This window comes from Vulpes vulpes, chromosome 7 (assembly GCF_048418805.1).
Source record: "Vulpes vulpes isolate BD-2025 chromosome 7, VulVul3, whole genome shotgun sequence".
NCBI classification, from domain to species: domain Eukaryota; kingdom Metazoa; phylum Chordata; class Mammalia; order Carnivora; family Canidae; genus Vulpes; species Vulpes vulpes.
Window position 1 is genome coordinate 15,635,342 of NC_132786.1, and position 112,871 is coordinate 15,748,212.

A 112,871-nucleotide genomic window follows, 5' to 3' on the forward strand; every position below is an offset into this window, starting at 1 on the left:
GGGTTGAGGATGAGAGGCAGTGGCACTCAGGACCCTTCAGGACCTCACCCTGGGGGCCTTGTCATCTGGGTTTCATCGGGTTCCCCTGAGTTCTGTGAGTTGTTCTAGCAAATTATCAAACCCAGCGAGGGGGTGGTGGGAGGCCCAGTTTATAGCTGACCTGTCTGGCATCCGAAGCGGGGCAGTTTCGTGGGACAGAGCCCCTCATCCGTGGGGCTGACACGTCTCCAGGGAGATGGTGTCAGAGCCTAGGTGGTTGGACCCCACTTCTCAGTGGGGAAGACTCAGAGCGGCGGGGTGAGCAGGAGTGCACAGGAGCAGAGACAGCCTCCTTTGCTCTGCTCGGTGTGCAGCACATGCCCATCCCAGGCAAGGCCCTGCACCGTGGATGGAAGGGCCGCATGGTTTGGGGTTAGGCCCAAGACTTTGTCATTTTTTCTGTTTCTCCTTTCCTGCCCTGCTGCTTTCTTCCTAGATTTCTTTGTATACATGGTATTTAGTGGTTGTAGGAATAATATACACACTTTTCATAGCCTGCTTCGACTTAATATCTTAGCACTTCATGTAGAACATAGCAGCCAACCCACCATGTAGGTCTCCTTACCCCTCAGGCTGTAGGCGGATCACCTCTGTGTACCTCGGAACCCCCAGCAAACTGTATGGTGATAAATTCTGAATTTAAACTAAGAAATAGGGCAGCCCGGGGGGCTCAGTGGTTGAGTGTCTGCCTTTGGCCCAGGGCGTGACCCTGGGGTCCCGGGATCAAGTCCCGTGTCAGGTTCCCTGCATGGAGCCTGCTTCTCCCTCTGCCTGTATCTCCGCCTCTCTCTCTCTTTCTCTCTGTATCTCTCATGAATAAATAAATAAAATCCTTTTAAAAAATAAACTAAGAAATATATTAAGTTTACATGACATTACAGATCTATAACTCTAATTTGGCTCTGTGTAGCTAGCCTTAACAATAAAAACTGCCAGTTGTTTTACCAGGAACAGATGGATTTTTTCAGGAATAAAAGAACTGCAATCTGAGACCCACATGCTGGCAAAACCTGAGGCAGGCGGGCGGGCGGGAGGGGGGGTGCAGGGAAGCATCTGTCTGTCCAGCAGGGCTCCCACCTCCCAGGCCGGGCCCAGGGGAGGCCGAGCTGGGCTCTTCCAGTGGGGTCCGCGGAGGGCCTCACTGGGAGGGCTGCGAGTGTCCCCTGCTGGAAGGTCCAGCTCCGTCTCCGTTACTGATTTTCACTATATATGGAGGGTCCCCCCTCCCCCCACATTTTAAAAAAAGATTCATTTTAGGAAGAAAGCAAGAGCACAAGCAGAAGGGGCAGAAGGAGAGTGGGAGAGAGCATCCCAAGCTCGACACAGGGCTTGAGATCATGACCCGAGCCGAAACCAGAGTCGGATGCCTAACCAACCGTGCTGCCAGGCGCCCCTCTATACGTGTTTTTACAATTTTTGTTGCTCCTCCTATATTCTTGATGTTCTATTTCCCTATGGTACCATTTCTCTTCTGTCTGAAGAATTTCATTAACATTTTCCTCCAGAGCAGCTGCTCGAGGCATGAATTCTCTTACTTTTTCTTCATCTGGGATTATCTTTATTTCACCGGCGTGCCCAAGGGGCATTTTTGCTGGGTATAGAGTATCAAGCTGCACTTCTTTCAGCAGTTTATGAATATTGTTCGGTTCCTTCTGGCCCTTGTGGTTTCTGGTGAGAAACCCACAGCCTTGAAGAGTTGCTCTCCTACATGAAATGAATCATTTTCCTTTGGCTGAATTTGGAATTTTTCTTGGTCTTTTAGTTTTCATGAATTTCATTATGCCGGGTCTGCACAAATCTCAATTCTACAATACAGGGTCATCAGCTGCAATCACGATGCTTTACATTAGATCCTTAGACTTGTTCATCTGACAGCTGAAAGTCTGTGCCATTTTACCAAACTCTCCCTATGTGCCCCACCCCCAGCTCCTGACAATCACTTTTCTACTCTGTGGTTTATAGACTGTACCTTTTTCTTTTTCTTAAGATCCCCATATAAGTCATACCCTGCAGTATTTGTCTTTATTTGGCTAATTGCACCCAGCATAATGCCCTCAAAATTCATCTATGTTGTTGCAGATGGCACGATTTTCCTTCTCACGACTGAATAATATTCCTGAATCTGTATTAAGGATGTCACAAATATATATATACATATAAATGTATATGCACATATGTAACTCATATGGACATAGCATATATATACAAACATGAGTTACAAATGTGTATATATACGAAGCCATAAGTAATCAAAACAGTTACTGGTGTAAACACAGACACATAGAAGAGAGAGCCCAGAAATAAACCCTCATGTTGTGGTAAATTAGTTTATGACCAAGGACCAGGAATGTACCGTGGGGAAAGGATAGTCTCTTCAATAAATAGTGTTGGGAAAATTGGACAGCCATATGCAGAAGGGTCCTAGGTATTCTCAATAGTATGTTGAGAGCCTGGATCTTGTTGAAATCCTAAGGAGAAGGTTGACTGTATTATTGTGTTGCAGGCAGTTAGGTCACCTGTCGCGTGCCAGCTGTGGTTCTTGTGGCCTCACCAGGGCAGCGGGGGGCCCACGGTGTACGTGGATGGCCAGACCCCACAGCTGCAGCTCAACAGAGCCCAGAAACTACCTGGATGACTCACCTAATCTCCCTCCTCCCCGCACTTGCCCTGACCCTTCACAGCTCCCGGGGAACTTGGATTCCCCTCTCCGTGGCACAGTTATTGCAGCTGCACCCAGGCCTGGGCCGGGGCTGCCGGGGGCAGAGGGAAGGCGGCAGGTGGCTGGGGCACGCGCCTCCGGTTGGAGGGTAGCTCCCCTCTCGGGGTCACGGGGGCCTGCCCGGCTGGCACTGCCATCACTATGCCACCTGCACATTATCACTTGGAGCTGGGGTGGGGACGCTGCAGGGCCTTCACTGCTGCTTTCAGACCCTAGGGCTTCTCCACAGCCCTTTCTGTCCACCCTGGGTGCATGTCCAGGCTTTGAGCGGGGCAATCCAGGATGGACAAACCGTGAATTCGTCAGCGTCCTGTGGAACTTCGAACCTCCTCTCCTCACACCACCTCCCGGCTGCTACTTCTCACACACCAAGTTCCCTCTGCACCCGCAGCTGCGGTCAGGGGGAGAGTGGAGGGGGGCGCGCGCTGCCTCCTCTGCGGTCTCATCCCACCACCCAGCAGGTCAGGCGTCAGGCCGTCTGTCTCCCTTCACAGAGGCGCAGGCCCCCACGGCCCGGGCCTCACCACCCCCAGTGCCTGAGCCTCCCGGCACAGGGGGTGTGCCCAGCAGGTACCTGGGCTGTCCGTCGTGCTGCCACCAAGGCCGGGGGCCCGAGGCCCAGCCCTCCCCCAGGCAGCAGCCTCCAGCCGCCTCATCGGCACCCAGCCCAGGCCATGCAGCTTCCTCTTCCCCCAACCCAAAGTCGCTGCCTCCCCCAGGGCTCCGCCCCCCCCCTCAGGCCTCACTTCCCCCCCAGAGGCAAGTGACTAAAAACGCAGCTGTGCCTCCAGCAGCCCCTGGTGCCCCCTGCTGCACCCGTGGTGGCGCTGCCCCCCAGGGGCCTGTTGACTCGCTGGTCCCTTCGCCTGGAATGCTCTCCCCAGAGCAGAATCCGCTGCTCTTTGGGGCTCCTCCAAGGCTGCCCCTCCCTTCCCTGACTCCACCTACTTGTTCCTCGTAACCTGGGGGGATCCGGAGAGCCGTCTTGCACTGAACTTGGGCTTTCCGCCTGGCTCCCCACTGGCCCCCAGGCCCGGTCAGTGGTCGAGGCGACAGAGCAGCCACCTACAGGAGATGTCGAGCTCGAGCAGCAAGGCCCATGTGTGGCACTGCTAGGCGGGTGGCCTCCACCTGCCAGCCTTGGGGTGGAGTCTCTGTCTGAGGGCCCCAGAGCGGGGAGGCCGTCCGTAGGGCAGACGCGGGCCGGAGGGAGAGATGCCAGGGCTTCGCATGCCCAAGCCCAAGGCTCAGCGTGGTAGCTGACCCGTCTGCCGGTCCGCCATCCACCCTTTTCCACTTTCAGACGTGCGACAGGGTGAGGCTGTGGATATAGGGACCCTCGGCGGGCTCCCTCCTGAGGCCGCAGCTCCTGCCCCAAGGGCCTTCATCCCCCCCACATCTGAACGCAGAGGTCTTGGGCTGGCCCCCCAACACCAACCTCGGCCCACTTGTGGGTGCTCCTGCTGAGCTGGGCACAAACCCCACAACCAGCGCCTTTGGTTCTGGAGGCCCCTGGAGTGCCTGACTAGGGTTTCTCTTTCTTCTTCTTTTTTTTTAAAGATTTATTTACTTATTTATGATAGACAGAGAGACAGAGAGATAGAGAGAGAGAGAGAGAGAGAGAGAGAGGGGCAGAGACACCGGAGGAGGGAGAAGCAGGCTCCGTGCCGGGAGCCCGACGTGGGACCCGATCCCGCAACTCCAGGATCGCGCCCTGGGCCAAAGGCAGGCGCTAAACCTCTGAGCCACCCAGGGATCCCTGGGTTTCTCTTTCTTCTTAAAGGTGGTTTCAGCTGGGAGGGGCCAGCCTGGCTTAAGGGACAGATGTGCCAAGAACAGGGGCATCCTCCGCTCCCCTCTGGCCTGACCCCTCCACCTCCCCGGGGTGTCTTGCAAACAGCTCAGCTCAGCCCCTTGCACACAGCTCTGCCTCACGCCCCCTCCTGCAGGGACGCACTGCCCTCTCCAGGGCTCCGGCCCCAACCCACTCCCCTGGCTCTGCTGTGGCCACCCGGCCCTCGAGGGACCGGCTAGTGGAGAGGATGTCCCAGCCGCTTCCAGCCTGGTCATGGGCAGGGGCCCCCTCAGGACTCACCCTGTGGGCAGGGCAGAGGGAGCTGGGGAGGAGCCGGATTCCTGGGGGAGCCACAGGCAGCCTACCTGTATGCGTGTGCATACAGACACGTGCGCCCGGGCACACACAGGCAAGTGTGCACCCCCCACCTGACTCCCCGCTGCGTCCCTGAGGCCCCAGAGTAAGCTCGGGAAGGTTTTGTCCCTCCGCCTGATGGCCCCCGCCGGCGTTCCCGCCTCTCGCCTCTCGGTGGCGGCTCAGAGGCCCTGACGTCTGCCCTTCACACCCCGTGCCGCCCGGTGGCCGGCCGCCACCAGGCTATTTTAGGTGCTCGGGGCCGCCCTCCCCCAGGCTCTGCTACTGGCCACCTGCCGCCGCCTGTCGGCCTGGAATGCAGCCTGGCAGTTGGCCGGGGTGGGGGCTGGGGACGGCCGGTTATAAGGCCGGGCGCCCCGGGAAGGCAGCCGTCCCTTCGCAGCCCGCCTCGGTCCCGGCACCATGTCCACCCACCGCCTCGTGATGGTTCGGCACGGCGAGAGCACCTGGAACCAGGAGAACCGCTTCTGCGGCTGGTTTGACGCCGAGCTGAGCGAGAAGGGGGCCCAGGAGGCTGCGAGGGGGGCCCAGGCCATCAAGGACGCCAAGATGGAGTTTGACATCTGCTACACGTCCGTGCTGAAGAGGGCCATCCGCACCCTCTGGACCATCCTGGACGGCACGGACCAGATGTGGCTGCCCGTGGTGCGCACCTGGCGCCTCAACGAGCGCCACTACGGCGGCCTCACCGGCCTCAACAAGGCGGAGACGGCCGCCAAGCACGGGGAGGAGCAGGTGAAGATCTGGAGGCGCTCCTTCGACATCCCGCCACCCCCCATGGATGAGAAGCACCCCTACTACGGCTCCATCAGCAAGGTGAGCAGCCCAGGGCTCCGGGGGAGGGCCCAGGGGCAGCCCCCGGGGAAGGGCGCCCAGGGCCGCGGGAGGCACTGGCTATCTGGGGAGGGAACAGCAGTGTGGATGCCCCCAGGAGCGCCGGTACGCGGGCCTGAAGCCCGGGGAGTTGCCCACTTGCGAGAGCCTGAAGGACACCATCGCGCGGGCCCTCCCCTTCTGGAACGAGGAGATCGCCCCCCAGATCAAAGCTGGCAAGCGAGTGCTCATCGCGGCCCACGGGAACAGCCTGCGGGGCATTGTCAAGCACCTGGAAGGTGAGGCCACCCTCCCGCGGGGCGGGGGCGGGCATGCAAATCCTCATTTCAGCCAAGTGCACCCTGGCCTGCGGCTCTGCAGATGCCAGCACGCATGGGAGGGGTTCACACGGTCAGTGGGGAGGACCGAGAGACCATTCTTAAAAAACACTTTGTAAACTTGTTTTGCTTGTGTATGTCCTGGGACACTGGAAAATGAGTGTCGCGCCGAAGGCTGTGGATGAAAGGGCCCAGGCCCTGTGTAGGGGCTGGGAGGCCTGGGAATGGCCTGGCCTCCCGGACGCAAGCCTAGGCAAGCCGCGGGAGGGCCCTGCCCAAGGACACCCAGCCGGGGGGAAAGGCGGGGCCGTCTGGTCCACATCCATTTGTTGTGTGACCCTGGTCAAGTCACTTGCTGGGGCTCAATCACCTTCTATGGGGTGGCGGGACTGCTCCCAGGACTGCCCACGCCCATCCCTAGGACCCCAGCTCACACCCACACCAAGCAAAGGTAAGACTAGTGAAACCTGGAGTGCAGGTGTGGAGCATTCCTGACCCCTGGCCCTCACTGGGTTCCCACTAAGGAGCACTGGGGGGTGGGTGGGGGACTATACCCTCCCAGCACGGCACACTCCTCCTCCGGGCTTCCTGTGAACGCACTCTACACTGCACAGATGCTCAGGACAGTCTAAGCATCCGAAAGGCCTTGCACCTTGTTGGGACTATGGGAAGGGGAAGGAGGCAGGTAGGGTGGGGAGCACCAAGCCTCCTGCTCTAGGGGTCTACAGGTTGCTGGCCAGAGCAGACAAGTGGCTCCCCACCGCCGGCCTGGCCAGCCCCAGTCCACCCTCCCCACAACCACCTTGTGGCCGTCCCTTCCAGGGACTAGGTCTGGGAGAGAAGTAAAGAGGCCAGCAACAGTCTCCCACTGTCCGCAGACCTGGGGGGCGGGGTGTCGGAACTGCAAAGGTCGAGCTGCTATTCCAGGCCAGGGGCTGCGGAGGCAGGCAGGGTCAGGTTTCCCCAGGAAACCGTGCCCTTTCCACCCACAGGGCCTCCCCTCCACCACCAGCTGTCAGGAGCACCCTCGCTCTGGATAGCCAGAACTTAGGACACTCTAAATACCCAACATCCATCAATCTGGCCAGAAGAGACTAATGCCGAGCCGAGGGCCCAGGTCCCAGTGGCTCCAGTTTGGGGGCATGAGGTCCTGGTTTACCACAACTTTCTGCAAGCCACTTGGTCTCTCATTTCTGGCTGGACCTTCTTCAGCCCCATCTGCACTGTGGCTAGCTGCTGGGGGCGGGAGGGCTGCTGCCTGGAGGACTGGGCTCTGTGGCCCAGAAAGGTCACAGGGCCTGCTTCACGTGAGGGCGGGCAGCTGCCTGGAAGACTGAGGACTGTGTTCCCCGGCCCAGGGATGTCTGACCAGGCCATCATGGAGCTGAACCTACCCACAGGGATCCCCATCGTGTATGAGCTGGACCAGGCGCTGAAGCCCACCAAGCCTATGCGGTTCCTGGGTGACGAGGAAACCGTGAGGAAGGCCATGGAGGCTGTGGCCGCCCAGGGCAAGGCTAAGTGAAGGGTGGGCTTCTGGCAATAAAGACACCTCCTCCTACCACCTGGAGTACCGTGTGACTGACCCCAGCATGCCCAGCTCCCAAAGCTTTGAGCTTGGGGTTCCACAAACCTGGCCCAAGGGTGCTTGGCCCCTGCTGCCCACCTCCATTAGGTGTGAGGGCCCCAGGAACCAAGGGCAGGGGTCTGGTCCCCAAGTTGCGCTATCAGGTAAGTTCTTAGAGGCCCCCTATGGTGATGCCAAAAACTGAATGACCACCTGGTAACCCTGATCTAGAACCAGGGTGCCTGGGGTGACCCAGCTCTGCCCAGGCAGCTGGGACAGCAACCATGGCCAGTTTCCCCCAGATGGGGCGTCCTCTGCTGTCCCTGCAGCCCCAGGGTGAGGGGCATGGGGCAGGGGTACCAAGCACCACCTCCTGGACGTCCACACGCCTGAGAACAAGCCCACAGCAACCTCAAAGCCTGCAACGTGGGACCTGAAACCCCCACAGCTTGGGGGTGGTGGGGAGGAAACAAGATGGGCCACCTGCCAGCATCCAGGCCCAGTGGTCTCCTTAGAGCGACCTTCAGCCCAGGTGCTTCCACTTGGCACCTGCCAGGGCACACAAGGAATGGCCCTGCTGACATTCAGGGGGTGCCAGGGACCTCACTTGATGCGTACACACGCTGCCCTGTTTGGGCAGAGGGTCCCCATGGCATTCAGGAGACTGAAATGCAAGAGGCGGACTTCAGTCACATCTTTACTTTTATGCCTCTCCCAGGAGACCACGGTGGGCCCCAGGTCTGAGGGCGCAGCGTGCACACACACACACCCCAGACACCCAGGAAGGGATTGGTTTCTACACGGGGGTATTCGGGTCACGAGAGGGCAGTGCTCGGTCCAAAAGCAGACACGAATGGGCCAGGACAGACAGGGTGAGACAGCAGGCACAGGCTGCTCTGGTTCCTGAGCCAGAGTCAGGGGAGCGCACACACCAGGGCCAGTAGAAGAGGGCGTGCCACATGGAAGGACACATTTGCTGATCCTACACACAGATCGGGGCTTAGTTATTTATCCTGTCCACACTGCTCACTGTCTGCCACGCAGGCAGGGGGACAGAACTGGGAGCACAGGGTAAGGTCCTGAAAGATCACCTACTGCTGCCCAAACTGTCACAACCCACTCAGACTTTGGTCCTAAACTCCCAGTTCACTGATGCTGAGCCTCGCTAACAGCTGTAGCCAGCACCCTTTAGAGCCAGGAAAAGGAAAAGGCAAATACCCCTGCGCAGACCGCCCGGCGTGGCAGTGCTGTCCCCCTCAGGCAGAGGCCACGGAAGGGCTGGCCATGGGCAGGGTGTGGCTCCATGTCCTCTGTGGGGTCAAAGGCCAGGCTGGGAGAGCCTGGGAGCTGCGATACCAAGTGTGGGAATCACAGGATATTGCTGCATCTAGGGTGACAAGAGGCTGAGCACCCAAGTCTGAGGGAGCCCAAGGGCTTGTCTTGTTTGGCGAGGGGGGGGGTCCCATTCCTGGAGGAGCAGGGTGTTGCTCTTGTGCCGGGCACGCCACCTCTCCCAGAAGTAAGGAAAGCACATCTGGGTGGGGAAGGGAAGGATGGCCTTGCTGCAGCCAGCAGTGGAGGGTCCTCACTCAATGAGCTCCACGTAGTTGGCAGGAAACATGCCAAAGTGGCCATCTGGCCCGTAGCCACGCCACCAGCCCTCATCGATCACCTCGATGCCTGTGATGAGGTTCTCGGGGTCAAAGGAGATCTCAGTGTCGTCGGCTGTGGGAAGGGGAGTCTGTACTGGGGCTGGTGGTCGGGTGCCGGCCACTCCCCCTGGGGCCCCCCACTTCCACACAAGCAGCCTGCTTCCTGAGGCTCCGCCCAGGACCACTGGGGGCCCCGTGTCCAGGTCACCCACCCCTCTGGTCACACTTGCAGGCTCTAGCACAATGCTGGCACCTGGGATTCACACCAACACATGCTGGGCGGCTGCCCAGAGCACCAGGGGGAGGCCTGGGCTGTGCGGGCCGTCCACCCCATCCTCCCCTCCCCTTTCTATCACCCTGAAGGAGCCTCCGAAGCCTGTCCCTTGACAGTGTAGCGGCGGGACCGCAGCACGTTACCTGCCTGGTAGTCGTACAGGGCCCGGGCACACAGCCCCTTCCCGCGCAGCCCCGGGTAGGAATCCACATGCTCAGAACCGGCATCCTGCTGCGGCACCTGCCCCCCGAAGGAGAGAAGGGAAATCTGGGGTTCTAGTTACAGGCTCACTGGCTGCTGCTGCCCACCCTCCATGACCTCCCACAGCAGAGGTGAGGCAGACAAGTTACTGCAAGGGACTGCCCCAAGGTTACACGAGATAATCCGCATGTAGGGAGCTACTGAAAAGTCAGGCATCCCGTGACTAGCGTGGCTGAGAGAGCATTTCTGGGCACGTGACCCCTTCACAGCCAGGCCCTGCTGTGGGGAACTCACCACTGGGGGATCCTCATAGAGAGTCTCCTGCTCCGGGGGCTCCTCGTACACAGCCTCCTCTTCCACCTGCACCACACATGGCGGACCGCTGGACAGGGGCTCCTCATGGATATCTGCACAGGAGGATGCAGCCCACTCTGAGCCCAGGAAGGGGATCGCACACCCTTCCTCCCTCCCACTTCCCGTCCCCAGCCCCCCAGGGGCGGCCAAATGCCTTGCCTGCCCTGGGCCTGGAGGAGGCCTGGGTGGGCTCCGGGCTGCGATGGGTCTCTGGCTGGGTGAGCTGTTTCTGCAGGAAGGGGCTCCTCAGCTTCCCTGCAAACCAAAGGTAAATGCACCTGCACTGGACGAAGAGAAGATCTGCATCCTGCACTGGGACAATGGCTGTCACACAGGAGGACGGGTGGCACACAGCAGCTGAAGCACCAGCGGCGTGCACACCTCAGACACCCAGGGCACAGCGTGGGAGAGGGCAGCAGTGTGGTCCCGCGTTGTGCATGCTGCACCACAGGTTAATAGGGCCGGGCTGGAGGGTCTCCCCTCTGAAGCCACACATGGCCCTTGCTTTCTAGGTCTCTGCAGGATGAGGCTATGGGCAGGAAAGGGACACCTGAAGCCCAGGCTCCTCTCCAGAAGCCACTCTAAGGAGTGCAAGCTCTCCTTGCTCACTTGCCTGTCTGACGTGTCACTACCTCTGGGGGCCCCACACTGGGATCCTAGGCTCTCACTCGGCCTGCCCCCACCTCACGGTGAGGTGCAGAAGGAAGACTCACCTGGCTGGGGGCTGGAGATAGAAGTGGTGGACATGGCCCTCTCCTTCTGCTTAAAGATCTCCCGCGGGTGTGCTGGCTGACTGACCGGCTCCTGTGGGGAGTGCATGTGGACCCAGCGGTGAGGGGTCCCGGAGATGTGGGAGGGGCTCACGGACTCGTCCTCACTGGCCGCTTCTGCCCTTCACTCTCCACTGCCACCTCCTGTGCACCCACAGGTCCCAGCTGGCTGCAGGACCTTCCCAGCGGCCCCCTCCCTAGGCCTGCTGGGCTGGGCTCCAGCATATCAGGGACCCCTTGGAGAGGGAGCACCCACGTCTCACCTGCTCTATGTTCCTTGAAGCCACTTCCTGCTGTTCACTCCTCCTGCTGGGGGAGCAGAGGGAGGTGCTGCAGCCCAGCTGCAGCCCATGTGGGACCCTCCCTCTGCCCTCCCTCTGGGGCCTCACCTCTGGGGTCCCTCACTGGCCTGTGCCTCTTGATAGCGCTGCTCCCGGAGGGCCGCCTCCCGCAGCTCCCGTTCCCGGCGCTCCTGCTCCAGTCGCTGCCGCTCCTCCTCTGCCCGCCGCTTCTCTTCCAGCCTGCGATTCTCCTCTTCCTTCTGCAGGGAGAGCCGACCCCGCCTGCCCCACTCAGCACTTGCACAGCAAGCAGGCGAGCTTCCCTTCCTGCCCCCCAACCCATGCAAGTGAGGCCTGTGCAGAAGCATGCTCGAGCACAGCCACTAATGAGGACACGTGTTCTTTATCATGAGAAACACAGGGACGGCAAGGAAGACACCCCGACACCTGGCATGCACGATCTCCTTGAGGGCTGGCTGTGCTCGACGCACCTGCACAGCACTCACCTCTGCTTTGGCCCAGAAGCTGTCTTTGCCGACCCTTTTGATCTCAGAGATGGCGTTGGTCTTCTGGTATACAGAGCCCTGTGGACGACAGAGGATCCGCTACAGGACCGTCTGCGGGAGCACAGAACGTGAACAATAGTTGTGGGGGCCGTGCCTAGCAGCGGCAGTGGCACCTGGCCCGGGGCCTCTTCACCAAGATGGCCTGAAGGCCCCAGGAACCACTGGGCAATGCCAAGGGGGGTCTTTGGCTGCACTAGGCCCCAATGGATAGAAGCCAAGGAGGTTCTGAGGCTGACCGCTTCTAGGAGCTGGTCCACTAGCCTCAGACAGCTGGTCACCGTGCCAGTGTCCAGGGAGTCTCCATAGACTGCAGCGCTGCTTCGGGGAACTGGGCTCTCCATAACCAGGATGTCTGGTGTCTACCCACAGCTGGAAGGGGCCTGACCATCCAGCACTTGAAGCTCCCCAATGGTGCCCACCATCCAGGTGTAAGAGGCTCCAGAACAGCCAGTGGAACCAGCAGGCAGGGTAGAGGGCTGCTCCTCACGCCCACTAGCACCTGCCTACTAGGAGGCAGCTCCAGCTTCTCTCTGGCCTGGGCTCACCATCTGCACCTAGATTTGCCTCCAGGACCGGAAGCCCATGAGGGATAAGACACCCTTGGCCCCGGGCAGCACTCACCACTGGGGCCTGAGGGCCTATGTCCTGGAAACGGCCACTCTCCTTGTGGAAGGCATAGTTGGCTCCTGAGGCCCTGGCCACTTTCTGCATGATGCACTCAGGCTCCACGTCCTCCTCAGCCCTCGCGTTGATGGTCACATGCGCCCCCTGCAGCAGGACGGCACCTAGGTGTTGCAGCTCCAGGAGAGGACAGGACGCAGCCCCAAGTCTGCAGAGCTCAGACAACTGCTGCCTGGGGTTCGAGGTCAGGAGACTCTGCTGGGGCCCTAGGCACGCTCTCCACAAGACCGACAAACTATCGTGAGGCAGAGAGCCTGTTCTCACCCCAGCACCTTGCCCCTGCCCAGGCTGATTCCCCAGGGCTGTGTGTTGGCTGCTGGAGGCCCAGGCAGGAAATAGTCCTGATTAACGAAATCAACAAATTAACGAAAAGCCAACTTAAAAAAGGATCTGGAAATGCAATTTCTGCAAAGAGCAAACCACTTATTTCTTCTTCCTTTTTTTTTCTTTTTGTCTTATTTATTCAAGTAATCTCTACACTCAACCTGGGACTTGAACTCAGGACCCTGAGATTGAGAGTCGCTCACTCCTCACACAGAGCCAGCTGGGTGCCCCAGGCACCAATTTCTTCTTGAGAAGTCAGACCCATGACCTCACTCCCTGCTGGTAAACATCCAACAGCTTGGGATTCTCTTTCAGCTCCCAGATGGAGAAACTGAGGCATGTCTGAAAAAGCGTCAGCAGACTAGAAATCAAAGTCCTAGATCTTTTTGCCAGTAACCAAAGAAATGCAGGTTATCTGACAAGCTAACAACAAAGGCTTCTGGAACTAAACGAGGTTCCACTGCGAGGACTGATGTAAATACACACAGAGGTTGGCTACAAACAGGGTACAGGGGAATGTGCCCGCTGAGGGGGCTGGGCACCTGCACCCTTCCTGCTCCTCCAAATCCTGACAACACGGCTGAATAAACCCTCACAAAACCAACGGAACCCAAGACCTCACTCCAGATTGGCCTTCCCTGTGCTTGAAAAGGACAATCGCCTGTTCCTCCCCGCTGCTAACACCAGCTTGCTGGTCGCTCTGGCCGCAGCATGGCCCTCTGGGTGCTGGCCGAGCAGGAGCGCAGCAGCCTCTGCTCACGTCCTCAAGTCCAAAGAGAGCATCGGGGAGTGGGACCCACTTCCGGTTCTGGCTGTGATTCGCGCTCACGCCCGCCCAGGATCACAGGAGCCTGGAGACCTGTGTGAGGCCTTCAGGGTGCAGCCCTCACCTTCAGAAAGCTGGCCATGGTGCTGACGTGGTTGGCGCACGCTCCCTTCCGCACATCGTTCACACCTTCGCCTGTCTGCAACATGACACACCGGCGTGACCTGCCAACTTCCCACCGCCCTGCCTCCCTAGGGACCCAGCAGAGGGACAACTGTGACCCTACAGCAGACCATACGGTGAGCCCCACATCCTTCAAGTCAAGGAGATTCTTGAGTGCAGGATGACTGCCAGCTTCCACTGGTGGGGGTGGGGGGTTGCCTCAGAACCTCCTGGTCTCCCCAGGCCCTTCGCTCCCTCAGGACGACCCCCTGAAGGGGACGAATGTGTGGGTGTCCTGGACTGTACTGCTGGTTGTGGGAGTGGTTCTGGGCTAGCAGTGCCCCCACTGTCCTCTGGGGCACAAGGACTTCATCCACCACCTCTGAGCTGCCCCGAAGACAGGTCCTCCTCCGCTCCCACCACGGAAGGCAAAGGAGGAAAGCAGGAAAGGGAGCTTTTTGGGGTCACGCCTGGATAAGAACTCAGAGCCCCCCGGGTTCCACATACCCAGTTGATGAGGACAAATTTGGGCAGGCCAGAGTTGGGGTCCTTCACCCTGCAGAAGGCGTACATCACCTTCCCGCTGTTGAGCTCCTCCACCATCTCCTCCAGGCCCCCCTCTGCAGTGGGCACAGGGAGGGTCAGAGGGTCCCACACCTGCTGCCTGCCCTGGCACAGTGCCCCCCAGAAGAGGAACTCCAATCTGCCTCGGAACCAGGGCTCAGTGCTGCCTGCAGAATCAGACTCCTCGTCCTGCCCCCACTAAGCTGCTGCACAGGATCTGTGTCTGTGACAAGCACCTCAGGTGAGATGTTCCACATGCCAGCCTAAAAACCATTCGTATAAAACCCACAGACAGCTCCAGAAACAAAAATGCAACAAATGTTGACAGTCATGCAACAAAGTGGGCATAAAGCTTCCAAACGGAGGGTCTCTGCAACCATCTTCCTGTTGCCTGGACCCCACAAAGGGCCCTGAGCAGATGGGACCAGCCTGCAGTTGTGCTCGGGCTCAGCTCTCAGACCCTCCACGTAAAGATAAGGGAGTGACGGGGGCACAGGAGCGGGCCCTCTTCAACTGTTATCAGCACCCCCAAACCCACCCAGGCTGTAAGGAGCTAGATTGAGTAATGTAGCTGGAGGGTCCCCACGGGCTTGGAGCAGTGCTGAGCCCCTACCCTGGGCTCTCACAGCAGAGCCTGAGTACCCCTGGGGTGCTGGCAAGAAACACAGGGGCCTGAGACCTCCTTCTAAGCAGATGACCAGCAGGGAGTGAGGGGCAGGTTTTCTAGCCCAGTCAGAACCACTGTGCAGCCAGTGGAGGAGGTGCTGGTGAGCACTCGCTGAGTAACAGAGCTGCATGTAGCTCCAACACCGACACTGTGGTGGGGAGCGGTCCTAACAGTCTCGCCACGTGCTGGGACACCTCTGTGCCCGCAGTCTCCTTGCGTTAGCTGTGATGGCCAAGGCTGCCAGGGAGCACCGATGCCTACAACCCCCCCCCCCGCCGCCCCCCGCCTTCACTGGGACATACTCACCCCCTGTGCCAGCCACACGGATGTCATTGCTGTTACCCTCATAGGTAAAGAGAGCCCTGAAACAAAACAAACAAGCTCTGTGGCCTTTGCCACACCTGCCAGGAGCTGAGCGTGACAGCCGCATGGGCCCCACCAGACCCCATGGGCCTCCCAGGTACGCGAACTGGAGAAGACAGAGAATTCCCGTGCCTTCCGGAACCAAAGCACCCCAGCAGGTGAGGCAGGAAATGGGAGTGCGCACACTGGGCATCTGGGAAGGCAGCCCAACACACACCCAACACCACAGCCTGGTGCCTGTGTGCTCTGCCTCCCGAAAGCCTGAGGAGTTGGTGCAGCAGGTCTCTCTGGGCTTGGGACTCTCCTGGAAAACCCAGAAGCCATATAGGCCATGACTCAGCATGAAGTCAGTCTCCTCACGGGACAGACTCCATGGTTGGGAAAACTCTTTCTGGAGGAGCCTTAAGTCTTCACAGGTGACCCTGGGCCGCACCTAAGAACTCTGGGAAAGATTCATGCCTATGAACTGGGCCCGAGGTGTTCAGGAAATACGGCAAATTTTATTACGTCTAGGGCATGGAAAGTTGCTTGACCAGCACAGAGGTGACCCATGGAGAACTTTCTGGAAGATGTGGCTTATCCACAGTCCACACAGGGCCCAACCATCAATAGCCGCAGTTCAGCTCCAGGCAGCGCTGGCAGACAGAGGGTGGAGGGGGTGGGGTGCTGACCCAGCAGACAGCAGGTCAGAGGCAGAACCTGGACTAGCGGGTCATGCCCCCATGCTCTGAGCACAGGCCTGCCCAGGCCGGCCAGACAGGGGCCACGGGGTAAAGAGCGTGACAGGAACCAGGACGCCTGGCTGGCTCTGTTGGTGGAGCGTGCGACGCTTGATCTCGGGTTGTGGCTTTACGCCCCATGTTGGGTGTAGATATCACTTAAAAATAAAACCTTAAAAAAAAAAAAAGAATCTGACAGGAATGAAATCAGCCTCCACTCAGCATCCCCAAGGCCTTGCTAAGGCCACCAGGCAGAGCTGCCGAGTGTCAGAAAGTGGGAAGAAAGGAGCCCCAGGCATAGCCGGTCTGCCTGGCAGGGGGGACAGGCCTCCGAGGAGGAGACACACACTAGAAGGAACGCGCCAACAGGGCAAAAATATGGGAGGTGCTGGATGTCCAGACTCTGGGGGCCGGAGTCCTGGCCAGCCTTCCTGCTGGAGGAAAGAAGCCTGTATATCTCGAAGCCACCCAGCCCTGGCTGCAGAAGACGGGGACGCCGGACAAGCTGCAGGGAGCAGAGATACTTCCTACTTCCAAGGGGCCCATGCCTGCTGCCTGCCCTCTACCTTCATTCCCCTCCACTCTGGGCTCCAGCCTAACCCACTTTCTGGAATGCTCCTGGCTCAGAGGTTCATTCCCACATTCAACAGACTTCGGTCCATCTTTCAAATCACCGTGGACAAGTGGTGTGCTCGCCTGGGCACAGCACACGGAGCGTGGTGCACCAAGCACCTGGTAATACAAGCAACCCTTCCAAAAACACATACTGAGAACCTACCGCTTGCTGGTCCCTGGCATGAGGCTTCCAATAAAACCCAACAGGCCGGGACCATGAAGCTTACTTTCTAACAGGAGACAAAAAAGGAAACCCATCCAGACTAACACCCTGTCAGGCAGCAAAGTAGGTGCAGGAGATAAACTCACACGCCTCAGTCTAGAACCACCTCGGGAACCAAAGCAAAGACCTGTGATGCAGAGCTGATATGCGCTTGTTCCCCACCCTCCCTAGCTTCAGGCCCCCAACCGGCATAACCTGCTCTGTACCCACCAAGCCAGAGCCCACCTTGTCTTGCTGGTATCCTCTGCCCCATGTTCTGTACCCCTCTAGGTCACTGTCCATGCGAGCCCTGAAGGGACACAGCAGCCTTGCGCTGGGGACAGAGAGGGCCCAGCCTCTGTGGCGAGGAGAGCAGCGTCTGGCACGTATCTAGGGAAAGTCGCACAGGGCGCCAGGAGTCAAGTAAGGCCTCTCCAAGAAGGCAGTGTGGGGAGCCCCCCAGGGTGATGTGGAAGGGTGCTCTAGAATGGGGAAGCAGCAAGAGTGAGAGGGCTCTGAGGAGGAAGCAGCTCACAAGTTTGAGGAAGAGAAAGAAAGCCACGGTGGTGGCAAACAGGTGTGGCCCCAGTGTGGTAAGTGGGAGGGGTGGCCAGAGGGATCAGGAGCAGGCCACACAGCACCTAGGAGCCCAGGCAAGAGGTCTGAGCTTTATTCCACGTGAAAGAGGAAGCCACTGAAATTTAAGCAGTAACCTGTCTATATACTTGTTCAGCGAATAACTGGGGACAGGCCACACATTCTCTGTTGGGATGTTTGAGGCTGTGATGATGAGAGAAGCCAGGGTCTGTGCCACTGAGTGTATGACCTGCAGTGCTGCAGGAGGCTGGCTGGTCAGACGGAGGTGGGGGGCTCTGACTGGGCGAGGGGACAAAGGGAAGGTAGGGTGGCAGCAGACAGCTGTGAGACGCAGCCCAAGGAATAGCTAGAAACGTGGGAGGCTTGGACTGCCCACTGGGCTGTGGGACCTCCTCCCCAAACCAGTGATGGTCCCTGAGAGTGAAGACTCCCGAAGGAAGGCAGTAGGAGGCCTAGGACTCCGTCACGTAAGTTAGCAAAGGCTATGCTGGACAAGAAAGGGGACGTGAAACAGCAACACCCTAAGCAAGCGGGACTGGAGAGGGACAAACAACACTCCCAGGTTCCAAAGTCAGGTGGCCTCACGTGGATGTGAACCGGGCACCCAGTGCGGCGGTATGGTCGTTTGGAGGAACAGCAGGGTTCTCTGAGAATGGGAGAGGCAGGACCGGGGTGGGGGTGGTGACACTTGGAAACTCATAGAAAAATGAGAGCCTGATGCGTGCGCGAACTCCGTACAGCATCGTGGGGAGGAGGAGGCACTGAAGCCCTTCCCAACGTGTTCCCCACGAGCTGCTGCTCCCCGGCAACACCGCGCAGAAGGCCCACCCGGGGTCCCCTGTGTAGCCGGTGCTGCGGCGAGCGCGTGTCCCCAGGCCTCGGTGCTGGCTGCAGGGCTCCGCGGCTCTGCCACCCTGAGAGGGACCTGCCCCTGCCCGGGAAGACGCTCCTTCACAGCCGGTCGCCCTTGGTCATCACACTCAGCGTCTTTCTTAGGAAGTGCTCACAACTGGTCAGCGAGACTGAAGGCCACCGGGAACGCAGCGGAGGGCCACGCGCAGCCAGCGGGGCCTGCAGGACCCACAGCCGCCCAGGGCCACCGCACACCGACCGCCCGGGAGGGCGCCGGGGTATACGGGGGACGGGGCGGCCGCGCGGGGCTCACGCGGGAAGGGCTGCTCTGGAAGGAGGGAGACTGAAGCCCCCAGGCCCGGAAACCCGGAGCCCCACGCACACCCCTGCGCTCCCGGGCGGCCCGGCGCGGCTTCCATCCCTCGGGGAGGGCTGCGCAGAGCCCCTCGGCGCGGGGGCGTCCTGGGCGGGGCCTCCGGCGGGGAGCGCGGCCGGGGCGCGGCGGGGCCGGAGCGCGGCGGGGCCGGGGCGCGGCGGGGCCCCCACCCCCACCCCAGCGGACGGCGGGACCGCGGTGCGGCGGCTCACCTGCGGCCCCCGGGCCCCCCCAACCCCCCCGGGGCCCACCAGTCAGTCGGGGACTTCTCGGTGACCACCCTCACGTAGGCCTCCTGCAGCGCCGGCCCGTTCCGGCTCAGGTTCGCAGCCATCGCCGGCCCCGCGCTCCCCTCGCTACCGCCGCCGCCGCCGCCGCCGCTTCCGGGCCCCGCCCACCCCCGCGACCGGAAGCGGAAGCGGGGTGGAATGGCCCTAGGGGAGTGGGCGGGCTCGAGGGGAGTGGGCGGGGCCCGGCGCTCCGGGTAGGCTGAGCGGAGGAACGCGGCTCCGCACCCCAGGCCCTCGCTCCGTGCACGAGTCGCGCGCGCACCGGGGGCACCGGCGGGAACGAGCGCCGCGTGCGGGCCACGGCTTCCTGGGCCTCTGAGCCTCCCCCCCGCCCCTCCCCGCAGGCCCGCGCCCTGGCCCCAGGCTGCCCGGTGCGCCCCGGGGGCCCCCACGCAGGACCTTCCAGGACCCCGCAGGCCAGCGCGGCCCCGTTTCTTGCGAGATCAATCAGCGAAGCGGAGCCTCGGGGCGCCTGCGGGCAGGACCTGCCGAGGTCGGGGTGTTGGCGTCCAACTGTGCAGATGCGGGCCTGTCGCCGCCATCTGGGCGCGTGGGTCACGGGCCCTGTGCGTCCTTGACGTTCGACTGGACTGACGGACAGTGGGGGCCGGGAACCCTGCACCCTTCAGGCCCTGCCGCCTGCAGCCCCTCCCGCCCGCCACCCAGGGATCCCTCCTCTGTCTTCTCCTTAACTGATTCCCTACTTTCCAATGAGGGTCCACGTGCTCTTCTTGCACGTGGGTGCACACAGAGCTGCTTTACTCCTGGTGGGTTCAGATGGCAGATCTTGGGCACAAAACCAGAGCCAGAGCCAGTGTCCTCTGCACTCTAAGGCAGCTGACCATGTCCTGAAGGCATCCAGGCCAAGTGTGGAGGGAGGATCTTGCCAACAGACTCCCTTTGGCGCCTGCCATGTAGATAGAACTAACAGCGTGAAGAAACAGACCACTACTGCTCAGTCATAAAAAAAAGAAGGAAATCCTGCGATTTGCAACACCACGGATAGACCTAGAGGGTCAGTGAGTCAGACAGAGAAAGACAAATAATATGATTTTGCTCATATGTGGAATTTAGAAGAATGAACCAACCAACAAAACAAAACAGAGACAGAAACAGAGAACAGACTGGTGGTTGCCAGAGGGAAAGGGGTGGAGGGGTGGGCGATTAAACAGGTGAAGGATAGGAAGGGGTACAAACTGCCAGTCGTGAATGTCACGGGGATGAAAAGTACAGCAGAGGGAATACCCCTCAATAATGTGTGTGGTCACTTTGTGCGGTAACTCGTGGTGAGCATTGAGTAATGCACAGAATTGTCCAATCACTGTGTTGTACACCTGAAACCAATATCACACTCTAGATGAAGGATAGCTCAGTTAAAAAATATACATTATCCCCTTGTAAGACATATAGTAACACTGTGTATACACAGTTTTCATAGAAACAATGTACTGAATCAAAACAAGAAAAAACCCTGACAAGCACAGTGTTTGAGTCCATGTGGGCTCCTCTCACAGAGCACCACAGCAGGGGGCTGGTAAACAATGGAAATTTAGTTTTCACAGGACTGGAGGCGAGAAGGCCAAGATGAAAGGGCCAGTAGTTTCGGTGTCGGGTGAGAGCCTGCTCTCTAGTTAATAGATGCCTGTCTTTCGTGGAGTCCTCACCTGGTGGAAGGGGGTGAGGGGGCTCTGTGGGGTCTCGTTCAAAAGGGCACTAATCCCCCTCATGAAAAAAAAATCTCCTTCACGAGGGCTCCACCCTTCTGACCTAAAAGTCCCAGCTCCTAGTATCATCACCTCGGGGACTGGGATTTCAGTGTTGAAATTTCGGGGGACACAGTCATTCAGGTCATTGCGACCATTAAGTGGGGATTGCTGCTGATGCAAAGCCTTCATCAAAAGGAGTGTCCATTAGCAGAAAAAAACATTTTCTGAGAGCCACCGTGATGACATCTTTCCGCTCCAGCAACACATGGCTGCACTCCTACAGTTAGAGAAGTGGGACGATTGCTCTTCCTGTCCTAAACAGAAAACCTTACACTGCATGGTAAGTGGAACCCAGTAAACAAATACCTGATTAAAACAACACCGCCACCTTCCTAGTGGAGTCCCTATGATGATTTAAGCGGAGAGTAAGAAGTCAATGGCAAGGAGGTGGGCGAGCTGCCTTCCTGACCCTGGTTGGGGACTCTGGCCCTGGGGCAGGGGGGTACCTGCAGGGCGTTAAAGTCTCGGCTCCGAGGGGTGGCCCATGGCAAGGACAAAGCATCCTCCTGCAGCAGGAGGATTGCTCTCCTGACACCCCAACTGTTTACAGAGGCCATGCTTGCTGTGAAGGTCTCAGGCTCGCCCAGCCCCACAGCCACCCCAGCAGCCATGCCTCCATCCCCATCCTGGCTTTGGGAGCTGGTGGGCCCTTTGGCCTCTGGTCAATCCTGGCTTTCCTGTGCTCTGGCCAGGCTGCGATTATTCCTGAGAACAAACTCGGAGGCAAGGCTGGCCCAAGCCCCAGAGGGCACTTCTTTCATTTCTTCACATGGATAGAGGGACGGAGGCAGCTGGTGCCTGTGTTTGTGCTACTGAGAGGTCTATGCTCCGAAGACAGTGACTGTTTCCCTAGGGGTCCAGGGTGTGAAATGGTCACAAGCTAGCTTACGTGAATTGTGCCGTTCACTTCCCAGGAACACTCATATTCATCTTGCCAGTCCTCAGTGATGCTTCCCTGACTCCATTTACCTCAGTGCTCCCTGTGGCTCCCTGACGGCCCCAGGGCCCCAGTTTGGGAACAGCCATGTGAGAGAGCGTCCCCAAGTGCCAGGCCAGCAACCAGAATGTGCTGTGTGCCCTCCGGGGCCTAGTCTGGGCAGAGGTGCTCCCTCTGCCTGTGGAGTCTTCCTCCTTGTCCATGCTTCTCCACCCTGTGGCCTCCTCAGTGGGCTACCAGAAGGCACACAGGATGCTTTCTTTTTCTAATTCTCGTTCCCTTCCTTCCACAGCTTGCACACTGTAATCATGGAATCAATGCTTGGCTAAAGCCTTGATAGCATTAGGAAGTGATTAGGAGGGCTAGCCAGCAGTGACAACCTGCTCCTTCCTATGAGCAGCCCCAGGCACCATTATGGGGGGGCAGGGGGTGGGGGGGGCAGCGGAGGTGAAAGGCAGGCTCCGAGGGGCCAGCTCTATCATTGCCCCCCAAAGCGGAGCCCGGCCCAGCCCCTGCATTTGGAAGAAGCCCTGTTGCAGATAGTCTGTGGGCCTCTCTGCGGGGTGGTGAGTGGAGGCCTGGGACAAGCAGGGAGGGTAGGGACGGAAGGAGACATTTTTCAGGGAACTCAAGAAATTGCTCTCTGGTTTGATAGTTTTTATGGATTCTCTATGGCTGTTTGGTTTTGTGACTGATAAAATCTGTCAACAGAGAGAAACTGGTGTGATGGGGATGACGAGGCCAGCAGACTGGCCAAGAAGAATGATAGGTACTTCTCCTGTCACCAGCAGGCAGCACCACCTGGCACTAGGCTGCTGTCCCAGGGAATGACAGCCACATCCTCCATTTCTCACAGGACCAGCCTTTACCCAGCACTGCTGGGGAGGAAGCATGTGTCATAGTGAGAAGGGCCAGTGGAGGAACAGAGGCAGAGGACAAGGAGGGGGTGGTGAGGGCCCATGGTGACCTCGAGGCTCTTTCTCAGCACCACCTCTCCCTGGGTACGAGGGACAGACCTCAGGCAGAGAGATCTGCAGACCAGTCCCCCAAGCACGTCTCTGCCCCCTCCTTCTTTTTAAAGATTTTATTTATTCATTTGACACAGAGAGAGAGACAGAGAGAGAAGAGAGGGAGTGTAAGCAGGGGGAATGGCAGGGAACTACAGAGGGAGAAGCAGATTCCCCACTGAGCAGGGAGCCTGACGTGGAACCAGATCCCAGGACCCTGAGATCATGACCTGAGCCGAAGGCAGACGCCTCACCCACTGAGCACCCCCCCCCCCAGGTTCCCCTTGCTGTTTTCTGGCCCCCGAAGAGACTTAGTCTTGACTTGCAAAGACGGAAGCTGCCCATCCTTGGGCATTTGCAGTGAGGTGTGGAATCCATGGCATTGACATGATGCTCAGCTGTGAGCTGCGAGGACTGCTGGACGTGTGCGTCCCAGCATTTTGATCCCTTGTCAGGATATTTTGACCCTGTGCCACATTCTTGGAACTTCCGGCTCTTCCCAGAGCCTGACAAAGGACCAGATCTCAGCACCATCCAGCAAACCCAGATACCTGTGGTCGGGGTCAATAGTTATCTGACTGAGCACACACATCCTCCCAAACTCTCTGGCCCGCAGAGAGGGGTAACACATCATACCCCCAGGTGGGTTTTGGGATCTGCTGTCCAGTTGCTAACCTAGGACTTGCCTTGGATACACGTGTCTGAGCATGGGTGACACAGGAGCTGCAGGCAGCACAGTGCATTTTAAAATAAGGCTTTGACCTCAGAAACCTGTTCTTGGGGCTGACCTGAGGCCTGGAAAGCATGACAAGCAGGCAGGTTCCCTGGGGGAGAGAGTCTGGGGGTGTGCAGAGTCAGGCCTGAGGAGCAGCACCGTAGGGACCTATCCCAGGGGTCTGGCGGGTACGTGGCAGAGCTCAGGCTTCCAAGGTGATAATGCACAGTGTGGCCTCTGAAGGGCTGGCTGCATTCTCTCTGCTCCGTCTCTCCAGCACAGCGTACAGGCTGGGGGACATTTTCAATGGACTCAGAAAGGTCACCAGCTCCCCGGGTCATAAGCTGTAGTGCTTGAAAGGCTCAGCATGGCACCCGCAGTCTCAACGCCAACCTGGGCCTAGATATTCCCTCTCTGAGCCTCTGATTTGTCTCTAAAATGTGAAACTGCCCCACCATCCTGTGCTTTGTGATGCTTGGCTGCAAGGTATGAGGTGACCACTGTCTGAAGTGGCAAAGCCAAACGCATAAACTTCCCAGGGACTATGGTGATGATGGCATTCTTCCCATCTGGTAAGATTTATCTTCTTGTTTAAGTGAAGACCAAAGGGATAGCAAAAAACATAACAAAACAAAAAACAAAAATGTAAAAGCCAATCCTCACCATGATGAGGCAGAGAATGGGGCCCGTGGAATCCTAATGATAGCCTTCTGGTAACAGAGAGTCCTCCATGGGGACCCCACAAAGGGATCAGACCAAGGCTCACACTGCTGCCAGTTTTGCTAAGAAGTGATGTGAACCTCAGGAAACTCTCTGGAAAGCGTCAGCAGTGAACTTGTGCTATAATTTGGGAGTTTCTGGAGCAAAGCAACCTCCTGTGATCCCCAGGTCCAAGGTCTGGAGGCTTCCTTCCAAACTCTGCAGACCTTTCCTTCTCTGCCCTCTGCCCTTGCTCACCCAGCACGACGTCCATGGCTGTTCTGGGAGTGGACCACCCTTGGAACCCACTTAGAGAAGACCATTTAGAGACCCTCAATTTTCCTCCATCTGTGAGGGTTCAAGGAGAATAACTCCTCTCTTGCCCTCCTCCCAGGGAACCTGATCTCAAACCTCAGAGCTCTAAGGGCAACCCTGAGAACCTGTTGCATCAGAAACGGAAGAGTGGAGGCCAGTCACTCAGCAGGGATCATGTCACTCATGAAGAACATGTTGAAAGTTTGCTGTTCTGAAAGCTTCCTGGAAGAAAAAAAAGTAGACATAAATGTCAGATATCGCTTAGGGTGATGAGTGAATTATGTTTTAATTTATCCTTAATAAAAGTCTGCTCTGCTCCGCTCCCTGTGTTCTGGTCTGTGAATGGCTCATACTTGGACCTACTGGAGGTTCCAGGTAGGAACACAACCCAAATCTCTCTAGGTTTCACAATTTTGCTCTTGCTTCTAAAAAGACTGTCATCTCGGGATCCCTGGGTGGCACAGCGCCTGCCTTTGGCCCAGGGCGCGATCCTGGAGACCCGGGATCGAGTCCCATGTCGGGCTCCCGGTGCATGGAGCCTGCTTCTCCCTCTGCCTGTGTCTCTGCCTCTCTCTCTCTCTGTGTGACTATCATTAAAAAAAAAAAAAAAAAAAAAGACTGTCAACTCTGATGGAGCGTTATGTGCTTTATGTCCTGGCATTCTATTGGCTGCTTCTCAGTGTGAAGGGAAAGCAGCAGCACTCAGGGCTAGAGAGAATGCCCAGTAGGAGCCACAGGGCAAGGCCCCCACTTCCCAGGGAGGCTGAGCTGAGAACCCAGGTCCAAGGTATGGAAGCTTCCTTCCAAACTCTGTAGCCCTGTAAAGGCCCCATCTGGCCTTTGAGTGCAGGCCTTTAGTGTTCCCAATTCCCACGGAGGCTCACGGCCTAAGCCGAGCCTTCCCAAGACGGGGCTCTTCAGCAGATTTGATGGGAGGTGAGCCTGCACAGTCTGCCTTGGACACCCCAAATGCACTGAGTTCTAAAAGGCAAAAAGCTCATGGTGAGGGGCAAGGTTAAGGCTCCTGTCTGGCACGGTAGTGAGTGATGCTACCCTTAGTGAGGCTGGAAACGGGACAGGTGGGGCACTGTACCCCCAGGAGATGGGTAGTGGGTCCAGTGGCAGAGCTGTTTCTGTGAAGCTAGGGAGGCTGGAGATCATAACCGTGTCTGCTGATTCATCAGGAAGCTCAGTGGCTGAGAGTGGCTCAGCATCTGGGGCAGCTTCTCTCTCTCTCTAAATAGGCTTCATGTCTCATGTGGGCTTGAACTTATGACCCTGAGATCAAGGTCACCTGCTCTACTGACTGAGCCAGCCAGGCACCCGGGGGCCAGCCTCTCCTGCACAGTGTTTCTGTGCCCATGCTCTCACTAGTCCGTGGTACCCAAAAGGAAAGAGGGGGTGACACTCTTACCCGAACTGTTCACTTCCTTCTAGTGCAGAGTGGAGAACACACCGAATGCTGAGGAGATGCTGCTGCTTCTTGTCGAACACTTGGGGCTGATGAGTGAGGGAAATAAAGGGTGGTGGTCATAGTGGAGGTGAGTGTGGCCAGGGGGTTCCTGGTTGCTCAGTGTGACTAGCTGCTGTGGGAGCTGCTTCTGTGGCAGAGCTGCTCCCTTCCTCTGGCCCCGTTCTATAACATGGGGGCATGGGGCTGGGGACAGGTGCACAGAGACCCCTGGGGGCTAGTTCCAGGCTGTCCAGCACCAGGCCACAGGCTTTGGAGCCTGGCCACTGGGAGTATCCTCGCCACCCTGGGCAGGTGTGGGGCAGGCACATTTATCCTGGGCCTGGGCATTTATCCTCGTGCTCGGAACAAGACCTGGTGCCAGGAGAATGTAAGTAAGAGAGATTTGTCATCAGAGGAGGCAATGAAGAAAATCGTGTTTGGTAGATCTAAAAATCTCCTAATAAGTGTTAAATAAATACAAACAGTTTAAACTCTAGTCAATTAAAATCTCTGTCATTCAGGAAAACTCAGTGAGGGAAATAATGAGATCTATAAAGGTTTCAAGAAAAATATGTTGGAAAAAACGCATTTCATTTTAACCTCTTCAGGCGGAAGAGAAGAAATAAACCAAGAGATTCAGTGGAGATGTTCTTGGAAAGACCCAGTGATCCCTGCTGGCCCCAGGCCCCATCCACTGAGATGCAGCTCAGCTCCCAGGGCCACTGCACCTTTTTTGCCACGGCGTCCATGCAGGTGACCGCCTGGGAGGATGAGTCTCTGCCTGTACCTGCGTCACCAACCCCGGCCAGACCCCATGCTCTAGTGCATGGCGTGTGCCTGCCAGATGGGCCACAATTCTTCACTTCTGGGTCGGGTGATTGCCTTTTAGAGTGTTGGCAGAGAGGCTCTGTCAGTAGCAACAACACACTGCTGACTTCTGAGCCTCAATCAGCAAACCGACCTCAGCAGTGTTTCCTGCCTCCACCGGCCTTGACCTCACCCTCATATATCTGAGCAGACACAGCCTCGTCTCATGCTACTAACCTCAGACTTTATTCCGGAGTTGTCTTGCCATCATTCTCCTGAGTTCATACCTGGTTGACCATTGATGCTGGTGGGCTCACAGGCACTACTATTTTAGGGTTCAGTTGCAGCAGCTGGTAAGTTGCCCAGGAGGGCGAGCTGCTTCTACCACCTTCTCCGTCCTCAGAGTAGGAGGATATGTTCACGAGAGGGACGGGGGTCTGAGGGCATGCACACGCTGTGAGAACCTGCTTCATCAAGAAGCAGCACCTTGGGATGGGGCCCCAGGGGCAACCAGATAGGACACACACTTCTCTCTGCTGGCCTTGTAGGTGTGAGCTCCTCTGGCAGCAGAGGGCCAGTGGGGCTGAGGTCCCAGGGCAGGCAACTGAAGGATAAGTGCCCTGGGTCAGCTGCAGCCATGAGACTGCCAGGTGGGCCTGGGTCCGGGGAGCCCTCCACGGATAGAGCAAGTCTTCCCTTCAATACCCATCTGAACTGTTCTGCTTGATGTTCCAGGCGTCACAGAAAATTCGCTCTGCCCACGGACTGGCTGAGCAGCGCCAGATACGGCTGCTCCAGGGCCTAGTTCCCTGCTCTGCTGAAAGCCACTGTCTTTGGCCACACACCATGCATCTCTGTGGCCTGGTCCTAGGCCCCACTCACCAAGAAGGAAGTGGAAACTTGGAGCATTGCAGTCCAATGCTATCTGTCCAGAGTCACAGAGAGAGAGAAGAGTGCTCAGTGAAGAGCAGGGCGGCCATGCTGCATGCCTCTACCTCTTCTGACACCCTCTGCACCATGGGACGTGCAGCACATCCCTGGGCTCTGAGGGGGAGATAAGGACATCTGAGCCCGTCTTCCGAGGGGAGGGTGAACTCCAGAGTATGAGCTTCATGCACGAACCTGGATGACTGCATTCTTCCTTCCATGATTCGGCCTGAAACAGACCTCTCTCATGATGACCTTCCCGAGCCCACCTTGTGTCTCTGGGCATGTGGACCATGCTAGTAACCCCCACCTCTCCGGTCATCCCCCAGCACCCCAAACATAGTTAGCCACGGGGAGTGTTTGCACCACAGAAGCCAGCAAGCATGAAACTGAGGGCCACGTTTCACCCCACGGGGTTGGTTTTCAAACACGTACCCCAACTCCACCACGGGTGAGTGCTCAGCATCCAGTGTGTCTAAATGCCTGATGCGTGCGTGCTCAGCGCTCAGGAAGCAGCAGTACGGTTGTCAGGGCCACGGTGGACTTGGGGAAGTAAGGTCATGGGAGGTGCCAGAGGACACATTCAGATGTGCAGTGTGCCTCCCGACTCTTGTGCGGGGGTCACATCATCTGCAATGCCACATGAATGAGTGAGCTCCTGGGAGGAAGGTCTGGAGAGGCTGTGGGAAGCACGGGGGGCAGGAGAAGCTGGCAGCACCGGCTGAGTCCCTGACACCCCCGGCCCACTGGGCTTCTCCCCAGCACAGGCTGTCCCCTGGCCCGAGAACACACGTCCCTCTTGATTGGGGTGCTGAATGAGCACTAAGACCGAGCATGCCCTGAAAGGCCAGAGGTGGTCTCCACTGAGACACACCAACCAAGGAGTTTCAAATGCCAACTGGCATTTCCAAGAAGCACAGTATGATTCGAAAGCAACCATTCCACTCGAGCATTGCACTTCTGTGCCTGCCCAGGGTGGTTGGAAGACTCAGGTCTGAGTCCCAGTTCTATGACTCGGAGGTCTTTGGGCCTCAGCATAACCATCTGGTTCGTTGTGATGACAGCACTTGCCTGCCACCCGGCCAGCACTGTCGTAGGCTATGCATTCTGTGCTGTGTGTGACATACACAAGAGCGTCCAGTACAGAATCAAGGAAGACAGCACGTCCGGGATGCTGTCATCAGGACTGTAGAAGGAGGGACAGGGGCTGTGAAGAAGGCATCCAGGACGGGAGGAGTAAACCGCCCACATCAGTCGCCCTGAAGGAGAACTGTGGGAACAGGCATGGATGTGAGACTCTCCCTGTAGACCCTTCTGTGCCTTTTGAATTTTGAACCCATGGGAATTTATTACCTACTCAATTGATATGTAAATAAAATATTTGATTAATTGTGAAGGACTCTATAGGGTGAAAATGGGTAGTAATTATTGTTTTACATAACAAAGATAAAAATAAGCCCCCAAACGGGAGGGCTGGAGCACAGAGCATCACCCAGGAAAGGAGCAAGATGTGAAATAAGTAAACTATCCATTGGTTCTATCCAGAGTCCAGAGCTCACCCTAGGTCGTGGATGTCCTGTCAGTCATCCTTGATGCCTCCCGGGCAACATGATGTGGAGATTCTTAGAGTCCTTTACTATTATTTCTGTCACAGATGCCCATTCTGCAAAGACCTGTGGTGTACAATCTCCCTGCACAAACTTCAGCAAGTAGAGGGGCCCCAGGCCCTGAGGTCGGTGGTACCTTCCTTTCTGGGGTCTCTGGAGCGTTTGGTGGCATGGAGTCAGGAGATGGCAGTCCTTTCCCAACAACATGTTTTTTTTTTTTTTTGCTAACAAAATGTATTCCCTACTGTTCTGTTTCTGTGCCTGTGTCCATAAAAGCTTTTCTCTTTAGTGCTAAATCACAGTATCTTTCTGCAGACATTTTTATTTTTATTTTTATTTTTATTTTTTTATTTTTTATTTTTTTTCTGAAGACATTTTTAAATCAATTAAACACAACACACAACAATGAACTTAGCTCAATAGTCACTGCCAAGACTGGCTCATGCATACAGATGGTTACGACTCAGTCACAACCGTTGCCTGGCTGACAGCGATTTTAAGAAGCATCCCAATTTCAGAGATGTGAAAATGTGAAAAAATGTTCACTTTCGAGTAGATGAAATATAGTATTAAGTACACTTCCCTGGACTTCCAAATTCTCTAAAAATCAGTAAAAAGTTAACTAAATTTTTTTGAAAAGACAAATCAAGCATTATGCAGTCGTTGAAATGATAGCTTCTAGGGGTATCTGGCTGGCTCAGTAGCAGGTCTAAGGGTAACAAGACCTCTTGATATTTCCTGGTTCAGGAATGAGCAGGGGACTTAATTCATAACAAGGAAGCGAAGGAAAAAAATATATTTGCTGGGCTTTCTGAGAATTTCTGGAAGCTAGTGGGTCTCATTTCCAGGGGAAGTCCAGTGGGCTGTGGGGCCCAGAGCTGGACAGGCCAGAGAATCTCCCAGAAACAGAGCAGGAGCCCGGAGTCGCTCCCAAAGTCCTGCGAGCGAGGCAGCCGGGTCTCTGTCATTGGTCAGCGAAGGCTTCCTACCTCATCCCAGAGCTGCCTTCTCAACACCCTTTTCCAGTTAGCATTTGTGTCATTCCTTCCTTGCTACATAATTTGCAACATGGAAATGTAGGAGCTCTTGTTCAGTAATTATTAAGAATTTTAGGCTGGTGACTGCGCAGCATTAATCCAGGGGCAGGACTCATCACAAGGGCCCATTACCTGTAGTAATGAAATGTATGGGTGTGGCTGTCACAGGGAGCTGGGATACAGCTCAGGCAAGGCACTAATCATTCCCAGCCTCCTGTCCCACAGGTTTGTGTAGAAAGTTAAACGAGATGATACATGTTTAGCAAGTGCCTGGCATGTTCCAAGCACTCAGTATGAGTTAACTGCCATTGATACTGCAAATTCCTCATAAAGTGAATAAATGCCTGGATGAGCACTGTTGTGCAGTGAGCTTACATTTGATTGCCAGAAATGGAATTACAGGGTCTCTATGGGTATGACTCATTTTTTTATAAGTAGTTCTCCAAAAAGGAATGTTTTTGGCAAATTATTCTCTAAAAGGGGTCATCTGTCACCCTAGGACTCCAAAGCAGGTGGGTCACAAGTTGCGATCAGCGTTATAAAAAGTTGTGGCTGCAACGTGGCTGGAGCGGGAGGCCCTGTAGACTTGGCTCAAGTTAATGCCTCTGTGGGATGGACACGAAAGCAGGAGCAGGACTTGGATGGCAGGGCAGAAGTTAGGATCCATGGGACTTGAGGACTGCACGCCACCCCCACCCCATCCCCCACCCGTGAAAGTAAGAGGGAGGGGCCGCCTGGGCAGCTAGGGGGCGGTGGCGTCATTGCCTAAGGACCCGCACATGGTGCGGGCGGTTAGCAGGGCTGATTTGAACTTGCAGTTTGGAACATGCAGGCTGATAAGATCTGTAAACGGGGAACTGGTTGGAATCAGTTTGGACGTGAGGACGACGTGGGACCCACAGATCCAGGTCGTGGAAGTCACCGGGCGATTGGGAACTTCCCTGAAAGAAAGCCTTAGAGGAAGACAGCAGAGCTGTCTTTGCGGGGGTGTGCCCTGACCACGGAAGGCCTCGCTCCGTGACTGCACGTCAGGGTCAAGTAGGCGACCGCTCAGGTGCTTTGGAGGGTTAACCTAGCGTTGAGTTACGGGTGCTCCTTCACGACACAGGGAACGGCCACGTTTGACGCTGTGAGAGGAGCGAGATTCAGAGTACAGCACAACTAGTTTTCGGCAGGTGGCCGATCTGGACATGCCTCCTCCTACCGTCGGGCAGGCTCCGGACGCTGGCGATCTCACGAGGACTCCCGGCTAACCGCCGTGACCCAGGCCCGCCAACCCGTGCCCATCCCCGGCCACCGCCACCCGCCGCCGTCCCTGCTCCGCCCCCGGGGCTGCCCGCGCTGGGGAGCGTGCGAGTCCCTTTCTGCACCGGCAGATTCCCACGTGACGTGTCCCCGGGCCCCAGCTCCAATCTCCAGGCCTCTGGCAGCGCTGCAGAGACCTCGACGAGGGCGAGCGTTCCTGGCTCGGGGACTTCCCCCCCGACCCCCGGGCCGCCCCACAATCCTGGGGACTCCTGGGCAGGACCCCAGGCTCCGCCGGAGGGAGGCCCCACCCACCGCCCACCTGCCCCCGCCCCCTGACTCCCGCCTACCAGGCCCCACCCCCGGTTCCCCTTCGCCCACCAACCCCATATGGCCCCGCCTTCCGCCCTCCAGGCCCCGCCCACCTGGCCCACCTGGCCCCGCCTTCCAGGCCCTCGCCCTTCTGACCGCAGGCCCCCTAGGCCCCGCCCCCACGTGACGCGAGCCTCACGTGACGCCGGTGCTGCGCCTGCCCTTTTAAGGCGGCTCCGCGGCGGCTGCGCGGGGTCCTTCCAGGGTGTCCGCCTGCGGAGTGTCCTAGTGCGCGTGCGCGGCGCGGGGCACCGTGGAGCCGGCGCCGACGAGCGGGGCGCGACCTGCGGGGGGGCAGCGGCCGGGGGGGCTCCGTCCGCCGCGTGGGGCAGCCCCGAGGGCCGTGCTTCTCGGCGGTGCTCTGTAGGTACTGCGGCCCGCGCGCTCGCCGGCGGCCGTGGGCCTGGGGCACCCGGCCTGGAGCCCCCGGGGCGGGGGATGCGGACAGCCCCCGGGCCCCCAGCTTCGCTCCAGGCGGGGCTCCACCTGCGAGCGGCCTCTCGGGGGCGTGGCCCCCAGCAGCGCGCACCCTTCCCGGAGCTCCTCCGGGACGCCCCACGGCATCCGCCGCCGGCCGGGGCGCTCCGGAATCCAGCGTGCTCGAGCCCGGCCGGCCGTCCGCGGCCCCGCAGCGCCCCGCGACCTTCGTGCCCCCGTCCCTGCCCTGGAGCAGAGCCGTCACCCGGCGCCCCGCAGCGGCCCTCTCCGGCTCATCCCACCGACCACACGGTCCTGAGGGTTCCTAGTCACACATTTGTGTAAGACCAGAACGTCCACGACCTGTCCGAATGGTGAGTTTGCTCATGATCTCAATGCCGAAATTTCAGCAGAGGATTTACATCACTTTGTATAATTGGGAAAAACAAAAGAAACAGTTGTGTCGAGTAGCAGATGAAGAGAAATCCATGTCTACCCCTTGTTGGTAATGTAGTGCACAGGATTTTAGACGCTTTACATAAATTGGTACACATAGTTTTTTATTTTACTATTTTGTGCATGGTCTTTTTATTTTGATCGTTTTCTGTCTTGTACAGCCTTCGATGTGCACAGGTGTTGCAAATGTAGTGAAAGACTTAATGGATAAGTTGGGCTTCATAAAAATCTAAAACTTTTGTATCGCAAATAGCATCATCAGAAAGCAAAAAGGCAACCCAGAGAATAAGAGAAAATATTTTTGAAGCTCATATTCGATCAGGGTCTAGTATTCAGAACATGTAAGAACTCTTATAACTCTATAAAAAAGACGAACTAGAGACTGGGCAAAGGATTGGAACACACATTTCCTTGAAAATAAAGAAATGACCGATAGGTATGTACAGCAAAAAAGCTGTGTATCATGAGAGAAATGTAGAGTTGCAGCTACAGTGAGATAGCACTTTCACACCCTCTAGGATGGCTCTGGTCAAAAGAACAGACAGGAACAAATGTTGGAGAGGATGTGGAGAGGTTGGAACCCTCCTACCATCCTGGTAGGAGTGTAAGCTGGTGCTACTGCTTCGGAAAACAGTTTGGCAATTCCTTAAAAAGTTAAACATAGAATTATGATCTAGCAATTCCTTTCTGAGGTGTATACGCAGGATGAATTAAAGGAAATAAGTAATGCCCACGTAGAAACTGTTACACAGATGTTTGTAATAGCATTGTTCACACTAGCCCAAAGGTCAAAACAACCCAAATGTTGAAGGGATAAACAAAATGTGATATATCCACACCACGGAATACTTTTGGCAATAAAAAGGAATGAAGTACTGTTGTGTGCTACAACGTGGGTATATTAGATTGCCAGGGTTGCTGTGACAAAGCACCACAAACTGGGCAGCTGAACAGAATTTATTGTCTCACAGTTTTGGAGGCAAGGAGTCTAAAACCAAGGCATTGGCAGGGTTGGTTCCTTCTTAGGACTCCTCTAGCTTCTGGTAGCCTCAGGCATTCTTGGCCTCTAGGTGGTATTCTTCTGTGTCTTCACATTGTCTTCCCTCTACCTGAGTCTCTGTGCCCAAATTTTTCCTTCCTAGGAGTCCATTAGCTTAGGGCCCACTCTACAGACCTCATCATACCTTGACATCTGCAGAGACCCAATTTTCAAATAAGTCACATTCACAGGAACTGGGGTTAGGACTTCCATCTTTTGTGGGGAGATACAATTCAAGACAACAATGGATGAACCTTGGAAACGTGGTAAATGAAAGAGACCATTCACAAGAGACTACCTACTGGACGGTGCCACTACATCAAGTGTCCAGAACAGATAGCTCTGTAGAGAAAGCAGATTAGTGGTTGCTCAGGTTTGAGGGAAGGGGAATAGAGAGTGATTGCTAGAATGTATATAAATTATATGTAGGTGGGTGGTGAATTGTAGGTCTGTAAAGCTGCTTAAAATACAGTAACAACATTACACAGTTCTTGTAATACGCATCCAGCTCTCCTTAATGTTAGCATATTACATAACTAATATTATTCTAATACAATTAGTGAATCCAGAAAATTAACATCTGTACAGAACAATTAGCTGATTTACAGACTTCATTCAAATTTCATCTCTTGTCTAATATTGTTTGATAGGATAAATGCAGCATGACATTTGTTTATTCTGTCTCCTAACCTTCTGCAGAAATTCTAGTCTATTTTTGTCTTCTGATGACCTTCTTATTTTTGAAAACTATAGTAAAGTTATTTTGTAGAATGTCCCTCAGTTTGGATTTTCTGATTGGTAAGATTCAGGTTATACATTTTTGGAAAGACTACTGAAGAAGTGATGCTGTGTCCTCAGTGTGTTATATCAGAGGGTACATGACATTGATAAGTGTTACTACTAATTTAAGTCTGATCAGTTTGTTAGGCTGATATTTTAACTAAAGTTAATTTTTTTTCTTTTTAAATTAACAAGTAGTTTGTGGGGAGAAATGCTGAGACTGTGTGGAAGTTTATTTACCTACTTCCATCCACTAATTTTAGATTACAGTCTTGCCTACAGCAGTTATTACTGTGGTGTTTACCTATGCTTTTATTTCTAGTTCTCTTTCTACGTTTACTAAGTGGAATGCTGCTGTAAGGAAGAGCTGTCTTTTCTCCTCCGGTTTTACTATTTATTTACTTATTATTTTCTAAATGCTTTTTTTAATTTTAAAGTAATTCCTACACCCAGCATGGGGCTTAAACTCATGACCCTGAGATCAAGAGTTGTATGCTTCACTGACTGAGCCAGCCAGGCACCCCTTTTGTCCCTAGTGTTTAAATTTATGTTTTTAGATTTTTGTTTATATCAGTATGGACTCATAGATTTTTATTCTATTGGCTTCACCCGTTAGTGTCATTATGTTGCTCAAAATGTCCCTGATTTGGCCATTGAGAGCTTGTTGTAGGGAGTTGGTAAATGGCCCCTAACAAGTCCCACCTCCTGGTATTCAGGCCCGTGTGTAATCTCCTCTCCTTGAGTGTGAGCCGGATTTAGTGATGTTTCTAATGAACAGGAAAGGTGATGGGATGTCATTTCTGAGATTAGGGTAAAAAAAAAAGACTGGTTTCCATCTTGGGCAACCTCTCTTGCTGTTTCCTCTTGCTTCCTTGCTTCCTCACTCTGACGGAAGTCAGCTGCCATATTGTGCGGTGCCCTATGGACAGGCCCCTGTGCGAAGGAACTGAGAGAGGCCTTTTGGCAACAGCTAGTGAAAAACTAATCCCCTCGGTCCAGGACCCTCCTCCCCCAAGATCATCCTATAACCTCACTAGTACCCAATGTTGTACTGGATGTTCTAGCCATTTCTATAAAGGAGGAAAAGAAATAAAATGCAGACAGTGGGGACACCTGGGTAGCACAGTGGTTGAGCATCTGCCTTTGGCTCAGGGCATGATCCCGAGGTTTGGGATTGAGTCCCATGTCGGGTTCCCTGTGGGGTGTCTGCTTCTCAACCTTTGCCTATGTCTCTGTCTCTCTCTGTGTGTCTCTCATGAGTAAATAAATAAAATCTTTAAAAAAATGCAGACAGTGGAAATAAATGTTTGTATTCATAGAAGACATGCTTGTCTGTACAGGAAATCTGAGGGAGATTACAAAAAGCTTCTATTAGCACTTTACAGAACTATTTTTACAGTTTACAGAACTGTTAATATTAACACTTCATCTGTTATGGATGCAAAATCATATAAAGACATTAATTGTATTTCTAAGTGCTAGGAACAAACGATCAGAAATTGAAAAAACCTTTTAATGCCATATACATTAAATGCTTCTAAATAAAATCGAGAAGAGATTTGGAAGACTTTTATACTGAAAACTACTAAACGTTGCTCAGAGAAATTAAAGATAAAAGTAATGGCAAGATAGACTGTGTTCATGAGTTGGAAGACTTAATGTTGTTAAGATACCAGTTGTTCCTAAGTTAGTATATTCAGTGCAATCAAAATCAAAGTCCTAGCTGGGGCGCCTGGGTGGCTCAGTGGGTTAAGTGTCTGCCTTTGGCTCAAGTTGTGATCCCAGGACCCCCACAAAAACCCAGTCATCTATAAATTAGGGAGTGGATTCTAGCAGATACTGAATCTGCTGGTGCCATCATCTTGGACTTCGCAACCTCTGGAACTGTGAGAAATAAATCTGTTGTTTATAAGCTCCCCAGTCTATGGTACTCTGTTATGGCAACAGAACGAACTAAGATGTGCACCAGACCAATTCAATGGAGAATGGCTGTGGAACAATTAGGTAGCCATATGCGTAAAGAATAACCTCAACTTTACCTCACATAAAAATGGATCATAAACCTAATTATTAAATTAGAACCATAAAACTTGGGATGCCTGGGTGGCTCAGTGGTTGAGTGCCTGCCTTCGGCTCAGGGCGTGATCCCAGAGTCCTGGGAACGAATCCCACATCGGGCTCCCTGCAGGGAGCCTGCTTCTCCTTCTGCCTGTGTCTGCCTCTTTTTCTCTCTCTCTCATGAATAGATAAATTAAATATTAAAAAAAATAACTATAAAACTTCTAGAAAAAAGCCAGAAAATCTTTGTGACCTTGGGTTTAACAAAGGTTTTAACTATAACTTAGGTATGAGCTATAAAAAGAAAAAAAATCATTAAATTGGGCTTTATCAAACCGTAAGAAAACTCTGAAATGTGGAGAGAAGATGGCAGATTTGGGAAGGGATCTTGGGATCTGAAAATGACATGACGGTGAGTTCTCTTTGCTCAATATATCCCGGATTTGGTGCTGGGGAACCCAACAACCTGGAAATACCAATAATAGTCAGGTGGGATGGGGAAGCCCCAACAGAAGCCTGTTCTCTTTCACCCAAGGACCAGAAAAGGGGCAATTTAGCAAGTCAGAAAACTCATAGTCAATAACTGCTTTACTATAGCCAAACACCATGGAACAAAATGGGGCCCCATCCGCATTAGCAAAGGTTAGGTGGGGAGACTGGCCTTTGATGATAGCCATGTTGTAAAGAGGCAATCCTCTTTCCTTCCTGGGGTGATGTCTGAGAAGGCCCGGAGGAGCTGGGATTGTCCCCCAGTGACGAGACCTTTTCTCTCTCACAGGTCTGTGAAGGCCACATGGGGAGCAGTTTTAAGGTATTCCTCATTCCTCACCCTTTTCTAGAGAAATTGGGGTAGGAGTGGGAAAAGGGAGATATATTTATTATAAGATGCTGGCTTATGGGGTTATGCAGGCTGGGAAATCCCATGATTTCCCATACCCAGGAGAGCTGCTGGTGTGATTTGAAGGTCTGAGCGCTGGAGAACTGATGGTGTGGATTTCAGTCTGAAGGCCTTAGAACTAGGAGCACTGAATGTAGAAGATTGATGCCTTAGTACAAGCATTTAGGCAGAAAGCCAATTTAACTTTCCTCTACTTTTTTGTTCTGTTCAGGCCCTCAACAGATTGGATATATTACCATGCACACTGGGGAGGATCATCTGTTTTATTCAGTCCATCCATTCAAAGACTAATCTCCTCTGGAAACACCCTTATAAACGCATGCAGAAATAATCTTTTTTTTTTTTTTTTTTTTTTTTTTAAGATTTTATTTATTTACTCATGAGAGACACAGAGAGGCAGAGACACAGGCAGAGTGAGAAGCAGGCTCCAACCAGGGAGCCCAACGTGGGACTCCATCCCGGGTCTCCAGGATCACAGAAATAATCTTTAACCAGCTACCTGGGCATCTTGTAGCCCAGTCAAGTTGACATACAATTTTCTTTTTTTTTTGACATACAAAATTAACCATCACATTCTTGCAGCCAGAAGGGTGAACTTTCATCTTCACTTGGCTGTAATAAGGTAAGGTCTTCCTTCTTTTGCTTCAGTAATGTTAGAGGAGGCTGGAAATGCAAGATTTATTTATTTATTTATTTATTTTGAAATGCAAGATTTAAATAGGACCCAGAGTCTCATAACAGGATTCCTAAAATGTCCAGGGTACATTTGAAAATCACTCATCATAGCAAGAACCAGGATTATCTCAATGAGTAAGATAAGACAATTATCAGATTCCAAAGCAGAAATGCCACAGAGGGTGAAGGTATCTGACAGATTTTATTTATTTTTTTGTTTTTATTTTTTAAAATTTTTATTTATTTATGATAGTCACACAGAGAGAGAGAGGCAGAGACACAGGCAGAGGGAGAAGCAGGCTCCATGCACCGGGAGCCCGACATGGGATTCAATCCCGGGTCTCTAGGATCGCGCCCTGGGCCAAAGGCAGGTGCTAAACTGCTGCGCCACCCAGGGATCCCAGGTATCTGACAGATTTTAAAGCAGGCATCATAAATATACTTTGAGGAACAATTAGGAAAATGCTTGAAACAAAGAAAAAACTATAAAGTCTTAGCAAAGAAATACAAAACATAATGAACAAATGGAAATTTTTGAATGGAAAAATACAATAAAGGAAATAATAAACTCACTAGATAGACTCAACAGTGGAATGGAGATGATAGAGGAAAGGATCGGTGAAATTAAAGATTAAACAATAGAAATTAACTAACAGCAACAATGAAAAAAAATAGATTGGGGGAAAAATGGAGCCCCAGGGACCTGTGGGACAAATGATCTAACATTGCATTTCATCTGAGTCCCCAAGAGTGACAAGAAAGAAGTTGGAGCTGAAAAAGTATTTGAATAAATAACAGCTGGAAAAAAAAAAAGATCCCCCAAATTGGCAAGACATAAACCTAAAGATTCAAGGAACTAAATTAATCCCAAATACGATATATCTCAATAAAGACTATGCCAAGATGCATCATAGTCAAAATTCTGAAAACCAAAGACAAAATATCTTGAAAAAATAATATATGTTACTGTGCGGTAGTGTCTAAGAAGGCGGCTGTGGTGGGGGCTGAGACAGTGACGGAGGAAACAGAAGATAGATTTTTTGAAAGGACTGCTTGTCTATAGCAAAACCAATTTTAGTCGATTTCATGCTGACTCTGTGCAAAGCTTTGAACCGGCGTCCTTCAATCTACCTGCCCACCTGGGAGTACCCATCTGAACAGATCATCGGGACAGCAAAGACAAACATCCTTTTAGGCCACCTACATTAGCAATGGGACAAAAAGAACGTGGCCAAGAAGAGAGACCAGGAGCACATGGACCTTGAGGGTAAGAGCTCTGCACTCCCCCACCGAAGGTTGCACCGACAGACAGCCCACACGTGCACAAGGACACTTAAGACTCTTACTGCTCACTGGCGCCTCCTGTCTTGTCTGCTCCTCGCCCGCCCACCTTGTGTAAGCGCCCCCCACCCTGTACCCACCGGCCCACCCACACGACCATCCATACCACTTCCAACCTCATAGGAGCCATGTATTTATTTCCCTTGAGTTTTTATTTATGCTGTAAAAATGTACCAAGCGATGGTTAAAGGGGATGTCAGACCCAGGTGTGTGATGTTGGTAGATACTTTTTAAAAAACATTGTTATTCACAACCCCCCCCCCCATCCAGAACCCCTTTACCCCTCCCCTCATACCCCAGTTCTCCTCCAGAAAAAGCAGAGCGTGTCTCCAGGGGTCTAGAGCCCGGGCCTTGATGTGGCCCAGCAGCATGGATGGGAGCCCCTCTCCCTGCTCCTACTCTCCAGTCCGGGCCTTAAAGTCTCCTGGCTTTGCTCTGAGCCAGGGGGAGAAGTCGGCATTTCTGGATCTTTCTCTTAAGTCATTTTATCATGAACTAGTGTCTACCCCAATAAAAGGATCTTTCTGAAAAAAAAAAAAAAAAAAAAAAAAGGAAAGAAAGAAAAGAATATGTGGAAAACAATCCAAATTACAGCAGAATTATTACCAGAAACAAAGAGGCCAGAAGAAAGTGGCATGGCATTTTCAAGTGTGAAAACAACTGTAACTCAGAATTCTCTAGTGAAAATTTTCTTCTGGAATAAAGTAGAAACCAGGACTATCTCCGATGAAGGAAAGCGAAGATTTGTCACCAGCAGATCTACCCATAAAGAAAAAAAGAAAAAGCTAAAGGAGCTCTTTCAGTTGGAAAGGAAATAACAGCGGGAATTTTGAAACATCAGGAAGGGATCTAGAACAATAGAGACAAAATGGATTTTTTTCTCTTGTTGAGTTTTCTAAACTATATTTGATGCTTCAGGCAAAAATTGTAACATTGTCTGATATGGATCTCAAAGCATGCAGGGGGAATCTTTAGGACAACTGACTTTTATTTATTTATTTTTTTAAGTTTTTTTTTTTTTTAATTTTTAATTTATTTATTTATGATAGTCACAGAGAGACAGAGAGAGGCAGAGATACAGGCGGAGGGAGAAGCAGGCTCCATGCACCGGGAGCCTGATGTGGGATTCGATCCCGGGTCTTCAGGATCGCGCCCTGGGCCAAAGGCAGGCGCCAAACCGCTGCGCCACCCAGGGATCCCAGGACAACTGACTTTTAAATGACAGAGGGTAAAGGAACTTAAGGGATTGGATTTTTTTTTTTTTTTTTTTTACATTTCATGGGAACTGGTAAAATGTCAAAATCAGAGTGCTGTGAAAAGTTATGTGTATGTAATATAAAACCTAGAGAGCAATCACTAAATATTTATTGAAAGAGATAACTTCAAAAGCACTACTGATAGAACAAAATGGAATTCTAATGAAGGGTACAAGGAAGGCAGAAAAGGAAAACAGACAAATGAGGAACAGAGGAAAGAAACAAAACAAAATGAAACAAAAACTCCACAGAAGTCCGAGTATGTCAATAATTACATTAAATGTAAAAATATGCCAATTAAAAGAGAGGGGCAGAGTGAATAAAAATATATAGTTCCCATAAGAAAACTCAGTTCAAAAGTAATGGTATAGGTAGGTTGAAAGTGAAAAGGTGGAAAAAGATATGCAATACAGACACTAATAATAAGAAGGCAGTAGTATTAATGTCAGGTAGATTCCAGAGCAAAGAAAATTACAGGAACAGAAGAGGAGCATTTCATTTTTTTGTTTTTTAACTTTTTAAATTTTTTTTTTATTTATTTATGATAGTCACACAGAGAGAGAGGCAGAGACACAGGCAGAGGGAGAAGCAGGCTCCATGCACCGGGAGCCCGACGTGGGATTCGATCCCGGGTCTCCAGGATCACGCCCTGGGCTAAAGGCAGGTGCTAAACCGCTGCGCCACCCAGGGATCCCAAGAGGAGCATTTCATAATGATAAAAAGGGTCAGGCTATCCAGACATAGCAATCCTAAGTTTGTTTGCACAAAACAACAGAGCTGCAACATATGTAAAGCAAAAATAGAACTGAGAGGAGAAATAGACTAACCGATGATTATATTGGAGACATCTACACCCCTCTTCCACCAATTGATTAAACTACCCAGAAAATCAGCAAGGTACCATCAATCAACAGGATCCAACACACATAATACAATAACAGCAGAATAGGCATTCTTTTCAAGTTCTCATGGACAGTTTACCAGGACAGGCTATTTACCACAATAGGGCCATAAAATAGGCTTCAACATATTGAAAGTAATTGAAATTGTACTGTGTATGTTCTCACCACAATGGAATCAAACTGGAAATCAGTAACAGAAAGATAACAGGAAAACCTTGGAACAATTGGAAACTAAATGACAATTTGCTAACTAATCTGTGGGTTAAAGAAGACGATGTCTCAAAGCATAATAAAAACAATTTATTGGACTGAATGAAAATGAAAGCAAAACATACCAAAATATGTGGGCTATAGCAAATGTAGTGTTAACAGGAGATTTTATAGTGTCAAATTTTTATATTAGAAAAGAGGGAAAGTCTCAGGAAAATAATCTAGCCTTTCAGTTTAAGATCCTATAAAAAGAAGAACAAGATAAACCTAGAGGTGCAGAAGGAAGATGAGAAGAAATCAGTGAAATTAAAAAGATGAAAACAATAGAAAAAATAAAAGATGGTTCTTTAAAAAAAAATCAGTATTGGCAAACCTTTGATAAAATAAAGAAAAAAGATGATGCAAATTATCAGTCAGGAATGAAATGAGCTATCACCTCATAGACATCGAAAGTATAATAAGGAAATACAACTATACATATATAAATTTGACAAATGGACTAATTTCTAGAAGTCATCCAATATGAAAGATAATTTGTGTAGTTCTGTAAATGTTAAAGAAATTGAATTTTTAATATTAAAATGTCCAAACAAGCATCAAATGTTTTCAGTGGAGAATTCCACCAAATATTACAGAGCAAATTCTAAACATCTGACAGAAAAAGGAAAAGGAGGGATTTCCCAACTGATTTTATGAGGCCAGGATTCTACTGATACCAGAACCATACAAAGACCATCCAAAAAAGGAAAATGGCAAAATAATACAGCTCATGAATTCAGATGCAGAAGTCCTCAGTGAAACATTAGTAAGTGGAATTCAGTGATAGAAAAAGAGTGATGAGATTTGAGGAAGATAAGAGTAGAAAGCACCAGAAATCTGTCTTCTGCTTAGACAATTGTCTTGGCAGAATCTGATTGATTTAATTATGTTGGAACTCTGTGTAGTTTATTCAAAGACTTGCAGCTTCCTGAAGAAGACTTGAATGGGAAAATGCAGTTAGTTTTGATCAGTTTCAGCAGTGGTTACCTATCCCCCATCTTCAACTCAATAACAGTCAGTTATGCATTTGTTCCAGGAGCAGCTAAAAATCTAGTTGAGCCAAGGTGAGGAATAAAGACCCTGTTCTCCAAAGATCAGGACTCTGTTTTCTGCTTGCTGCTTCTGGAAGTACAGACACAGGAGCAGGCTCCGTTGGTGCACCTCTCCCATTGTTTCAAGCCCTTTGCCCTACAGCTAAAGTGGCTTCCAGGAGATTTAAGGAGCTGGCACTCCCCTCCCCCTTTATCTCTTTTCCTCATTTTGAGATTCAGACATTTAAGGACTAGGTCATTCAAAAGTGACCACACATACAAGGGAATTTAGAAAGTCATTGTGCGTGCCTAGGGAGAAGCTCAGCCTCAGAAAGACCTGGGAAGACATGAAGTTTACACCTCAGGCTGAGGTCTGGTACAGAGATACTTTATAACAATAAAACAAAGGCAAATACCCCCGCCCCCCCAAAACCCCAAAAGATAATCTTAGGGAAAGGGGAGAATCTGATTTCCAGGCTTAATACGTTATTAGATTCGAACATCCAAGTTTTTAGGAAAAAAAATCACAAGACACAAGGAAACAGGAAGGCATGACATACTTTCTTTGAAAGTATTCAAAGAAAAAGACAACAGAAAATGTCCAGTGACAAAGGCCAGATGGCAAATTTTCTAGAAAATGACTTTGAAAAAACTGCCTTAAAGATGTTCAAAAAGCTAAAGGACACAGAGGAAGTCAAGAAAATGATGTATGGGAAAAGTGGAAATATCAACACATCACAAAGAAATTCTGGAGCTGAGAAGTAGAAGAACTTAAGTGAAAAATTTGCTAGAGAGATTCAAAGGCAGATTTGAGCATACAGAAGAATCAGTGAACTAGAAAAGATAATTGGAATGATCAAGTGTGAGGAAAGGAAAGAATAAAGAAAAAAAGAGAGAGAAAAAAAGGAAAGAATAAAGATTGAAGAAAAATGAACAAAGCCAAGGAACCTGTGGGGGACACCTTCTAGAGGATTAGTGTGCATTATAGAAGTTCCAGAAGAAAGGAGGCAGAGAAATTATTTGAAGAAACAATGCCTGAAAACCTCCCAAATTTGAAGAAAGACTTGAATATAAACATCCAAGAACCCTAACAAACTCAAAATAAGATGAATTCAAGGAGATCCACATGGAGGCACATAAATTGTTGAAAACAAAAACACAGAGACTATTGAAAGCAGCAAGAGAGAAGTGACTCATTACCTGAAAAGGATGTTCAATAAGACTCACCAGATTCTTCACCTGAACTTTGGAGGCCAGAAGTCAGTAGGCTAGCATATTCAAAGTGGTGAAAGAAAAAAAAAAATCTGTTAGCCAAGAATGCTATGTTCACCAAAACTGTCCTTCAGAAGTGGAGAAATTAAACCCAAAGCAAGGAGAAAAAAATAGTAAAGATCAGAGATGAACAAAATATAGAATAGAAAACAAGTTTTTGAATTTTTTTCTTGAAAAGACCACCACCACCAAAAGACTGAGGATTCTAGGAAGTTGGTAGAGTCAAAAGCATCAGGGATCCGTTTCCTTGTGTGGACAACATACAGTGCAGAATCATGTGATGTAACTATTTTGGAACTGTGGAGTCTGTTGAAAGCTTGCAACTTTCAGGGGAAGGCTTGGCCAGTCGGTTTTACTCGATTTCAATTCTAGGATGGTAGTAGCTAGCTATAGATTGCCAACCCCCAGCCACTTGACAGGCAGCCACATTCCTGGTCCAGCTTGCACACACCTTGTGGGAGCCACGCAGGCAAGAAGGATTCTGTCCTCTGAATATCAGGGATATTTCCTCTGATCCCTGATTGCTGCTTCTGACCTTAGAGGTGCAGAGAGGCAGGGAGCCATCATTATTGCACCTCCCCATGGGGCTCAAGTGTCTTATAGGCTATATTAAAGGGCCAGTGCCCTTTCCTCCTTTTCATCCCTTCATTTTTTGCTGTGTGTGTGTGTGTGTGTGTGTGTGTGTGTGTGTGTGTGGAGTGGGGAACTGGGCATTAAAGACTAAGGTATTCAGAAACTCCTGCAGATATAGGGAAAATTTGAAAGTGATTGTGCGTGCCCAGGGAAAAGAAATAAGAAGATGTGAAATCTATACTTCGGCTGATCCTGGGCACAGATTGGGTATAACAATAAAAAAGAAACAAAAACAACAAAACCTAGAAAACCTTGGGGAAGGGGAAGAATCTGACTTTCAGAGTTATCACATTATTAGATTCAAATGTCCAGTGTTCAACAAAATGTCACAAGGCTAAGAGACAGGAAAGTATGGCTCATCCAAAGGAAAAAATATACAACAGAATCTGTTCCTGTAAAGACTAATTGGATGATATATTAGGCAAAGACTTTAAAATAATGGTCTTGAAGATGCTAAAAGGACTAGAGGAAGATGTGGAGAAAGTCAAGGAAACAATGTGAGAACAAAGTGCAGGTATCCATTAAGAGATGGAAAATCTAAAAAGAACCTAAAATGAAATTCTGAAGCTGAAAAGTACAATAACTGAAGTAAAAAAATCACGAGGAGTCAAAGGCAGATTTGAGTTGGCAAAAGGTAAATCAGTACTTTAAGATAAGACGATGGAAATTATTGAGGTTCAGGATCAGAAAAAGATGGAAAATAGCAAATAACAGCCTGTGTCTATGGGAAACCATCCAAAGCACCAACATATGCACTGTGGGAGTCTCAAAGAAGAAAGAAAGGGGCAGAGAGAATATTTGATGAAATGGTGTCTGAAAGCTTCCCAGATTTGAAGAAAGACATGACTATAAACAGCCAAGAAGCTCAACAAATTCCAAGTAAGATGAACTCAAAAAGACACTCCAAGACACATTATAATCAAACTTTCAAAAGCCAAAGAAAAAGCAGCAAGAGAAAAGACAATTGTCACAAACAAGTGATCCTCAGAGATCAGCTGCAGGCTTTTTATTTTTATTTTTATTTTTATTTTTTTTAAATCAGAAACTTTGGAAGCTAGAAGACAATGGGCAGGTATATTTTAAGTGCTCAAAGGAAAAAAAAAACAACTCTCAACCAAGAATCCTATATTCAGCAAAATGGTCCTTCAAAAGTGAGGGAGAAGTCCAGACATTAGTAGATCAAATAAAAGTTGAGGGAGTTTGTGACCACTAGACCTGCCCTGCAAGAAATGCTTGAGAGAGTTCTGCAAAATGAGAGAACACTACACATTTAACCTGAAGTCATGAAGAGACATAAAGATCCCAGTAAAAATAAATACACGGACAATGATAAAAGCTGGGATTATTGTAATAGCTTGTAACTGTAGTTTTTCTTTTCTATGGGATGTATGGTACCAATACATTTAAATGAAAAAAAAAAAAAAAACACAACAAACCCTGATTACTAATGTAATTATTACTGTAACTTTGATTTGTAACTCCAAATCATATTTTCTATATAATTTAAGAGACTAATGCATTTAAAATAGTAATTTATGTTTTGGAGTATACAATGTATAAAGATGTGATTTTGTGACATTAACAACCAAAAGGGTTGGAGGACATTGTAAAGGAACGGCTGTTTTGTATGTTATTGAAATTAAGCTGCTATAAATTCAGTTTAGAATGTTACAACTTTAGGATATTAAGTGTTAATTGCCATGGCAGCCACAAGAAAATAGCTATAGAATATACTCAAAAGGAAAGTAATAAGGAACTTAAACATTTTGCTACCAAAAAAAAAAAAATTAACTGAACACAAAAGATGATAGGATACAGGAAATGAGGGACAAAAACGCAATAGGACATATAGAAAACAAATAACACAATGACATAAGTAAGTCCCTTCATATCAGTAATTACTTTAAATGTAAATGGATTCAACTTTCCAATTAAAAAGCAGAGATTGGCAGAATGGATGAAAGCACATAATCAAACTATATGTCTGTTTACAAGAGACTTACTTGAGATCTAAAGATACAGACCACTTGAAAATGAATATAGATATTCCATGCAAATAAGTAACCAAAAGAGAGCACTAAAGACTATTCTAATTGCAGAAAAAATAGACTTTAAATCAACAAAGCTTACAAGAGAAAAGAAAGACATTACATATTAACAAACATTTTAACAGCAAGAAGATATAGTGATTATAAACATTTATGCACTAATGACAGACCATCAAAATATATGAAGCAAAAAGTGACAGAATTGAAGGGAGAAATAGTTTTACAATAACAGTGGGAGACTTCAGTACCCTACTTAAAATAATAGAACAATGAGACAGAAGGCAAAGGAAAAAAGACTTAATCAATACAATAATCCAACTAGTTCTAATAGACACATACAGAGCACTCCACCTAACTACACAGCATACACCTGCTTCTAAGTGGACATGGGAAATTTTCCAGGATAGACCATATGGATGGCCATAAATTAACTCAAAAGATTTTAAGAGTTAGTTGTAATCCAAAGTGTCTTCTCCGACCACAATGGGTAAAGTTAGAAGCCAATGACAAACTAAAAAACACAAAATTGTGGACACTAAAAAACACTTTTTTTTTTTAAAGATTTTATTTATTTATTCATGAGTGACACACACACACACACAGAGGCAGAGACACAGGCAGAGGGAGAAGCAGGCTCCATGCAAGGACCCTGACGTGGGACTCGATCCCTGCTCTCCAGGATCACACCCTGGGCTGCAGGCGGCACCAAACCGCTGTGCCACTGGGGCTGCCCAAAAAACACTTTTAAACAACAGATGAAGATGAAATCACAAGGGAAATTTGAAAATACTTAGACAAATTAGAACAAAAACATGACATACAAAACTCATGGGGTGCATTGAAAGTGGTGCTAAGAGGGAAATTTATAGCTAAAAAGTCTACATTAGAAACAAGAAAGATCTCAAAACAACAAGGATTTTCAATGTGAGGAACTAGAAAAAGAATATGCTAAAGCCACAGCTAGCAAAAGGAAAGAAATAATAAAGATTAGAGCAGAGGTCAATGAAATAGAGAATAGGAAAATGGCAGAGAAAATGAAACCAAAAGTTGGTTCTTTGAAATGATCAACCAAATAGACAAGCTTTTAGTTAGGTGGATTAAGAGAAAAGGAAGTCTCAAGTTACTAAAATTAGAAACGAAAGTGAGGACATTAATAGTGATTCTACAGAAATAGAAGATGATTTAAGAGAGCACATGGACAATTGTATGCTGAAAAATTGGATAATCTAGATGAAATGGACAAATTTCTAGAAGCACAAAATCTGCCAAGACTAAATCATAAAGAAATAATCTAAAAAGACCTGTTATTAGTAAGGAGATTGAATCAGTAATAAAAAAAAAATCTAGGGATCCCTGGGTGGCACAGCAGTTTGGTGCCTGCCTTTGGCCCGGGGCGCGATCCTGGAGACCTGGGATCGAGTCCCACATCGGGCTCCCTGCATGGAGCCTGCTTCTCCTCTGCCTGTGCCTCTGCCTCTCTGTCTTTCTCTCTGTGACTATCATGAATAAATAAATTTTTTAAAAAAATCTTTAAAAAAAATAATCTCCCAGCAAAAAAAAAGTGCTAGTCCTGATGGTTTCACTGGTGAATTCTATCAAAAATTTAGAAGAATAACTTTTTAAAAAGTTTTTAGAAGATTTTATTTATATATTCATGAGAGACACACAGAGAGAGGCAGAGACACAAGCAGAGGGAGAAACAGGTTTCCTCCTGGGAGCCTGATGCAGGACTGGATCCTAGGACCCCAGATCATGACCTGAGCTGAGGCAGACATTCAACCACTGAGCCACCCAGGCACCCCAAGAAGAATAACTTTTGAAACATTTCCAAAAAATTGAAGAGAACACTTTGTAACTCATTCTATGAGACTGGCTTTACTCTAATGGCCAAACCCTGACAAAAACTATAGAAAATTACAATGTTCCTTTTGAACATTGTTGCAGAAATCCCCAACACAATTCTAGTAAACAATTCAGCATTTTAAAAGGATTTTATAATCATGACCAAGAGAGATTAATTCTTGGTATGCACAGTGGTTCAAATTATGCAAATCAATCAGTATGGTGCAATACATCAATAAAATGAAGGGAAAAACACATGATCATCTCATTTGATGCAGGGAAGGCATGTGTCAAATTCAACATTCTTGTATGAAAAAAAAACATTCTTGTATGATAAATGCAACAAACTAGAAATAATAGGAAACTACCTCCATGTTATAAAAGCTATACATGAAAAACATAGCAAACTTAACACTCAATGGTGAAAGACTGAGGCAAGGATGCCCACTGATCTATCTAGAACAGTTAGGCAAGAAAAATAAAGGCATCCAAAGTGGAAAGAAAAAAGTAAAATCTCTGCAGATGATACGATCTTAGATGAAGATCCTAAAGATGCTGCAAAACTATTTAATAAATGAATTCAGCAAAGTAATAAGATAACAAAATTAATACAGAAACCAGTTGCAATTCCATCCACTAACAATGAGCAAACTGAAAAGGAAATTATGAAGACAGTTCTTGGGGTGCCTGGGTTGCTCAGTCAGTTAAGCATCTGACTCTTGATTTTGGCTCAGGCCGTGATCTCAGGGTTATGAGATACAGCCTGTGTCAGGCTCTGCACTGAGTGTGGAGCCTGTTTGGGATTCTCTCTCCCTCTCCCTCTGCCCTTCCCCACCACTCCTGTACTCTCTGAATAAATGAATCAATAAATACAAAAGCATTTCTATTTATAATAGCATAAAAAGAATGAAGTATTTAAGAATTAACCAAGAAGATGAAAGACTTATACAATGAAAACTTCAGAATATTGCTGAAAGAAATAAAAGAAATATAAATAAATGGAAATACATCCCATGTTTGTGGACTGGAAGACAATATCATTAAGATGTATTACCCAAGTGATCTACATATTCAGTGCAATCCTGTCAAAATCCTAGTGATTTTTTCCCCTCAATCCATTCTAAAATTTATACAGAATCTCAAGGAACAGTGAATAGCTAAAACAATCTTGAAAAAAAAGATCAAATCTGGAGGACTTACGGTTCCTGATTTCAAAACTTACTACAAAGCTACTGTAGTCAAAATGGTGTGGTGTTGGCATATGATAGCCATTTAGACTGGAGCAGATTAGCTCAGAAATAAACCTGTACATTCCTGATGATAACTGATGATGAATGTCTTTTCATGTGTCTGTTAGCCATCTGTCTATTTCCTTTGAAGAAATGTCTGTTCATATCTTCTGCCTATTTTTAAAATTGGATAATTTTGGGGGGTGTTGAGTTGTGTAAGTTCTTTATATATTGTGGATACTAACCCTTTATTGAAATAAGTCAGTCAGAGAAAGACAAATACCATATGATTCCACTCATATGTGGAATTTAAGGAACAAAGGAGAGAGAGAAATCAAGAAATTGACTTTGATATACAGAACAAACTGATGGTTGTCAGAGGGGAAGGGAGTGGGGATGTGTTACATGTGCACTTGAAAGAATGCTTTTTCTATAGATGTTGAGTATAATATTCTATATATGTATGTTAGGTCAAGTTCTTTTCTTCATGTATTCTTTATGCTTATAAGTTTGTGTGTGTGTGTGTGTGTGTGTGTATGCTTCTCAAGCATTGGATGATGGCAAAGAAAAATTACAGTTGCAGATGGAATTAAGGTTAGTAATTGGCTGAATTTAATATGAAGTAATTATCTGGATTAGGGGAAGGGGCAATGTCGTTACCAGGGTCTGTGAAGGTAGACAGAGGCAGAAGAAAAGATGAGATGAAGGCTGCTAGATTTAAAGAATGAGGAAGGGGCTATGAGATAGGATCAACAGGCCACCTCTAGAAATTGGGAAAGGTAAGGGAACAGTTCTCCCCAGGGGGCTAAGGCAAGGAGAACAGCTTTGCCAACACCTAACCTACAGAACTGGAAGATGGTGAATTTGGGCTGTTTTGTCCATGTGACATGACGTATTCATAGGCGATGGGGATTAGGATGTGGGCATCTTTGGGAGACCATTACTTTTCCTACAACTCTTGCTTCAAAGTTGTTTTTATTTTATTTTTTTTAAGATTTATTTATTTATTTATTTATTTATTTATTTATTTATTTATTTATTAAACACAGAGAGAGAGAGTGAGAGAGAGGCAGAGACACAGGCAGAGGGAGAAGCAGGCTCCATGCAGGAGCCTGACATGGGACTCGATCCCGGGTCTCCAGGATCACGCCCTGGACTGCAGGCAGCGCCAAACCGCTGTGCCACCAGGGCTGCCCTTCAAAGTTGTTTTTAATGTAACACAATATATTATTGTTTTTAAAGCCAATGTTTGTTTAAATTACTATTTCCTGTGCTCTTGATTACTTCATGCAGCCCTGATCTTCCATCTGCCAATTTCCTCTTGCCTAAAGTACATCCTCTTGATTTTATGCATTTCACTCTTATGTAACCAGGTGTGGATTTCTTTTTATTTGTCCCTCTTTTTTTAAAAAAATATTTTATTTATTTATTCATAGAGGCACACACAGAGAGAGAAGCAGAGACACAGGCAGAGGGAGAAGCAGGCTCCACGCAGGGAGCCCGACTTGGGACTTGATCCAGGGTCTTCAGGATCATGCCCTGGATTGAAGGCGGTGCTAAACCGCCAAACCAAGGGGACTGCCCTTATTTGTCGCTCTTGAGATTTGTTTAGCCCTTTGAATCTGTAAGGTTGCATCTTTCATCAGTTCTGGAAAATTCTTAGTTACTATCTTTTCAGATATTGCTTCTCTGTTTTCCCTCTTTTACCCTCTGGGTCCTTAATTATATATATATTAGACCTTCTGATTTTATCTTCTGTGTTTCTTAACCCTTCTTCATATTTTCCTTCTCTTTGACTTTTTGCTCCATTACTGATGATTTTTTCAGTTCTATTTTCCATTTCACTAATATCAGTATGTCTAATTTGCTATTAAATCCATCCATTACATGTAATTTCAATTCTATTTTATTTAAATTTTGATTGTTTTTCAAAGCGCATCCTCTTTTGTGTATATTTCAAGATTATCTTTTACCTGTTTTAAAGTATTAAACATAGTTATGGTAAAGTCTGTGTCTAATAATTACATTAATAGAGATTCTTAAAAGTCTGTTCCAGTTTTTTTTCTGATTCATGGTGTCTTGTTTCTGTTTGTGTTATTTTTTGACTCTCAAAATTTATTTGGATTTTTTCTTTGGAATTTTATTTCATAAATTTTCTATGTCCAGAATGAATGTGGATCCTTCCAAAGGAAATTTGTGTTTGTTTCTTCCAGGCTCTGGAAGCACTCTCAACCCAGAATCACTCCAAAGTTGCTTCTCAATTTTCAGATTACCCAGGTGGTGTGAATTTAGGCTGCACAGCCATGTAAGGGCCACTTGTGGTTTCCATATTCTCAGAAGTAATCCTTCCCTAAACCAAATTGGAGACCCTCAACTCTCCTCTGGGGTGGAGGCCAATTATTTCTATTTCACTGTTAAAACTATAGGTATGACCCTTTGGAGTCCCAGCCTTAGGGATGGAGGCTGCTCTTTTACAGTCCCTGCCTTGCATGGGTCCTGAGAGTTGTCTTCTATTCCTCAGACACCTGAAGCCATGAAATCCCAAATGCAGATTCTCTGGTCTGGTGAAGGCCTCCAAGAGAAGGAAGCTGTTATCACTTTCTAGGCTCTCCTCTTTGCCTCTGTGACCTGACCAGAGGATTCACAGCTTTCTTACCAATTCATTTTTTAATTTAAAATTAGAATAATTTTCCAGAGTTTTACATTGTTTTTAGGAAATCTAATCTTTCAGACCTTTCTTTCAACAATATATTTCTTAAATTTCTGAGATTTTCAGATAGATTCTCTTCAATTTTTTTTTTGTTTTGGCAAAATATATACAACATAAAACTTACCATTGTAATCGTTTTAAGTGTATGGTTCTGTGGCATTCATTACATTCCCAATGTTGTCCAAACATGACATCACTATTTATAAAACTTTATCATTCTAGAGACTCTGTAACTACCAGGCAGTAACTCCCATTCCCCCATCTCTGGCCCCTGGCAACCCCTAATTCACTTTCTGTATCTGTTTGTTAGTTTGCCTCTAGGTTCCTCATATAAGTGGAGTCCCACAGTATCCTTTTATGTCTGACTTACTTCACATAGCTTGTTTTCTAGGTTTATCCATGTTTTAGCAAGTATCAGAATTCCACTTCTTATGAATGAATAATATTCCATTTTATGTTAATACCATATTTTGTTTATCCATTCAGTTGTTAGGGGCATTCAGGTTGTTTTCACTCTTTCACCATTGTGAATACCTACTACTGTGAACCATGTACAAGTGTCTGAGTTCCTTCTTTCACTTCTTTGGGATATATACCCAGAAGCAGAATTGCTGGATAATATGCTATTTCTATGTTTAGCATTTTTAGCAACTGTCAAACTGTTTTCCACAGTAGTTGAACTATTTTTCATTCCCACCAACAAAGTACTAAGGTCCCAATTTCTCCACATCATCATCAACACTTGATATTTTCCATTGTTTGGTGATAGCCATTTTAGTATGTGGGACGTGGTATTTCACTGTGTTTTTTTTTATTTGCATTTCTTTAATGACTAAAGATGTTGAGCATATTTCAATTGCCATTAAGTATATCTTCCTTGGAGAAATGTCAATTCAAGCCCTTTGCCTGTTTTTTTAATTGGGTTGTTTGGAGTTTTTTTGTGGTTGAGTTGAAGGGGTACCTTATATATTTTGGATATTAATCCCTCATCAGGTATATAATTTGCAAATATCTTCTCCCATTCTATGGGTTATCTTTTCACTCTTTCGATAATGTCCTTTGATGCACAAAACTTTTAAATTTTGATGAAGTCTAGTTGATCAAGGTTTTTCTTTTGTTGCCTGTGCTTTTGATGTCATATCCAAAAGAATTATTGCTAAATACAATGTCATGAAGCTTTGCCCCTTTGTTTTTTCCAAGAGTTTTATTGTTTTAACTTGTATGTTTAGTTTTCTTTTTCTACCAATTCTGAGTAATTTTTTTTTTATTTATACAAAGTGATTCTTGCCTTCAGAAAAGGAAGGGTCTGGTTCTTTTTTTTTTTAATTTATTTTTATTTATGATAGACAGAGAGAGAGAGAGAGAGAGAGACAGAGGGAGAAGCAGGCTCCATGCAGGGAGCCCGATGTGGAACTTGATCCCCAGACCCTGGGATCATGCCTTGAACCAAAGGCAGACAGTCAATTGCTGAGCCACCCAGGCATCCCAATGTTATATTTTTTAAATGTTTTATAGAATTAACCATTGAAACCATCTGGTCCATGGTTTTCCTTGTTGGGAGGTTTTTTGATTACTACTTCCATGTCTTGTTATAGATATACTCAGATTTTCTATTTCTTCATTATTCAGTTGATCATGTTTCCAGGAAATTAGTTTTTTCATTTAGGTTATACAATTTGTTGGTATACAACCATTTGTAGTATTCTCTTATAATACTTTTGATTTCTGTAAAATCAGTAGTAATGTCTCTACTTTCATTTCTGATTTTAGTGATTTATGTCTTCTCTCCTTTGTGAATTTAGCTAAAAGTTTGTTAATTTTGATCTTTACAAAGAATCGGCTTGTTATTTCATTGGTTTCTATTTTTCTATTATTTTTTCTTTTCTAGTCTTTATTATTTCCTTCTTTTTGCTAAGCTTTGTGGACGGTGTACTCATTTTTCCCTCCTTGATGCATAGTGTTAGGTTACTGATTTGCGATTTTTCTTCTTTCATAATAGATATTTACATGCATAAAATTCCCTCAGCACTATTTTTGCTGTATCACATGTTTGGATATGTTGTGTTTTTATTTTTGTCTAGGTATTTCCTAGTTTCCCTTGTGACTTATCCTTTGTCAGTTGTTTATGGGTATGTTAATTTCCACATATTTGTGAATTTTCCCATTTTGTATTTTTGATGTTTAGTTTCATCCCACTGTGATAAGAAAAGATATTTTTAATGATTGAGGTATTTTTAAAAAAATTTATTAAGACTTGTTTTGTGACCTGACATGTGGTCTTTTCTGGAGAATGTTCCACATACACTTGAGAAGAATGTGTTATGCTGGTGCTGAGTGTGGTGTTCTGTATGTGTCTGTGGGATACAATTGATTTGTATGCTCCAGGTCCTCTATTTTCTTCTTGATCTTCTCCGTGGTTTTTCTATCTACTGTGGAAAATGACGATTGAAATATCCACGTATTATTATAGAACTAGTTTTCCCTTCAATTCTGTGATATTTGCTTCATATAATTTGGGGCTCTTTATTTGGTGCATATATGTTTATAATTGTTATGTCTTGGTGAATTGATTATTTTTAAAAATATATAAGGTCTTCCTTTATCTTTTATAACAGTTTTTTTTTTTTTTAAGATTTATTTATTTATTCAGAGAGAGTGAGAGAGAGGCAGAGACACAGGCAGAGGGAGAAGCAGGCTCCATGCAGGGAGCCCAACGTGGGACTGGATCCCGGGTGTCCAGGATCACACCCTGGGCTACAGGCGGCGCTAAACCGCTGCACCACTGGGGCTGCCCTCTTATAACAGTTTTAATCTAAAGTCTATTTTATCTAAGTAGCTTACCCAACTTTCTTGGTTACTATTTGCATGAACATCTTTTACCATCCTTTCACTTCCAATCTTTTTCCATCTTGAGACTCAAGGTGAGTCTCTCATACCCAGTATATGTTTGGATTGTTTTTTTTAAAAATCCATTCTGCCAATCTCTGCCTTTTGATTGGACAATTGAATCCATTCACATTTGAAATAATTGCTGATGAGGAATTTACTACTGCCATTTTGTCTTATTTTTATTTATTTATTTTTCATTTTGTCTTTTTAAAAATTATTATTGTTTTGCCTTATAGCTTTGTCTCTCTTCTATTAGTGCCTTATTTCTGGTCAGCTGATTTTTTGTAATGACATGTTTTGATTGCCTTCAGTATATACTCTTCTGTATATTCTATAGATTTTTTCTTGGGGATCCTTGGATGGCTCAGCGGTTTAGTGCTTGCCTTCAGCCCAGGGCGTGATCTTGGGAGTCCCAGGATCGAGTCCCGCATCGGGTTCCCTGCATGGAGCCTGCTTCTCCCTCTGCCTGTGTCTCTACCTCTCTCTCTCTCTCTCTCTCTCTGTGTGTGTGTCTCTCATGAATGAATAAATAAAATCTTTAAAAAAAAAAGATATTTTCTTTGTGGATACCATGGGGATTACATAGAACATCCGAAATTTATAAAATCTAATTTTAATGAACACCTCAACTGCATACAAAAACTCTATACTTTAGTTATTTCTCCTTTAAGTTATTAATATCACAAATTACATTTTAAAAAATTTTTATTTATTTGATAGAGAGCAGGAGAGATCACAGAGGGAGAGGAAGAAAGAGAAGCAGACTTCCCACTGAGCAGGGAGCCCAACACAGGCCTTGATCCCAAGAGCCTGGGATCATGACGTGAGCTGAAGACAGATGCTTTACCTACTGAGCCACACAGGTGCCCCCACAAATTACATTTTTATACACTGTGCCTAGTAACATATAATTGTAACAATGATTTTTATGCATGTGTCTTTTAAGTCCTATTGAAAATAAAAAGTGGAGTTACTACCAAAATTAAAATTTTGATTTTTGTATTTGCCTGTAAATTTATCTTTATAAGAGATCTTTACACCTTCATACTGCTGTGAATTATGATTTACCATTCTATCATTTCACTGTGAGGGACTCCCTTTACCATTTGCTGCATGGTAGTATGCAGACCAGGCCCATCCAAGGCAATGAGTCTGGGGACTGGGATACAGGGATGCTCAAGGCCAAGCGCACTGCTACCTAGGGAAGGAGTGGGAGCAACTACAAAATGAGTTCAGACAGTTTCAGGTTTTCTTCACTTTTCATGTAGAGAAATGAGAGCTTGCAACTTCCTAGTCTGCCATTTTACCAAAAATACTAGTTTTTAATCTATCAAGTTGGCAACAAGAGAAATTGTTAAATTATAGAGCAAGTTTTAGGAAACTGGCACTCTCATCAGTGTTGGTGGCCGCTGGGAGAGTAATCTGTGTGTGTCTATGTGCATATAGATGAATGTGTGTACACACATGTAAGTACATGTAAGTGTATGTATATTTGTGTATCTGTGTGTATGTATGTATATTATATATGTATCTGAAAAGACTTAATGCTGATATCATCTGACCTAGAAATTCAACTCCTAGAAACTTGGCTTAAGGAAATAATCATGGGTGGAGATATTTATTGTCCATATTTCTTATACTAATGAATACTGGCAGCAGTATTTATGTTCAAGAGTAGGGGTTGGTTAAAACATGATCATTCACCAGGCGGTGAAATGGCACATACTCCCTAAAATTCATGTTGAAGAAGAATATTTCAATGAACTTATATTTAGTTATTACTTTAAAAATATATGAATATATAAAAATATTTGTATTTTTAAATCAAATAAGTTTTTTAAAAAAAATTATCTGCCCTCCCTCACTACCTTGAATCAGACCATTTAGCAGTTGCCTCCTCCTCAGTCTTTGTAATCCTGGTCCTCTTGGATTTATTCCCAATTTGCGGCTCATAGCTCCTATGGCTTTACTTAGCTAACTTTACAGAGCATTAATTACCTTCTAATTTAAGGTAGCAATTTCTTGACCTTCCATCTTTCCCGGGAACAAAGATGCTCAAAACGGATGGATTCTCAGGAAGGGAAAGAGACCATGTACCAGCCAAAGTATTACTCACTTTACAAATTCTAACTCATTCAACCCTCAGAGAGAGGAAGGCCAATTTTTGCCCCATTTTTCCAATGAGAAAACTCCAGCCCTGAGAAGGTTCTCTGTTGCTGGGATTGCAGAGTTGCTTATGGGTGGAGTCCAGATTTCAACCCCTGCCTTAGGCTCCTATCTTTGCTTTGCTCTTAGGTCTCTTATTAGCAGTAGAAATAGAATAATTATTGATGTAGGAAGCAAAGACAGAAGAGAAATCATTAAATTTCCTTACTTCCTGCAGCCCATGGACACATCCTCGAACCAGGCAGAGGGACCTTCCTCTAGGGAATCAGCTGCCTTGATGTGGATACTCTGCTAAGGGCAAAGACAACCTTAGCCCGACCCCAGGACCCTGTGAGTCTCCTCTAACATATAAAAGTTCCTTTAGAAACTTCCTTCATCCCTAAAGCCCCCAAGATACATGTTGGCATCCCCCCTCAAGCATATGGCCCACCATGTCTATCTAAAGGGGCTCAGGACTCAGGTTTTATTAGATGGTAATAAATGACCTTATCCTAACCACAGCTAGCCCCCTCAGGGTCCTGGAAACTTGGCTTCCAAATTCCTTAGAGGAGCACCTGGGTAGCTCTGGGTGAAGTGGCTGCCTTCAGCTCAAGTCAGGACCCTGATCCCAGGATGGTGGGCCAGACTCCCTGCTCCATGGTGACACTGCTTGTTCCTCTTGCTGCTATTCCTCCTTGTTTGTGTTTGCTCACTCTCTGTCAAATAAGTAAATAAAATCTTAAAAAAAAAATTCCTTAGAGACTTATGCCATCCCAACTGCCTTCCAACTTGAAAGTATAAAATGGGTCCCTCCTCATGACCCCGAGCCGCTCTTTCTGCCCAGGGTGGCGACCTCGTGATTTAATAAAACTACGCTTTTGTACCAAAAACGGCTCAAGAATTTTGTTGGCCCTGGCTTGGAACTCTCAGGTCTTTCCCACGTCAAATATCAGTAATGTCTACTAGAACACAGAAATGTGGTCAACAGTGGTTGACATTTTCCAAAGCTTTTGTTAAGCGTTTTCACTTACAAGAGCTCATTTATTTCTCAAAATTTTGTGCTGGAACAGGAACTGAGGCTCAGGCACTCCTGGGGTGCCTGTGAAACCCTCTGTAGTATCCCCAGACTCGTGGTTGTTATCTCTTCCTAACACAAGGTAAGGGATGGTCACAGTGCTCCACAGTCCTTAGGGCTGAACACAAGGGGTAACTGGCTCAGAGAGGGCGACAACTTGTGCAAGACAGCACAGCAAGGGGCAGCCAGGGTGGCTCAGCGGTTTAGTGCCGCCTTCAGCCCAGGGCCTGATCCTGGAGACCCGGGGTCGAGTCCCACATCCGGCTCCCTGCATGGAGCCCGCTTCTCCCTCTGCCTGTGTCTCTGCCTCCCTCTCTCTCTCTGTCTCTCATGAATAAATAAATAAAATCTTAAAAAAAAAAGCACAGCAAATAATAGGTTACTGCTTGCTAATAGTCGTAACAGCGCCTTGCTCTCCTGGGTGAAGGAAAAGGCTTTTTCGGAGGAAATCCAATCCTGTGGTCGGGAGGTGTCCACTTCACCTGGTCCCGCAGTTGCTTCGTGGCCCCGGGGCAGATTTTCGGCAGGTTTGGCCCCGTCCTTCCCCCTCCAGGAATCATGGCCTGCTGGCACCAGGGCAGGTGGGCGGTGGGCGGGTCAAAGCTGCACCCAGTTGGTCTGGGTGCCAAGTCTGTGCTGCCTACCCCCACCACCAACTTCGGCCTTTGGGGGCGACAGCAGGACCCTCCCATGACCCCCTGCTACCTGAGGCCCCCTCCCCCCTGCCCCCCACCCCCTGCTGTCCCGAGCCCCCTCCCAGAGGGTCCTTGCCTCCCGTCCCGCCGCCCGGGTCCCCTCCCAGAGCCCCCGGCCCCCTCCCCACCCCTTTCCCTGCGCCTCCGGACCCCCTCCCCGAGCGCGGCCCCCTCCCCTGCGCCCCCGGCCCGCCCCCTGCGCCCCCGGCCCCTTCCCCGAGCGCGGCACCCCCCAGCACCCCCGGGCCCCCTTCCCAAGCCCCAGGCCCCCTCCCCGCCGGCCCCGTCCCCACCCCGAGCGCGGTCCCCTCCCCGCACCCCTGCCCCCCCCTCCCGCCGCCGCGGGCCCCCTCCCCGCGCCCCCGCAGCCCAGAGCGGCCCGGGCGGGCGGCCGTGGCCGGCGTGAGGCCCCTCCCCGGCGGAGGCGCTCGGGTGGAGGAAGCGGAGGCGGCGGCAGCGCCGAGACCTCGCTGCGCTGATGGCGTCGCCCGGGTGAGTGCGGCGCTCGGGCCGCTCGGGCCGCGCCGGAGAGGGGGAGAGGGGCCGCGGCCGCGGGGAGGGGGCTCGGGCAGGTGCGAGCCCGAGCCCGGCGGCCTTCCGCGGCCTTCCGCGTCCCCCGCCCGCCGGCCCCGCGGCCCCCCCAGGCCCTCCCAGGCCCTCCCGCCGACCTTGGGCGGGCGCAGCTGGGCAGGGCGGGGGGCGCGGGCCTCGCGGGGGGGGCCCAGGTCGGGGTTGGCGGGGCGGTGGGGAGGGCGTGCATGGCCCCGGGGCCTGGGAGCGGCCCCCCTGCAGCTGCTTCCCGCTGGCTCGGTGGGGGCGGGCGCTGGGCTGGCCGCGGGGCGCAGCCGAGGGGCCCCGAAGGTCGTGGCTGAGTCCCGGGGGCCGGGCGGGCCGGGCGGGCCGTGCGGGCCCTGCTGGGGTGGCAGCCCCTGTTCTGACATCACCGCCTGGCCTTGCCTCGCTGCTAAAACGCTTTTTTTCTCCGGAAACATGGTGACACACACCAACTGTAATTTTTGAAAAAATCCTGACGAAATAAAACCTCAGCCATTAATTACAATTAGTTTCTGCTTCCATAGTCTAACTAGTCGTGAAAGCTGGACACGACAACCCAGTACCTTCCCAGAGGAGGAAAATTAGTCTCAAGGTCATTGCTTTAGTTGGTGAAATGCTTAAGGTGATGACTGTCCACATTCAGAGGGTCTTAGGCCCAGTGGCATTGACAGCAGTCCCTTGGGGGTAGAGGTGCTGTCAGGCCCGTGACAGGTGAACTGTCCCTGCCCAAGGCCTGCAGGGAGCCTTGGATTTGCTGGCAGGGCAGCCGAGTCATGGGCACTCTCCAGCTACCTGCTGGCCTTCCCGCTTTGGGGAGCTTTGGTGACACAGTAGCTAGTACTTTGAGCTCATAAATAGGCTAAACACCTGGCCCATCCCTCAGAAGGCCGGTTGGATTGAACCAGAGTTCAAGGTCCCACCATGTCCCTGCCCCTCTTGTCAGATAACAGTGAGGTGGGGTGGCCTGCCAGCAGCGTGATGTCCAGGCCTGTGTGGGGCTGCGGTGAGGCCTTTCCAACCTGATGGCACATTTGGTGTCCAGATGCACCCCTTTGTAGGCCTGGGTCAGAGGTGGACTTAACTGTGGGCTGGTGTGGCGTTCCTGTGGGGGAGGCAGTAGCATAGATTTGATTCCATACTCTCATGAGTGACCCGATGAGTCTGCAGGGAGCACTAATCTGTAATGTTCTAATGCATACTCCTTGGAAAGCCGAGGCCCTGAAACTTTCAGCATCCTTTGCTGGATTTCATAGAGAGAGCTATGCACTGTGGCTCGTTAGTATGGTGCATATGCACTGGGAACAGTCCACGCCTCCAGATTAACCTCGAGGTGTCTATTCTACAGGTTTCACTGGTAGGGAGAGTCCACCCAGGAAGACCTGACTTCCGGGGACTTTCTGGCCTGGCTTGGTCAGCTGACCAGCAGAGACCCCGCCTGCTGGACTCGGTACCGTGGGAACAAGCCCAGAGCTTCAGGGCCGATTGTGGGAAGGGACCTCTTATTCCTGCTGGGCTATGGAATGTATGGAGGGGCCTCTGACTCTGGTGTTCTTTCCTCAGCGAATCACTGTAAGACAGCTGGGAAGGAAAGAGGAGGCCCTGATGGATGTGCTGGGGATTATGCAGAAGGGAATGGCCAGAAGCAAGGCAACAGAGGAAAAGACACATTTGGGATGAGCCACAGCCCAGTGAGTTTGGGGCTATGTAGAGACAAGGATGCTGGGTCAGGCTGTGGGACCTGGCCTCATCTGTGGGCTCACTGAGGGGCAGTCCACATGACAGCAGTGTGGAGGGGGCAGGACAGATGGAGCTTGGGGACCTGCCTCCATCCACTCCCTCCTGCGGGCCTCACGGCTTGTCTCTGCACTCACAGCTGGTGGCTTTGCCATCAGCGCCCCTTGGGCTCTGTCCTCCATCTGTGCTGATCCCAGCACGTGTTCTCTGCCAGATAGCATCCCTTCCTGTGGCCTTAGATGTCGTCTAAGTCACAGGTTCTTAGCCTGGGGTCCATGGTTCACTGGTGGGTGTCTGGAGTCCATGTGTTCCCTGAAATCGGTGCGTGCATAGCTGGGACCAGGTCTCTAGCCTCGCTGTCCACAGCCTGTTTCTAAGGGGCTCTACTCCAGCAGCACTATGACCACCTGTCTACACCCACCTGGAGGGCAGCAAGCCTGGATTACTTGGGCTAAATAAATATATGTTTCAGGTTTTTGTTTTTAAAGATTATTTATTTATTTATTTACTGAGTGAGATATGGGGGGGGGACAAGCAGGGGTGAGGGACAGAGGGAGACGGAGAAGCAGACTCCCCACTGAGCTGGGAGCCCCACACGGGGCTCAATCCAGGGACCCTGAGATCACGCCCTGAGCCAAAGGCAGATGCTGAACCAATTGAGCCACCCAGGTGCCTGCTAGTTTTCAGATTGTTAATGGTAGATAATTAAAAAAACCAAAAATCCTAAAACAAAATTAAAATCAAATGTAATCTGAATTTCCATAGATCACCACTTTTACAATTTTGGTGTATTTTTAATTAGGCTATATTTAATTAGGCTGTGATTCTTATCAGAGAGATGGCCTTCCAGATACAACTGGGGTGCCCCCCCCCACCTCACTAGGCAAGCATCCTGACATCGTCCTTTGCGTTTACATGTTATGTTTGTTCTTTGTTCTGTCCCCTCAGCCCAATTTTCTTTTTATTGTGGTAGATTATATATAACAAGATTTGCTATCTGGCCCATGTACTGGCTCTGTTTTTACTTCACTGCTCTCATATAGTCCTGCAGCTTGCGTTGTTCACCTGGCAGTATGGTGTACACTTCTCCCCGTGTCAGAACACGATCGGGTCTACCTGAATTTTAGCGTTTATATGATATTGTGCAGCATGGTCATGTTATATAGATAAGGGATTTCCGGTTCTCCCTGTAAGATAATGCTGAACATCGCATCTCCCCCTGGACATGCAGAAGTGTTTTTCTAAAGTAAATTCACAGAATTGGACGTTGTGGTCAGAGGACCTGTATTTTATTTTATTTTATTTTATTTTATTTTATTTTATTTTATTTATTTTATTTATTTTATTTTATTTTATTATTTTATTTTATTTTATTTTATTTTATTTTATTTTATTTTATTTTATTTTATGTATTTTTAAAATATTTTTTATTTATTCATGATAGACACAGAGAGAAAGGCAGAGACATAGGCAGAGGGAGAAGTAGGCTCCATGCAGGGAGTCCAATGCGGGACTCTATCCCCAGACCCCAGGATAATGCCCTGAGCCAAAGGCAGACGCTCACCCATTGAGCCACCCGGTCGTCCCTATTTTATTTTATTTTTAAAGATTTTATTTATTCATGAGAGACACAGAGAGAGCCAGAGACACAGGCAGAGGGAGAAGGAGGCTCCCTACAGAGAGCCCGATGTGGGACTCGATCCCGGGACCCAGGGTCATGCCCTGAGCTGAAGGCAGATCCTCAACCGCTGAGCCACCCAGGCATTCTGAAGGCCTGTCTTTTTAAATTGATCCTCCTGAAGTGTCCTCATGAGCCATGGAACTGCCTTCCCCTTCCACCGCTGGACTTCAGGGGTCTCTGTGCCTCCCAGTAGATGACATGAGACTTTAAAATTTCTGCCTGTGTGATGCAATCATTGAGGTAGGAATTAGGAAGCGACGGGCATCTTCACTGGCTAAGTCTTTAAAGATAGAAACTCCCTGCCTGGCCTGTGAACATGTTGCCAGTCTCCGTCAAGAGTAGGGAAGAGCCTCTTACCCAGAACCACCAGTGTCCGGGGCGGGGGGGTGTGTGTGTGTGTGTGTGTGTGTGTCTTTTATTTATTTATTTATTTTGAAGGATTTTATTTATTTATTTACGAGAGACACAGCAAGAGAGGCAGAGACCCAGGCAGAGGGAGAAGCAGGCCCCACACAGGGAGCCCGATGCGGGACTCGATCCGGGACCCCGGGGTCCCGCCCTGAGCCCAAGGCAGACGCTCCACTGCTGAGCCCCCCAGGCGCCCCCGGAGTTGTTCTTTTAAATGTACATTCTGCCCGCTTCTCAGAAGAGTGTCGTCGGGCCCCCTCCACCTGCCTTTGCCTGTGTTAACCTAGGCGATTGTCCCCACTGTCCTGACAGACCAGGGAACCGAGGTTCAGCTACACCGTTTTTTTTTTTTAGCTACACCGTTTAAGTAAAAACCTGATGCAAAATCGCCCCACTAGTGTCGCCTGCAGTCGCTTGCAGTCTAGTTCCCGAGGTACAAACAAAAGTCTTGGTTCTATGTTTCATCCCGCAGAGCACGTGAGGCATGTCCCTGGCCGCTCGGGATGTGCTCACGAGGCTCAGTGGGGGAGGAAGCGGAGTGACCAGAATGGCTGTGGCTTGGATGCCTGTTTTACAAAAGAGGCCCAAGAGTGACAGTGGCTCAGAAGCCCCTGTGGCTAAGTGATAGGCTCCCACTTGGGGCCCTGCTTCCAGAACCACCTGCCTGGCAAGGAGGCCTCAGGTTCTGGTGCTGGGTCGGCTGCTATGTTGTGATGTTTCAGGTGATTCTCAGTTGCCTTCTTCTTAAAAACAAGTAACAACCTGCGGTTTGCATTTCACAAGGCCTACAAGAGCCTTTGGCGGGGGATGCAGGTGTGTCCTGCCCAGGGCAGAGGAGACCTTGTTTTGTTTTAAACACTAAAGTGTGTTTGGGTGATGTCCTTTCTCACTTTTGTTTCTCTTTGGATTCTTGGCTTTTTCTCATGGCTTTGTAGTTCCTTGTATGTGGACAAAACCAGCCCTTTGTGTCACAAACACATTTCCCCAGTCCATCGTTTGCCTTGTGATTTTATGAAGCCTTCCCGACTTGGAGTTTTTTGTTTTTTTTTGTTTTTTTTAAGATTTTGCTTATTTATTTGAGAGAGAGCACAAGCAGGGAGAGCAGCAGAGGGAGAGGGAGAAACAGACTCCCCTCGAAGCAGGGAGCCTGATGTGGGGCTCAATCCCAGACCCTGAGATCATGACCTGAGCTGAAGGCAGATGCTTCACCTACTGAGCCCCCTAGGCGCTCCTCCAACTTTGGGTTTTAAGGCTTTAATATTTCCTTTCAGTGCATTTTTTGTTTCATTTTCCAGTTTAAATCTTTTTTTTTTTTTTTTAATTTTTTTAATTTTTATTTATTTACGATAGTCACAGAGAGATAGAGAGAGAGGCAGAGACACAGGCAGAGGGAGAAGCAGGCTCCATGCACCGGGAGCCCGACGTGGGATTCGATCCCGGGTCTCCAGGATCGCGCCCTGGGCCAAAGGCAGGCGCCAAACCGCTGCGCCACCCAGGGATCCCCAGTTTAAATCTTAAATGTAGTTGATACTCATTTTGGAGAAGGGAATGGTCAGGATTTGCTGTTACTCTTCCAGGTTCTCAGGCCTGAATGACCCCAGACACTCTGAGCTCCCAGGGCAGGGGTGAGGTTCCTGGCCGGTGGGGGTTTGTCCCCAGGCCCCCCATGACTGGGCTGTCCTCTCACCCACTGGGCCTGCAGCCTTCATTTTTGGTGGCTGGTCCTGTGGTTTCCTCTCTGGTGGGCTTTGTCCTCTTTTATTACTGTTCTTTTTCAGCAGAATTTCCCTGATTGTCATTATAAACATTTCTCCATAGAATCAGTTTAAGTTTTTTGACCTAGTTGCTAGTTTAGCAAGTATTGACTTAAAAGGCACATTAAGGGGATCCCTGGGTGGCGCAGCAGTTTGGCGCCTGCCTTTGGCCCAGGGCGCAATCCTGGAGACCCAGGATCGAATCCCACGTCGGGCTCCCGGTGCATGGAGCCTGCTTCTCCCTCTGCCTGTGTCTCTGCCTCTCTCTCTCTCTCTCTCTCTCTCTCTCTCTCTCTGTGTGACTATCATAAATAAATAAAAATTTTAAAAAAAAGGCACATTAAGGGGCACCTGGGTGACTCAGCGGTTGGGCATCTGCCTTCGGCCCAGGGCGTGACCCCGGGGTCCTAGGATCCAGTACCACATCGGGCTCCCTGCATGGAGCCTGCTTCTCCCTCTGCCTGTGTCTCTGCCTCTCTGTCTCTCAGGAATAAATACATAAAATCTTTAAAAAAGATAAGTCACATTAAGCCTTGTTTTCTCAGTTAGGACCTGCCTTTTCGTTCGTTCAAATCTTTTGTATTCTTTAGTATTTAAAAATTCTCATATGGACGCCGCATGTTCATTACGTATATTCTTAATCTCTCTCTTGTTGATATGGCTGGTGGGTAAGAGTTTTCCCCTCTTATCTCTACCCTTCTGCTTGTCTACAGCGTAGCAGTTGGGTTTTGATTTTTATTTGCAAATAGATCTGGAAAACTGCCAGCCACAGTGAGAGAATTCAGGAAGGTGGGAAGACACGAAGAGTTTCTTTACCACTGGTCCCAGGCCAGCCTCGTAGTGCCAGCCTGCTGAGGTCTGGGCAGCCCTGCTCTCCTGCAGCCTTCCTGTCAGCCTGTCCGTCTGTCCATCTTCTCACACACTTGCTCACCACCACCTAGGTCTGACCTGTGTCACCCCTCCTCTGCTCGCAGCAGCGGATAGGCACGGCCCCTGCAGTCAGAGCATGGTCCAGAGTGTGTCCTGTCTACTCTCTGCCCAGAGGTAGCCGCTGCCATGGGGCCCCCGCCACCCTGGCCCCCGCTGCCCCGGGGCCTCCGCCTGCCCTTCTACCCACAGCTCCCTGCTCCCCAGTGCAGGCCCTGTCCATCTTCCTTTTTTTTTTTTTTTAAGATTTATTTATTTATTCATGAGAGACATAGACTGAGAGAGAGAGAGGCAGAGACATAAGCAGAGGGAAAAGCAGGCTCCTCACAGGGAGCCTAATGTGGGACTCGATCCTGGATCCCAGGATCATGACCTGAGCTGAAGGCAGGCGCCCAACCACTGAGCCACCCAGGTGTCCCCCTGTCCATCTTCCAGCACACCCTCAACATAAAACTTTGAGAATGTGACTTGCTGATCTCGCTGAGCTAGGAGCAGGGATAGTGGATATTTGGGTCCCAATCTCCGAGGGAAGTTCCCAGCAGTAATTAAGTGTGAGGATAGATCCCGGACAACCTGGCCCCATAGGAACCGGCTTCCCAGCTATGAATATCTCTCTGTACCCTCGTGGCTGCCTGAGCAGATGTGCAGGGCAGGGCTGGGCTGGCAGCCGAAGCTCATAGGTCTGTACATGTGTGATTTGTGGGGTGTGACCAGCTCTTGAGTAAGCTGCCAGAGGATCTGGGCTTTAGGGCCGCTTCCTCCTGCTGAGGGACCCGCGTGGCAGGCACCCAGGACAGAGCCTTGCTGTGTCACACACCGTGTCTCTCCTGTTAACATTCTTTTTTTTTTTTTTTTTAAAGATTTTATTTATTCATGAGAGACACAGAGAGAGAGGCAGAGACACAGGCAGAGGGAGAAGCAGGCTCCATTCAGGGAGCCTGATGTGGGACTTGATCCCGGGTCTCCAGGATCACACCCTGGGCTGAAGGCTGTGCTAAACCACTGAGCCACCCAGGCTGCTGTCCCGGGAACATTCTTAGCTGGGGATGTGGCGCTGACAGTGGGCCCAGGGCCCGCGGAGGTGGCAGGAGCAGCAGCCAGGACAGTTGCCTGCCATGTGCCTGTGCAGCTCCCCTGCCCCGGGAGAGCGCCAGGTGCCCAAGAGCCTGAGGGCAGCAAAGGGCCTGTCCGTCATGCTCCCTGCACGCTCCAGCACAGTTTGGGGACTTCACTGCCAGGCTGCACAGTGCTGGCCTCTTTTCTATGTCATCACATCCTGCGTCCAGTCGTGTCACCCAGCCCCGCCTCCATGCCACACGATGGAGCCTGGTCACCCGGGTTTTCTCAGTCCCTGCCACTGCACGGTGAGACCCTGCAAAGGTGGGACAGCCTCTGGTTTGGGCTTGGATATTGTCAGAGGTCGAATCGTGTCCCCTCCCAAACATATATTGAAGTCCTAACCCTAGTCCCTGTGAGTGGACCATTTTTGGAAACAGGCTTCTTGCCTGTGATTAGTTAAAATGGGGTCCTACTGGGTTCAGAGGGCCCTCATCCAGTGAGTGGTGTCTTTACGGGAAGCAGAGAAGAGACATACCAGGAGAAGGCCATGTGCAGAAAGCGGCAGGAGTCACACAGGCCACGTCCGTCTCCTGGGGACATTGTCACAAAGTGCCACAGGCTGGGTGGCGTGATGAAGAGGACATATCCTCTCTCAGCTCTAGATGCTGGGAGTCTTCAACGGGGGTGCCTTCAGGAGGCTCTGTGGGAGGGTGTCCCCCCCCACCTGCCTCCCTCCTGGCATCTGGTGGCTGCTGGTAATCCCAGGCTTGTGGACACGGCAACACCACTGTCCCTTGTTCTTCTCCCTGCAAATGTGTCCACACCATCCTCTTCCAGCCATACCACCTGCTGGGTCAGGGACCCACCCTTCCTGGTGTGACCTGGTCGTCCTTTAACTAATTTCATCTGCAAAGACCTTATTTCTTAATAAGGCCACGTGCACCGTGCTGAGGTTAGACTTGAACATACCTTTTGGGGGAGACATTTCAACCCACAACATACACCACGCTGGGTTAAAAAGGTTTATTACTAGTTTAATGAGGCTTTCTGGGCAGCAGTTGGCTTTGGGTTTTGTTTCAGGGGTGGTGATGGGCCGAGGGGTCCAACCAGTGCCAGAGGAAGGCATCTCCGGGCTTTCTTGTCCGCTGGCCCAGGTGCGGGCCAGGAGGGGAAGGCAGGTCTCAAAAGCTGTCAGCATCAAACAGCAAGCACTGAATCAGACTTTTTGCTATCGAAAGCAATTAGTAATACGTTGTCGCCTGCGTTAGGGTGAGTAACGCACCTCTGTGTATCCAACATCCTCTTGTTCCTTATGGTTTTCTATTTCGTCTTGTTTTATTGGCACCACCTGGTGAAGGAGCTGGGTTTCTGGGTGGAGCTCGCCCTGCTTTGGGTTCTGGGCATTGAGGGACCCTGTCTGAGGAGTGGGCATCCCTGGGGTGGGTAGGGATCTCTGGTGTCAGAGTAGGTCAGCGAGCATTGAAGGCTGTGCTGTCTGGAGTCAGAAACTCCAGGTGTTAAGTAGAAAAGTTCTGCAGATCCATCTGCTGGGCATTTGGAAAAAGGGAGGAAAGGGATGAGGGAAGCGTGCGTGGCCACGTCGCCTCGGAGAGACGGCCAGCAAGGCAGACAGCGCTAGTTTGTCCGGGGCCTCACTGTGCTGCCAGACTCAAAGGGAGCAAACCGGAATATCTGCTTCCCGCCTTAGTGAGGAGGAGCCACTGGTGCACTGGGTTCCTGGGGCCGCGGTCAGGTCACCCTTGTCTGAGTCATGTCAGCCCACCTTGGGCCTCTACGCTCTCAGCTCCGGCAGGGCCTGAGCTGGGTCCCATGTTGGGCACCCCAATGGGGCCTCAGGAGAAGCAGAGCCCTTGGGTTGGATCCGGCCTCACAGAAGCAGCAGGAGCCACAGCAACGTGGATAGATGACATGGCGACAGGATTCGTTCATTTGTTGAGGACTTCTCAAAAAGGCAAAGGTATTTTCTTGATACTTTTCTGGATTTTATCTTGTCTTATGGGGAACCAGAAGAAGATAGTAATGCTATTAGTAACTTTCCAAACCTGCTTTGCAGAAAGGCCCCCTTGTCTATGTCTGGGCCTCGGGGACGCAGTGGGGTCCCGCCGTCTTGGCCGCAGGACACCTAGTAGGGCTCTTGCTCAGAACAGGGCTGTACTTGGAATTGGCAGATGGGCTGGTTTTTATGATTCTTGTAGTTACGAACTATAATATAAGTCACCTAAAATCTGAGTTGTAAAGAGAGTGAGCCCAAGGGGGACCGGGAGACTCCTCTGTGGGTCAAGCTGTGTTTGCTGGCTGGTGGGGGGGCAGATCTTGGAGTATTGTTTCCGCTTTGCAGATTGGGGGCTTCTGTTTGCCTGTCAGGGTGTCATCATGAGGCTCACAGGCCAGGCAACTTCATCAGCAGATGCTAGTTTCTCACCGTCCTCGCCATCTGGACATCCTGGTGGCAGCTTGGTCGGCTTTGGGTTCTCCTGAGGCCTCCCTCCTGGGCTTGTCGACAGCTGCCCTCTCACTGTGTGCTCATGTGGCCACTTCCGTGCAACTGCAGAAAGAGCCAGCTCCCCGGCATCTCATCCTGTAGGACACTGGTCCTTCAGAGAGGAGCCCCACTCTTAGGACCTTGTTTCACTGCGATCACCCCCGAGATGGTCTTCTCGCCCCGATACTAATGTTAGGGGTTCCCCCCCACAGAGAAGTCAGACACACCAGCAGGGGGGTCTTGAGACGCCTCAGGCCAGGGCCATTGCTATGCTTGTGACTGACGGGCTGTAGATTGGGGGTCCCATGAACCCTCCTCGGGTTCAGGGAATGTGCTGGAATGGCTCATGGAACTCAGGGAAATATTTTATGTACCAGATGATCCATTTCCTATAAAGGAAGAGCCAGATGGAGGTGGTGCACAAGGCAAGGTGTGCAGAAGGGGCAGGGAGCCTCCAGGCCCTCTCAAGCCCGCCTTCTCCCCAGATCTTGTGCTCACCAACCTGGAGGCTCTCAGAGACCTGTCCCTTTGGGGTATTATGGGGGCTTCATTACACAGGCATGCTTGGGTGACTCATTGGCTGTCGGTGATTGGTTCAGCCTTCAGCCCCTCTCCCCTCCCTGGACTGGAACTTTCCACCCTGTGGGCACACGGAGGGTTCCCCAGGAAACCTACCCCCCATCCTTAGGAGCTCCATGCCAGAAAGGGAGATGAAGACCAGTGGGGTTGGGGCCTAGGTCAGGCTGTGTGGGTGTTGAAAGTGGGGCGTGAAGGAGAAAGTAAGAGGCAAAGCTGAGCTGTCGTTTTCCCCCAGGTTGGGCTCTGCCTGCAGCTTGCAGCGCTATGTTGACAATGGTGAGGGACAGGATTCCATGCAGGTTTTCACAAACTGGCACAGGCTCAGGTCATCTACATGTGGCCTCCTTTCCTGTGTGGGAAGGAGTGGGTTGGGGTTCAGCTCCTGCCCTGGGAGCCCGTCTTCCATGCGAGGAGCCTGGCCCCCCAGATCCTAGGCGTTGTGTGTGTGTGGCCGCTGCCAGGCCAGGCCTGCTTCTACTAGGGACTAGTTTTAACCTGTTGCGGTGGTGTCTGTTTTTAAGGTTACTTTCTTTTCCTTACTACAAAAGCAATGAAAACTTATTTTTTTGTCAGCGTCAGGGTCCGAGCATTGCTTAGTGCCCAGTGACCACTGTGGCTACCAGGACTCTTCACAGAGGGCAGAGGACGAGACACCCAGAGAATGTGTCGGAAGAGCAACCGGGGGTTCTGGAGTTTCCTCTGGGAGGGTGGATTTGATGTGTTTTGCTGGAGAATTGAGGGGAGCTGGATTGCTCTGTGTGTGGGGTCCTTGAACAGAGCTCAATGTCTATGTGCTGTTGGAAGAGGCTGCGGAGACTCTGGTCTCCTTGGGGACCCGCATGTCTTAACTCTGACCCAGACCCTGCTTGCCTCATCATTTTTATAGGTCTTTTATCCTTTTTAAATCAATATATAATTCTGCTTAAAGAAATTCAAATAAGACAAAATAAATTCATGTCCCTGCCACCCAGTGGGAAGTAACCACTATTAAAGTTTTACATTTTTTAGTGAAATAATTTGTACCTAGAGCTAAATTATAAAAATAAAAGGCCCCTTATCCCGAGTCTGCTTTTCATGTTTGTACTCACTTACATTCTCATTTCGCATTCCCTGTCTCTGTTTGTGTTTCTGTCCCCTCAAAGACACTCGTGTGTCATGTCTCTCTTAACCACTAGAGAGTATGTTGCACACATTGCCGTGTCCACACCCGCCAGTGTTCTCCTACGTGGCACCCACGGCCCAGTTCTGCCTGTGGGCCCCAAGGTGTCCCCTTCCAGTGTGGGATCCACGCGGGCTCAGGTGTGGGGCCACCTGAGTCTGGAACACTTCCCTCACCTTGCACTTTGAGATACTGCAGTCCTCCCTCCCCCGCACCCCCATGTAGCTGCATTTTGCATTTGTCCCTGTGATCCGCCCAGGGCCATGTGATGCTGTACCCTCTCTCAGGTGGGTCAAGTGGGGCGCGTGGTGACCTCCTGCCCCACCCGCCCGCTGACTGGAGCCCTCAGGGGTCTGTGCTATAAGTACCAGGTCTTTCCTTCCTGGCATCCAAGAAGCAGTCTGTGAGGATCGATGTTGAAACTAGGCAGACATCTTGCTCCCTATCAACATTTTCTTCTCAAGAGCTGGCATTTGTTGGTGTTTCTGGCTTGAACCAATGTTCCCTGAGGTTGAGGTGGTTGCAGAACGATACAGCGCTCCTACCCTTCAGATGGTTGTAAGCAAGAGCCCTCTACCCGCCCTCCCCGTTTGCTTATATATTACCCGTATGGAGTCATTCATTCCTAAATCTTAGTGGTTTTTCACTCATCACTGTATGTGTTAAGTCCATGCTCAGATTGCCTGGGCTTGCCAGCTGGCTCCTGAGTTCGGAGCACTTCCTTATTTTCTGAAATAAGACACTCCGACTCCTCTTGTTCTTTTCCTGCTGTGGCCCTGGCATCAGCCATCTCTCCAAGGAGACCTGGTGTCCTTTAGTACAGAACGATATTACAGGGTGTGCTCAGTGCTGCTAGATAGTATCTTTGCTTTTTGTGCCTCTCAGTGGCCAGAGCTAGGAAAGGTAGGCATATAGACAGAAACGTGCATGTACACAGGCCCACGAGCATGCGTGTAGATATCATGTGTTCATGCTACACCTCTGGTTCCAGTGTGTGCACCGGCCGGGGGAGGAGCAGAGGCAGAGGGAGAAGCAGGCTCCCTGCTGAGCCTGCTTCTGGGGATGAGGGGCTCTCCATCCAGGACCCTGGGATCACGAGCTGAACCGAAGGCAGACACACAACCGACCAGCCACCCAGGTGCCCCACTTTTTTCCATATTTGTATGTCCCTTCTTCAACAATAGAACTTAGGCTCCCGACAAAAGCAACACATTTACTCATTCTTATAATAAACCTAAAATAGTTTATTCTTAAATGGACTACATTTACCAAATCTACTTAAAAGAATTCAGGATCACCCCTCCCTGCCCACACTGTTAACTTTTGATGAACATTCTTCTAGATCTCCTTATGTACCTGTAGATAAATACATAAATACACTCAATTGCACTAAAACTAATATTCCTACTGTAAATATGAATATTCATATATTTCCTCCCATTAGCATATACATCATTAACATCACTCCATAACATCATTCAACATCATTTTGTCCACAGAACGAGATCCATACAATGTTTTCTGGTAACTACAGAATGAGCCTGTACCATACTTTTCTGTAATTGGACTTTGATTTTAAAAGGCTTCCAGTTTTTCGCTATTATATGTAAGCTGGCATCAACATCTTTATAACTAAATCTTAATTATTTCCTTAGGCTAGAAGTGGAATTACTGGTCAAAGGGTATGTATATTTTTATGTCTTTTTGAATGACGATTTACACTCTGGCCTGCAGTCATGGAGAGCGCTTCTCGGCGCTTCTCGGTGGTAGCTGCACACTAGAACCATCTTGGGTACTCTGGAAAGCAATGACACCCTGGCCCAACCCCCAGGTCTGGTTTCGGTGGCCTGGGGTGTGGCCAGGATTGGTAGTTTTTAAAGGCTCCCTAAGAGATGATTCTGATATGCAGCCAACTTGATAAGTAGATTTAAATTGTATTACTTCATTATTTTAATTATTGTTTTTACTTTGGAATTGTTTCAGACGTTCAGATTTGGGAGAAGTGGCCCCAGAAATAAAAGCATCCGAGAGACGAACAGCTGTGGCCATTGGAGGTAATGTCAGGCTGGTGGCCGTCCTGGGTTCTGGCAGCGCCGTGGGCAGGGAGCATAGACCTTAAATATACACAGGCCTCGGGCTCTTGTTTTTCCTTTTACAAAAAGATTCCATTTAAGGGTCTTTTATTAAAAGTCTTTCATATATTTGAAATAGGATTCAGTTTCAAACTGGTGATTATCCCCAGTTTACCAGGAACATATTATTGCAGTCGAGCATGTCACAGGTGCCACCCTGAGACTGGCTCATAGTGACTGCCTAGTTTCTGACCTGGGCACTTCTGAGTGTTTTGTTGGGACCACAGCTATAAACTGGAACCATCTCAGGCAAACTGGGGCTTGTGGTCTTCCTGGTCATGGCTCGCATGGCTCAATCTCTTTCTCTGTGGATTTGGAGGCTGGGTCAGTGGCTGTCCCTCAGGACTTCAGCGTTAAGGTGTGATGGCCACACTCCAGACATCTTTGCTCCTAGAAAGTCATTTTGGGTCTATCATTAATTTAGCGCTTCTCAAAATACATATGTCCTATTGGATTTAATGGTGTTATGCAAAGATAACCCCACAAAAAACCCAGATGTGATCTCAGAGGATGAGGTGAATTTGACAAATATTTAAAGAACTACTTCTCAAACTGTTTCAAACAATTGAAGGGCAGGAGAACTTCCTAACTCATTCTTGAGGCCAGCATAAGCCCAAATAAAAGCCAGGCAAAGACCCTATATGAAAAAGAAACTATACACCAGTATCCCTTAGGATTATTTTTTTTAATTTTATTTATTTTTTCATGAGAGACACAGAAAGAGAGAGAGAGAGGCAGAGACACAGGGAGAAGCAGGCTCCATGCAGGGAGCCTGACGTGGGACTCGATCCCAGGACTCCAGGTGGGAGGCAGGCGCTAAACTGCTGAGCCACCCAGGGATCCCTCCCTTAGGATTATTGATGCAAAAAATCCTCAGCAAGACACCAAATGGAATATACTAGCATATTCAAGGGGTGATGTACCGTGGCCAGCTGGGATTTATTCCTGGAGTGCAAGGGTGATATCAACAAAATGAAGGGTGAAATGATCATCTCAATTGACGTGGAAAAAGCATTTGATGAAATTCTCTGTTTCTTGATAAAAACGCTCTACAAAGTAGGAGTAGATGGAAACCACCCCCACGTGATAAAAACCATACTTGGACAACCCCCAGCAAATGTCACACTCAGGGGTGTGAAATAGGGAGGCCCATGTCACCACTCCCATCCAGCTGGGGACTAGAAGCCACAGCCAGAGCAGCTGTGGGGGAGAAGAAGAAATAAAAGGCATCCCGACTAGAAAGGAAGAAGCAAAATGCTCTCTCTTTGCAGATGATGTCATCTTATGTGTAGAAAATGCTAAAAATTTACAAAAAGCTGTTAGAACTAATAAAGTCAGCCAAGCAGGATACAAAGCCAATACACAAAAATCAGTCACATTTCTATATACTGGTAGTGAGCACACCGAAGAGAAAAATCACAAAAACCGTTCCGTTTACAGTAGTGTCAAAAAGAATACAATACTTAGGAATTAACCAAGGATGTGAAAGAATTGTACAATAAAACTACAAAACACTGCTGCAAAAATGAAAGAAGATATAAATAAATGGAAACACTTCCCATGTTCATGGATTGGGAGACGTAACATGGGTAAAATGTCAGTATTACCCAAAGTGATGTGCAGATTGGTTGCAGTCCCAATCAAGAAAGCCAATGACATTTTGTGGAAAAGGAAAACCCCATCCTTTGTGTGGAATCTTAGGGGCCAGTGAATAGCCCGGACAATCTTGAGAAAGAACAGAACTGGAGGACTCACAGTTCCTGATGTGAAAACCAACCACAAAGTACAGTAAACAGTATGGTCCTGGTATCAAGACACACACCTAGACCTGTGAAATAGCCCAGAAAGAAACCCTCATGTATTTGGTCAAGTGGTTTTTGACAAGGGTTCCAGGAACATTCACTGGGTACAGGGCAGTGTTTTCAACACATGGTGCTGGGAAAACTGGACATTCACATGTGAAATAATGAAGTCAGACCTTTACCCAAAACTGAATACAAAAGTTAATCAGTGGATCAGTGTAATCCTAAACGTAAGATCTAATAAAACAGTCAAACACTTGGAAGAAAACACTGAGCATTTGAATGTGGCAGTGATTCCCTGCAGGTGACACCAAAGACAAAGACAACAGGAGAAATACGAGACAGTCTGGACCACGTGAAAAGGTAAACATTTTGTGCATCAGATGACACTACCCACGGAGTATAAAGGGAACCCACAGAATGGGAGAAGAAATTTGCAAACCTTGTGTCTGCCAAGGGATTACTATCCCGAACATCTGGAGACCTCCTCAAACTCAACAACCAAAAGCAACATGATTTAAAAATGGGCAAAGGGGGGGCAGTCCTGGTGGCTTAGTGGTTTAGCGCCACCTTTAGCCCAGGGTGTGATCCTGGAGACCCAGGATCGAGTCCCACGTCGGGCTCCCTGCATGGGTCCTGCTTCTCCCTCTGCCTGTACTGTATCTCTGCCTTTCTCTCTCTGTGTCTCTCATGAATAAATAAATAAAATCTTAAAAAAAAAAAAAGGCAAAGGGGGACGCCTGGGTGGCTCAGTGGTTTACCGCCCGCCTTCAGCCCAGGGTGTGATCCTGGAGTCCCCGGATCAAGTCCCACATCAGGCTCCCTGCATAGAGCCTGCTTCTCCCTCTGCCTATGTCTCTGCCTCTCTCTCTCTCTCTCTCTCTCTCAAATAAATAAAAGCTTAAAAAAAAAATAAAAATGGGCAAAGGACCTGCATGGGCATTTCTCCAAAGAAAACGTCTGAGTGGACAGTGAGCACTTGCAAAGATGTTCAGCCTCACTAGTCACTGGGAACACGCAAATAAAAACCTCAGTGAGACAGCCCCACTCACACCCACAGCATGGATGCATGCACTGTCATAGAGACAGGGAGACAGAGAGATGGGCGTATGTGCCGGCGAGGGCGCGTCTGCTGTGTCCCTCCTGGAAATCCGCTGCCCCTCTTCCTCCTCGCTAAGCTCTGCTGCTAACCGTTGCTTATTGGGGCTCCCAGCTGTCTTTGCCTGTGGACCACTAGGCTCTCCTGCCCGCAGTTGCATAGGCTGACCTACTGGCCGCTTTGGGCCTCTTTGCTGTCGTCCGCCCATCATCTGTCCAGTCTGAATCAGAGCTGTGGCCTACCCTTTGTGGGTGTGGGATTTACTCCCCGACCCCTGCTTACGGCTGCTCTAGAGCCACCTCTAGCCCACCTCGGGCTTCTCTGCGTCCTGTCCCCTCCTGTAACTGCTGTTTTCTCAGAGGGCATTTTGAATTCCTTGGAAAAATTCTTCTGATGTGTTTTCTCTACTTTGGATAAAATAATCTTTTGATTGCTCAGCATTGTGGTTTGATATGTGTGAATCATCCGTCTTTCATACTCATGATTTCTCTGACCGCCTTTCCTGTTTCTCTTTCCTGCTTTTCATGTCTGTCTCCAGAGATACCGTCAAAGAAGACTGTTTGAAATGTCTTGTTTATCTACCTGACTACGAAAATCATGAGAAGAATTAATCTGAAAATATCAGAATCTTTTTTCGATTCATAAGCTTTAAAGACTGTAATTTTAATTTGGATTAGATGATACTTTTATTTGGATCAAAACTCAGAACATTAAAAAAGTGCCCAGTGGGGCACCTGGGGGGCTCAGTGGGAGAAGCGTCTGCCTTCGGCTCAGGTCATGATCTCAGGGTGCTGGGATGGAGTCGTGGGGGCGGGGGGGCGGTCCCTGCTCAGCAGGGAGTCTGATTCTCCCTCTGCCTCTGCCCCTCCCCTGCTTCTGCTCTCTCTCTCTCTTCTTTTTTTAAGATTTTATTTACTTATTCATGAGAGACACAGACAGAGAGGCAGAGACACAGGCAGAGGGAAAAGCAGGCCCCATGCAGGGAGCCTGACATGGTACTTGATCCTGGGTCTCCAGGATCAGGCTCTGGGCTGAAGGTGGTGCTAAACCGCTGAGCCACCTGGGCTACCCTCTCTCTGTCTTTCGAATGAATAAATAAGTAACCTTTTAAAAAAATCTGGGGATCCCTGGGTGGCTTAGTGGTTTAGCGCCTGCCTTTGGCCCAGGGCGCGATCCTGGAGACCCAGGATCGAGTCCCACGTCGGGCTCCTGGCATGGAGCCTGCTTCTCCCTCCTCCTGTGTCTCTGCCTCTCTCTCTCTCTCTCTCATAAATAAATAAATAAATAAATAAATAAATAAATAAATAAATAAATCTTTTTAAAAAAATCATGTTTGTAGGACGTACTCGTGAAATTGAGCCAGGAATTTACATTGACTTATGTTTGAAATAGTTTCTATAATAAAAGATTAATCTATATAAGTTTCGTGAGCTTATTCATATTTTATTTTCAGAAAGTTCAGTAAATTGTTACAGGAATATGTTCTCGAGCAAATCACTGTCTTGTACGAGCTCTCACTACTGTGTTGTATTTGGGGCTGGAAAATAGAAATTTACGTAGGAAGAACTGGAGCCAAGGCTAGCATTAAAAATAAACATGAGCCACCACATTCTCACTGAGACTTTTTGGTAGAAAGGTCCTAACTTGCTGATGAAAGTCAACGTGTGTGTGCTTTCTTCCAGATTTGGAATGGAGAGACATGGACGCAGATGACTGTGAGTTTTGTTGTGGAAGTGGAGAGGCGGGTTTGGATCACCTGGGGATGGGCAGGTAGAACGGGGCAGGGCTGGGACGTTAGACTGTGAGCGGTTAGGAGCAGTTGCTGTCTTAGTGAGAAGAAGGAGATTCTGAGTTAGGCTAACTTGTGTCCATCTGAGGCGCTGATTTGATTGACACCTCATTTTCCTTTGCTTTTTTAGATGGTACAAATGAGGCTCAGGACAGTGACTTTCCAGCAGGTACACATTTTCTCTGCTCTGGCTCCCTGTCCTGTCGCAGGAGGACCCCGTCTAGGCACACCCGACCGTGGGAGAGTCCCCTCCAGCCCCTGGCCCTGAGTGCCCCCACACACCTGCTGGGGAGCCATGGCCCTGTATGGAGACTGAGACTGAGACTAGCATCTTCGCAGGGAGAAGCACAGGGATCTTACATTTGACAAGTTCCCAGAGCGGTTCTAAAGCCCAGGCAGGTTTGGGAATCCATGGGCTGTTCCGGTGATTGCATTTCCTCCACAGGCCCCACACTGGGCACCAGTGCATATGAGGTTTCTTGCTCTGGCTCTTGCCCAGCAGATTTCATTGCCTGCTGCTGGAGAGGTGAAACCAGACCCCAATCCATGTCCCAGCTTCTTTGAGGCAACACCCAGAAACCTGAGCAGTGCGTACAAAGGGTTTCTGCCTGGGTGTCCAGGGCAGCCTTTTTGTTTCTGCAGCCCTGAGTCTAGTACGCGCTGCCCGTGGGTGACCCCTGTGGGGGAAGGGGACACCTGTGCCCCAGGGCTGAGTCCTCAGGAAACAGGAGGGCTGCGCCTCCTCTCTTGTTGATGGGAACACAGACACAGCTTCATAATGGAGAAAATCCTGGAGCTCAGTGGGATTTGCATTTTCAAGTTTTGTTCACTTAACACTGAAAGTGTACTACTTCTATGCAGTATGACAATTGGTGAGATGCCACGGCCAAGAACAGGGGTAGGGGCGAAGCTTAGTGCTCATGAGAATTCATATTGTGTTGGGCGAGACTTGACGGTCTGAACAAGTAAGTGCAGACTTCCGATCATCTCTACCAAATATGTCACCATGGTAACACTGAAAACCACCACTGGCCTCACGTTTGCAAATGGTTGCGTAGCTATGGTTTCTGTGACTCCATATCCAGGAAGAACTTCCTGTTCCCTTTAAAAATTTTCCCAACTTATTTGTCAAAGGAAGGGAACGTTACCTAGAAAATCCGAGTGACTCAGCAATGGTGTCCTCCTGTGGGAAATTCCCAGTGACGGTGTGAGGGAACCCCACTGCTGGGCCCGGCACGTGGGGACAGGCCACGGGGTCACAGGGAGAGGCTGCACACTCCATGCAGCTACATCTGGCCCAGCGTACCTGGGAGAAACCAGATGTGTAGACCTTTTCACGCCATCTCCTAATCCTTACACGTAGCCCCTGGGGGATCCTCTCTCCTTTGTCAACGTCCAGCATGTCTGGCTGCATTTGCCTCTATTGGTCTCAGGCAGGCCCCGGGGTGCCCACAGCCTGCTTTCTGAAGGAGGTCATCTCCCACTCCACCTCTGACCCCGGGCCTCTGACACATGGGTGAGCACTGATGTCTTCCTCTCTCCCCACAGCGGAGAGGAGCAGGCTGCAGGAAATGCTGTCGCTTTTGGGGCTGGAGACCTATCAGGCCCAGAAGCTCAGCCTCCCGGACTCTCTGCAAATCAGCAGTGAGAGCATGAAGAACTGGGCGCCTCAGGCTCCCAAGGACTTGCCCTGGAATTTCCTCAGGAAGCTGCAGGCCCTCAACGCTGAAGCCAGGAACACTACCATGGTGCTGGACGTGCCCCCGGATGCCAGGCCCGCGGAGAAGGAGAGCCAGATGGAGGAGGAGATTATCTACTGGGATGCAGCCGATGACATCTCCGCAGACATCTATTCCTTCTCTGAGTTGCCGACGCCCGACACCCCTGTGAACCCCTTGGACCTTCTCTGTGCCCTTCTGCTGTCCTCAGATAGTTTCCTGCAGCAAGAGATCGTGCAAAAAATGTCTCTGTGCCAGTTTGCGCTCCCCCTCGTTTTGCCCGACTCGGAGAACCACTACCACACGTTTCTGCTGTGGGCCTTGAGGGGTGTCGTGCGGACGTGGTGGGCACAGCCCCCACGGGGGGTGGGCAGCCTCAGAGAAGACAGCGCCGTCCTGTCGCGGGCACCTGCCTTCGCCTTCGTGCGCATGGAGGTCAGCAGCAACTCCAAGTCCCAGCTGCTCAATGCTGTGCTCAGTGCGGGCCACAGGCCACGGGACTGCTTCTGGCACCGCGACCTGAACGTGGGCACCAACCCTCGGGAGATCGCAGACGGGCTGGTGGAAGTGTCCTGGTTCCTTCCCAGTGGCAGGGAGGACCTGGACGTCTTCCCTGAGCCCATGGCCTTTCTGAACCTGCGGGGCGACATCGGGTCTCACTGGCTGCAGTTTAAGCTCTTGACGGAAGTGTCCTCGGCCGTGTTCATCTTGACCGACAACATCAGCAAGAAGGAGTACAAGCTACTATCCTCCATGAAGGGCTCGGCCACGAAATACTACTTCATCCTGAGCCCGTACCGTGGGAAGCGGAACACGAACCTGCGATTTCTCAACAGGCTCATCCCGGTGCTGAAGATGGACCACTCGCACGTCCTGGTGAAGGTGAGCAGCACAGACAGTGTGGGCTTTGTGCGCCGGGTCCGCTCCATCGTGGCGCACGTGGCCCGGTCCCCCTGCCGCAGGCTGTCTGTGGAGGAAATGGCCCATGCAGCCCGCAGGCTGGGGCTTAGGGTGGATGAGGACTGTGAGGAGTGTCAGCGGGCTAAGGACCGGATGGAGCGCATCACCAGGAAAATCAAAGACTCTGACGCCTACCGAAGGGATGAGCTGAGGCTGCAGGGGGAGCCGTGGAGGAAGGCGGCCCAGGTGGAGAAGGAGCTGTGCCAGGCCCAGTGGGCCGGGGACCCCCCGGACAAGGGCAGGGCCGAGCTCAGGCACCGGCTGCTGGAGCTCCGAGCGCAGCAGAACGGCCACGAGCCCACCTGGGGCGTGCAGGAGTTCGTTGCTGGCATCAGTGGCCCCTCCCTGGGCGAGAAGCAGTACTTCCTGAGGTGGATGGAGTGGGGGCTGGCCCGGGTGGCCCCGCCAAGGCCAAGACAGCCTCCAGAGACCATTGTGACCCTGAGAGCAAAACACTGTGGGGTCGTGGACCTGAGCGAGCTGCTGTGGCCCGAGCCCCTGGGGGTGGAGGACTTCCTGCGGGAGATGGGACAGTTTTACGAGGCCGAGAGCTGCCTCGTGGAGGCAGGGAGGCTGCCGGCGGGCCAGCGGCGCTTTGCCCACTTCCCAGGCTTGGCCTTGGAGCTGCTGCTGCTGGGGCTTCCCTTGGAGCTGATTGATGGGAGCACGCTGAGCACTCCCCTGCGCTGGGTCACAGGGCTCCTCAAGGAGCTGCACATCCGCCTGGAGCGGAGGTCACGACTAGTGGTCCTGTCGGTGCTGGGTGTGCCAGGCACGGGCAAGTCCACGCTTCTCAACACCATGTTTGGGCTGCGCTTTGCCACGGGGCAGGGCTGCGGTCCCCGAGGGGCCTTCATGCAGCTGGTCACGGTGGCCGAGAGCTTCAGCCCGGACTTGGGCTGTGACCACATCTTGGTGATAGACTCAGGGGGCCTGATCGGTGGGGCACTGGCCACGGCCGGGGAGAGGTTTGAGCTGGAGGCATCCCTGGCTACTCTGCTCATGGGGCTGAGCAACGTCACCGTGGTCAGCTTAGCCGAGACCAGGGACGTACCCCCGGCCATTCTGCACGCATTTCTGAGGCTGGAAAAAACAGGGCACATGCCCAACTATCAGTTTGTGTACCAGAATCTTCATGATGTGTGTGCGCCTGGCCCCAAGCCACGAGACAGGAGGCAGCTCCCAGACCTGCCCGGGGACGCGAGCAGAGCTGCGGTGCAAATGGAGAAACAGGGTGGTGGCATCCGGACGCTGGCCGACCTGGCTTTCTGTGACCCCGAGAAGCAGCACATTTGGCACATCCCGGGCCTGTGGCATGGGGTACCTCCCATGGCCGCGGTGAGCTTGGGGTACAGCGAGGCCATTTTCGAGTTAAAGAGATGCCTCCTGGAAAACATAAGGAACGGCCTGTCCAACCAAAACAAAAACATCCAGCAGCTCATTGAGCTGGTCAGACGGCTCTGAGTGACCAGACAGGTGGCTTGTTCCAGCAGCGATGGCCTCATGGGGCTGTGCCCAGTGCCTGAATGAGGCTGGCACCCAGCCTGCGTGAGAGCAGAGAGAAGCATAAGCCAGGAGGTCTGGGGTTTCCTATACAGGTGTTGAGAAAGGAGGTGACCTCGCAGACCAGGTCAGAGATGCCCTCAGGAGCAGAGTGGTCCTGGGGTGTGGCGTGGGGATTCCACGGTGATCCCTTCTGTGTTGAGCTCCCTCTCAGTCGCCCCTGGAGCACAGCAGGACCCAGGAGGAGGGCTAGGACACCATCCCGAGGAGGGGGGGCAACTCTGTTCTGCTGGTCCCACTGACCCGGATGCCCCCTCGCTGCTCCGCTGAGAGTCCCTGCTTGCTCTGTCACCCACAGCTGTCTGTTTACACGCCTGCCATGCTCAGCACAGCACCTCCCTTCTGCCCTGCTCCGGCATTTGCCCTGCCCCCGACTGTGAGCTCCTTGAGGGCAGGGCTGTGTGTTACCCAACTCTGTCCCTCAGGGCCTGGCACGGGGCCTGGCACACTGTAGGCACTTAATAAATGTTTGTTAAAAGAATGCAATGCATGAATGTGTGATGGTAAAGGCAGGTACCTTGATTTACTTGTTTCCTCCAAGAGGATCACTGTGTCTGAGGGAGGGTGTGTGATGGGTGGTCAGGAGCGGCGGATTCCCGGGAGAAGTGTCCCACAAATGCCCTGCTCTGCTGCGGCTTCAAGAAGAGCCCTGTCCTGCAGGCTGTTGCTGGGAGTGGGACTCAGTGTCTTCGTGGTAATGCCAGGGCATGGCCGTAGCCATCCCATCCTCTAGGTGAGAAGGGGGGCCTAGAGCAGTGAAGCCCTTGCCCACACAGTTCAGAGGGTGGGGGGTACTGACGAGTAGGCTGTGGCTCATCCCCATACCCCACCCCAGCCGGCCCCTGGCCTGCCCTTCGTTGCATTTCACGCCTGTGGGGCGGGCTCCCTCCTGATGGCCTCCATAGCCATGGGCCATGCACCAGCTCCCCCACTGTGGAGGCCAGTTGAGGGGGGGAACCCTACGATCCCCGGAGCCCAACCCCAGCTCTGTGAGCTCTGAGAGCCTGCAGCTCAGGCCTTGGGGTCTCCTTCCCTCTGTAGGTTGTCATTTTGGGGGAAATGCCCATGCCATCCTCCCCTCCCTGCCCCCCCCCCCCCGCCCAGTGACCAGGAGCTCCTCTGTGTGCCTTGGTGAGGCAGCCCTCTGGACTAGAACCCTTTCTTGAGCTGCAAGCCCCCCAACGTCACACCTGCCACTCCCCTGATGTCTGAGGGTTGTACCCGTGTCCGGGGAGCGGGATGCACAAGGTGAGGGCTGAAAGCCGTGCTGGGACCCAGAAAGCCTGACCTCTTGCTGATTAATTTAGGGAAACCTTTTCCCTTCTGAAATGCAGACAGGATCTCTAACACTCTGGCACTGGAAACTCATCTCTTCTGGGTTATTAACACAAATGTTAAGAGGTTGGTTCACCAGGAAATAGCAAAGATTCTCCCGTCTTCCTGCCTGCAGAGCCATGGGGCCGCCCTCCAGGATGACCCAGGATGACCAGGGTCCCTGCCGCTGCGAGCTCCCGAGCTCCCGAGCGGCGAGACCTGACCTCTGCACCGCCCCGTTCCAGACCTGAACCACCTGGCCGGCGGAGAAGTGCACCGCTAGGCGTTGCTGGGCAGCGGGGCAGCGGGAAGTCCAGCTCCCTGCGCCTGCGCCGCCCGGCCGCTCGCCGCAAGTCTCCAACCGCGTAGCCGCCGGCTCCGCCCCGGCAGGCAGGCCCCGCCCGGACTCCCCGCTGCGCCCCGGCCCCCCACAGGCAGGCCCCGCCCCCAAGGAAGGCCCCGCCCCAGCCGACGGCCCCACCTCAGACCCCGCCCACACGCCCTCCAGTCCTGACGGAGGGGTCCGCCCTGCCGCCGCCGCCACCGCGCTCCCCCACTCCCCGCGCCCCGCGGCCTCTCCGCGGCCCAGCGACTTACCGGCCCGCGCCGGTTCCGGTTTGGTCTCCTCCGCGGCTTCCCGGGGGTTGACCTTTACCCTGCGGCCGCCCCGCCTCGTCTCCCCTGCGGCGCCGCGGTACGTGGGCGCGTGACGCGGAACCCAAGATGGCGGCGCCCATGGGCTGCGGGGCGCTCGGGGCCCGGGTGAGTAGGTGACGCTGGCGGGCCCCGGGGCCCTGGTGGGGGCCTGAGTCTCCGTCTCACCTCCCCCTTCTCTCACAGATGTTGTCCTGGAGCCGAGAGCTGCGGTGCTCCTGGCGCGCCCTGCACCTGTCCGCGGTCTGCGCCAAGGTGAGCGCGGGGGGGAGGGGGGCGGGGAGCGGGGGACCTGGGGACGGGCGGAGGCGCCCGGAATGGTGGGGCGCGGGGGCGGGGAGGCTGGGATCGAGGGGCGGGGCCGGGGACCCACGGGTTGGGGGCCTGGGGACCGGGACTGAAGGGCTGGGGACCGCAAGGCCAGGACCCGAAGATCAAGGATCGGAGTCCTGGGGTCTGGGCGCCGGGGCAGGGGGGCGGGGGGCACGGTGAGGGGAACGTAGCTTGGGTCGCGGACCGCAGAGTCACGGCCCCTCTGGCTCCTAGAACCGGGCGGCCCGAGTCCGAGTGGGCAAGGGGGACAAGCCGGTGACCTATGAGGAGGCGCACGCACCGCACTTCATCGCCCACCGCAAGGGCTGGCTGTCGCTGCACACAGGTGAGGGAGGGGCCCCGCCTGGCGGGCGGAAAAACCCTTCTCGGCGAGTCGCGGCCTCCCCACAAACAGGAGATAAACACCTGGGAGAGGCTTGCCTCCATTCCTCTGTATTCAGAGGTTTTATTCTCGGATTTCACACTTGCGAGTCCCCGTGGACGGGCCGAGCACCGCCCTGCACACACCTTCCCCGCCAGGGCTCTGCCTTCTTATTCCCACTCATGCTGCCAACAAGTGTTCTTTTCCCGATGGATTAGTGCCGCATGTTCACAGTTCTGTGCTTTTGGTGGGTGATTCCGCTGCCTTAAAGTAGCCCTAATGCTGAAATGTGAAGCTCGGGAAGGATGTGAGGTACACACAGAGAAAATAGGCAAGGTAGGTAAGCTTCCTTCAGAGGCCAGGTATAATGGCAGAGTTCAGCGTTAATCCATCATGTGTATTACACGAACGGTCTTTAAGCAGAACACACAGGAAACAAGATTATATATTGAGGTGTTGACTACACTGTCCTCTCCTGGGAGGGATGGTTCGATTCCCTAATCCATCGTTTTTGGGGACTACATAGAACATAACTATTGGGAACTAATGAGAATCAGATGTGTTTGTTCTGTATGAGACTTGTCAACCTGGATGTTTCAACCTGGATGTTTCACAATCCATCTGGCTAGAGAAGTTAAAATACAGATTCCTGTCCCCCACCCTTTTCAGGTTTTGGATCTATAAGGCCTGGGGATGAGTGTAGGAGGTTGTAGGAGTTTCAGGATCTATACTGAAAATCCACTGGTGGAGGTCATGGCCCTGGCTGGTGAGAGAACTTGTGTCCCTAGTCTCAGAAGCAGCTGGTGGCCTCCTCTCTCTGGGCCCAGAGATGGCCAGGGCTTCTATAAGTGGTCCATAAAGAGTGGGAAAGGGCTAGATAGGAAAGGATCCTCTGAATGTTGTGCCCTGCTAAGGCGTCAGTCTTCCATTTTGTAGAACGAGGATAACCGATAATACCTACTTCACAGGATTTGTTTGGGAATGTAATGAAAAGTACGTACTAACGTACTTTGAACTTTAAAGTGGTGTTCATTTTATTCCACTTGTTGAAGAAAAGAGAGGAAGCCAGGGTGGGGGGTGGAATTGAGTGCCCAGTGCTCTTGGATGTTAGTGCTGGAGTTTTCACTGACTCTTCGAGGTGCCCTGCTCCTTTCAGGTAACCTGGATGGTGAGGAACATGCTGCAGAACGAACAGTGGAGGATGTTTTCCTTCGGAAGTTCATGCTGGGCACCTTCCCAGGGTGTCTGGCCGACCAGCTGATCCTAAAGCGCCGGGCTAATCAGTTGCAAATCTGTGCTCTGGTCCTGAGGCAGCTACCTGCACACAAGTTCTACTTCCTGGTGGGCTACAGTGAGACTCTGCTGTCCCACTTTTACAAATGTCCTGTCCGTGTGTACCTCCAAACTGTGCCCTCCAAGGTCGTGTATAAGTACATCTAAGACAATCACCTTTTTGCATCAGGCTCTAGCCTGGGAAGGACAGAAATGTCTGGGAAAGAAGTGAAGTAGAAATGGGGAAATGTATCTCCTCAGTGTATAGAGGATTCCTTTTTAAAGCTGCTGTTGAATGAACAGACCTTCCGTGTTTTATTGCCTCTTGGTTTGTCTCTCCTCCTTAGAGAACTAGAATAGGGTTTCTTCAAGGATGCTCCGAGGCTCCCCCAAACGTTGCCAGGTATTCTAGGTTTGGATAATAGCTACAATGCGATGAGTATCTTGTGCCAGTCACTTTATCAGGAACTTTACCTGGTTTTATCTCAAAGTGGAAAAATCCATTTTTGGTGATTATAAAGTAATGTTAATTTTTTAAAATTTGAAACAATATGGACTGTGTCCAGTCAACCATAAAAGTTTCTTGTAATTCTTCCACAGACAGAACTACTGTAAACAGTTTTTTTTCCAGATGTTCTCTTTTTCTCCAGAAATACCTAAATGGTTACTCCTTGCTTTGGAAGGGGCAGGGAGGCTCAGGAAGGGTGTGAGGTACACACAGAGAAAATAGGCAAGGTAGGTAAGCTTCCTTCAGAGGCCAGGTATAATGGCAGAGTTCAGCGTTAATCCATCACGTGTATTACACGAACGGTCTTTAAGCAGAAACACAGGAAACAAGATTATATATTGAGGTGTTGACCACACTGTCCTAACCCAGTGTTTCTCCTGGGAGCGATGGTTCAATTCCCTAATCCATCGTTTGTGGGGACTACATAGAACATAACTATTGGGAACTAATGAGAATCAGATGTGTTCTGTATGAGACTTGTCAACCTGGATGTTTCACAATCCATCTGGCTAGAGAAGTTAAAATACAGATTCCTGTCCCCCACCCTTTCCAGGTTTTGGATCTATAAGGCCTGGGGATGAGTGTAGGAGGTTGTAGGGGTTTCAGGATCTACACTGAAAATCCACTGGTGGAGGTCATGGCCCTGGCTGGTGAGAGAACTTGTGTCCCTAGTCTCAGAAGCAGCTGGTGGCCTCCTCTCTCTGGGCCCAGAGATGGCCTAATGACTTCAGCAGTTGAGTGTCTGCCTTTGGCCCAGGGCCTGATCCTGGGATCCAGGATCGAGTCCCCCATCAGACTTCCTGCATGGAGCCTGCTTCTCCCTCTACGTAGGTCTCTGCCTCTCTCACTCTGTCACTCTCATGAATAAATAAATAAAAATCTTTAAATAAAAACAAAACAATAATTAGCTTAGTTTGACTGGTGTGGACAACTGAGTGAGGGCATAGAGCAAGCACAGGGGGACAAAACCCAGGATGGTGGTTCTCAGGGAGAAAAGTGGGCCAGCCCAGGGAGGATTCAAAAAGGAAACCAAGTCTGGATTGACTGGGGGCTGGGGTAGAGCTGGTCAGGGAGGCCTACCCCAGAATGGGCTGAGTGGCAAGGGTACCGTGGTCGCATTCACAGATCTGGGGGCAGTAGAGGAGACCAGATGTGAGTGAGTTCAGACTGAGATATGCTCATATTGAGACAGAATTGTTTTGAGATAACCCTTCAAGGTATGCAGGCCACAGGCTCTGTAAGTCGGGAACAGAGAAGTGACCTGGGCTGCAATTGCAGACGGAGTTCTCTGAGGATGTAGGTTAGGCTCAAACCCACAAGAATCCTTGGAGCCACAAGAGATCACCCAGGGGAAATGCTCCCACTGAAAGAGAAGATGGCCAAAGCCGGCATCTTCAGAGATACCAGGACAGAAGCAGGTAGGCCTAAGAAGCAGGAGGAGAATCCGCACAGGCTGAAAGGCCAGGACTAGATGGGTCAAGGCAGACAGTGACAAGTGCCAAAGCTGCCCACAGGCCCTGCTGGACGTTCTCTATGGGGCCGGCATGGAAGAAGAAAAGACCCTCTCATCTGAGACCTGCTGCTTCCAAGGCCACTCTGAAGGGTCCTGGGGGGTAAGAGGACCTTCACTGTTTAAAATGTAAGAGGTTGGGGGATCCCTGGGTGGCGCAGCGGTTTGGCGCCTGCCTTTGGCCCAGGGTGCGATCCTGGAGACCCGGGATCGAATCCCACGTCGGGCTCCTGGTGCATGGAGCCTGCTTCTCCCTCTGCCTGTGTCTCTGCCTCTCTCTCTCTTTCTCTCTCTCTCTTTGACTATCATAAATAATAAAAATTTAAAAAAAAAGAATTAAAAAAAGAAGATGCAGGCTGTGAAAAATCATAAACCTAAATAAATGGTGGTCTGAAAAACTAAGATAAATGTGATTTAAAAAAATAAAAGAAGAATAGGGTGTAGAAAATGTAAGCACTGGAGACATGATGATGGAGACTAGTAAGTGCTGGGACAGGCCGCTCTGCCCAGAGTGTCAGCATCACCAGCCTAGTGCACAGTGTGCAGCAGTTAGCCCCGTGTGCCTGGTGTTGCTCCTTAGGGATTCCCCTGGCCTTTCCCTCATAGCCAGGGAGGGCGCCACATACCCAGACCTCACTGCCACAGCGACTCCAGCTTTAAACCTGCTGTGTCAGGGACCCATCTGTCCACCGTGGATGCTTCCAAAAATCAGATACGTGTGCCCACTTTGCCAGAACAGTGACGAGCTCCCTGCCTTATGTAGCTTACTTCCCAACTGAAATTCTATCAGACAGATTTGCCTGGTGGAGCTAGGACTCTAGTTCTGTATTCTTTAGAGTTATCCTTTACCCTTGTGTTAGGGAAGCACATTTTCCCAGATAAAATTCAACTATTAAATTGGCCCTGTTTTTGCAGGGGTAGTTCAATATTTGCAAATCAAACTATGTGATATAGCTCATTATTAAAAGGATAGGAAGCATGTGATCCTCTCAAGAGATGCACGAAAAGCATTTCACAAAATAAATACAGCAGCCTTATTTGATTAAAAACCCTCAACAAAGGAGGGAGAGATGGCACATACCTCAACATCGGAAAGGCCATGCCAAAAGACCCACAGCTAATATCATCTTCTTTTCCGAATGGTCAGAAAGAACACGGGGATGTCCACTCTCACAATTACTATTGAACATAGGACTAGAAGTTGTAGCTTCAGCAATCAGACAACTAAAAGAAATAGAAGGCATCCAAAACAGCAAGGAAGAAGTCAAACTCTCACTCTGCAGATGATATGATACTGTATGTAGAAAATGTAAAAGACTCCACCCCAAAATCGCTAGGCTGATACAAGAACTCATCAATGTCCCAGGATATAAAATCAATACACAGAAGTGTGTTGCATTTCCATACTCTAACAACGAAGCATAAGGAAGTGAAGTCAAGAATCATTCCCATTTACAATTGCACCAAAATCTAGGAATACACCTAACCAAAGAGGTAAAAAAAATCTCTACTGTGAAAACAACAGAACACTTAGGAAATTAACTGAGTAAGATAAAAAGAAATGGAAACATTCCAATCTCAGGGACTGGAAGAACAAATATTGTGATAATGTCTAGGCTACCTGAGGCAATCTACGCATTCAATGCGATTCCTTTTAAAACACCACAAGCAGGGCACCTGGGTGGCTCAGCGGTTGAGTGTCTGCCTTTGGTTCAGGGTATGATTCTGGGGTCCTGGGATCATGTTCCATAACAGGCACCCCCGAGCAAGCCTGCTTCTCCCTCTGCCTATGTCTGTCTCACCCTCTCCCTCTCTCTCTGTCTCTCATGAATAAATAAGTAAAATCTTTTTTTAAATTTTTATTTATTTATGATAGTCACACACAGAGAGAGAGAGGCAGAGACACAGGCAGAGGGAGAAGCAGGCTCCATGCACCGGGAGCCCGACGTGGGATTCGATCCCGGGTCTCCAGGATCGCGCCCTGGGCCAAAGGCAGGCACCAAACCGCTGCGCCACCCAGGGATCCAAAAAAAAATTTTTTTTTAAATACTATATACAATGGAAAATTCCTCAGCCATTAGAAACGACAAACACCCACCATTTGCTTCAACGTGGATGGAACTGGAGGGTATTATGCTGAGTGAAGTAAGTCAATCGGAGAAGGACAGTGTATGGTCTCATTCATTTGGGGAATATAAAAAATAGTGAAAGGGAACAAAGGGGAAAGGAGAGAAAATGAGTGGGAAATATCAGAAAGGGAGACAGAACATGAAGACTCCTAACTCTGGGAAACGAACTAGGGGTGGTGGAAGGGGAGGTGGGCGGTGGGTGGGGGTGACTGGGTGATGGGCACTGAGGGGGGCACTTGACGGGATGAGCACTGGGTGTTGTTCTACGTGTTGGCAAATTGAACACCAATAAAAAATAAATTTATTAAAAAAATAAACAAAACAAAACCACAACGAGATACCACCTCACACCGGGGAGAACAGTCAACATTAACAAGACAGGAAACAGCAAACATTGGAGAAGATGTGGAGAAAAGGGAACCCGCTTGCACTGCTGGTGGGAATGTGAACTGGTGCAGCCACTCTGGAAAACAGTGTGGAGGTTCCTCAAAGAGTTAAAAATAGATCTGCCCTACGACCCAGCAATTGCACTGGTGGAGATGTACCCCAACGATACAGATGCAGGGAAACGCCGGGACACCCGCACCCGGAGGTTTAGAGCGGCAACGCCCACGATAGCCACACTGCGGAAGGAGCCTCGGTGTCCATCGAAAGATGAATGGAAAGATGATGTATGATCTTACATCATAAACGCCATCTACAGAAAGCCCACAGTGAATACCATTCTCAGGTAAACTAAGAGTTTTCCCTAATGTCAGGAACAGAACAGGGATTCCCACTCTCACCACTATTGTTCTAGGATTTCACTAGAAATCCTAGGCTCAGCAGTCAGAAAACAAAAAGAAATAAAAGGCATTCAAATTGGCAAAGAAGAAGTCAAACTGTCACTCTTTCCAGATGACATGATACTTTACGTGAAAAGCCCAAAAGACTCCACTTCAAAATTGCTGGAACTCATACAGGAATTCAGCAACGTGGCAGGATACAAAATCAATGTACAGAATTCTGTTGCATTTCTATACACTAACAATGAGACAGAAGAAAGAGAAATTAAGGAATCGATCCCATTTACAATGCACCAAAAACCATAAGATACCTAGGAAGAAACCTAACCAAAGAGTTAGTAAAGGATCTGTACTCTAAAAACTACAGAATACTTAAGAACAAAATTGAAGACACACAAAAATGGAAAAACATTCCATGTTCATGGATTGGAAATATTGTGAAAATGTCTATGCTACCCAGAGCAATCTGCACATTCAATGCAATCCCTATCAAAATGCCTTTGACATTTTTCACAAAGCTGGAACAAATAATCCTAAAATGTGTATAGAATCAGAAAAGACCCCAAATAGCCAGAAAAATGTTGAAAAAGGAAATAAAAGCTTGAGGCATCACAATGCCGGACTTGAAGGTCTCTTACAAAGCTGTGATCATCAAGACAGTATGGTACTATTACAAAAGCAGACACATAGATCAATGGAGCAGAATAGAGAACCCAGACCCTCAACTCTGTGGTCAACTAATTTCTGACAAAGCAAGAAAGAATATCCAAAGGAAAAGGACAGTCTCTTCAATAAGTGGTGCTGGAAAAATTGGACAGCCACAAAAGAATGAAGCTAGACCATTCTCTTATACCATACACAAAGATAAACTCAAAATGGATGAAAGAGGGATGCCTGCGTTGCTCGGTGGTTGAGCATCTGCCTTTGGTTCAGATCATGATCCCGGGGTCCCACATCAGGTTCCCTACAGGGAGCCTGCTTCTCCCTCTGCCTGTGTCTCTGCCTCTCTCTCTGTGTCTCTCATGAGTGAATAAATAAAACATATTTTTTAAATGGATGAAATACCTAAATGTGAGACAGGAATCCATCAAAATGCCACAGGAGAGTATAGGCAGCAACTTCTGTGACCTTGGCTACAGCATCTTCTTGCTAGACACATCTCCAAAGGCAAGGGAAACAAAAGCAAAAATGAAATATTGGGACTTCAAGATAAAAAACTTCTACACAGCAAAGGAAATAGTCAACAAAACTAGAAGGCTGCCTACAGAATGGGAGAAGATATTTAAAAATGGCATATTAGATAAGGCCTAGTCCCCAAGATCTTAAAAGAACTTACCTAACTCAACGCCTAAAAAATGAAGAATCCAGTCAAGAAATGGGCAGAAGACATGAATAGACATGGCCAACAGGCATGAAAAAATGCTCAATATCCCTTAGCATGAGGGATATACAAATTAAAACCACAATGAGAAACCTCCTCACACAAGTCAGAATGACTAAAATTAACAAGACAGGAAGCAAATGTTGATGAGGATGTGGAAAAGGGGGAACCCTCTTTAGACTGCTGGTGGGAATGCAAGCTGGTACAGCCACTCTGGAAAACAGGTTGGAAGTTCTTCAAAAATTAAAAATACAACTACCCTACCACCCAGCAATTACACTACTAGGTATTTACTCCAAAGATAAAAATGTAATGATCCAAAGGGGCACCTGCACCCCAATGTTCATAGCAGCAATGTCCACAATAGCCAAAGTGTGGAGCCAAGATGTTCATTGACAGATGAATGGATAAAGATGTGTTGTATATATACAATGCAGTATTACTCAGCCATCAGAAAGATGAATATCTACCATTTATATCAACCTGGATGGAACTGGCAGTACTATGCTGAGTGAATGAAGTCAGTCAGAGAAAAACAATTATATGGTTTCACTCATATGTGGAATATTAGAAATAGCACAGAGGATCACAGGAGAAGGGAGGGTAAAAATGAATTAGAAGTCATCAGAGAGGGAGAAAAAGCATGAGAGACCCTTAACTATAGGAAACAAACTGAGGGTCACTGGAGGGGAGATGGGTGGGGGAGTAGGGTAATTGGGGGATGGGCATTAAAGAGGGCACATGATGTGATGAGCACTGGTTGATATACACAACTGATAAATTACTGAACACTACATCTGCAACTAATGATGTACTATATGCTGGCTAATTGAATTTAAATTTAAAAAAATGAAAAAAAGGGATGCCTGGGTGTCTCAGTGGTTGAGTCTCTGCCTTCAGCTCAGGACATGATCCTTGAGGGCCTGGGATCAAGTCCCACATCAGGTCCCTTGCAGGGAGCCTGCTTCTTCTTCTCCCTATGTCTCTGCCTCTCTCTCTGTGTGTCTCATGCATAAATAAATAAAATATTCATTAAAAAATGAAAAAAACCAACAACAATAACTTCAGCTTTGTTCTTTTTTCTCAAGATTTCTTTGGCTATTCAGGGTCTTTTGTGGTTCTTTTATTTTTTATTTATTTATTTATTTATTTATTTATTTATTTATTTATTTTTGTCTTTTGTGGTTCTATACAAATTGTAGGATTGTTTATCCTAGTTCCATGAAAAATACTATTGATATTTTAATAGGGATTGCATTAAGACTGTAGATTACTTTGGGGAGTGTGGACATTTTGACAATATTAATTCTTTCAACCCATGAACATGGCACATCTTTCCATTTGTTTGTGTCATCTTCAGTCCCTTTCATCAATGTCTTACAGTTTTTGAATAGAGGTCTTTCACCTCCTTAGTTAAGTTTATATCTAGATATCTTACTCTTTTTGATGCAACTGCTAATGGGATTGTTTTCTTAATTTCTCTTTCTGCCACCTTGTTATAAGTGTAAATAGATGAAGAAACAATTTCCCAATATTTATCCAGGCTCCAGGCCAGACTTTCTTTCTACTCCATCAATCTCCTTCTAGGAAAAAATTAGGTTTAAGTAAGTCTAATAAACCCAGTGGAAATAAAACATCTTCTGAGAAACTTTAAGTATTCATCTAATCAGTTGACTATCAATTAATATTCTGATGAACTTTACCTAAGCATTATTTTTTTCTCTTGTCTAATCTAAGGATATTCAGAATGGTTTGTTTAATTCTTCTCTTGTAGAATCTCACTGCTAAGAGTAAATCTTTGGTATATTGAGGTTACTTCTTTTATGACAAATGTAAATAAAAACTTCACAGCTACATATACTAAATTATCAGGAAAAATTAATAAAAGCAAACCTAAATTAGGTCAAAAGAAGCAAATAAAGATAAAAGAGATTTTAATTTGTTAAAAACTTTAAAAATTAAGGTAATAATAAAGTGGATAAATCCAAAAGCTTATAATTTGGAGAAAAAGAGAAAAATACTAAACCTGATAGCTCCAGAATTCTTTAGTTAAAATAGAATTCACTCAGAAAGGAGTACATAGGAAGAGACTCATGTTCTCTTTTACATGAAATTCTAGTGCTAGGAATATACCCTTTAAAAAAAATTAGAGGTGTCAAAAAGATTGATGTACAAGAATATACATTTCAATATTATTTATAAAAAATAGTGAAAAATTGGAAGAAAATAAAATGTTCCACAGGAGTGTGATTCATTTTTTATCAATAAATATTTTTAGGGGATCCCTGGGTGGCTCAGCAGTTTAGCACCTGCCTTTGGCTCGGGGCGTGATCCCAGAGTCCCAGGATCGAGTCTCACATTGGGCTCCCTGCATGGAGCCTGCTTCTCCCTCTGCCTGTGTCTCTGTCTCTCTCTCTCTATGTGTCTTTCATGGATAAATAAATAAAATCTTTAAAAATAAATAAATACATAAATACACAAATAAATATTTTTAATATTTATTGTGTATTGGAAAATGCTAGGTATGGAAATTGTCAAGTAAATGCATTATGGTAAATGATTGAGCCTATTATCCAACCATTAAAATTGATTTACCAATCAATATATACTAAAAATGAATATTTTGCTTTACTCAACAATTCTATTTTTTTTTAGAAATGTTATTTACATAAGTAATCTCTGCACCCAACATGGGGCTCCAACATACTACCTTGAAATCAAGAGTCACATGCTCTTCCAACAAAGACAGCCAGGTGCCCCCCCAAGAATTCTGTTTTGAAAAATATATCTCAAAGAAACAATCAGAAATGAATACAAATATTTATATTAAAAAATCTTTACTTATACTTGTAAAATCTTATGCGTTTTACTTATTGGTGTAAAAATGTGCCTATGATAAGGGATTATGTGATACTTCCCTAAACAAAAATAGATTTTTTTTAATGGTGTATAATTCATTTTGTGTTAATTTTATACGGTATAAAGGAGTTCAAATTCATTTGATTATATGTGAATGTCCAATTGTCCCAGCACCATTTTGAAAAACCTGTTTTCTACAATAGATTATTTGGCACCCTTTTTGAAAATTAATTGATCATCATTGTATAAATTTATTTCTGGACTCTCAGTTCTAGTACATTTATCTACATGTCTATCCTTATGGCAGTACCACACTGTCTTGATTGTCAGTCTAAATAAAAGAACTAAAACTGCAAAACTGTTAGAAGAAAACCTACAGATATGTTTTTGTGATCTTGGATTAGGCAAATCCTTTTCAGATATGACACTAAAATTACCAGCAACAACAACAAAAAATATGTAAATTCTTCAAAACTGAAAACATTTCTGCTGCAATGGACACATCAAGAAAGGGAAAAAGATAAGTCACAGAATGAGAAAAAATATTTGTAAGTCATACATCATATAAAGTCTTGTATCCAGAATATATAAAAAGAAACTGCTATAACTCAATAATAAAAAGACAAATAATCCAGTTAAAAATGGGCAAAGTATCTGAGAGACATTTTTTCCAAAGGATATATACAAATGTCCAAAAAGCACCTGAAAAGATGCTCAGCATCATTATTTCTAGGTAAATGTAAATCAAAACCATACACCCCCACTAAGATGGCTATAACAAAAAGTGAGAGATCGTAAGAAGTTTTGGGAAGGATGTGGAGAAACTAAATCCCTCATACATTGTTGGTGTAAATGTAAAATGGTTGAATTCCTTTGGATGATGGTCTGTTAGTTCTTCAAATTGTTAAACACAGAGTTACCACATGACCCAGCAATTTTACTCTTATATGTCTATCAAGATAAATGAAAATATACGTCCACACAAAAACTTACCCACAAATATTCATATCAGCATTATTCTTAACAGCCAAAAAATGGAAACCTAAATGTGTGTCAATGAGTGGATAAATAAAATATGGTATGTCCATACAATGGAATATTGTTTGCCAATGAGAAGAAATGAAGTATAGCTACAATGTAAATAAACTTCAAAAATATGCTAAATGAAAGAACTCAGTCACAAAGAGACCATGTTATATATAATTCCATTTATATGAAAGGTCCAGACTAGGCAAACCCATAGACACAAAAAAAGTAGATTAGTTACTGCGTAGATCTGGTGGGGTAAATGGTCATAAAGGAACAAAGACTGGACTGAGCTTTGGTAGCCTTCTCCATTCCTACTAATTTGACTTGGTGTATAATTTTTTACTGTCCCAGCTACATATTGTTAAATATATCAACAACAACAACAAAAAAAAAAGGCTAGAAAATAACGTAGAAGAATGTTCACAGTGATGGTAACTCTGGATAATGGAGTTATTCTTTCTACATTTTCCTGATTATCCATTTTTAGCAGCACGTATTTTTTTCATAACCAGTAAAAACATATAAAGTTATTTCAAAATTTCATAATAGGAGACAGCAGAATTTTTCATCATTTCCTGAGGAAGTTTTCTGTATCTATGAAGCCAAGAGAGCAATCTTTCAATGTTCCTATCACAAATATTGAACCTGGCCATCTGCATGGGCTGTCTTGACCTGAAGCAGTCACCTCAAAATAAAAGCTACTTTGCCCTGAGGATTATTTTGAGAATGAGAATCAACAGGTATGGGAAGAGTTCTCTACCCCCTTTATCTGCCTGAATGCGGTACACAAATTTCCTTTTGAAGAAGGTGGCTCCAACCTTCACCAAGGAGGCTCTTACTATTGAAGACAGGAAGTCAACAGCACGTTGAGTCTGCATAAACAGCCCTAAAATAGCCCTTATGTTCCATTAGTTCCACCATATATTTCTTAGTCATTTTCCTACCATTTATCATCACTTTAAGCCCACAACGTTTTTCCTTTGTTAAAGGGGTATATGAGTTGATGAGTCTAACCACTTCTTTGAGTTTCATATCTTTCCTGTGAACATCTGTGCATGTAAATATTAATAAAAATTGTGCACCTTTATGCCTATTAATCTGTCTTTTGTTAGTTCAATTTGCAAGGTTCCAGAAATAAATTTTAAAAGGTAGAGGAAAAGTTTTTCCTTTCAGGAAGTCCCTTGGGTTTTTAAATTTTTGTATATATTTAGTTTTATTTGCATAAAAATATTTTAAGAACTAAAATTTCATCGACACTGGTTTTTATGACCTTCATTTATCTAGTCTTGCATACAATTCATTGCATTTTTATGTGTGCTGTTTCTCCATCAACTAGATTCCAAGCTTGAATCTTGGAAATCTTGGAAAAGATGCTCAGCATCATTATTTCTAGGGAAATGTAAATCAAATGTACAAGCTTGAGGGAAAGATTATGTCATAAAATAATATGGATGCTCTAATTCCCCTAAAATAGTCCTTTACACAGTGCAGGTAATCAATAAGCAATTTTTAGACGCTTCTATTATAAAACCTTGTTTAGTAGCAAAAAAGCATGCATTGAAAGTTTTTTTACATAAGTATCTTTACCAATTATTTAGTTCTATAGCTCATTTTTCCTGTGGTATATCACTGTTAATAAATCATTGTTTTGTTTTTATAGCTTATTTTTAAATTGCTTTTGAAGTTTTGTTTTTTTTTTTATAAAAGTCATTCTATATTCTACCAAAAAAATGACACACTTAAAGTGCAAATGTGTTTTCATTTATGGTACATTTTTCTTGTATCTTATCTTTCCATATCTCATTTATCCAAGCTTGGATTTGAGTAGATTTTTCTAATGTCTCTAGCAGAATTTTACAGCTATTAAAATCAAAAGGATATTGTCCTTTTTAACTTAACAATGTCTATATAGTATGTATTTAATAGTAATCAAATATCTTTAAGCAAACATGCCCAATAATTAAAATATGCTGTTCTAGCTCCTAACTGTCCTTGGGCAAACCCCCGCCCCCCGCATATGAAAAAGATTATCTTTCATTCTATCTTCACACTGATTATTTGATGAGATGAGGGTCCATGAGAGGTAATCCTACACTCTATCACTTGGCTAATAGAAAGGTCAACTCTCACAGATTTATTGTGAACTATCAGATCCAGATATAGTGGAATATTTCTATCATCCCTTTCCCACTTCCTTCTCCTTGCATTTCTTTCTCGCTCCATCCACCAGTCTGTCTCCATTCATCCCTTCTTTCAAACTATCACCAGATCAAGAGTCAATCAGAACTTCTCTGTACAAATGTTTTTAATGGATTATCGGTTGCTGGACAGAGTCCACTGTGAAAATGAAAGAAGAGGATGTAGTATGTAGTGAAGAAGAGGATATGGACTGGTAGCTGGCTTGTCAAGGTGCTATTTGCCTTGCTACTGTCATCACTCTCATGATGGACCTTCATATGAATTAATTTTGTCCATTTGCCGAAAGTCCAGGCTCATTAAAGTAACAGAAGGTATGTAAGCAACATTATCAATGTATTTAACTACAATGAGAAATTGTACAGGCAAGAGGATGGGCTATTCTGACCAGTCTAGTCCTGAAGAGAGAGAAATGTGTGAGAAACTATTATAATTGAAATTATGACACTTAGAATCAGGGCAAGAAGTGGTATGTTTTTGATACCTGTTGGCAGTAGGCTCAATAATTCAGTAACAGACTCACACTGCAATTCTTACACTGCCTAATGGATCACTCAGTAGCCATACTTCAAACAGACCCATTCTTTCTTTATATATGCCAATATTATTGATAAGATAAGAGACATATTCTTACTTTACTTGCTTCTGCACTAGGAAAAATTTTATCTCTAAGACATCTCTGGCACGCCTCTCATATCTTTTTTTTTTTTTTTTTTTTTTTTTACGCCTCTCATATCTTATATCTGACCTCATTTCATCATTTTACATTCCCAATCTCAGATTCATTTGGTTTTGTTCAGGCTACAAATATATGATATGATATGATAGCAAAAAGATTGTATATAATTAGTACCGGCTATGTACTAATTGGGCTCACTGCAAAATGAAAATGTGGAGACTCTTGTTTAAAAATTATTAATTTCAAGACAGTGACAGCAGAGCATCACACCAGGGCAGGGCCCTTCTGAGCTCAGGGTCCTGAGCCACTGCTGAGGTCACACAACAATGAAGTCAACCTACATACAAGAATCCTCAGATACAAGAGTCATAAACAATGAAATCCAGCTGCTCCCAATTTCTGTAAGTAAAGTTGTGTTAGAATGTAACTATGCCAGGATGCCTTGGGTGGTTCAGCAGTTGAGCATCTGCCTTTGGCTCGGGTCATGATCCCGTGGTCTTGGGATTGAGTCCTGCATCGGGCTCCCTGCATGGGACCTGCTTCTCCCTCTGCCTGTTTCTCTGCTTCTCTCTGTCTCTCATGAATAAATAAATAAAATCTTAAAAAAAAAAAAAAAAGAATGTAACCATGCCCATTGGTATTGTCTGTGGTTGTTTTTGCTCTATAATAGCAGTTTATTTATTTATTTATTTATTTATTTATTCATTCATTCATTCATTCATTCATTCATTCATTCGAATAGCATAGTTCTATACTTGCCACAGAGATTGTATGGCCCACAAAGACTAAATTATTCACTATCTGCTCTTTAAGAAAAAGTTTGCCAATTCCTGCTCTAGTATCTGGTGATAAATTCCTGTTTCATATTTGCAATTCAAACTGAGCACTCAGCAATCTACAGTTTGATCCACTCTCCTAAGAAACCATGTAGGGCCCATGTAGAGCCTGCAGCTATAAATCAGAAGGATCTACAAACTGAAATACTAACAATTTCTATGGCACTGTAGGACAGCAACACCCCCTGATTCTTCATGGGGGAAGCCTGCAAAACTACCTGCTCTCTTCTATTCAGGTTTCTTGGGTACATAGGATTTCTCAACATACTAACCCCAAGACTACATACCACTGCCAAATTCCAGTTAGGAAACTGGCACTTGCCTAGAGTCTTGTGGTTCCCTTGCATGAAGGATTGGACTTAAGAACTGCTGCTCTTCTTTGGCTTGAAATGAAAACTCCGAAATCCTTTGGCTCCATATCTGGCATTTCCACCCCAAACTTCAGTTCTCCAGCATTAGGTGCCCACATAATCTTAATACTTGGGCTTGGGTCCCTATCAAGAACTTTAGAGGATCTGAGATTTTGCTGTACATGATATCTAGTTAGCCTGCCATAGTTTCATGGATACTGGTAGAAGATATGAAACTCCTGGGTAGGAAATGAAGGACAGTCTAGTACTCATGGCTAGCCCAGGAGTCAGGATAATAGCATTTTTGCACCATTTCCCCATATCCCAATTCCCACAGGGTGACACAAAGTTCACCTGACTAATGACACCTACATACACAGTGCATTCTTTTACAGGAAAGTTACCTTGAATTGGAAATAATAATTTTTTTTTACAATGCATTATAGGATCGTAAACACGTATCCTTTGCTATAGTAGCAAACATTTTTACTACACTAGACAGTAAGCCAACTTGCTCTTTGCTCTGAAGGGACACTATCTGTATTTTCAAAGGTAATTTGCTATATAAACATCACTGAAAGTACAGTTCAGAACAAAAGACAATCAGTGTCCTGGTTGCAAGTTGTGTAGAAATCCAGAAACTCTCCCCCACCCATCCCCATTGCTATGAGTCCCCCTTTTCCTGTGAGTGAGTTGAATCTTTGCTATGAGTGCCCCCAGCTTTGATTCCTTCTCTTCTAGTTCACAGCTGTAGAGCTGGCATTTCAGAGAAATATACCTCACCCATCCTATTGCCCCAACGCCGACACAGAACTCCATTGTCTCTCGTTTTGTAACTTTTCAAGTAGACTTTTATCAGTCGTTGTTGTCTGTACTCAAGTACCTTACTATGTTTAAAGCACTTAGCCACTCCCCAATCCACCGTGTTCTTCTCAGTTTCCTGAAAGTTTATGTGTGTGATGGTACACAAAAATGATGATATTAAGGTCAAGTGCCAGAGTATTCTAGCCATCATACCAAAATGTCGGGATGGCTGTTGGAATCATGCTTAGCATGTTCTGTGCAAGTAGTCTACAGTGCAAACAAGAGCGGATGAAAGGGAACAGGAAGAAGAATCAGGAACTGACTCCAAACAAAAATGCCATCCGGAGGAAACAGGATAAGCCTGTCCAGACACTGGAAACTACAATGAGGAAGGAAAAGCAATTACCAGAACAGATGGGCAGAAATGGGGCAACTAACAGAGGTGGAGCCATGTTTCTTTGTGTCCTGAGATTTGGGGTGCAGAATTTGTGCTCATTTTCCATAGCCCCTGGATCTATGATGATACTAGGGGTAGATACTGAACACATGCCTGTAAACAATCAAGGTGTTTCTTAAGCCTGTAATTCTCTGTCACTTGTGACTTCCTGCCTTTTCTTGTTGGTGTATTTTATTTTAATGGGTACTAACTTGATTTATTCACTTCCCACTTGCCCAAATATTTAAAATATTTGAATTTCTAGAGAATCGTACAAATTTATGGAGATGATTGGAAACGATATTAAAACCAGGTCTGTCCTAGAAAATACGGGACAGATGGTTGCAGGGCACTAAAAAAAGAGAATTGGTAAACCAACAACACAGTATCTTATTGTCTGCTGTATTTTTTAAAAGCTTGCAGAGCGAGGCATGTTATTGTTTCATCTCTTGATGCAACTAAATTCCTTCAAACACATACAATTAAAAAATAATCCACTCGAGTAAATTGCACGTACGTGAATAAAAATGCAATCCCTTTTCGATGAGTTTTGTGTTTCCCAGCTGTCCATGAGATTATCATGTATAATAAATTATATACTCTGTACTCCACATTCCATCAGAACTACAAATGAAAAGATTTAGCCACTTTTTAAATTCCCTATTGAAGTAAAGCCCTCACTAATTATTCATTAGCTATAAAAACTTTATAACCGCTAAATATCTTGAGGCGTTTGGGAGCATAAACTAACCCTGATTTTAATGGTTTATGCACCTAATTGCCTTAACAAAGAGCACCTCTTTCATTCATACTCTAAATATCAACTAGAATCATTGAAATTTAAAGTTGAGGAATATTTGAATATTAAATATTTAATTTTAATTTCAATATTTAAATTTCTCAGAGTAAATAAGAAACTGAGACTCTGTGACTGCCCAAGCATTAAATTCCCAAAAGATCCACTCAGCTAGGGATGCCTGGGTTGCTCAGTGGTTGAGCATCTGCCTTTGGCTCAGGGCATGATCCCAGAGCCCTGGGATTGAGTCCCGTATCAGGCTCCCCACAGGGACCCTGCTTCTCTCTCTGCCCGTGTCTCTGCCTCTCTCTGTGTGTCTCTCATGAATAAATAAATAAATTTTTTAAAAGATTTTATTTATTTATTCATGAGACACAGAGAGAGAGACAGAGAGAGAGGCAGAGACACAGGCAGAGGGAGAATCAGGGAGGGATTCGATCCCTGATTACACAGGCAGGGAGCCCGATATGGGATTCGATCCCAGGATTACAGGATGATGCCCTGGGCCAAAGGCAGATGCTAAGCCACTGAGCCATCCAGGTGTCCCTGAATAAAATATATATATATATATATAAAAGATCCACTCAGCTAGAAGTGCATTAAAACCACCTATTCAAGCACTTGAGGGCACATGCTCTTTCTACAACATGCAGACTTTTCTGTGATTCTCATAAGGAGTTGGTTTTAAATGTATTCAGTTAAATAGTGCCTGAACTTATTTTTGTATATCTCTCATCATCTGACCAGTGGACATTTCTTTTTTACTCAATTCTTTTCTTCACTCAATTTTTTATTCTATATGAGTATGCATTGCAAAATGATCACCACAATAATTCTAGTTAACAACCATCACCATAGTTATCATTTTTTTCTTGTAATGAGAACATCTAAGATCTACTCTATTAGCATCTTTCAAATATATAATACATTATCAACTATAGTCACCATGCCATACATTACAGCCCCATGACTTATTTTTCTATAACTAGAAGTTTGTACCTTTTGATCCCCTTCGCCTGTTTCACTCATCCCTCACACCCCAACTCCCCACCTCCGGCAGCCATGGATCTATTGTCTGTATCTATTACATCGGTTTTGTTTTTTGGTCTGTTTGTTTAGGTACTACATGTTTGTGAGATCATATGGTATTTGTCTTTCTCTGTCTGACTTACTTAGGAGAACGCCCTCAAAGTCCATCCATGTTGTCACAAATGGGAAGACTTCCTTCTTTTCTTACGATTAAATAATATCCCATTGTATGCATGTACTACATTTAGTTATTCTAGGATTTTATTTGGTATTACTATTTCAGATGAATATTTTAACTTTCAATCATTCTTATAGTAAGAAACAGGCTTTTTTTTCTTTGGGGGTAAGTCTGTTTTTCAAGTCAAAAAGTGGGAAGCTGAAGCACCAAATTGAACATAAGTTAAAACTTAAATTTTACCATACTATGTTATGTGGCCAAAGACCTCTGATGGTTTTTCAAAGTCTTCATGGACGTTGGTGAAAAAAACCTCCATAGCAAATGAATTTTATTACTTATCTTTATAATGTCTTCACTTAGGGTGTTTCTGGAATGCTCATGAGCCTGAAATACTTAGAAATGTCCATCTGGTTATGTTTTATCATATTTTCCTCTTTTTATTATTCTTATTAAATTAAGTGCCCTGGATATCTTATTGTGGTTCTGTTGTTGTTTTTAGGATCACAAATCCCTCTGTGGAATCTTTTGTAAATAAAATCTCTTCTTTATGTAGAAGGAATTCTAACGGGAGGAAAGTCTCAGCTCCTCTGTATTGACAGCTTTCTTTGTTGCCAAGCCAGGCTTTGCTGCCACTTTCAACGTGTGAGCTTTTCCCTAAGGATTCCACTATACATATTTTCAAGTACTACTCTGTGCTCATATTGCTATTATAAAGTGCAATTGTGTCTGTCTTCCATTAGCGGTTTTTTGTTTTTGTTTTGAGGAAACTCCATACTGTTTTCCATAGAGGCTGCACTAGTTTACATTCCTACCAATAGTGTAAAGTGTTCCCTTTTCCCCACATTCTCAAAAACTCCTATTATTGTTTGTTGTTTGGGTTTTTTTTTTTTTTTTGCTTTTGTTTTTGTTTTGATAACAGCCATCCCAATGTATGAGGTAATATTTCATTATGGTTTTGATTTAAGTTTCCCTGATCGTTGATTACGTGAGGACGTTTTCATATACCTGTTGGCCATCTGTATCTCTCTTTGAAGAGATATCTAGTCAATTCCTTTGTCCATTTTTAAAATCATTGATTTGATTTTGTTTTTGCTATATTTTGAATATTAATCCTTTACCACATATATGGTTTGGAAGTACTTTCTCCTGTTCTGAGGTTTTTATTTGTATTGATTTTTATTTGTATTAATTGTTTTTATTTGCATTAATTGTTTTATTTGTATTGTTTCCTTTGCCATGCAGAAAATTTTTAGTTTGTATTGTTTATTTTGTATTTGTATTTTATTTGTATTAATTGTTTCCTTTGCCATGCAGAAACTTTTTAGTTTGTGACACCTAGGTGGCTCAGTGGTTGAGCATCTGGCATTGTCTCAGGTCATGATCCTGGGGTTCCAGGACTGAGTCCCGCATTGGGCTCCCTGCATGGAGCTCTCTCTGTGTCTCTCATGAATAAATAAATAAAATATTTCTTAAAATGTTTTCATTTGATGTCATTCCACTTAATCCATTTTTGCTTTTGTTGCCTGTGTTTTCATGGCATATCCAGAAATCATGGCCATGGCTATTGTCAAGAAGTCTTTTCTTTGTGTTTTCTCCTAGGGTTTTATGTTTAAGTCTTTAATCCAATTTGAGTTGATTTTTGTGTGTATGGAGTAAGATAAGGGTCCAGTTGTCTTCTATTAGCATTTTCTCTGTGGCCCTTAAACTAAAAATTCTTGTTATAATGGCCCTAAGTAAGCTGTGGGATATTATATTGATATTATTTATAGATGATCTTTCCTCCAAAGCCATTTGCTCTTCATCAGATTTTTTAATGCTAGTTACATTTTTGTATCAGTTGGTTCATATTAAATATTTATACATTTACCCTCCTTTTCTCTTTCCAAATATTTCCTTATTATCATATAGGCTAAGATCAGGTGTTATTTTTTCTTTATAAGTCATGCAATTTTTTAAAAAAAGTCAAATATATAGAGAGTCTTTGATAAAACTTTGCATTAATTTTGGTTAATAACCAAAACAATCATGGTAAAACAGACATAAGATTTACCATTTTATTCATTTTTTTAAAAAGATTTACTTATTTATTTTAGAGAGATGGGGAGAGGCAGAGAGAGAGGGAGACAGAGTCTTAAGCAGACTCCATGCTGAGGGCAGAGCCCAGCATGGGCTGAGATCACAACCTGAGCTAAAACCAAGTCAGATGTTTAACCAACTGCACCACCCAGGTGCCCCACGATTTCATTCATTTTTAAGCATACAATTCAGAGACAACAAGTACATTCACAATGTTGTACAACCATCACTGATTAACTTTTAAAAAGATAATAGTGATACCATTTGTTGAACTTCTTCCATATGTACTTATTTCACTCATATTTCAAAATTCCTATGAAATCATAATTGGTCACCTACCTAAGGTTATGTGACTTGAAAGTGGCAGAATGGGTTCTATCCCATGTCTTTCTGACTGGCTCAAAATCCTGTTTTTTTTTAATTTGTATGTGTATAAGTTTAAATTTTGTATTAATTTGGGAGATAAACATTAAAGAGCGCACTTGATGTAATGAGCATTGGGTGTTATATGCATCTGATGAATCACTAAATTCTACCCCAAAATTAATAATACACTATATTAATTAACTTGAATTTAAATAAAACCAATAAATAAATAAATAAATAAATAAATAAATAAATAAATAAATTTGTATTAATGTAATGCAAGCACACGGTTGAAAAATCAAATAAAAAAGAAAATGATAAGTTTTTTTAGTTTTATTTTTGTGTGTGAAGATTTTATTTATTCATGAGAGACACAGAGAGAGAGAGAAAGAGGCAGAGACAGAGGCAGGGGGAGAAGCAGGCTCCATGCAGGGAGCCTGACATGGGACTCAATCCTGGGTCTCCAGGATCAGGCCCTGCGCGGAAGGCGGTGCCAAACCACTGAGCCACCTGGGCTGCCCAGGAAATGATAATATTATTTTTTTAGATTTTTATTTATTTATGATAGTCACAGAGAGAGAGAGAGAGAGAGAGAGAGAGAGAGGCAGAGACATAGGCAGAGGGAGAAACAGGCTCCATGCACCGGGAGCCCGATGTGGGATTCGATCCCGAGTCTCCAGGATCGCGCCCTGGGCCAAAAGCAAGCGCTAAACCCCTGCACCACCCAGGGATCCCGAAAATGATAATATTAATGGAGGAAATAAACGGAATAATTTGTTGATAGCCTAAAGTAAGAAAAGATGTTCCTCTTAAATAAGATACAAAAGCAAAGGACAAAAAAAGTGATATACTGATAAATCTGACTACACTAAAAATTTTTAATTTCTGTATGATTAAAAAGAACCAGAAACAAAGTTAAAGAAATAGAAAATGTTGTGCTGTATATAACCAATAAAGGTTTATAAGCCAGAAAATATATATATTCATATATGTATATATGTATGAATATGTTTATATGAATATATATGTATTCCTTTATGTCAATAGGAAAAAGAAAAACAACTTAATTAGAAAGTAAGCAAATGATATGAACAAACAATTCATAGGAGATAAGATACAAATAGTCAATAAACATATGAGAAGATGTTAAACCTCACTGGTAATCAGGGAAACATATGAAATGTATTCTTAACACAAGAATGAAATGTCATCTTCTATCAGCATATTGGTAAACATTACGAAGTTGACCATATCAGTTTTGGTGAGGTTATAGCAAAGTGGGTGTTCTCCTGCCCTGATGGTGAAGGTGAAATTGGTCAGTCAATTTTGAGTGTAATTTGAAAATTCATATGCCACATGACCCAGCAGTTCCATTTCTATGTATGTAGGCTAGAAAAGCACTAACACACATGTGGGAAAACTCCTAAAAAGCCAATCATTGTGGGGTGCCTGGGTGGCTCAGTTGATTAAACATCCGACTCCTGATTTAGGCTCAGGCCATGATCTCAGGGTTGTGAAATCGAGCCTCACTCGGCTGCACACTGGGTGTGGAACCTGCTTAAGATTCTCTGTCGCTCCCTCTGCCTCTCCTTTAAAAAAAAAAAAAAGCAATTGTATCATTTTTACAATAAAGCATGAAAAACAAGTAACATCTCCACTGAAAGAGGAATGACTAAACTGTAGCTGTATTATGCAATATTATGCAGCATTTAAAAAGAAGGTAGTTTTGGAGCACCTGGGTGGCTCAGTAGGTTGAGCATCTGACTCTTGATTTTTGGTTCATGTCATGATCTCAGGGTCATGGGGTTGGCCTCACATCAGGTCCCACCCTCAGCCCGGAGTCTGCTTGTTCCTCTCCTTCACTTCTCCCTGCACTTGTGCTCTCTCTAAAATAAATAAATAAAATCTTTAAAAATAAAAATAAAAAGGAGGTAGTTTTATATATATTAGGCAGCATTCATCCCAGTTTACCCAGGATAGCCCCAGTTTATACTGAATCTCCTAAAATTTCCTCATTGGATAGATCTCCATACTATTTTTTGGATGGGGGAAGAAAAAAAAAAAAAAAACAGGAAACCTAAAGACACAGAATAGTGAATTGGTTTTACAACAAACTGGGTGGCCTAAAATGACACAAATTTATTGTCTTGTAGTTCTAGGGACTAGAAGTTCAAAATCAAATTGTGAGCAAAGTCATGCTCCTTCTGAAAACTATAAGGGAATCCTACTTCCTCCTAGGAGAATACTCTTCCTAACTTTTGGCAGCTCCAGGTGTTCTTTTGCCCTGGCAGCATGACTTCTGTCCTCCATCTTCACATGACATTCTCCCCATGTCTGTGCAAATTTCCCTCTTTATAAAGACACCATTCATACTTCAATAAAAAAATAAACATTTCTACCTCTTAGTTCCATTTCCAGAGGAAACCACTTTTTCACTGTTAGGTCTTTCTCTTACTACTTACATTTGCTTATTTAAATAACATGCTTAAAGGAGATAGATTAATCTCTACCTTGTAACATCATTGAGAGGAGCAAGTGAATTATTACATGTCAAGAACTTAGAACTCTGCATGGCACATTAATACTTAATATAGGTTGGCTATTAGTATTTTCATTATACCATTGTTTTGTCATTTATCAATTTTAGACATTATTGACTTCAGCAGTGATAAATGAGGATGTAGAGCTCTTATGCCACCCCTCTCTTCTCTCTCATCTCAATTGCTTAATCTTTTCAAGCACTGATTAACTCAGTTTGAAGATTTCCAAGTTGATCTAATTCTCCCTTTGTTTTGGCTTCAAACTCACCAGTGTCTAACAGGCTCTTGTCAGAATTACGGCCCTAAAATTTGAAAGAGAATCTGGTTGCCTTGATTGTGGAGAAGTGGTTTTTCATTTCTTGCTGAAGCTTGCTCTTTTTTGGCCTTTTCTTTCACAAACTGAACTAGGCTATTCCTGGGCTTCTAGTCTGTTTCCCTTCAGCTTCTAAAGATCTAGTTACAGAGTACCGACCTAGATGATACTGTCAATAATACATATTTGTTACATAGGGAATATAATCAATAACACTGTAATAACTTTGTATGGTGATGGGTAGTACCTAGGCTTATTGTGGGAATCATACCAAAATGTATAAAAATATGGAGTCACTATGATGCACCCCTGAAACTAATACGATTATATGTCAATTATACTTCAATTTAAAAAGTAAATATTTGTTGATGGGCTGAAGGCTCTTCTATTATTGTTTTGTAATGTATGTACTGTAATGACATATTTTAGTTTTACCAAGTTAAAACTGAATTCAGAGAAAACCTACTCAGAAGACACATATCATTTTTTTAAAGATTTTATTTATTTATTCATGGAGACACATAGAGAGAGGCAGAGACACAGGCAGAGGGAGAAGCAGGCTCCATGCAGGGAGCCTGACATGGGACTTAATCCCAAATCTCCAGGATCACACCCTGGGCTGAAGGTGGCACTAAACCGCTAAGCCACTGGGGCTGCCCCCACATATCATTTCATCTTCCTATTAGCTTCTTAATGAATTTGGTGCCATCAAATTAAATGTTTTTTTTTTTATAGATTTTATTTATTTATTCATGAAAGACACAGAAAAAGAGGCAGAGACATATAGGCAGAGGGAAAAGCAGGCTCCCTGTGGGTAGCCTGATGCAGGACTTGATCCCAGGACCTTGGGATCACCACATGAGCCAATGTCAGATGCTCAACCACTGAGCCACCCAGGTGCCCCTTTTGGGTTATAACTTTACATATGACTTTACTTACAACTACCATAATCCTGTCAGGACTACTCTGCTTCCATGTTAAATTTCTGGATCAAGAATGGATAAAAGCCCTTTCTGGTTACCGTCAAACAAAGTTGAAAAGGATTAAAAAATTTTAAATGATTTACACAAAGGAAATAAATATAGAATACAAGGAAGATCAAAGATCTGGCTGGCAAAGAAGAAATGTCATATTTTGCAAGCCAGTTTCATATTCATTTTGCCTCCCATCTGAAAGATTGATTTTCCCCTAAATGAACAGAATTGAGTTACCTTATAACAGCCTCTCAAACATGAAGTAATCTTGCCCGTACTAAACTACTAGTAATATAATATTACAATGTGTGATAATATAATGATCACATATAGAATGACCTACAAAGAGTAAGAGGAAGATTGTTCTTTCACTGTGCATATCTCAAGTCAAATGAACAGCACCAAGCTAAGAAAGACACACAGGATGATGCAGAGACTTTGCTTTCTGTGGGGCTGAAATCATTGACATCTTCCTCCACCAAACAAAGAAGTGAGGGTAGGGGAGAAGCAGTTGGTGCAGAAGAAATAGCACTTGACTAAGTACTACATTACCTGGGTTTGACTAGACATTCTTTGAATTTTTCAAAGGAGAACTCTTTCTCCTTCAGAAAGTCAACTTTTCGGAATCTCAGTTTCCTTATCTGAAAAATAGGCATGCTAATATTTTACCTCTCAGAGTTGTTCAAATAATTGGCAAGGCAACAGCTTATTGCAAGGATAGTCAAAGTTACCTTCAGTCTTGCTCAAGTCACTGGGTGATATGCTATACGTTGGCAAATTGAACTCCAATAAAAAAAATAATTAAAAAAAACCTTGCTCAAGAGAATTTGAAGAAGGTCAGTTCATAGATTTCTTTCATGGACAGTTTTTTCTAACAAGAATAGGTGTGTAGGTAACCTTTTTAGACTAAGTACCAGGAAAATATCTGGACACAAGTTATTACACTTCTCATGTGCAAGTTACTCTTTACAACACCGTGTGGGAAAATCTAATGTTTATAAGAGCTCCTTATTTTAAAACATTTTATTGTGGTTTAAGTATATACAAAATAAGAGAGAATAATATAATGACCTAGTACCTATCACCTTGATTCAAAAGGTATCAACATATCACCAATCTTATTCATATATACTCCTGTATACTCCCCCTTCCAAACTGGGTTGCTTATTTATTTATTTATTTATTTATTTTACTAATTTCTTTCAAACTGATCATTTTAAAGTAAATTCCAAATTTCATCTATGGATATACAGAAGATCAGAATATGCCACCCAAAATATGCCACTCTTGGCATAAATTATTTTGAGCTGAAGGCAATAGAGAAAAAGCAGACACAGGATGAGCTTTCTGCTATCCCCCTACCTTCCTGAAATGATCATAAATCCTCTTTTTGGAAGGTGCATGCCCCTTTCCCATATCAGGAAGAGAATAACAACCTTGTGACATGAGAGGAGAGGGCACCAAGAAAGAGTTTACACAAACTTTGCTAACTAGCCTTTATTTACCACTAGTTCCCTCCATATGCTTGCCTTCCTACAATCTGCCACCTCTTGAAGCTCAAAGTCTCTTTCCTGTATCTTGTCACTCTTTTAATTTTTCCTCTTGTGCCAAAATGGTATAAATGTCTCCAAGCCTCTCTTCTATGAAGTCCCCTCATGCTGTGCAAATCTCTTAATATCAAATAAATGTGTGTGCCTTTTGTTATGTTAATCTGTCTGTTGTCAGTTTATTTTGCAGATCCAGCTGGAGAATCTAAGGGCATAGAGGGAAATTATCCACCCCTACAGAACTTGAGTTTGTATTTCTAAGATCTCTTCTCTCTCTCTCTCTCTCTCTCTCTCACCTTCAATATCACTAAGAAACATTTACAATACTTCTTTAATATCATTAAGTAATATACTATCCAGCCAGGTTCCAATTTATCTCACCATGTTTGATTTTTACAATTGTTTTGTTCTACAGGATACAAACAAGTTTTTCCCATTGCACATGATTGACATATTTCTTAAGGTTTCTTTTAACTATAGTCTCCTCTCTGTCACGTTGTTGTAGATGTTGAAGAATCCAGGTTATTTGTATTTTTTTAAAGATTTTATTTATCCATGAGAGACACACAGAGAGAGGCAGAGACATAGGCAGAGGGAGAAGCAGGCTCCCTAAAGGATCCTGGAATCACCACCTGAGCCCAAGGCACATGCTCAACCACTGAGCCACCCAGGTGTCCCGGTTATTTGTATTTGTATAAAATTTCCCATTTTCTGAATTTTGCCAGTTGTCATCTCCCCTCTCTCC

At 47.5% G+C, this 112,871-nt stretch overlaps 4 protein-coding genes, 1 long non-coding RNA gene and 1 pseudogene across 37 annotated transcripts; 4 read left to right on the top strand and 2 right to left on the bottom strand.

Annotated features, from left to right (window-relative positions):
- The first annotated feature begins 5,239 nt into the window (after positions 1–5,239).
- PGAM2 (phosphoglycerate mutase 2) lies at positions 5,240–7,643 on the top strand. Its single transcript, XM_025988333.2, has 3 exons — positions 5,240–5,744; positions 5,860–6,040; positions 7,438–7,643. The coding sequence occupies exons 1-3, from the start codon at positions 5,331–5,333 to the stop codon at positions 7,602–7,604; spliced, it is 762 nt and encodes a 253-aa protein (XP_025844118.1). The 5' UTR covers positions 5,240–5,330; the 3' UTR covers positions 7,605–7,643.
- Positions 7,644–8,330: 687 nt separating this feature from the next.
- Positions 8,331–19,039, bottom strand: DBNL (drebrin like). 4 transcript variants are annotated; one of them, XM_025988330.2, is made up of 13 exons: positions 18,919–19,039; positions 15,215–15,270; positions 14,185–14,297; positions 13,640–13,714; positions 12,366–12,512; positions 11,685–11,762; positions 11,287–11,438; positions 11,161–11,203; positions 10,841–10,931; positions 10,287–10,382; positions 10,068–10,180; positions 9,716–9,812; positions 8,331–9,371 (listed from the first exon to the last, which is right to left on the bottom strand). In XM_025988330.2, the coding sequence occupies exons 3-13, from the start codon at positions 14,278–14,280 to the stop codon at positions 9,232–9,234; spliced, it is 1,128 nt and encodes a 375-aa protein (XP_025844115.1). In that variant the 5' UTR covers positions 14,281–14,297; positions 15,215–15,270; positions 18,919–19,039; the 3' UTR covers positions 8,331–9,231. The 4 variants fall into 4 exon arrangements, with proteins under 4 accessions (XP_025844115.1, XP_025844114.1, XP_072619151.1 ...); XM_025988329.2 differs by having other exon boundaries at positions 11,161–11,206; XM_072763050.1 differs by having other exon boundaries at positions 18,884–19,033.
- Positions 19,040–22,694: 3,655 nt separating this feature from the next.
- On the bottom strand, positions 22,695–24,583 carry LOC140599635 (uncharacterized). The gene is made up of 2 exons (XR_012002500.1): positions 24,487–24,583; positions 22,695–23,933 (listed from the first exon to the last, which is right to left on the bottom strand). It is a non-coding gene; the product is annotated as an uncharacterized lncRNA (long non-coding RNA).
- Positions 24,584–32,121: 7,538 nt separating this feature from the next.
- URGCP (upregulator of cell proliferation) lies at positions 32,122–83,352 on the top strand. Of its 29 annotated transcripts, XM_072763059.1 has the most exons (10): positions 59,814–59,941; positions 61,350–61,451; positions 61,565–61,692; positions 68,648–68,836; positions 69,372–69,545; positions 73,464–73,490; positions 73,792–73,862; positions 78,524–78,556; positions 78,761–78,799; positions 80,179–83,352. In XM_072763059.1, the coding sequence occupies exons 8-10, from the start codon at positions 78,541–78,543 to the stop codon at positions 82,770–82,772; spliced, it is 2,649 nt and encodes an 882-aa protein (XP_072619160.1). In that variant the 5' UTR covers positions 59,814–59,941; positions 61,350–61,451; positions 61,565–61,692; positions 68,648–68,836; positions 69,372–69,545; positions 73,464–73,490; positions 73,792–73,862; positions 78,524–78,540; the 3' UTR covers positions 82,773–83,352. The 29 variants fall into 29 exon arrangements, with proteins under 29 accessions (XP_025844127.1, XP_072619158.1, XP_072619164.1 ...); XM_072763072.1 differs by lacking the exon at positions 68,648–68,836 and having other exon boundaries at positions 78,761–79,025; XM_072763061.1 differs by lacking the exon at positions 68,648–68,836.
- On the top strand, positions 36,966–39,593 carry LOC112911706 (DET1- and DDB1-associated protein 1 pseudogene; annotated as a pseudogene).
- A 1,317-nt stretch (positions 83,353–84,669) lies between the features above and the next one.
- MRPS24 (mitochondrial ribosomal protein S24) lies at positions 84,670–88,211 on the top strand. Of its 2 annotated transcripts, none has more exons than XM_072763080.1 (4): positions 84,670–84,947; positions 85,026–85,094; positions 85,386–85,497; positions 86,690–88,211. In XM_072763080.1, the coding sequence occupies exons 1-4, from the start codon at positions 84,909–84,911 to the stop codon at positions 86,971–86,973; spliced, it is 504 nt and encodes a 167-aa protein (XP_072619181.1). In that variant the 5' UTR covers positions 84,670–84,908; the 3' UTR covers positions 86,974–88,211. The 2 variants fall into 2 exon arrangements, with proteins under 2 accessions (XP_072619181.1, XP_072619182.1); XM_072763081.1 differs by having other exon boundaries at positions 84,674–84,879.
- The last annotated feature ends 24,660 nt before the right edge of the window (positions 88,212–112,871 follow it).

Bases quoted from the DNA above. Each gene is read 5' to 3' on its own strand.
- MRPS24 (XM_072763080.1), top strand. From the start codon at position 84,909: ATGGCGGCGCCCATGGGCTGCGGGGCGCTCGGGGCCCGG. The intron at 84,948-85,025 runs GTGAGTAGGTGA...CTTCTCTCACAG, and splicing joins GCGGGGCGCTCGGGGCCCGG to ATGTTGTCCTGGAGCCGAGA. The intron at 85,498-86,689 runs GTGAGGGAGGGG...TGCTCCTTTCAG, and splicing joins CTGGCTGTCGCTGCACACAG to GTAACCTGGATGGTGAGGAA.
- DBNL (XM_072763049.1), bottom strand. From the start codon at position 18,966: ATGGCTGCGAACCTGAGCCGGAACGGGCCGGCGCTGCAGGAGGCCTAC. The intron at 11,763-12,365 runs GTGAGTGCTGCC...TGTCGTCCACAG, and splicing joins TAGGCCCTCAGGCCCCAGTG to GGCTCTGTATACCAGAAGAC. The intron at 10,181-10,286 runs GCAAGGCATTTG...CCTCCTGTGCAG, and splicing joins CTCCTCCAGGCCCAGGGCAG to ATATCCATGAGGAGCCCCTG.
- URGCP (XM_072763051.1), top strand. The intron at 73,491-73,791 runs GTATGTATATTT...GAATTGTTTCAG, and splicing joins GTGGAATTACTGGTCAAAGG to ACGTTCAGATTTGGGAGAAG. The intron at 78,800-80,178 runs GTACACATTTTC...CTCTCCCCACAG, and splicing joins GGACAGTGACTTTCCAGCAG to CGGAGAGGAGCAGGCTGCAG.
- PGAM2 (XM_025988333.2), top strand. From the start codon at position 5,331: ATGTCCACCCACCGCCTCGTGATGGTTCGGCACGGCGAGAGCACCTGG. The intron at 5,745-5,859 runs GTGAGCAGCCCA...GGATGCCCCCAG, and splicing joins ACTACGGCTCCATCAGCAAG to GAGCGCCGGTACGCGGGCCT. The intron at 6,041-7,437 runs GTGAGGCCACCC...TCCCCGGCCCAG, and splicing joins CATTGTCAAGCACCTGGAAG to GGATGTCTGACCAGGCCATC.